Source organism: Ahaetulla prasina, chromosome 1, assembly GCF_028640845.1.
Source record: "Ahaetulla prasina isolate Xishuangbanna chromosome 1, ASM2864084v1, whole genome shotgun sequence".
NCBI classification, from domain to species: domain Eukaryota; kingdom Metazoa; phylum Chordata; class Lepidosauria; order Squamata; family Colubridae; genus Ahaetulla; species Ahaetulla prasina.
This window is the reverse complement of record NC_080539.1, coordinates 174,848,802-174,992,980: the sequence shown is the minus strand read 5'-3', so window position 1 is coordinate 174,992,980 and position 144,179 is coordinate 174,848,802. Positions and strand designations below refer to the sequence as shown.

The following is a 144,179-nucleotide window of genomic DNA, read 5'->3' as shown; positions in this document are numbered from 1 at the left end:
CCTGTCAACACTGTCTGCGACCGGTCGGAGAGATAGGAGGAGAACCACCGATAAACGGTGCCTCCTACTCCCAATCCCTCCAACCGGCGCAGCAGGATACCATGGTATCAAAAGCCGCTGAGAGATCTAATAGGACCAAGGTAGAGGAACAACCTCTATCCCTGGCCCTCCAGAGGTCATCCACCAACGCGACCAAAGCCGTCTCTGTGCTATAACCGGGTCGGAAGCCGGACTGGAACGGGTCTAGATAGACAGCTTCATCCAGGTACCGGGGGAGCTGCCATGCAACCACACTCTCTACAACCTTCGCTAAAAAGCGAAGGTTGGAGACTGGACGATAATTCCCCAAAATAGCTGGGTCCAGGGAAGGCTTCTTAAGGAGGGGCCTCACCACCGCCTCTTTCAAGGCGGCGGGGAAAACTCCTTCCAACAAAGAAGCATTTATAATCCCCTGGAGCCAGCCTCGTGTCACTTCCTGAGTAGCCAGCACTAACCAGGAAGGACACGGGTCCAGTAAACATGTAGTTGCATGCAATCTCCCTAGCAACCTGTCCACGTCCTCGAGAGCCACAGAATCAAACTCATCCCAAATAACCTCAACAAGACATGTCTCCGTCATCTCCATTGGATCATCGCAATTTTGGTCCAGACTATCCCGAAGCTGAACGATTTTATCGTATAGATAACCGTTAAACTCCTCAGCTCGTCCTTGTAAGGGGTCATCCCGTCCCTCCTATTGAAGGAGGGAACGGGTCACCCGAAACAGGTGGCCGGGCGGTTATCTGCCGATGCAATGAGGGTGGAAACGTAAGAACGTTTCACCTCCCTCATTGCCACTATGTAGGTCTTAGTAAAAGACCTCACTAGTGTCCGATCAGCCTCGGAACGGCTAGACCTCCAAGTGCTCTCTAGGCGTCTTCTCCGGCGTTTCATCTCCCTCAGCTCCTCGGAAAACCAGGGATCCAATTGAGATCTACACAGGGTCAGAGGCCGCAAAGGCACGACACGGTCCAAAGCCCCAGCCGTGGCCCGTTCCCAGGCCGCAACTAGTTCTTCAGTCGTGCCGTGGGCAAGATCCTCAGGGAACGGCCCAAGCTCCATCCGGAACCTCTCCGGGTCCATCAGGCACCTGGGACGGAACCAACGCATTGGCTCCATCTCCCTGCGGTGGTGGGCAGCAGTCCGAAAGTCTAGGCGAAGAAGAAAATGATCTGACCATGACACCGGTTTCATCACTATATCTCCTAATTCCAGATCATTAACCCACTGTCCAGAGATAAAAATCAAGTCTAGTGCGCCTCCCCCAATGTGTGTAGGGCCATCAGTTACTTGAATCAGGTCCAAGGCCATCATGGAGGCCTGGAACTCCTGAACCACTGTCGACGACAAGCCAGCCGATGGCAGGTTGAAATCCCCCAAGACCAAAAGTCTGGGGATCTCAACCGCCACCCCAGCAAGCACCTCTAGTAGCTCAGGTAGGGCTGTAGTCACGCAGCAAGGAGCCAGGTACGTGATCAACAGACCCATCTGATTATGATGGCCCCACTTCACAAGGAGGGATTCACAACCAGCTATCTGAGGTACAGTGGACTCCCTTGGCTCCAGACTCTCTTTAATCACAACCGCTACCCCCCCACCCCTACCTTGGGCCCTCGGCTGATGGAATGCACGGAAACCCGGAGGGCACAGTTCAACCAGGGGTACACCCCCCTCTGTGCCCAGCCAGGTCTCCGTAATGCCCATAAAGTCCGCGGCCTCCCTCTGAATCAGATCACAAATCAGGGGAGCCTTATTAACCACGGACCGGGCATTGCAAAGCATCAGCCGAAGACCCAAGCTCTGAGGATCCTGACCATCTGGGGAACAAGTAAGGACTAAGGGGCCGGAGCACGTGATCATTTTTAAACATCGAACACGTGCTCCCAGGGAACGATACGGCCCCCTGCCTCCGCCATATCTGCCCCTCCCACTTACCATACAGATGGAATAACACTCTTTGCTCTGCTCACTCCCCTCCCCCCTGTCTTCGGACCAACTAAAGTAATGCCGTGAACGCGTGCTGGGACTGGACATACCCTCCCTGACGGGTTTCCCCCAACACCCGCCCTTTCCCTCCCTCCCCTTAAAAATACCCTATTTAAAAAACCCCAAAGGCTCTTTCTTGACGCATGCCACCTCTGTGGGTCCCAAGACCCGTCATTGAGGCCGGCCCTAGATAGTGTGGCGGGCCATTCCTGCGAGGCGGGGGCACCTCGCAGGCACAAGAGTTCATGTGCAGAGTATCGCATGATGAAAAGGAGAGACAGCGAAAGATAGTCATATCCTCAGATAGGCAAGGCAAGTTAACTGATGTTCTGTCCAGTGGGAAGCCCATTTTGTCCGATGGTAAATCAAAAGGGAACCAACAATCCCATTGGAAATAGGGTGAGTAGCGTTATCGTCCCCACCATCGTTGTCACCGTTGATTCCCGGAAAAGGTCCCCCCGGTCGATCTACGGAACCGGGTAATAGCCCCTCACCCCATCCTCTACAAAAGGTATGGGGGAGGGCCAAAATGCCATTGGAGACAACGATGACTCAGCGATGGAAGATGATAAATGGGACAATAAAGACGCTGATCTCAAGGCTCACCACGCCGCGGCCTCCTTCCCCACCGCGGTCTCGCCACAATCCAAATGCCAATGGTAAAGGGCAGATGCCGATGTTAAAGACGCAGACCAGACGTCTGATGGACAAATGCGGGCTTGGGCCGTGGCCTTCCACGTATCTCCCAGCCGCCCGCACAATGTCCGCCATTCGCCACCTCCCTTCCAGCCTGTTCTTCGTGCCCACAAACCTCCACAGTGGACACATACCTCAGCAACCCCAAAGCCACCAAAATCCACTCCTGGGGTGCAGGGATGATGGTAAGCAGTCTGATATCCGAGACGCTAAAGAACGGCGAAGGCCGAGAGCAAACAGCAGGCCGAACGCCAATGGAAATGGCCGTCGCAGGCCGCATCGCCGCCTTCCCCCTGCCCGTTCTCGGCAGCCGCTGACCCGAGAAGGTCCAAAGACCTCTCCTGCGGCTGCTGCAATGATAGTCCACCAAGTCAGGGGGTGTAGGCAGCATGGCGGGTCGTCAAAATGCTGCCATCCTTCGGAAATGATCCCTCGCTGGCTCCCATTTCAGCCGCGAGCCTCCATTCCTCGCGCATGCGCAGAACCTGATCTGCGTTATAAAACTCCTAAAGACCCAGCCAATGAAAGGGTTGGCAAAAAAAAAAAAGCGGGGCAGGGGTTTGCATCAGGAAAGGTTTAGGTCCACTTTAATGATGCTATTTTGGGCTTAAAATACAGAACTATCAGCAAACTGAAAGCTATCAACAAAACTGAATAATAGCCCAGAGAGGACATCACTGAGGCATCAAATAAATGCTTAGCCATTTCAGAAGTAAGTTATACATGAATTCACTAGAGATTCAGGAGGTAAAAATCATGAGTTCTTGCCATTTTATTGATGAACCACTCAAAGCATACACAATAGAAGATGCCCTGAAAAGTAATACAAAACAGTTCAAAAAGAAGGATGAATAGCTCTTCCAAATTTCATGCAGTGGAAATTTATCTGCCTAGAAATGACAATAAGGCAGAGGGAAGACTATACCACATCATCCAAAACTGAGGCAGAAGAATGAAATTCAACGTCATCAATATAAATATGATAGATTCTTTGATTTTCTTTTTAAATTACTCAACAGCACATAATCAATCAACAACCCATAACCAGAAATGTGACAGGAAATATAAGGCTAAATCCAAGGAAAACTTTTTAATTAGTGCCTAATAAACTCAGAGGAGAGGTCTGTGTGCCAATCAGACCTCTAGTGGGGGATATCAAAGAAAAATAGTTGAGCCTCTGCCTCTTTCATTTAAGATATGTGGGAAACCCTTAATAATTCCTTTTGGGTTGAGTAGATAGAAAGAGGATACAGTAGTTTATTTTATTTATTTATTTATTTATTTTATTTATTTTGTCAAACACAACAGTATATATAAGTATAAACATGAAATAACATACGAATTGGATACAATCAAAGGGAACATTAGGACAGGAATGGTCGGCACGCTGGTGCTCTTATGCACGCCCCTTACAGATCTCTTAGGAATGGGGTGAGGTCAATAGTAGATAGTTTTTGGTTAAAGCTTTGGGGATTTTGGGAAGAGTCAGGTAGTGCATTCCAGGTATTAACAACTCTGTTACTGAAGTCGTATTTTCTGCAATCAAGATTGGAGCGGTTCACATTAAGTTTAAATCTATTGTGTGCTCGTGTATTGTTGCGATTGAAGCTGAAGTAGTCTTCGACAGGAAGGACATTGTAGCAGATGATTTTATGAGTTATCCTCAGGTCATGCTGAAGGCGGCAGAGGTCTAAATTTTCTAAACCCAGGACTTCAAGTCTGGTGGCATAAGGTATTTTGTTGTGATCAGAGGAGTGGAGAACTCTTCTTGTAAAATATTTCTGGACACGCTCAATTGTATTAATGTCCGAAATGAAATGTGGGTTCCAGACAGGCGAGCTGTATTCAAGAATTGGTCTAGCAAATGTTTTGTATGCTCTGGTTAGTAGTGTAATTTTTCTGGAGAAGAAGCTACACAAGATTAAGTTTACAACTCTTAAAGCCTTTTTTGTGATGTAGTTGCAGTGGGCTTTAGCACTTAGATCGTTTGATATGAAAACTCCAAGGTCTTTGACGGGCTGAGGGTCATCTACAAGGTAATGTCCATCAAGCTTGTATTTAGTGTGGTGTTGCCTTTGCACTTTTATTCCAAATTTTGAGATTTTAAGGATCAAAAAGTGGTACTTTACAATTCTTGGAAGTTGTTTTAAAATGCTGACATTCAGGCTTAATTTAAACAAAAATTAAAAGATTGATGTGCAGTTGAGGGAATGTCATCTGGAGAAGCAGTAGGAGAATTTAACCCTTTCCCTCTTAAGTCATTTCCCCCCCATCAGTATGGACTGTGAAGATATATTTTTCCCAAGTCACTGAAAATGAGTCAAATCTGATCAGGAGAGTCTATGTATGTTATTGGCGAAAAATCCTTCATTGGCTACATTTCAGCAAAAGAAAAAAAAAGTTGGCTGATCTGATTACAGATTGTCACTACAGTATGTAATTTTTTAATAAGTATTTTCAAAATCAGGCGCCACCTAATACATACTCATAACAAAAGGGTCTGTGAAACACTAAGCCTGTAATTATTTGTTTCCTGACTACCATGTTCGGTAGCTTCCATCCACTCCTCAATCTTCCTTGGACTTAGAGTTCGTGGCAGCAATTACTTCTTTGTTGTTGCTTTTTTTTTTTTTACACAATTCCTTTACAATTGCTGCTCCTCCCTGTTCTTTTAGTTCAGATTGCATAATACAAAATCTGATATAAGAATATTGACAGACAGCTTTTAGGGAGTGTAAGACTATAATCCATGTAGCCAGATTGCTTGAGATAATATATTCCTCATTCATTCTAGATATTGATCAGTGAAATTGTTTCTGCTGCATATTTATGTAACTAAAGTTATCCTCAGTAGCCCCAATTAAAAATAAAAGGTTCAAAATACATCTTCACATAAATATATTTTATATGACAACCTATATAATTTTACATTTTAGTGCATTATTGGTAGGCCCAATCCCATACATTATTTTTTTAATCACTATATATTCTGGTTGGCAGCCACAGCTCCTGAAATGTGAATAAAATAGTACAGTGTAATTAGAATCTCTCTCTCTCTCTCTCTCTCTCTCTCTCTCTCTCTCTCTCTCTCACACACACACACACACACACACACACACACACACACACACACACACCTCATCTGTCTGCCATCCAGCCATCTAGCCAGCATTAATGATAGGCAAGCCCTTTTCAGAGAAGCAGTAGAACATGTTGAAGTGAGTACATTGAAATGAGTACCTTTCAAATATCACTATTAAGAAGTTCTGAAAAAAATAGAAAATACCCAGAAAAAAACGGAATAAACTCTTTTTCTTTCCTAAGCCTTTTCTTTTTTCAAATCTATTTTTTATTCGTTTATCCCTTAGCTTTGTATTTTTTTGATGTTTGAAGGACCAAATACTCAGCCATTATAATTCTACATTCCTTATTTACAGAAATCATATCAAAGTTTAGGATGAAATCCACTGGGAGACCTCTTATATAATGCAGGCTCTGAGTTCCTCTAACCAAAAAGTGTTTATCGATAGAAGAGAATATTTGTAGTTCAGGTTGAACTGTGGGTTCCCTGGTGCTCTCTGAACTTGATGGTTTTCTTGCAGATATTACATTACCATACTAGGTAACATCATCAGTAGTAGAAGGGAGTGGAGTTTGCTCTTATTTTCAATTACTAGTGGCTTATGTCCATTCCCAACTCACCCCACAGTAATGATCATGCAAAATCCCCATTCCCAACTCACCCTAGAGCAGGGATTTTGGGCCTGGATGGCTTCCTGTACCACCCTGGAAGCCAAAACAGGGCATGGGATGTTTCTGACACCCTGTGCCCTGTTTTGGGCTTGGACGGCCTCCTGCACCAACCTGAGAGCCAAAACAGGGCACAGGAGGAGAGTGTGACACACACACACCCGGTGCCCCAATTTGGACCTTGACGGCCTCCTGCACCAATTTGGAAGCCAAAACAGGGCACGGGGGGGGGGACACACAATGCCCCCCATGCCCCATTTTGGCCTGGTTGGCCTCCTGCACCACCCTGGAAGCCAAAATGGTGTGCACAGAGGGACTCCTGGAAGGGCCATGGTGGGATAGACGGGGCTAGCCAGAGGTGGGATTAGCCAGTTCTCAGAACTGGGCAAAAAATTAACAACTGGTTTGCCCGAACTAGTGCGAACCGGCTGAATCCTACCTCTGGTTATTGCATTTTTTTGATTGTCTGAGGTACACAACTACTGCAAAAGTGGTAACTGGTTACCATTTGGCTTCTGGGTGGAATATAAACTGTTGGCTGTCACCTGTAAAGCCCTGACAGTCTCATGATCTGGATTCCTGATGAGTTCATATTTTCCCAGCAATTTGTGCCCATGTAATAATATCTGGTAATTTTAAATCCCATGCTTGAGGAATATTATCATGAGACCACAAGAGAATTGTTTCCTCTTGCTACCTTGTCCCTTTGGAATAGGCATTTGTCCAATATTACACGAATACTAACTCTGTTGACATTCAGAAAGCTGCTTAGATATTCCTATGATCTGTTAGGAGAAGCCTTTGGAGTTTGATAATATGGAGGGTCCCTTTCCTGCAGAAAGTGACAAGTGCTGTAACTGCTCTTCCTTAGTATATCAACAGATAGGAAGGGTTATTGCTGCTCTTGGTGCTGGGCTGGTGGTACAGTATGCTTGCTTTGCTATTCATTTGTTTATTGTTTGAAAGCTTTTTAGAGCCTTTTAGAATGAAGTGGTATGCAAATTTCATATGGAAAGCAAGAGACTGGGGGGGGGGAAATTAACTAGTGAGAGTTAAATTATCTATAAGTCAAAGGAAACCTTGTATATATTCTTGCCTAAATTTCAGAGTAAAACATGAAGGTGAAAAGTCAGGAGATGCTTTCCTTCTAGGCATATAATAAACAATTGGGAATTTAAGTCATTATCATAAAAAACACCGTTCTCCAGATTTGTGCAGATTGAAAATAAAAGAAGAGAGTAAGCCACCGATGGCAATGGACATCCAAGCTGTATCCCAGGTAAGGGCTGGCTGGAGGAAATCACAGTGTGCAACGTGTGTGTGTGTGTGTGTGTGTGTGTGTGTGTGTGTGTGTGTGTGTGAGAGAGAGAGAGAGAGAGAGAGAGAGAGAGAGAACTGCAAAGAATTCCAATTCAGATAGCCATGTGATAACCTGCCATGGATCAGGTGACCTGGAAGAACCAATTAACTTTTACAGAGAACAATATTCTTGCAAGGGGGGGAAGCCATCTGGACCTTACTCTGTTCACCAAGTTCCCAGCTGTCAGCCATCTCATCTTCAGCTTGCCTGCCTTCACCCTACAAGAAGCATATGAGCATAAGGCTAATGGCTTTATGTCTCAGAGCTTTCCATGAAGAAAACTTTTCAGTGTATCTAGTAGAGAAAAAAAAAATCTCATGGATATGGCTAATAAAGTGGAGTGGTTTTTCAGTGAAAATACCTCACCAGAAATAAGCAGCACCCCAAGAGCTACTATAGTCTTAGCTAATGCCTTTTTCCTGCTTTATCTCACAGGAGGCAAGGCTAAAGCAGAACTAAAGGCAGCTCTGTTGTACTTGCTGAATAAAACAAAGGAAATCATTTGTAGATGAGTTGCCAAGTCAAGTCTAAACATTTGTTCTAACTGGCAATGTGTCATGGGTCAGGCCTCATGCAGGTATAATCCAACCCCACTGCAAACTGAGATTAGATGCCCATATATGGAAAAGAGGGATTTTTTAAAAAAGGTTACGAGTGTTGCCAAATGTGCTTGCAAAATTGAGGACAGACTCATTTTAAATGCCAGGAGGAGCTGCTATCAGCCTTATGCTCATACGTGTCCTGCAAGATGGAATTTATTACGTTCATTCAGAAGATAATATCGGAGGGAGAGAAAGCGATGGGGGGGGGAATTTCTTTTACATGAGAAAGAGGGCTTAGAAGTCAAACTCTGTTTTGAAATGGAAGAACGTTTAAACAAAAAAATGGAAACTAATTTGTAATAACCTTTTAAAATGGCATTTCCAGCCATACCATTATATAGAAGTCAATTTTTAAAAGCTAAAATATACTTCTACTACCTAGCACTTTATATTTTACTACTATTTTTAGGAATCCTTCCTTCCTTCCAATTTATTAACTCCACTGGTGCTGTCAGGTGCAAAAAATCAGATCTATGCATGAAGGTTCAAATTAACCGATTTATTGCTAAAAGCTTATGCACTAGGATCTTCTCAAATAACAGTCCTGGTTACAATATGGTCAACAATGTTCAAGGGAAGGGTTGGACTTAGTTCATTTGTGACTATGTAATAACTCTAAACAGATGCCCCTTTTAACTCCTCCTTCTGACTGCCAGCCTTTCTCCTACTGTACAGGAGCATATCTTTTAGAAATCTACAGACTGGAGTGTATTGCAATATAATTCCAGACAAACGACAGATGTGAGGTTAAAAAGGGTGAGCCACAGTTTGTGGGATTTCCTATGGAATTATAGCATAGCTATGGAGGCATCCTGCACACATCTTTATCTGCTATATATCAAAAGTTGTGCCTGTGTTTTCTTGTGCCTACTTGAACAGTGCTGTCTGGTTCATCTGTTTCTGTGCAATATTTTGTTGTAGGTGATATTTCGTTGTTCTCTCCAAGTGGAACACCATCTCCTTTCTCCTCAGTGTTGCTGCCCTACATGGCGATTGTTTTCTGCAAATTCACCAAATGTACAAGTTTTATAAGTTCAGGTATTCAGGAAGTGTATTTGTAGAAAAACTATGGGCACAGAAATGGACATTGATGGAGTGGAAGAGTTAAATGATGATCCTGTTAATTTATTTGAAGGTCAAATTGATTATTGATGGCCACTTTCCCTTTATAGTTCACGCCACAAGATTAAAAAATGGTGGGGATAAAGAATCAGGGGAATCCATCATTTGTGTCTACCTCATGTTTCTCTCAACAATCAAACTCATGGAAGAGAACCATCTCAATAATTTCCTTCCCCTTTTTTCATTATTACATGTGATTTGACTGACTTAGAGATGTTGAAATATGCAATTTGGATAAAGTATGATGGAGAACAGCATGAATTCAAAGACTCTTGGCTTTTATGTTGACAGGATTCAAGCTGGCAGGTCCTTCAAACTGAACATTATAATATAGATATAGCCCTCTAGGTGTTATTGGATTCCAACTGCTAAAAATGCCATAAAATGGGGGTTGGAACCTAGAAACATAGGCAACTACAAATTCTCAAAGCTTTCCTCTACATTGAGAAATATATGGGATGTGAAAATAGAAACAGAAGTTCTAAAAAACACCTAGCATATCGATGGTGGGTTGCTACCAGTTTGCACTGGATCGGGTGAACTGGTAGTGGCAGTGGCGGGATGCTCCGCCCACCTACCCGGATGCTTCTGAGCATGCGCAAACTGGTAACACATCCTCCTTATTTTGTGTTAAAAACAAATAAGAGGGGTGCCATTGGAGATTTTTAGCATTATTATTAGTTATGGAACCTTTTGCTTTGAGGTTCACTCCTCCTCCTCTAATATATTAATCGTGTTATTCTAAGACTGAATGGCACTTAGTGATACGTCCGTAATCTATAAACCTTTTACCACTACTCTTATTGTGTCATTCCTGGAAAGAACTGAGGTTTGTATCCCTGGTTCTCCTCATCTTTGGCCATGCTTGTCTTCATAAAAACCCTGCAGAATAGTTTAGACTGAGAGATAATTATTGGCCTGAAGTCAGTTTCATGAGTAAGCTCAGCTATGAGCCCAGGTCTTTTCCCAGTCCTAGTGCAATTGCTAAGTTTTTTGTTATGGGTTTTTAAAAAGATCCTAATGCTCTGATAGTCTTTTAAATAGAATCATGGATCTAGTCAACAGCACAGCAGCTTTAAAATCTAAACAACTTTGCTCACACAGAACAGCTGTTTTACGTAAAGAGTTCTGCAGCTGGGATGACTAGCTCTAAATGCTGGGAAGATGTAGAATTCTTAACCCAAACTTAAATGGGGAAGAGGGAGGGGAAGGGGAACGGGAACGTAGCCCATAATGGTGAGAGATAACAGGTGGAAGCCTTCTTTTGCCATTGTGCCTTAAGGGTAAAATCTGGCAGGCAGAAGTCGCTTCAGAACAAAAGCCATGGCATCTGCTGTTCACTGCACTTCTCCAGTCCATCTCTATTTTTTCAGCATCACTGACAACATTTTGACAGCAGGATGTTACAGCGTTTTCATTTTTCATTCTCTCAGAACTTTCAGATATCGAAATGAGGCTTTGGAGCTGAAGCCCCCTTTCTGTTTCATCACAACAATAATTGATGTTGAAAAGTGCAGTTTCCACTGCACTGAAGTGTGGCAAGTACATGCCTGATCCATGAGAACAAAACCAGAAGGATAATACTTTCATTAGGACCAACCACAAGGACATTAAAAAAAAAAAAACATTTGGGCTTTCCAGTTTTCCAGAGGTTATTCCCCTCTCATGTGGTAGAGTTATCTGATTCATCAGATGCAAACTTTGTCAGTGGTTTCCAGCGGTGGGTTTCACATTATGTTACTACCAGTTCACCCCCCACGTGCCCAGTTCGTGCACATGCCTGCCTTCCGCACACGTTCCTGGCATTCCATACATGCACTTTGCTTCTTCTGCACATGCGCCCGGCCTCAAAATTGTGCTTCAAAAATGTGCCTAGATAGGATGGCATAGAACCAGGATGGGTGGGCATATGCCCACCCACGATTTCTGCTACAGGTTTGGGTGAACTTGTTTGAACCGGCTGAACACCATCTCTGGTAATTTCCCTGCTGGAACAAGAAGGCTCTCCTGAGACAGGAGAACATATGCTTGGACCAATGGTGAGCAAACCTTTTAGAGGTGATAAGAGGTCAGGTTGTGACAAGAATATTCTCTACCTTGGGCTTCCCAAACACCAAATAAGTCAACAGTTGTGCTTGAGGAATACGTAATTTGCATTAACAATTCTACTACTGCTTTCCCACAGCGGCTCTTGTGGACCTTTGGAATAGGATGTGATAATTGATGCAAGAAAAATAACAACACAAGAGAATGGGGAGCAACCACAATGATTATATTTTTGCAGAATCCTGAAGGAGAATACAGTCTATGGGTACATTAGAAATTTTGATAGTACACATAGACCTTGAGCATTATTACTCAGTTCTGCTATTGTGGGCTTAACCTTGGTAAGAGTACTTCTGATCAACCTCTCTAAGCTTTACTTTCAACGAGCTACTAACTGTATTTTCTGTTAATGCTTCTGAGGCACATAGGGAACACAGGGAGTCGTGAAAATAAAATAAAAAAATGCTAGAAATGCTGTTTTTGCTTGCAGCATGACAGCTTTCACTGAATTTTGTTGAAAAAGTAGGACTGCTATATCTGGATGGCAAACATCTAGGAAAGCAACAGAGGGCAGCAAATTGAGACAGGGAAATCTAATGCTTTGCTGCCCTCTACGATCACGTAGACTTTTGCAACCCAGAAATGGTAACGCCACAAAAATTAGGGCAGTCAGATAGAATGGGGCACTTGGAAAATTCCAGGTGTGAAAATTATGGGCAGACTGGTGCCTACAGGCAAAGTTCCAGCTGTAGTCTGTGTGCTCATTGGGCACAAGTGAAATCACATGCTTAAATACACTCAACATCCATTCCAGCACTGTATGACACATGAACAGTTAATACCTGCCTTTTCTCATTGTCTTTGTTTTTGAAAAATAACAACCACAGTATTACTTATTAGAAAACAAACAAACATAAAACCTCTGTGGGTACAGAGTTCCATTCTGCCCTGGGTACCAGCTTTAGGCTTTGCAACTTGCCTAAGATTAACAAGGCTGGTTGAAATTTAGCTACAGTTTAAAAGGGTTTTAGCCTGAACTGAAACAGCTCCCTGTGTCAGCAGACATAGAATGGCCTATTGTGGACATTTACTCCGTCCTCTTTTGACTCCACCCAGACTTTCTTGTGCTGTCTGGAATGTGTGACCTTAAGGCTGAGAATCCCTCTCCACCAGGAACAAGCAAAATCACTTTAGCCTATTTTATTTGAAATCGGGGAAGGAGGGGAGCATGGTGTTACCCAGAGACTTGCATTATACATACAGCTGCTTATATGAGCTATAAAGGATAATTTTCTTGTATTAACGTCATAAATTTTGTTGAGCCAGTGAGGCTTCCCACTGCATAATAGCTTAATTTTTCATTCTAATAATAACTGGCTGCCAGCTGAAATGAATGGGTGAAAAAACAAACATTTCTGTTCCATGACATGATCTATGACAGATGTACAGATTTTGGAGGCCCTCTGGCAGGGTATCCTAACCTGCCTGCTCTTGACCCAATCCCCACCCCACCCCAAAAAAGGGAATTGACATCAAGATAAGAAAGTAAACTCTAAAAAAACTTCAAGAATAAGTAAAAATCCTCTAGTTAAATTGTAATTGGCAATCAGCCTGATTTAAAACCACACTAAATATCCGGACATTTTTAAAGTGCCTTCAGCTTATGTGTGTAAATAAAAGAATGAAAACATTCCCTTGGGTTTTTTTTTTTAAAGAAATACATAGTGTGGGTGCCAGAAATAATAGCCTGGGACATTTCCAAAAATATCAGAGATGTTTAAACATATGAATGTGCATCAGGTACTTTTCGGGTAGGTCTTGGGTGAGAAGAAAATGATGCCCTTTTTGTGTTTACAATTTTAAACATTTCTAGCTCACAATTTTTTATGGAATTGGACAAATGACTTCAACATTACAGAAGTCAATCGTCATGATTCTCTCTGAAAAGACTACCCTATGTATGTATGTATGGCCTAAAAGTAAAGCATCAAAGCCTACAGTTTCCAAACCATGACCAAGACATGGAAACCATCAGCCCAAAGGAAGAGAAATGCAAACAAAACTGCACATTTGATGGAAACAAATGGATTTTAAAATGACTTCCAAGTTATTGCAAACATCTGCATCAGGATTTGTTAACTTCTTAAGCGGATACACAGATTCTATGAACTATAGAAAATATACCATGAACCTAATATCACAGTTTCTTCCTATAGACACCTGCCAAATGAGATTTTGACCCCCAAAATAACCAGTTACACAGGAATACCATGCCATGAAACTCACCCATATATAGTTGTGTCCCAATAATCAGAGGTTAGCAAGTCAGCTTTTTTGTGTTGTGACATACATATATCCCTACCTTCTTCTATTTTCCCTAGCAGATATCTGTGGTCATATGTTGAGCTCTAGTGTTCAGTTCCTTGAAAAAGATTCATTGCCATAAAAATTCACACCACACAGAAAAGTAGATGACTGGGAAAAGGATTCTAAACTACTTTACCTAAACGTGTTAGGAAACATTTTTGAATGGGATAGCAATAGCAATGAACTCTCACCACTGTTTTGAAATGATTGTCCAAATGTTCAGCCTGCAATTCCTTGGAACAGATATTTGCACAAATTCTTCATTTATGTTGACTTGGAATTCATAAAAAAAAAAAAGAATAGAATAGAATAGAATAGAATTTTTTATTGGCCAAGTGTGATTGGACACACAAGGAATTTGTCTTGGTGCATATGCTCTCAGTGTACATAAAAGAAAAGATACGTTCATCAAGGTACAACATTTACAACACAATTGATGGTCAATATATCAATATAAATCATAAGGATTGCCAGCAACAAGTTATAGTCATACAGTCATAAGTGGAAAGAGATTGGTGATGGGAACTATGAAACGATTAATAGTAGTGCAGATTCAGTAAAAAGTCTGACAGTGTTGATGGAATTATTTGTTTAGCAGAGTGATGGCCTTCGGGAAAAAACTGTTCTTGTGTCTAGTTGTTCTGGTGTGCAGTGCTCTATAGCGTCGTTTTGAGGGTAGGAGTTGAAACAGTTTATGTCCAGGATGCGAGGGATCTGCAAATATTTTCACGGCCCTCTTCTTGATTCGTGCAGTATACAGGTCCTCAATGGAAGGCAGGTTGATAGCAATTATTTTTTCTGCAGTTCTAATTATCCTCTGAAGTCTGTGTTTTTCTTGTTGGGTTGCAGAACCAAACCAGACAGTTATAGAGGTGCAAATGACAGACTCAATAATTCTTTTGTAGATTGCCAATCACTTTGCCAATCATGTAGATTGCCAATCACTTTGCCAATCACTTTGATTGCATCAACTCATTGCCAGAGGGGTGCAACGATAAAACATTTGATTATAGTCAAAGAGACCAAGGTTCAAATCTACTTTCAACCATATCACTGGTCACTTTGAGCTATTCATTAGTCAAATGTATTTCACAAAGATGCTTTTTGGCGGAAAAATGGAGGAAGCAATATTACGCATGCTGTTATATGAAAGGCAGCATATGACTTGATACAATTAAATATGAAAAATCCCTTCTAGTATTCCACTTCCAAAATATATTTCATTTTCCATGAAATGAAATAGGTAATATTCATGAGTTTCAGGTTAACGTTCATTAGGATGGGAAAGATTATTTTTCATTACACCATTGTGCAAGATTCCATGATTTCCAGTTATAATAAATAATGCACTTTCCCCCCTACTTGGGATGTAACTAATAAACTAGCCATTAAGCCATGGTTTCAGATATGAATTCTGAAATTCTGAGAGAGAATGAGATGCTTTTTGCCTTTGAATTAAGCTTGCCTCTTGGTGATTTAATGAAAAAAGAAATGCCATCTTGCCCTGTATCTAATGACACTAAGTAGTGTGGCTCCCTAGGTGGCTCAGTGGCTAAGATGCTGAGCTTGTCGATCAGAAAGGTCAGTGGTTCAAATCCCTAGTATAGGTCTCCTGTGTGAGCAGGGGGTTGGATTAGATGACCTCCAAGGTCCCTTCCAACTCTGTTACTGTTAGTTTTTCTAAAGTCAATCCCATAATCTCTTTGACATCATCAACTACTGGAACCATTGTTTACTTTTCTCTCTCTTGATGAATATAATCAGTTTTTGCTATCATCTACTTGTACCATACACTGCAAATGTACCGATATGAATTTATGCTTGCAGGTCATTGCCTTAAGATAGCAGTCATTCTATTGGTTGGTTAGTTTTTCTTGTAGTCCATGATACCGGTATTCACCTCTAGATCCATAATTTGAAACCTTCTTTCTTTTAATCTTTATTGATGAAAGCTGTGTGTTACGGTTGAAAATACTTTTATCTTATTTGTCATAGAAATATTGTAATCTTACATGATTTAGTTTAAATTTGCATTGCCCTCCTCCCTAGAATTAATCTCATCTTTACATTAACGGCACATTGTCCATCTTTATTCATGAGTCTAACAAATCAAAATTATCTATCACCTTCTCTTCTTCATCATCAACAGTGAATTAATAAAGCCTGCTGGTTGACATTACTCATTTCTTCTTGATACTTAACATTAACCAAGATTTTTCAATTTCCAGTTTTGCTTTGATATTGAGCCTTTCTAAGTCTTCTTTGCTTCCAGCTAACAAAATGCTGACATCTGCATCAGTTGTCAGTGTTTTGTCTTTCCATTTTGATTCTCACTATCATTTCTGCCAGTTTATAATGTATCTGCCCTATATGTTAAAACAAACAAACATGGAGATATCATTCATCCTTGTTTTACTCTTTCATATTCTACACCTCTCCATTTTTCTAGTGTCAACTTTCATCTCAGTTTATTGTTCACTGTAAAACTTCCTAAGGAGAATATTCAGATGTGGTGATACACTCATTGTACTTAATCTAGTCTATGTTCTGGTATGAGATTTGAAATCAAAGGCCATGTGTATTTAATAATAGTAAAAATAAACTTCATTCTTATATCCTTCTGATCTCTCCATTATTCATCTTATGTTAACTTGTGTCTGTTTGATTTTTTTTTTCTGAAAACTCTTGGTTTGATAATTCTTTCACTATGTATGGCTTCATTCTTTACAGCAAGGTCTTGAGCAAACTTTGCTTATATGAAGTTAAATTGGTTAAGGGGAAATTCCCTTCTATCTCCCTTCTTCAGGGAGTCTTTTTTAACCTCTAGGTCACAAAGTATTGTTCCATATTTCTTGTCATAGAGCTGTTTGCTTTTTAGCTGCCTCTTCCCTTGCAGTTTGATATAGTTCAACTATGTCTGCTATTGTCCTATTTTACACCTAATCTATTGCTTCTCTCTTTCTAGTTGGTCCTCTCTTTACAGTCTAATTTGCCTTTATTTTATCTCTTTCATAATTACACTTGAGTAGTCCTATCTTACTGTACATTTTCCTCTGGTTTTTCTGATCCTCCATAAAAGAAACCACTGGTCTTCCTTTTCTTGTTGTTTTTCTCTCTGGACAATCTTGGTTGTGATCTTTCTTGCATGTTGTTGGGCATCTAAAATCATTTCATATACCTTCTTGTTACTCAGAGTTTCATCCTCAATCTTTCTCTCACAACCACATTAGCTTATTTTAAGAGGCACTTTCAGAATCTTTACTTCTTTGAAATTTCAGGTTTTTATCACTGTTGTTGTTATTAGAGCTTTACAACATCTAATGTATTTTCCCATGTTGCTGAAGAGTTTCTTTTGCACAAACAGAGTATACTGATCATGACTGTATGTTTTAAGGTCAAATATTGCTGGCAGTCTTACTCTCTTTAATTTTAAGTTGATAACAATAATTCATGGCCTCTTCCACAGTCTGCACCTGGATGTTTCTTGGATACTGGGCTGCATTTCTTCATTTCTGTTTCATATTATGTAGCTGATTTGATTCTGATGTGCATCTGGTGATGTCCATGTGTAGCATTTGTTTTATTGTACTTGAAACAGGTTTCAGCATGAGCAAATAATTCTCTTTGTAAACCCTATGAATTTATCTCTTACATTATTGCATATATTCAATCCAAGTTTTCCTGTAATTCCAGATGCTTCAGTTTCTTCAACTTTTCCATTCCAGTCACTCTTTAGTTGTCCTGTACCATCTCTTGATATTGCCTTTAGAATGTTTAGCAATTTGCCATAACATTGTTTAATGTATTCCACTATTGCATCTGTTGTAGGTATACTACAGCTCAGTAACTCTAATAGCTACGTTCCTGTGGTTTACAGTTTTATAGCTGAGCGTAGAGTATACTTAGTACAGTATATATTTAGCAATAGGTCTTCCTTTTTTAAAAATTTAAATTATCAATGACATTTAATTCACTCAGCCTGATTTGGTTTATGTAAATTAACTTATTTATAAAACAAAGCACCAGTTTATATCTGGATATATCTGTTAGGTTGTACTTTTAACCATCTTATTGAATGTGACTTTATCCTCAAGAGATGGTACAATAGCATTATTCCAATTTTTTTTTTAAATCACTATCTTCAAACTATTGGAACAAAAATAATGCTACATTCCTATTACCCAAGCTGGTGTCTTCACCGGCAAAGAATGTTTTTTATTTTTCAAAAGAACAAGGTGGAAATGTTGAAATGGTATTCTATAATTAAGAACTGAGCCCATTTAGATTGTTTAGTGTATATATAAACAAACTTTTCAAAAGGCAGACTGCATGCTTATTTATTGACCTGGAGGTGGCCTTTAGTTCTGTTAATTGAGATCTGCTGTGGATAAAATTAGATAAAAAGCAACCTAGACAAAAAAAAAACCCTCTATATCTGATTCAAGCATTATATTTAAACATATAACTAAATATTAAAGTGACCCTAGTTGTGATTTTAACTAAATGTACATCCAAATGAGGGGTATATTCTTGCCCCTTGTTTGTTTACCTTTTAGGTTTGTTTACCTTTCAGGCATCAACCTTCTGAGCTCTTCAAGTATATCAGGAATGAGATGAGATGAGAGGTATTAATGTCTTATCTCCACAGAAAATAATTGCTCATGGACTTCAGAGTAAGTGTTAGCTTAGATACTTTGGGTTTTTATTCTAAGCAATTTTGACTTGGCAAGGAACAAGAAGAAAGCCAGAGTTTGCTATGGAGAAAAGGGGGGGAAAAACCCTTTCTATTTATAAATAGTTGGGATATTTAAATTATACTGTGTTTAAATTTTGCTTACACATGTGCAGAACCATGCACACTGGGTAGAATCTATTTAGCACACTGATACAACTGTTTATTGTGCTGTGGGAAGAAAGCAAATTAAGCAAGAAATGTGTAACGTAACAACTGCAAATTCATAGCTAACTTGGGGGAAGAGAGAAACAAGGTACAATTAATGCTACTGCTTCTTTCCACTGTCTTGGATTAGCTCCTGCTTGAACTGAGATCTCCAAGAACTCTTGAGAGAACCCATCTGCCTTTCCCCTTTCTAATGACTAAAGGGGTTTGCTTGGCCAGCAATGATACGTAAGAATGTTCCATCAGCTGGCTATTATGTCTTCATTATATTTGCTCTTTGGTTACCTTTGGTTTTGGAATTAAAAAAATCATTCCAATTAGTTTGAATATGTTCAGAGCCTTCTTGAGTACTTATGCTTGTCTAACAGACTCGCTTTGCAAATGGAACGATGCACAGAGGCTTGTTGTTGGGGGTGTGTGTGTGTGCGTGTGTGCGCGCGTGTGTGTTTAATGGAATCACCTCAATGGTTTTAAATCACTCCACAATGTGCAAAGTAATTTAAAATTACTGGAGTGCTTCCAATTTTTATTAGTCCTTGAATTTGGAAGTGACTCAGGGTCTTTGGGGCATGTGCAGTGCACTGTGACTTACAATTACTAAACCCTTGTTGGGTTCCCCCCCCCCTTTGGAAAGCTGCTGTGTTTTTCAATCACCAGAAGCAACTGAGCTTATCACAAAAGAAAAGCAAGGGAGAGCAGAGGAGAAATTTGGTTTTAAACACGTTGTATACAACATCCTAACAGTAGTGCTAAGATATCAGTGGGCTCCTAATCAAATGAAACCTTGCTGTTTTTATTTGACTTGTCCTAAATATAGCTTTGTCTGGACCCAATCGTAACTAAACACATCCATTTAGGAAGGAGAAGACCCAATTTTCTTGGATGTGTCTATAGTCACTTACAGTTTTGACAATTATTTTATTAAATAATGTAACAATTGAGGTGTGGATTAATGGGTCTTCTTCAGTGGCTACATTAGAAAGAACCTCACAAACTTAAAACAATGAAACATGGAACGACAATCCTATCAATTTTGGATGAATTTTATATTTTATCTCCATAACAACAGGCTATATAATATAGTATGTTTTAGAAATAGGGTAAATTTGCATGTGTATAATACCTGTTTCTTTTCTTACTTTTTAGTAGATGTTTTGTGTTTTCTATAGCTTTCTTTTTCTGTGCATCAACAATTCACCTTATTTAGATACTTGATCCTTAATTGTAGATCAATTTTTAAAAAACAAACCTAAAAATGCTTTTGTTCCATGTTCTGAGCTAAGTACCTTTTTAAAAAAATTTCTACCAGTTTTGTTTCTTTCATATAGCAGAGAATCTATTTTATTCTATCAATAAAGGAGAATATTTGTAGCTCAGGGTTGACGTGAGGGGTCCTTGGTGCTCTCTGAGTTTGTTTCCTTGCAGTTGTTTCATTACCCTAACTAGGTAACATCATCAATGCTAGTACTGATGATGTTACCTAGATAGGGTAATGAAATGACTGCACGAAAACAAGTAAGCTCAGAGAGCACCAAGGACTTCTTATTTTATTTTATTTTGTGTAAATAAATGTATGATGTTGTATCCAAGGATGTAAGAAGCAGGGTTGGCATTGTGACCTCAAAGCACTCCTTGTGTCATTTTGACCAAATCTTGGCTTGTTGCAGACAATCCTAGTGACAGTTCTGTGAAATACTATTTGGAGGAAATATTCCCTTTTTACACAGACACACTTACACTAATTGGAAAGAAGAAAAAGTCACTCATTTAGCACTAGTGTATTTCAGGGAGGAGATAAGGATTATATTAATATTTTAGAAGGTAAATGAAAGTCCTCATAACAGAAAAGTTTTCTTTCTTCCTCTTTGTGTTGATCTCAGCATTTCCATAGGCAAGAATTGGATTGCATAAAAGTTAATTTTTCATTAATGACATTATTACATCACTATGTCTCCAAAATGTCTGTAAAGGACAATTACAGATGACCCCCACCCTGTTAAAGACCTTGGAGTTTTCATATCAAATGATCTAAGTGCCAAAGCCCACTGCAACTACATAGCAAAAAAGGCTCTAAAAGTTGTAAACCTAATCTTGCGTAGCTTCTTTTCCAAAAACACTACACTACTAACCAGAGCATATAAAACATTCGCTAGACCAATTCTAGAATACAGCTCACCTGCCTGGAACCCTCACCACATTTCTGACATCAATACAATTGAACGTGTCCAGAAGCATTTTACAAGAAGAGTTCTTCACTCCTCTGAAAACAATAAAATACCTTATCCCACCAGACTTGAAATCCTAGGCTTAGAAAACTTAGAACTCCGTCGCCTTCGAGAAGACCTAAGTTTAACTCATAGAATCATCTATTGTAATGTCCTTCCTGTTAAAGACTACTTCAGCTTTAATTGCAATAATACAAGAGCAACCAATAGGTTTAAACTTAATGTTAACCGCTTTAATCTAGATTGCAGAAAATATGACTTCTGTAACAGAATCATCAGTGCTTGGAACACATTACCTGATTCTGTGGTCTCTTCCCATAATCCCAAAAGCTTTAACCAAAAACTTTCTACTATTGATCTCACCCCATTCCTAAGAGGACCATAAGGGGTGTGCATAAGAGAACAAACGTGCCTACCGTTCCTGTCCTATTGTTTTTCTTTTTCTTCTTATATATATATGCGTATACTTCCTTATATCTCCTCATATATATGTTTATATACTGTATAATTCTTTTGTGTGATACTTATGTATATTGTTGTGACAAATAAATAAATAAATAAATAAATATTTCACCCACTTAACCCTGATGTAGGAATATATGGAACGATTTTTGAGTCAACAATTGTTATTGTAGAAGGAAAAGGAATTTAGTGCTTTTCTGATGCCTTGAATTATAACTTCCACAGACTATAACTAGTTACCAGGTTATAGTTACCAGGTTATATAGAAAGGAAGATACCCTTTCTCTGGCTTTCTCAGAATAAACGATACTCCAGAAGTCTTTCACTTTATAACATATGAAATAAGGGTAAATTCACTCATGTCTTTCAATTCACTTGCTTAATAAGGCTGTTCTGTTCTGTTCCAGACCTATTTATTGAAATTCATAGTGACCTTCAGTTGAATTTTGCTCCAAGTTCTGTGGAATATCATAGATAAACTATTAAGGAAATTATAATTCATTTGGGGGTTTATTTATCTTCACTGAAAGTAGAAAAATAACTTCTTGTATAATTGGGGATAATACTCATCATATATCTAAACAAGCAGCAATTAGCTGAGGGCCAAATTATACATTTATGATAAAACCTGTCTTTTAATTTCTCTCCCTGAACAAATATTAGATTTCCCCTTTTCTATCTCATTTGCTGGATACTTTCAAAATTCTTTAATGATGATCTAAGTTCATTTTTCCACTATGAGGGTGATTTTTTTTTATTTATTTTTTGCCATTACTAGGCAGACTCCCTGGTTGTCCATGATTCTGGAATCTGCTGGAAAGCTGATTGTGCAAGCTTTGTACATTCTAATGTACAAAGATATTTTGAGTCTTTGCTGGAAGCGTGAACAACTTGAAGGGATGTTTTGCCATATTTGGTGAATATGTAAAACTAAAAAATTTTTGGGATACAAATACATGCATTAATTCAGAAGATTTTAAAGGTTAAAGTACAATGGAAACAGATACTTTACTTTAACAAATGCAGCAAGATTATTATGCTCAAAAATGGAAAGGCTTGAGGCTATCTACAACAGAAGACTAGTAGTCATAATGATGGAACTTGATGACTAAATTAAATATCTACATTTATGGTCAACTGAAAATCCCTTATTTCTGGTTTAATGATTTAGAAAAAAATGGATAATAGAAAAAAAATTGAAGGGTATTTTGTAATCATAGGGAGATCATAGAAACTTTCTATTTTTTCTTTTTGATTCTTTTTTTCTGGACATTTGCTTTTCTTCCCCATTCTCTCTTTCTTTATTATTTCTGTTCTTTATTAGTTTCTGTTTGTTTGTAAGTCTTTTGTAAAACTTTAATAAAAGAATTATACAAAAAAAAAAAGAAAGAAAGCTAATGGCGCAACCCCAGACAGGACACGTGCACATTCTTTGCCCACCTCCTAACTAAAATAAGCACACGAATGTATAGAATGTCTTTCTTGTTTACAAGAATTAATTGAAAAAATGATATATAATGAGCATTTCTCTAACATTCTGTTCCCTTTGAAAGAAATCACAAAAGAATGTTACCTTCCATTAGATTGAAAGCAACTGGTTGGGAAAGCGGCCGAAGGAATGACTGGAAAAGCACTCATAGACAAACCTTTTGAGAAACTATGCAGAAACGATCACAGGACAGTTTATATATGTTCTTCAAAGACTCACAACAGCTAGGGCTGCAGGGTTCCAGGAGAAATTGCCCTCTGGTTTTGCGATGTACGAGCTTTTAACTATGGAAAACATTTCTAGGGCTTATGGCTGCCTTTTGATCATAATCAAAGTGCATAGTTCATTACTATAGGATTTTTTAAAAAAAATTAATCTGAAGTTTGAGTTTCATTTCTGAAGATATACAAGATGGGCTTCCAATTTTTCCAAGAATGCCAATGATTACACATTTAAATTAATGTTATTTCATTAGGTTTCATTTACTATTTTGTAAATTAGTAAGCTGTATTCATTCATCTTGATTAGTAGATCTTCCAGTATTAGTCCAGATTTATCATTTCAACACTACCGGCCACCAAAATCATTTGTAGGTTCACCTCCCAAATTACTTAAACTGAATGAACCATCCACAGGGCTAAGTAATTTCCTGGGTATGTGGATTGTAGATGGTATTATTAGAACATCTCCAGTGTAATGTCATTCGACCTGGTACTTTCCAGTTGTGTTGGGCTACAATTCTCAGAATTTCCATGCTTTCTTTAGATTCCAAGAGATAGCAATAGTACTTATACTTATATACTTATACTTATACTTATAGACTTATACTTATACTTATAGACTTATACTTATACTTATATACTTATACTTATAGACTTATATAAAACACTTCATAGTGTTTTACAGCCCTCTATAAGCTGTTTACAGAGTCAGCATATTGCCCCCAACAATCTGGATCCTCATTTTACCCACCTTGGAAGGATGGAAGGCTGAGCCAAATTAACTTACTGGAATGAGCAGTAAGTTAGCCTGATGTAGTTCCTACACATTTAGAAGGTATCAGGTTGAGAGAGTTTGCTCTTGGCTCTATCCATTGTTTCCAATGCTGCATCAAAGCCTTGCTACCACAGGAATTACCCAAGAAAGTGAAAAGGCAATTTCTTAGCGTCATGTATCAGCAATCTGCAAAGGAAATGGAAAAAAAAATATTGTATAGTGCTTGTTAAATATTTGATACTCACTGTCCTGATAATGGAACTGGATTCAAAGATCATTTTCCATCTGTAGCAACAAGAAGCCTGTTCTTAAAAGCAATGGAGCTTTGGTTTAACAAATAACCTAATCAATGAACAAGCTGAATTTGTTTGGGGGGGGGGAGGGCGGGAAATCACCCATGCTTTAATTTTAAAAAATACATTTTGCCCATTCTGGTTTCCTGCCCTCAACTGGGCCAATACAACTTTCAATATAGTTAATGCTGTTTAGCTAAACAGATCCAACAAATGCACCATTTAGATTGAAAGAAAAGTTTCCATTAGTGACTGGAAAGCAGCTGTATGCCTGCTCAGCTAGTAATTTTCTGCAAAGCCAGCACCTTATACTAGAAGCAGAAGGAGATGCTGGAATATACTGCTTGGCTCAAATATGATAATCCCTAGTATGCCTTTTCCCGTTAAGAGTCATAGTTTCTAGTAATTGCTGCAGGTATTCAGGAGGCAAGTAGACATATAGGAAATGGGTCATATAGAATTTGGCCAGAGACATGCCATGTATTTATTTTTATTACCTGCTGGTTAGTTGTTGTTTTTTTAATGTTACTCAGCCATCTTCCATGAAAAGAATCCATGGCAGTGGAGAACAGTGTGAATAAAGCCATTCATACAAACATTGCAGGAGAGTTTAAATTAAAAGGAAAACAAAAACCCACCCTGACAACGTTCTGATAAAATAAAAGAGCAGGAAATGAAGGGAGTTAGAGAAACATCAAGAGAAGCACAGCATTTTTTTTTTAAAAAAACCCTACTTGCTTGGATAAATATGATGGTCTTCGCCAGGCGCCAAAATATTATATCATCCCTCAGGAGAAGCTTTTCACGTTAGGGAAGATGGAAGGGAAGGGAAGGGAAGACAACAACCAGCAGCAAGATGGATCATCATGTGGTGATGAATACATCATTGAAAGAACTGAGGGACCAGGTTAGGGACCAATCATTATGAGGAAAATCTGTCTATGTGGTTGCAATCTATGTGATTGACTTGATGGCGCATAATCAATTAATTAAAACAGAGGTTTTTTTAATTTCATTTTGTCACAATAGTATACACAAACATCGACATAAAACAACAACACATCATAAAAGAAATATATATATATATATAAGCAAAAGTATGCAATAACTATGTTAATTTGATATAATGAAAGGGAACAATAGGACAGGAACGGTAGGCACATTTGTGCTCTTATGCACGCCCCTTATAGTCCTCTTAGGAATGGGGTGAGGTCAATAGTAGACAGTTTTTGGTTGAAGATTTTGGGATTTTGAGTAGAGACTATAGAGTCAGGTAATGAGTTCCAAGCGTTAACAACTCTGTTACAGAAGTCATATTTTCTGCAATCAAGTTTGAAGCGGTTTACATTAAGTTTGAATCTATTGTTTGCTCTTGTATTATTGCATTTGTAGTTGTTGTAGTGCTTGAAGTCTTCCTGTTTAATGTAGTAAGCGATAGGCAGCAGGATTGAGGGTGGTTGAAAAATAATATTTTAAAAAATGCTTCAGTGCACCTCCAGACCAATGTTTGCTGGCACTTTGTTGAAGAAGCCTATTTTTTTCCAAGTTGCGCGAAACTGAAAATAAAGTTCTGCCCCCTTTGAATCACATTAATTTTACAAATGGATTTTTTTTAAAGCAGCTGTATTTCTTTTTCAGAATTGCTTGAAACTATGAGAAATGGCCTCCTTTAAAGAATCTAAATACTTTCATAGGAGATCTCTTCCTGCCTGCCCCTCCTTCCCGACCATGGCCAGGAGGTTTGGCAATGATCTTCCTACCCCTAAGTGGAGATTCCAAGAGACAGAACTTTAGATCTTTATCCAGAGAGGGAGGACTGCTGCTTTTCAGAGAAAAGATTTACATCATGTCCTCTTTATTCATCGCATAGTTTTATAGGTGTGTCACTTTCAGGGGCTGTATAAGGTTGCACTCAGTTTCTAAGTGGGGAAGGAGGGAGGGAAGAAAAAAAAGAAGAAAGAAAGAAAGAAAGAAAGAAAGAAAGAGAGAGAGAGAGAGAGAGAGATAGTATCTATCTTAGCTTAGTAATACTTAGCTTATAGACAGGTTTAAGCCAATGAAATGGGAGAGGGAGGGAGAGAGGGAGGGAGGGAAGGAAGGAAGGAAGGAAGGAAGGAAGGAAGGAAGGAAGGAAGGAAGGAAGAAGAGAGAGAGATAATATCTATCTTTTTTTTATTCAAAAAGTTTTACAAAAAATTTTTTTACCCCCCTTTCCCCCCAACCCCTCTCCCTTCACAAACCCCCTCCCCCCTCCCCCCCTGGCTTCCCGGAACAAACACAAGGTATAGTTAAAAATAAAACAAACATATGCTAAAAAAAATTTTTCCCAAAACTATTATACCAATTCTCCCTCTCTAGCTCTGACTTCCTCCTTACATAACCAAATCCTTCAAAAAATTAACAATAAACAGTAATAAAATATATAAATCAGTAGAACAAATTAATCCTAAAATATTTAAAACCAGCTAAAGCATAAAAATCCAATCCAGTTCAGAGAATATCTCCCTTATAGCTTCTATAACCATATAACCGTATAATTTCCCCCAAGTCTTTCTTACATAAGATCTTTCAAGAATATTCTATTTAAAATTCAATACAACAGATTATAAAATTTATAAAATTTCAATAGAAAATTACAATCTTATTTAATTAATTACAATATCTATTCAACTTTAGTCCTTCCTCATCAAAATCCAGTATATCCAAATATCTAGTCTCTTATAATCACAAATTGTCTTTCGGGACACTAATATTTTGTCTATTAATATTTTAAAAACCTTGTTTCAAAAATAATACTTTTGTCTCTTGCCATTTTTTGGTGCATTAATCTCTGTCTTTCCTTCGTTGCTCCTTTTAAAAGTCAATCACAATATTTCCTAGTAATTCCTTATGTCCAGAAATCCAAAAATTACTGCCGTATATTCCATCAGTCCAAAAGAAGAACTCTTGGGAAACATTAAGCTTGTGAGTCTTTTCCATTTGAGGGACAATCTCCTGTAGCACAAATTCAGGCAGCTCATCCAAACTATTTAAAGAAAACTTCTTTAGATCACCTTGTTTCTTCACGATCAAATCTTCATATTTATCCACTTTTATTTGTATGTCCTCCATTCCATTTTCCGAATAATTGCACTGGTTAATTTGCTCCAAACTCTCATCCAAAACGTCCCCATTTTTTATCAATTCGTATTTTTGAATAATTAAATACATACTTTCTGTGTAGTCCTGTATAAAGTCACGAATCCATTCTTCTGAAAGAACCTCCATAACAAAATTCCTGCTGAGATAATATCTATCTTAATAGAATAGAATAGAATAGAATAGAATAGAATAGAATAGAATAGAATAGAATAGAATAGAATAGAATAGAATAGAATTTTATTGGCCAAGTGTGATTGGACACACAAGGAATTTGTCTTGGTGCATATGCTCTCAGTGTACATAAAAGAAAAGATATGTTCATCAAGGTACAACATTTACAACACAATTGATGGTCAATATATCAATATAAATCATAAGGATTGCCAGCAACAAGTTATAGTCATACAGTCATAAGTGGAAAGAGATTGGTGATGGGAACTATGAGACGATTAATAGTAGTGCAGATTCAGTAAATAGTCTGACAGTGTTGAGGGAATTATTTGTTTAGCAGAGTGATGGCCTTCGGGGAAAAACTGTTCTTGTGTCTAGTTGTTCTGGTGTGCAGTGCTCTATAGCGTTGTTTTGAGGGTAGGAGTTGAAACAGTTTATGTCCAGGATGCGAGGGATCTGCAAATATTTTCACGGCCCTCTTCTTGATTCGTGCAGTATACAGGTCCTCAATGGAAGGCAGGTTGGTAGCAATTATTTTTTCTGCAGTTCTAATTATCCTCTGAAGTCTGTGTTTTTCTTGTTGGGTTGCAGACCCGACACCGAATCAGACAGTTATAGAGGTGCAAATGACAGACTCAATAATTCCTCTGTAGAACTGAATCAGCAGCTCTTTGGGCAGTTTGAGCTTACTGAGTTGGCGCAGAAAGAACATTCTTTGTTGTCCTTTTTAATGATGTTTTTGATGTTAGCTGTCCATTTTAGATCTTGCGATATGATAGAACCTAGAAATTTGAAGGTTTCTACTGTTGATACTGTGTTGTCTAGTATTGTGAGAGGTGGAAGTATGGAAGGGTTTCTCCTAAAGTCTACCACCATTTCTACGGTTTTGAGTGTGTTCAGTTCCAGATTGTTTTGGTTGCACCACAAGGCTAGTCATTCGACCTCTCGTCTATATGCGGATTCGTCATTGTCTCGAATGAGACCAATCACTGTTGTGTCATCTGCGAACTTCAGTAGCTTAACAGATGGATCATTGGAGATGCAGTCATTGGTATACAGAGAGAAGAGAAGTGGGGAGAGCACACAGCCTTGGGGGGGCCCTGTGTTAATTGTACAGGTATTTCATGTGATCTTGCTTAGCTTCACCTGCTGCTTCCTGTTTGTTAGGTTAGCTTAGTAATACTTAGTAATACTTGTTTGTTTGTTAGCTTAGTAATACTTAGTTTATAAACAGGTCTAAGCCAATGAAATGAGAGAGGGAGGGAGAGAAGAAAAGAAAGAAAGAGAGAGAGAGAGAGAGGAGGGAGGGAGGGAGGGAGGGAGGGAGGAAGGAAGGAAGGAAGGGAGGAAGGAAGGAAGGAAGGAAGGAAGGAAGGAAGGAAGGAAGGAAGGAAGGAACAAAGAAAGAGAGAGAGAGAGAGAGAACCAGGTTTAATCTCATTTAAGAAATATCTGAATGTGGAATACTTAGCTTATAGGCAGGTTTAAGACAGTGAAATGGGAGAGGGAGGGAGAGAAGAAAAGAAAGAAAGAGAGAAGGAAGGAAGGAAGGAAGGAAGGAAGGAAAGAAAGAAAGAAAGAAAGAAAGAAAGAAAGAAAGAAAGAAAAGAAAAGAAAAGAAAAGAAAAGAAAAGAAAAGAAAAGAAAAGAAATATAGGCAGGCTGAGATTAATGTGACAATAGGTTAATTTCTACTTCCCATACAGCAGTTTTAAAAATAAAGAATAAGATCACCAGTAGATTTGTACCACACTGAGAACAGACTTGCAAGTAAAAGGAATTTTTCAGGTGAAACCAAAAGGGAAAAAAAAAATGAACCTTACTTTGATCTAAGTCCTCCAGAAATAAACCGAATGGAGCTGTGCAATCCTAGGAAGGGTTAATATTGTGCTGAAGAAAGAGCTCTGTTCTAATAGGCAGTGTGTATTCTGATGCCTGCTGGGTCAGCACTGTAATTAAGAAAATTGCCTTTAGGGTGCTTGTTTGGTATTGCTATTATCATCTTTTTTCATCTTTTTAACAAGAGTAAACTACTTGAAGATGTCCCCATTTACTCTTTTTGCCTCTAGTAACCTCTGAACCCATCAAGCTGGCAACTCCTCCAGCATCTAATAGCCTAAATGAGTTTCGTTATCGTCTGGTTCACGTACCTTTTTTTTTTTTTTACCTCTAACCCTATTCCCATCCCAACCCCTGACTATTATTTTGACAGCTATCATTAATGTTGCATTCTGGACAATCAAACTCCAGTTTAAGAATATCATCACAGAGCTGAACATAAGAGGAACATTTTCAGCTTTCTCACACTTAAAACCAAAAGCCACATAAAACAGTGGAACTGAGCAACATCTGAACAGAACAGAAAGAAATTGGACACATTGTGTTGTTTGCATAAACCAGAATGTGTGATCAAACAGAAGCAACACCTTTATAAAATTAAGAAGGAAGAAACAAACATTTTAAAATTAGAGTCTCCAACCTTCTGAATGCTGAGTCTTTACAAGCATCAGACAAATTTATGACAAACTTTTAGTCATTTGGTGATGCTCAGAAAACATATGGCCTACATTTACATGGGACCATTGAAATCAGTGCAAATATCATCTATATATAAAATGCAATTGGATTTTGAAAGAAAATGGGATGAACCAAGAAATAGTACCGGTCTGTTTTTCTACATGCCTCCAGGGTTGCCATTCTCTTCCTTTGACTATAATAGAGTAAATTCATTCAGAATTCTTTTTCTTTCTTTCTCTTTCTTTCTTTCTTTCATTCATTCATTCATTTGAATTTATTATTTTTATACAGTACATTTAATTAATGTAAATTAATTAAACAGAGAGATAGAATCAAGATCACATGAAGTGTTAATACCACTTTATAATGCCACACTTGGAATACTGCATCCAGTTTTGGTTGCCACGATGTAAAAAAGATGTGGAGACTCTAGAAAGAGTGCAGAGAAAAGCAACAAAGATGATTAGGGGACTGGAGGCTAAAACATATGAAGAACAGTTGCAGGAACTGGGTATGTCTAGTATGTCTAGTTCTTTCTGCGCCAACTCAGTAAGCTCAAACTGCCCAAGGAGCTGCTGATCCAATTCTACAGAGGAATTATTGAGTCTGTCATTTGCACCTCTATAACTGTCTGGTTCGGTTCTGCAACCCAACAAGAAAAACACAAACTTCAGAGGATAATTAGAACTGCAGAAAAAATAATTGCTACCAACCTGCCTTCCATTGAGGACCTGTATACTGCACGAATCAAGAAGAGGGCCGTGAAAATATTTGCAGATCCCTCGCATCCTGGACATAAACTGTTTCAACTCCTACCCTCAAAATGACGCTATAGAGCACTGCACACCAGAACAATTAGACACAAGAACAGTTTTTCCCCGAAGGCCATCACTCTGCTAAACAAATAATTCCCTCAACACTGTCAGACTATTTATTGAATCTGCACTACTATTAATTGTTTCATAGTTCCCATTACCAATCTCTTTCCACTTATGACTGTATGACTATAACTTGTTGCTGGCAATCCTTATGATTTATATTGATATATTGATCATCAATTGTGTTGTAAATGTTGTACCTTGATGAATGTATCTTTTCTTTTATGTACACTGAGAGCATATGCACCAAGACAAATTCCTTGTGTGTCCAATCACACTTGGCCAATAAAAATTCTATTCTATTCTATTCTAATGAAAAGAAGGACTAGGGGAGACATGACAGTAGTGTTCCAATATCTCAGTGTTCTTTGCCACAAAGAAGAGGGAGTCGGGCTGTTCTCCAAAGCACCTGAGGGCAGGACAAGAAGCAATGGGTGGAAACTAATCAAGGAGAGAAGCAATTTAGAACTAAGGAGAAATTTCCTGATAGTTAGAACAATTAATCAGTGGAACAACTTGCCTCCAGAAGTTGTGAATGCTCCAACACTGGAGGTTTTTAAGAAGAGGTTGACTAACTGTTTGTTTGAAGTGGTATAGGGTTTCCTGCCTAAGCAAGGGGTTGGACTAGAAGACCTCCAAGGTCCCTTCCAACTCTGTTATTCTATTCTAATTTGCACAAATAGGTAAGATATAGTTTGCCTTTGATTTCAATAGAGCCTAAGCATATTCAAGAAAGTTGGGTTGTTTTGTTGTGTCCAAGGCTTCAAGGAAGCAAAATACTTGAATCAACTGTGGCAGCTGTGGGACAGTTGTGTGGTTCCCCGAAAGCAATAGCTGCCCCCCTTTTTAGAAAGCATATAGAATGGGCACCAGGAAAGCACTCTTTTCTACTTGCCAGGGATGGAAGACAATAAACAGACAGATGGGTGAATGGGAAAAGAAAGAAGTGAAAAGAGAGGAGTGAACAATCCTCTTAAAAGCTTCAGAAAGTGACAGGATGAACAGTTGAGTTAGTATTTGGTCCTCAAATCTTTCATTTCTGTTGCTCATTCTATGGCTGATCAGAATTCTACTTTAAATGTCCTTCTTTTCTTATCCTGCACTGCTGCTTTGTGCTTTCTTTACATATTCTGCATGTAACTATATCTTTAGGTGTTTCAGTACTGATGCTCGTGTATTTTCCCAAGCACTTCTAAGCATCATTAATTGACTTTTAACCATTGTGAAAGGCATCTAGAAAAGCAGGCTAGGCCGTTCTTCAATCCTCCACGTACATGAAACTGGATACAAATCAATCAGATGCCAACACATGATAAGCCTGTATTAAATTCCACAAAAAGCATTTCACAGAATAGAGGTAATCCTTGAATGCATGTCTACTTAAAAAGACATCCCATTGACTGGAACAAGGGTTAATCCCAGGTATTTAAGTATATGGCTATAATGGTAGCACGGAAGGAACGTGCAGTAGCCAATTGTGCTCTAAAAGTTAGATGAAATACCAAATTGCTAGATACTGACTAAACATGAAAATCAACTGCTTAAGAAAAGCAGTAAAGACTATTGGAAAAACAATATGCTCACCCATACCTCCACAAACAAACATATATATGTGTGTGTGTGTGTGTGTGTGTGTGTGTGTGTGTGTGTGTGTTCTGAGGTTTTCGCGGGTGTTTGTATGTAGGTCTTTGGTTATTCGGGTTTTCTCCCGTGTAAAATTGGAAGTGTCTTGGCGACGTTTCGACGAAGTCTCATTTGTCATCTTCAGGCTTCAGCTTCGTGCTTCTGGGAGCAATGTGTGATTGCAGCTGTTTTTTCCTTTTAACTGCTAGTGGGGGTTTGAACTGATTGGGTGGGAGCTTGGCTATGCTCTGATTGGATGGGGGTTTTTTTGTGCTCTGACTGGCTGGGGGTGTGTCCTGTTTGGGTGGGGGCTTGGTTGTGCTCAGTTTAGTCTGTGTTGCAGGGGGATTTGAGCTGGTGAGCTGCATTGCTGTTGTTTGGCTTCGTGGTCGTGCTACATCTTCATATTGGGTGTCAGTCTGCTGCATGTATGGATTGGAGGGGTTTGAAATGGCTAATGTTGCAGCTGCGGTCTGGCTTCTGGTCCTTGGTCGTGCTTCATGATCAGTGTGGATTTGGGTCTGCTTTCTGGGTGGATGTGCGGTGGTGACATCCTGTGTGGACCTAGTGAGTGTGGGTCTGGTGTCATTCCTCGTGTTAGGGACTCGTTTGTCAATAAGGGCGGGTTTCCAAATGGCTGGTAGGTGGGAGGTATCATCTCATTTGTTCATGCTGTGTGGGCATTTTTCTATCTCAATGGCTTCTCTGATTATTCTGTTGTTAAAGTGTTCAGTTTTGGCGATAGTTCTGGTCTTTTTAAAGTCAGTATCATGTCCAGTGACTTTAAGGTGTTGGACCAGGGAAGAAGTTGGTTCCTCTTTTTTGACTGAGTTCTTGTGTTCTTCAATGCGTGCACTTATTCTTCTGTTGTTTGGCCGATGTATGTGGTGGGGCAGGCGGTGCATGGGATTTCATATACTCCTTGATTTTCTAACTCAATTTTGTCTTTGGGGTTTCTTAGGATGGTGGATATTTTTCAGTTTGTGCAGAATGCTGTCTTGATGTTGTATTTGTGGAGGATCTTGCTGATTCTGTCTGTGGTGCCTTTTATATATGGGAGGAGGGCTGTGCCGTTTTCTTGTTCTCCGTCTTGGATTTTAGTGGGGGGTTCTTTTTGGATTAACTTAACAACAGAATAATCGGAACACTTTAACAACAGAATAATCAGAGAAGCCATTGAGATAGAAAAACGCCCACACAGCATGAACAAACGAGATGATACCTCCCACCTACCAACCATTTGGAAACCCGCCCTTATTGACAAACGAGTCCCTAACATGAGGAATGACACCAGACCCACACTCACAAGGTCCACACAGGATGTCACCACCGCACATCCACCCAGAAAGCAGACCCAAATCCACACTGATCATGAAGCACGACCAAGGACCAGAAGCCAGACTGCAGCTGCAACATTAGCCATTTCAAACCCCTCCAATCCATACATGCAGCAGACTGACACCCAATATGAAGATGTAGCACGACCACGAAGCCAAACAACAGCAATGCAGCTCACCAGCTCAAATCTCCCTGCAACACAGACTAAACTGAGCACAACCAAGCCCCCACCCAAACAGGACACAGCCCCAGCCAATCAGAGCACAAAAAAAACCCCACTCAATCAGAGCACAGCCAAGCTCCCATCCAATTAGTTCAAACCCCCACTAGCAGTTAAAAGGAAGAAACAGCTGCGATCGCACATTGCTCCCAGAAGCACGAAGCTGAAGCCTGAAGATGACGAATGAGACTTCGTCGAAACGTCGCCAAGACACTTCCAATTTTACATGGGAGAAAACCCGAACAACCAAAGACCTACATACAAACACCCGCGAAAACCTCAGAACATATATATATATATGTGTGTGTGTGTGTGTGTGTGTGTGTGTGTGTGTGTGTGTGTGTGTGTGTATGTATATGTATATGTATATGTATATGTATATGTATATGTATATGTATATGTATGTATGTATGTATATATCCATCTCCCTCTCCCTCCTTCCCTCTCACACACATATGTGTGTGTGTGTACATATTTGAAAAGTGATTTTAAAGAATGACTAAGATTGATTAAAAACAATGCAGTTCACAAAGTGACGATTATGCTGGTGAACAGAGCAGTATGATGCAAATTTATACAAAGTATAGATTAATACAAAGAAAGAAGACCTGAGTATTTCATTTCTTGGCAGGATTTTTCAAAACTGTGATCTATTCTTGTTTCCTTTGGTTCTCTTTTGGAGTGGAAACTGAGTAAAATTCATTTCTGCATGCCTAGGGCCCTGGGGCACATGTGAAGAATTACTAACTTCAGTATTAGGACAAAGGTTTAATTCCTTCTGTGCCTACAAGGTTAGCAGCTTTCATAATTTGTGGGAAACCGCCATTTTGATAGAAGAAAATGGTAATCCAGAATAGAAAGCAAACACCATTCTTTATTTGATAGTCATCTAGTTCCCGGGTTTATCCTGAGAAATACTCAGCCATGTTATAGCCATGGTGCTCTAGAGGATAAAAACCCTGCCTATAACTTTCCCTGTGATGATCTCAAAAGAGCAGCAAGCACAACATCTCTGCATCTGAGATAAGTCATCCAGATCTGAGATAACATTATGCTCTTTACAGAGCATGAAATCAAACTTCCTTTCTACTTTCTTTGATGTGAAAAAAATTTATGAGCCTTTAAAATGTTTTAGATCTATTGCATTTCCAAGTCATTGCTGAAAGTTCTAGCGGAGCCAAAATGAATTATTAGATAACAATTACAATATCATGCTTGCTAGCTCTCTAAACTGTAAAGAATAGAATGAATAGAAAGGAAAAGTTTCCGATCTGAATCTTTAGAGCAGCTGTGAATGGACGGCCACTTCTACGGTGGCAGCAAAATGAGAATTGGGAAAGAAGAGTTTTCATGTGCCAGTCCCACTAAGCATCATGTGCTAGTCCTGCTAAGGTTCACCTCAGGGGTGAAATCCAGCAGATTCTGAAGAATCGGTAGCGGAAATTTTGAGTAGTTCAGAGAACTGGCAAACACCACCTCTGGCTGGCCCCCGAGTGGGATGGAAATGGAGATTTTGCAATATCCTTCTCCTGGAGTGGGGTGGGAATGGAGATTTTGCAGTATCCTTCCCCTGCCACCCCCACCAAGCCACCCCCACCAAGCCACCCTCACAGAACCAGGTAGTAGAAAAAAATTTGGATTTCACCACTGGTTCACCTCCTGGAGCAGCTCAACCAAAATAGTCCTGGTTCAGGGGGTTGCCTCTTGCTTATGGAGCTCACTACGTAGCTTAATCTGCCTCAAACAGTTGTTGTGGGCATAACAATGGGAGATGACCTTTCCTCGTAGTCTCCTTTGATGTCCCAGATGGGATATAAATGCAAAAGGTATTGGAAGGATTTGTCCATTGGGGAAAAAAACCGAGTTGACTGAAATCTATTTGGAAGTTAATACTTCAGTTCAAATAAGGCTGATTCAACAAGAATATCAAAAAGCCAACACTTTATATCTGCTATTAACTAGCAAGGGAACCCCACCAATAGCTGTAAACCATGGGATAGAATTTGGAAACATAATTAAAGTCTTCTAGGGGATGAGATTGCTAAATTCCAGGGGGAAGGGAAGGAGGAGACTCAGGGATAAGATCCATTACATTATGGTTTTAATTTTTTTTTAATCTTAAAAAAGATGCATGTCTATAATCCTTTTCTTTTCTTTTCTTTTCTTTTCTGGCTGAGTCGAGATCAAGGGGCGTGCATAAGAGCACAAACGTGCCTACCGTTCCTGTCCTATTGTTTTAATAATAATAATAATAATAATAATAATAATAATAATAATAATAATAATAATAATAATAATAATAATAATAATAATAATAATAATAATAATAATAATATTTTAATTTGTATACCACCCTTCTCCCAAAGGACTCAGGGCGGTGAACAACCAAATAAAATACAAACTCAAACACATAGAATATTAAAAACAACCCTTAAAAAACTTATTCAATTGGCCAAAAAATTTAAAATACAAATTACACCCTATAAAATTACAGAAATTTAAAACCCATTAAATTAAATTAAAATTTTAACAATCAAGCCAGTCCAGCCATAAATAGGTTTTAAGTTCGCGGCGAAAGGTCCTAAGGTCAGGTTATTGTCGAAGTCCAGGGGGAAGCTCGTTCCACAGGGTAGGAGCCCCCACAGAGAAAGCCCTCCCCCTGGGGGTCACCAGCCGACATTGTTTGGCTGACGGCACCCTAAGGAGTCCCTCTCTGTGGGAACGCACCGGTCGCTGGGAAATAGAGGACGGCAGTAGATGGTCCCGTAAGTTTTCTTTCATTATATACAATCAATATAGTTATTGCATACTTATGCTTATATATATATGCTTATATATTATATAGTTACTTTCATGCTTATGCTTATATATACTGTTGTGACAAAATAAATAAATAAATAAAAATAAATAAGTTGCCAGCGTTCAAACTATTGAAATTAAAACTTGTGGTAGTGAAAAATCACTTAAGCCTTACTCTTTGGTAAAAAACCTGCCAAATACTAGAAAAATGGGCAAGTGTATCGGTGTGTGTGTGTGTGTGTGTGTGGGTGGGTGGGTGGTGACAAATGATAGGCTTCAAAGCAGATGAAAAAGCATCCTTCAGAAGTCTAAATAAAGACCATAACATCACCATCCTCCCAGCATATCACAGTTATCAGGGACAGAACAAAATACATACAAAACCCCCAAATAATTACTGGAAGACAAAGAAAACTACATCCCAGTAAACCCAATACATCCCAGTAAATCCAGTACAGAAACTAGGCAACCTGATCAAAAGAACCTTCAATGACTTCAACCAATAAATGTCCAATCACAAAAGAAGAACAGTAATGAATGAGAAGCAGTGGATCCATTCTCCTATGCTTCTATGCACACCCCAAAATATATAAGCCTGACATATCTCTTCATCCAATTAAAAGGAAGCTTGGATATCTCACAGATGGGAGTAAATATTTCTTCTATTCCCCTTTACAATACCTCTAAAAATATCTGAATACCTATATGAAAGAAGGAAATGATAATGAATACCCACTCAACTTTATCAAGAAGTGTTTGGCCACTTTTGTCAACCCATCCTAGCGCAACCCACACAAGCTGTGAAAAGGCCCACACTATTATACAACAAAAACATCTGAGAAATAATTAGCAGACTATCACAACCAGACAGAATCACTGTAGAACACAAACTAAGTACCGGTAGTCCTTGAGTTACAAATGTAACGGAGCCTGCCAATTACATTCATAACCCAAGGATTTGTTGGAGTGAATCATGTAAAACGAACGTGAAAACTCCCTGCTTTCACCCATACATTTGCTAATTGAATGCACAGGTCGTTATTATTATTATTATTATTATTTAAATTTGTATACCGCCCTTCTCCCGAAGGACTCAGGGCGGTTCACAGCCAGATAAAATAGACAATAATATTACAATATAAATACTATTAAAATACAATTAAAAAACTTATTCAATTGGCCGAAATTAAAATTTAGAATAAATGATTAAAAAACCCATTAAAAAACCCACAAATTTAAAAACTAATCCAGTCCTGCGCAGATAAATAAGTGTGTTTTAAGCTCACGACGGAAGGTTCGGAGGTCCGGGAGTTGACAAAGTCCTGGGGGGAGTTCGTTCCAGAGGGCGGGAGCTCCCACAGAGAAGGCCCTTCCTCTGGGTGTCGCCAGACGACACTGTCTCGCTGACGGCACCCTGAGGAGTCCCTCTCTGTGAGAGCGCACGGGTCGGTGAGAGGTATTCGGTAGCAGTAGGCGGTCCTGTAAATAGCCCGGCCCTATGCCATGGAGCGCTTTGAAGACGTTCACCAGAACCTTGAAGCGCACCCGGAAAGCCACAGGTAGCCAGTGCAGTCTGCGCAGGATAGGTGTCATACGGGAGCCACGAGGGGCTCCCTCTATCACCCACGCAGCCGCATTCTGGACTAACTGAAGCCTCCGGATGCCCCTCAAGGGGAGCCCCATGTAGAGAGCATTGCAGTAATCCAGACGAGACGTCACGAGGGCGTGAGTGACTGTGCACAAGGCATCCCGGTCTAGAAAGGGGTGCAACTGGCGCACCAGGCGAACCTGGTGGAAAGCTCTCCTGGAGACGGCCGTCAGGTGGTCTTCAAAAGACAGCCGTTCATTCAGGAGAACGCCCAGATTGCGCACCCTCTCCATCGGGGCCAGTGACTCGCCCCCAACAGTCAGCCGAGGACTCAGCTGACTGTACCGGGATGCCGGCATCCACAGCCACTCTGTCTTGGAAGGATTGAGCTTGAGCCTGTTTCTCCCCATCCAGACCCGTACGGCTTCCAAACACCGGGACAGCACTTCGATGGCTTCATTGGGGTGGCCCGGTGTGGAAAAGTACAGCTGGGTGTCATCAGCGTACAGCTGGTACCTCACACCGAAGCCACCGATGATCTCACCCAGCGGCTTCATATAGATGTTGAACAGAAGGGGCGAGAGAATCGACCCCTGCGGCACCCCACAAGTGAGGCGTCTCGGGGCCGACCTCTGCCCCCCCGTCAACACCGTCTGCGACCGGTCGGAGAGATAGGAGGAGAACCACCGATAAACGGTGCCTCTCACTCCCAATCCCTCCAACCGGCACAGCAGGATACCATGGTCGATGGTATCAAAAGCCGCTGAGAGGTCTAATAGGACCAGGGCAGAGGAACAACCCCTGTCCCTGGCCCTCCAGAGATCATCCACCAACGCGACCAAAGCCGTCTCAGTGCTGTAACCGGGCCGGAAACCGGACTGGAACGGGTCTAGATAGACAGTTTCATCCAGGTGCAGGGGAAACTGATATGCCACCATACTCTCTACAACCTTCGCCGCGAAGCGAAGGTTGGAGACCGGACGATAATTACCTAAAACAGCCGGGTCCAGGGAAGGCTTCTTGAGGAGGGGCCTCACCACCGCCTCGTGCACACACGAGGTATCTCAGGGTGGAGAAGGCCATGGAGGGGGGGGGCTGGTGCTTCCAACCACCCAAGGCCTCCTCTGACCCATTGAGATACCTACTGCTCCCCCCAATTGCTTCCCCCCATTCTGCTTAACTTGCAAAGATGTATCGAGGTATCTCCTCTCTGCTACAGTTTCTTTGCCTGCTCTTGGCGCTCCAAAAGCGGAGCAGTGAGAACAGAAGGAGAGTGAGATGGGTGTGCTCTGCTTGTCTTTGCTGATTCATTGAGGCTGCTTGCCACTTCTGAAGTGGCAGGCAGCCTCAGTGAGTCTCCCCCAAAGGCTTCCAGTCTCGATGTGCAAAGCATTTGGCATTTACACGATTTTACTGCCTCGAAGCCTAACGTCAGCTTGCAAAGTCTTTTGACGCAGACCTCATCCAGGCCTCAGTTCTATGTGAACAGAGGCCTGGATGAGATTTGTGGCAAAAGTGTTTGTAAATAGAGGAAGCAAAGGCTTCGGCCTTCCCTCTGTTTGCAAAGTCATTTGCTGTGGATGTCATCCAGGCCTCTGTTTGCAGAGAACTGAGACCTAGAGTACAGCAAGATCACACGAGATCTGCTACTGATCTTCCATGATCTCACGGTATTTTAGACCTCAGTTCTCTGCGAATGCACCAAAACAGGCAAAGAAACTGAAGGGTTGCTAGATCTTCACAAGGTAAGTGAGTCTTCACAGGCCCAATGCCTATGGAGAATGGCAGGGATGGGGGAAATGGGCAGGGCAAATGTTGCAGTGCTTCTGCAGCACTGCATTCATAAGGATGAATGACTTCCGTGGGGCTGCAACATTTATAATCTCAGGACTGTGTCATAAGTACTTGGGGGGTTATGTCACAATTTTTAACAGTTGCTAAGTGAACTGTCATAACCTGAGTATTATCTGTAAAACCCAACAAAACATCTTAAAAAAAACCAAAAGACACAGTAGCCCAAGAAAGAAGGTGCTTTGGAGAATAGGTTGACTTTATCTTCTTTATGGCAGTCCCTGAGATATTGGAACACTGCTATCATGTCTCCTTTAGTCCTTCTTTTCATTAAACTAGACATACCCAGTTCCTGCAACCGTTCTTCATATGTTCTAGCCTCCAGTCCCCTAATCATCTTTGTTGCTCTTCTCTGCACTTTTTCTAGAATCTCAACATCTTTTTTACATCGTGGCGACCAAAACTGGGTGCATACACCAAGTGTGGTCTTACCAAGGCATTATAAAGTGGTAATAACACTTATTTCTCTTTTTCTTTATTTATTTGTCAAGCATGTATTAGATAACAGATATAAGTATAAACATGGATATGAACCCAGGAAATGGGTACGAATAAATGGGGATAGTAGGACATGGATGGTAGGCATGCTGGTATGCTTATGAACACCCCTTACCGACCTCTTAGGAATCAGGTGAGCTCCACAGTAGACAGTCTAAGGTTAAAGTTATGGGGGTTAGGGGATGAAACCACAGAGTCAGTTAGTGCATTCCAGGCATTGACCACTCTGTTGCTGAAGTCATATTTTCTGCAATCGAGTTTGGAGTGGTTCACTTTCAGTTTGTATCTATTGTGTGCTTGTGTATTGTTGTGGTTAAAGCTGAAGTAGTCATTGATAGGTAGGACATTGTAGCATATAATTTTATGAGCCACACTTAGGTCATACCGAAAGTGGCGTAGTTCTAAGTTTTCTAAGCCTAGAATTTCAAGTCTGGTGGCATAAGGTATTTTGTTGCAAGCAGAGGAGTGGAGGACTCTTCTTGTGAAATATTTCTGGACACGCTCAATTGTATTAATGTCTGATATGCAGTGCGGGTTCCAGACAGATGAGCTATGTTTGAAAATTGTATGTTCTGGTTAGTAGTGTAATATTACCAGAGATGAAGCTATGCAAGAGTAGGTTTACAACTCTGAATGCCTTTTTGGCGATGTTGTTACAGTGGGCTTTGGCACTTAGATCATTAGATATGAGTACTCCAAGGTCCTTGACAGAGTGAGGGTCATCTACAAGGTCATGTCCACTCAGCTTGTATTTTGTGTTCTGATTCTTTTTACCAATGTGTAAGACAGAGTATTTGCGGTTGAGATTTGGAGTTGCCAATTGTTTGACCATTCCAACACAAAGTCAAGGTCTTTTTGAAGGGTAGCAGCATTGTCAGTGGCGTTAAATAATTTTACATCATTGGCAAAGAGAACTTCACGCGATCTCAAGTCTATCCCTCTGTTCATTCAGGACCGTGTTAAAAGGGACAGTAAGAAAACTTGAACTCGATTACGAGCGTTTGTTATTCTAGGTTACTATAATGAAAAGTATTCCTGGAATCAGATAAAAATTTGGTGGATTTTACAAAATGTTTTGAAAAAGAAGATAAAGTTCCTACCACAATTTTTTCTGTTGGGAATTATTACGGGCTGTACAGTAATTCAGACTAAATTGATTTTAAATCTAATAACAGCAGCAAGATTACTAATAGGACAGTACTGGAAGAAAAAAGAAGTACCTACAATAGAAGAATGGATATTGAAAGTTGCCAAGTTGGCTGAGATGGTGAAAATATCGGCCTTTTTGAAAGACAATACGCAAGAAAGATACTTAAAGGAATGGAAAAAATGGATTGACTATATTCAAAGTAGACATCAGACTAAGAGTTATCAGACTGCCTTTGAATGATTATGATGTATTATTTTTGATTGTTTTTAGGGGAAGTTAGGAATTGATGAGAATTGTAGGAGTATAATTAAGTTGGGACGAAATTTTTTTAGCATATGTTTGTTTTATTTTTAACTATACCTTGTGCTCGTTCCTGGAAGTCGGGGGGGGAGGGGTGTTGTGAAGGGAGGGGAGGGGGGGGAAGGGGGAAAACTTTTTTCTGTACAACTTTTTGAATAAAAAAAGAATATTCCTGGAATCCTTGCTGGCCCTGTTTCTTTAACCTGGTTTACTTTGAAGGACTGACAGGAAAATAGAAAATACCTAATCATTTAGGTGAGATGTTATCAATAAAGTAATTGAAAACCATTGATATGTTAGATAAAGAATACATTAAAATAGATAATGACTTATGAAGTGAGGTTACTATACAATGATCAAACATACTTCTGAATGTGAACATATCTGAAGCTAATTCAAACTCCCATTCTTAGAATTTCTGTAGCTCAAGCAAGGATGCTATTGATGCCATCAACTATTTTAGAACACTGTTTAAAAAAATACCGTATGAGTCCCGAGCAATGCCTCCTTATTTGTTTTATTGGCTATTATTTCTTTTAGTGGCTATTACCTGTTTTATTGTTCTATATTTTCTGACATTTGAACTAGGTTTTTTAACTTAGCTCTTAAGGGGAAACCTAAGTGCAAACAATATGCAAACAATTGATTTTCTTTCCCGGTCCAACAACAAAAGAATCCTATTGGCAGTGGCTGGATTTGCCTTGTCAGCTTTTAAAGTTTGGACTCATTTTTTTATCCTTTCAGCAGTTCAACAAATAAACAAGATTTATAGGTGTTATGAATACTTTCTCTCCTGTAACCATTCTGCCTTTTTTGTAACCTGTGATAACTGATGGCTATTTTTTTCCCCCCAGTTATAACCTAGGGCTGTAACAATAAAGTCTGTCTGACTGGTTTCTGATTAGACAGGATGCCTGGCATTCAGAAGGATGCTGATTGACTATTTTGACTCTGTTCAAAATCCACCTGTCAATTTTAGCCCTTGGCAAGACAACAAAATAACTTTAGAAGTTTTATCTCCCATTGCCCAATGTGGTGACCTTCCTAACCTGGGGTTAGGTGGGTGGACAATAGATTGTTAAAAGAAGGAAGACGTCTCTCCTTAAGGAATGTGCCCTAATGGAGATGTAACCTGGGAGCCAAAGACTGAACGACTCTGGGAATTTATTTCAGTCATAGCAGGGATATGGATTGTTGGTTTGTTACATGACCATCTATTTGGAGACTTTGCCTGATGGTTGACCTGTTGATCTCTAGCGTCAGACTAGGAAACTCCAGCTATTTCCCTCCATGTTGGCTCTAGTGTTAACAAGGATTAGTTTCCAAACTCTTATAATATTACTTCAAAGGTGGGTTTCAGCAGGTTCTGATCAGTTCTGGAGAACCGGTAGTGGAAATTTTGAGTAGTTTGGAGAACCGGTAGTAAAAATTCTGACTGGCCCCGCCCCCATCTATTCTCTGCCTCCCAAGTCCCAGCTGATTGGGAGGAAATGGGGATTTTGCAGTATCCTTCCTTTGGATTGGGGAGGGAATGGAGATTTTACAGTATCCTTCCCCTGCCACACCCACCAAACCACACCCACCAAGACACACCCACAGAACCACTAGTAAAAAAATTTGAACCCAACCACTGTTTTACTTTGCATTTGGCTTGCAACATTTCTGCCAGCAGGGTCTATAAGAGTAGAGCAGGAACTTACACTATCAATAATTAGGTTCTTTTAACAAAATTTAAATAGTGTCATTTGTGGTGTCTGAATGATTAAAATTCATACCATAATAGATCTGGCCTTGAAGGGAAATAATATTAAATCTAACTTCAGCTTTCAAGGTGAGAATGGGGTGTGGTAGGGGCAGGGCTTTTGAGCTTTTCCTTGTTATTAGTGAGTTGTATAATTTCTTTGTTTTGAGGGCAGACACAAATAAAACTAGGTGATGTTATTTATGTGACCCAAGGACAATTGTCTTAAACTCTGTTAGTTTCATTTGCTTTTGAAGACGTTATTAAGCATCCAGATATGCTTAGCAATCTAATGGATGTGGAGTTCAATAGAAATAGTTGCAAGATGGGCTGTATCATAACAGGTAAAGTAGAAGCGTGAAAACCATTTTGGTATAGTCATAAAACACCAGATTAGAAACTGGGAGACTATGAGTTCTAGTCCCACTTTAGGTAAAAAGCCACCTTGGGACAGACCAAAGGAAGGAAACAATGACAATTGAAATAGGCAAAACACTTCTGAAAATTTTGCCAGAAAACGGCAAAGATATGTTCAGGCAATTACAAGAGTTAAACACTGACTCAAAGGCACATACACACAAAGCAGAAACATGCCCCAATAAGCTAGGTCTGAGGATTTTTTATTTATTTTGTCGAGTACATATTAGATAATATATATAAGTATAAGCATGAATTGAATACATAAAGTGAATACAATTAAAGGAACATTAGAATAGAATAGAATAGAATAGAATTTTATTGGCCAAGTGTGATTGGACACACAAGGAATTTGTCTTGGTGCATATGCTCTCAGTGTACATAAAAGAAAAGATACGTTCATCAAGGTACAACATTTACAACACAATTGATGGTCAATATATCAATATAAATCATAAGGATTTATATTGATCATAAGGATAGGACTGGGACGGTAGGCACACTGGTGTTCTTATGCACGCCTCTTACAGACCTCTTAGGAATGGGGTGAGGTCAACAGTAGACAGTATTAGGTTAAAGTTTTTGGGGTTTTGGGATAAGACCACAGAGTCTGGTAGTGCATTCCAGGCATTAACTGAATGCCTGGAATGCTGTTACTGAAGTCATATTTTCTGCAATCGAGTTTGGAACGGTTCACTTTTATTCAATAGAATCTGAGCTCAGGTTTTGGGATAGAAGATGGTCATGTTCTTAATGTAAAAGTTGAGTGGCATCCTCAGCAAACCAGAATAATCCCAAAAATATATCATAGACACGACACCCTTACAAATTTTGTCCTGCTCTCTGACAGAAATATGTAACTTGTGGTATTTGTGTTATAAATTACTCACAGATAAGTTGTCAATTGCTTCTCACTTAGACACTCTTCTGTTCATATATTGTCCCTCCCAACAAGTTTAACCAAAATAAATGCACCTATCAGCTAAAATAGGACCTAAGAGACAAATAATAAAAAGTAAGGAGTTAAACCTACCCTTATGTCTCCTATGAATTATAAAGTTTGTTTGAAAATTCATGACAAAGCCTTGTTTCTTTATTTGTTTGTTTGTTTTTTGCAATTTAGTTGTCCAAATTCTAAGATGTAAAGATTGCTAATTAAGTATTCATAAATTTCTATCAACATACCAAAAATGATATAAATGATCAAGAATATCAAACAACTGTAATCTTAAATAATAATAATTTTAAAATATGCATCTTGTTATTCAGTATTTAATAGTTCTTTTAAATTCACTCTTTACAATTTAAAATCTGTTCAGGGGTAGTACAGGGCCCATGTGTCAAGCAGGTGTGTGAAAGATCATTTTACAAAAGAGGTTAGTAATCCCAAAATCTAGGAGAACTACATTGTTGTTTTTAGTTCCTCATGACAGAAAGGAGAAATATATGGCATGTCTTCTTTTGCTGAAAGACATATGTTATCCTTTTCTCATTTTCTCATTTTGATGTTCTTCTTCAATCTTAACTTTCTTCTCTTCTTTTTAAAAAAAAGTCTACTACCATATTAAGGTTTGAAATGTGATACGTTCATGCTATCAAGCCATATGGCATCAACAATTCATTCCTATAGTAAAGTACTTCCCAACCTGTTGAATTGTCACTGAATTATAGAACCTCCTCCTCCTCCTCCAGCACAACTTACATAAGTTGAACTCTTTCATTTCTTTTTTTTTTTTTGTCATGCATCATACCAAGCCATTAGTAGGTGCTAGGTGCTAAATAAATGGATAAAGCAAATATAATGCTGTGATTGAGTTGCTGGACTTGAGCTATGGCTCAAAATGCTTATTTGAACAGGAAGCTCAGTGTGTTTTCAATAGCACACAGCCTCTTGACACAATCTACCTTGCAGGATTGTTGCTGTGATGATAAAATCTGGAAAGACTGCACATATTTTGCTGAAAAGGTTGGATATAAATGTACAATAATAAATACTTCAAAATCATATCTTTCAGATCATCTTCCAGCATCAAGCATAAATAGTTAAGCTTTCTGAACAGGATAGACAGCGCTAATTAGATGCATAGTTTTAAAGTTAAATTGATTCCTACAACATGTCTACCTACCGAGTCCTTACCAAGGACCTAGGATAGGCAGATATGGATGTTTGATGGAATTAAAGATATCATTGCAGGATGGAAGCTGTTCCAAATAAAGCCGCCTTTTCCAATTGACTGATGGTGAATTTGTCAATGCCCATGATATTCAAGTGGTGCTCTAGTTGTTTTGGGATTGCGCCCAAGGTTGCTGTTGTTGTTATTATTTTATGTTTTTGTCAGATGAGCTTGAAAGGGGAAAATAAAATCCCAGAAGTGGCAAACAGTTTCATGTTCATGGATGTGGCCATGAAATCACTACTCAGTTCAGACCAGCTTGAGAAAATCTTGATCTCTTCTATGGCTCCCTCAGTTTCACATTTCTAACAATCCATTTTATCCATGGCTTTGGTTGGCAATTTTTCCTACCTTACGCGATTCTTGGTAGAAATGAGTGATGAGAAGAGAGTATGGAAGACGACCAATGGAAGCCAAGCATGGAAATGCCACTGTTCGTAATGATGTGGGAAGGAAACATGCAGATGCATGCAGTCGATTAGTTGTGATGGGGAGCAACATGTAAAATGGGCAGGAAGGAAAAGATAAGGACTCATTTGCAGGTAAAATAAATAGCAGAGGGAGCAATGCATGTGGTACATGGAAAAGACAGGAGCACATGTGGAAGGTCAGGCAAATCTTTCACACAGTTTTGTGTTTTTTTTTCAGATACTTACTTATATATTTATTTTACTGCAGAGGGAAAACATTCAGCAGACCTCATTTAGTATTGCCACCCATGTCACACAGGGTACTGTCCCTTTTGATAAAAATGTGCAAATCTGTAACTGGGATTCAGAATTTACTACTCAACACTGCCAGATGTAATGAGATGGCAAAGGTAGCCAGGGGACTAATTCTGGGCACAGGGCCAAGTCAGGCTTGTCATTATCAGCTAACCTTAGGAAGTTTCCTATAGCTTTCACTGTTGCAGACCTTTAGTAAGTTTAATAAAGTGGTGCCCCTGAATTGCACATGCAGATATATGTCATCCCTTCATGTTTGAGTCACAGCAGACCTAGAGATATCTACTTTGCATTAGAAAGTTAACTACAGTTGCTGATAGCAGCCTGAATCTCTGGCTATAGACTATTGGCACAGGAGCGTATTAGTTTATTAGCAGGTATGAATGAATAGATAGATAGATAGATAGATAGATAGATAGATAGATAGATAGATAGATAGATAGATAGATAGATAGATAGATAGATAGATAGATAGATGAGAGAGAGAGAGAGGGATGAGAGATGAGAGAGAGAGAGAGATGATAGATAGATAGATAGATAGATAGATAGATAGATAGATAGATAGATAGATAGATAGATAGACAGACATAGAAATAATAGAATAGAATAGAATAGAATAGAATAGAATAGAATAGAATAGAATAGAATAGAATAGAATTTTATTGGCCAAGTGTGATTGGACACACAAGGAATTTGTCTTGGTGCATATGCTCTCAGTGTACATAAAAGAAAAGATACGTTCATCAAGGTACAACATTTACAACACAATTGATGGTCAGTATATCAATATAAATCATAAGGATTGCTAGCAACAAGTTACAGTCATACAGTCATAAGTGGAAAGAGATTGGTGATGGGAACTATGAGAAGATTAATAGTAGTGCAGATTCAGTAAATAGTTTGACAGTGTTGATGGAATTATTTGTTTAGCAGAGTGATGGCCTTCGGGAAAAAACTGTTCTTGTGTCTAGTTGTTCTGGTGTGCAGTGCTCTATAGCGTTGTTTTGAGGGTAGGAGTTGAAACAGTTTATGTCCTGGATGTGAGGGGTCTGTAAATATTTTCATGGCCCTCTTCTTGATTCGTGCAGTATACAGGTCCTCAATGGAAGGCAGGTTGGTAGCAATTATTTTTTATTTTTTTTTATTTATTATTTATTATTATTATTATTATTTATTTATTTATTTATTATTTAATTATTTATTAGAGATGATAGATGGATAGAGATAGATAGAGATAGAGATAGATAGATAGATGATAGATAGATAGATAGATAGATAGATAGATAGATAGATAGATAGATAGATAGATAGAAAGAAAGGTAGGTAGGTAGGTAGGTAGGTAGATAGATAGATAGATAGATAGATAGATAGATAGATAGATAGATAGATAGATAGATAGATAGATAGATAGATAGATAGATAGATAGATAGATAGATAGATAGATAGATAGATAGATAGATTCCACAGGAATCTAAAGTGCTTAATTTAAAATAAAAACCTTGCATGTATTTATAGTACATGGCTCAGAGGGTTAGAAAATGATGCCCAAAGATGTACATCTTTCCAATGTAGACTCTGTTTAATGAGAACTGACTAGAAGCAGCCATTTTAAAAGGCAACCTCCCTTTATTTATTAAACTAATTTTTCTTGCTTTATTTATTAAACTAATTGCACTGTTTTTCCATTGGGAATTGCATTATCGCTATTATTCCCTAATCTGAATCCTGAGCATCATCTTCAATGTTTTAGTTCAGTAATTGGAGATTCTTCTGGTGCATTATTGCTGCACAATGCATTATTAGCATCATAAACAAAATATTGTGGCTCCTAGATCATAAAAACAGTAGGTAGGTGATGAGAGCACAGAATCTAAAGTGGCATTGCAACATCATTGTTCCAAATATTCTTCTCTCGAAGCCCTCTTTCCATATGTATTTATTAGCAGATTGTTGTTATTAATTTAATGAAAAAAATTAAAAACATCTATTCCAATATGAGTTTGAAGCATGGTGATAGTTTATAAAGATTATTAAGTGCAAATAGAAATACATATTATTTCAACAGGAAGGAAGATAAAGTAGAAATGGTTAGACTGATTGTTCTGTTCAAAGAGGAGAATATATTTAAGATTTTTATTTGGATATCACTTCTGAAATTTGTGCTTGTGATAAAAAAAATGAAACTTTGACTTTGATTATGCTGATTAGATAGATTTGTCATTATAGAAATGGTAAGTTTATACTAATGTGTAAAAGTAAAAAGTTGAGGCTTAGCACTTTGTACTGTGCTAAGAGTCAAAGCCTTTTTCCTTCTTCCCATGTACCTCATTTTTTCTTTCCCCCTTTCTTTTTTCTTCCTTTAATTTCCTATTTTTCTTTTTCTTTGTATTTTATACATTGATAAAACAATAAAAGTCAATGAAGTTCATAAAGTTTCAAGTATACTTTATTAATTCTGTAGGATAGTAGCCAACTAATTGGCTCATAGGCAAATTCCAATAGAATAAATGTAAATTAGTTACAACATATTATCTACCTATGCACAACATGCCATAGTCTAACATGAGATAAATTAGATACCAGGTTTATTGTGACCTCCTCTTACTCTTCCTCCTTTGCTTTTTACTGTACCTAATGCTCTGTGATCTGGACATAGAGATTGGGTGCAAACTGCAACTTATCCCCAAGTACTTTTTTAACTTCGGTATTTTTTATTTTCTCTTTGTTTTTGGTTTCAATTAGCAAACTAAAAAGAAATTAAAAAGAAAAAAATCTCTGAGTTATAATAAAAATAAGAATGGTACTCTCCTCAAGGAAAATGGTACAGCATGAAATGAAGTTTTAAGAATATAATCATTTACCAATATCCACAGCTTTTTTTAACCTACTTATTCCAGCTGCTTGTTTAGTGAATCTATCCTCCTTTGTAAAAATTGATGATACTTGGATGGGGGAACTTATCACAAATGTTGAAAGCCTGCATGCATGCACATTTAAACTGCTGACACTATTTCTTTAGTGTGTTCAAGTTGGCATTTTTGAAGTTTGGAACAGGTTTCTGATTATACCTGGCTCTTTTATATTACTGGTGAAAGCCTTGAAGAGATGGCCTTATGTTTTAATGTTCATTTCCAAGTGCATTGATTTTTACTTAAATACAAAGGAGGGAGGGAGGGAGGGAGGGAGGGAAGGAAGGAAGGAAGGAAGGAAGGAGGGAGGGAGGGAGGGAGGGAAGGAAGGAAGGAAGGAAGGAAGGAAGGAAGGAAGGAAGGAAGGAAGGAAGGAAGGAAGGAAGGAAGGAAGGGTGGATTACTGCTGGGAATTAAGAGGGTTTTTTTTGAAATTATCACTATTCTTAGCTTCTCCAGCCCCTCACTTCCAATTGCTTCACAGCAGTGATTGTCAAGGAATATATCTATATTTAGGACACAATTGAATCTCTCCTTATAACAGGGCTGGAACAAAATAGGGCAGGTGTATGATTGCTTGTGTATTCTTCAAGAGACAGAACACACATTCTGCCAGAGAGAAGTTCCCTGAAGATGGGTTCCAGTATGAGATTGAAATCTCAGAAGACAAAAACTCTGGTCTGGCTGATCAACCCAGATTGGAGCCTACAGACAGAATACCCATACAGTAGTAGTATATAACTCATCATTTTCTTATATTTTGACAATATCATTATTTATATTTGGTAACTATTTGCTTAAAGCACATCTTTGAAAAACCTGCATACTTACAGTCAGTTGAGGTCCTATCATCATATTCAGGTCAAACATAATAGGCGGTTTTGCTAAAGGATGAATTTGTTTAAATTATATGCTCAAATGACTTTGTTGTCTTTCTTTAGAAGTTATGTTTTATCAGGAAAATGTTCAGGACAATTACTGAAGCCCTAAATATGGGGTTTGTGTCTTGTTCTTTTCTAGCCTGTAGAAATACTACATAGCTGGTGCTGGTTTTGGAAGGCATTGCATTATAAAACACAGTGATAACAGGATGGATAGTCATGAAGTTCTGGAAGGCAATTAATCTTAATCAGCTAGCAAGTCATATGAAGATCTTGCTAAACACTAATTCGTGCTGTGGTCATCATCTCCTTCCTCAACTATAGAAACTTAGTTTTTTTTTCCCCCTTCTGCAATTTCTTATTAAATCTCAATCCTCCTCCTTTTTCAAAATAGTCTGCCAATGCTATCAAAACCACAAATTCATGGTTTCTTCTTACTGTTCAAACGTGGAGGAAAATCCAGTGCTATCATAGCAGCTTTCCACTTGCTCCATGGACTCCCCCCCCCTCCCGCTTTCATCTACCCTCAGAATCTGGTCTGAAGCTTTGAAGACACACCCCAATCCCATCCAAAACAAATTTAGAAGACAATACAAAGGAATTGAAGCCATCTTCTGTCTTGGCTCAAGCCCAAATATGTACATGTTAATAAATCATTAGGTTCCCCTGTGAATTTCATGCTTTCTGAAGTAGCCCCTTCTTGTGTGTTTTTGCTACTATGCAAAGGACTGTGTATTCCAAGAATTCATTAAAAAGTATGTGTTGAATGTGACTTCATAATTTATTTTTTAAAATAAAGTACATGATATTATTTCTTACACACACACACACACACAAACACGTACCATCCTGCTCCCAGGCATGGGAAAACAGGAGAAAGAAGAGGAAAACAAATTGGTGGACTGGGTGGAGAAGAAACAGATTGACAGCAAAGCTATCCTTCCATAACAGGAAGCAGGGCTGCATATAGTAAATGAAACAACAATTAATTGTGAATTAGTTTTATGACATCCAGCCACTGTATGATCCAGACAGCAGACCAGTTTTGGAAGGCAATATTTATGAACCAAAGACAATTTATTTGACCCATATGTTGAAGCGGTATTTGGTTTTTCTAAACCCACTGTCTGTATGACAGATTGTGGAAATGCTACTGAGATAACCATGTCTGCACTGATTTAAGGCAATGTAAAAGTTCAAAATTGTTCATTCACATGTGAAACATTATAAAACAATGCTGGAGAATACAAAGGATAAACATAGAAGGGTGATCCATTCCTTCAGAATAAGAGAAGGACTTCACTGGTAAATCAAAGATGAACAAAGCATCTTTTATAATACCAAATGTCTATGGAGATTCTCAGTCATCCAGATCATGGTTGTCTCAAAGATGCTTTTTCAAGAGGGAACTGGACTTTCTGGTTTTCTTTGAAGACGTTTCGCTTCTCATCCAAGAAGCGAAACATCTTCAAAGAAAAACCAGAAAGTCCAATTCCCTCTTGAAAAAGCACCTTTGGGAGTTTTCAATATCACTTTAAATTTTGAATTACAGATTATAATCCTATAGCAGCAACACAATATACAGTCCTCAAATTATGGTGCAGGAAGATGTGTGTGGCCCAAAGACATGTGCTAGGAATCTAATAATTCAAAATTAATGCCAAAGGATTAATTGGCTGGTTAATTAATGGAAAAAACAAAACCCAGCAACAAATAACTCGGAGACAGAAGGAGTTCACACAGATGGATGAGCAAGCAGCAAAATGCCAGATGAAACCCAAAACTGATAACCACAAGGTTATAAAACAGAATGTTAACCAAGCAAACACATTGTTGATCTCTAAATTATCCATTCCACCTTGTGGAGGAGTTGGAGGCATTATGTTGTCATTGTCGTTGTTTTTGTTTTATTTAGAATGCACATTCAGAAGATTTAACCAATTCGAAAGAAAAAGAATACAGAGAAAATATAAGCAGCATGATAAGCAACAGAATGTTTTAAAATATGCAGGAATTCTGCATTTAATATCCAGAATTACCAAATGTGCTTTTCTTGATGGATATTTTATAGCCCACAATTCAGAGAGACAGTCAGAGATCAAGTGTTGGCACCTCAGCTGGATTCCACTATATTGTGTGGAATATCTTTCTTGGCCCTCTTTTGCAGGGCCAGGCCAATACTAAGGGAGGCGGGAGAGGGCAGAGGAAAGAATTTCTTTGGCAAGCCACAATTGCAAATCTAATGAAAGTCTGCTCTCACTGTATCCTATGAGAGCCAAAACAGTGAGCAAGCAATTGTAATTGTAAGCATGGCATCCATCTACTGTATCATTTCTCACCATTAAAATAAGAGATTGAGATGGATAAAATTGGTTTGATGGCAACAGCACTGAATACTTGGAGCATGTTGCCAAAATCCATGGACTGGTTTCAGAGTTTGTATTTACTGATTCGGATAACTGGTTCTAATGAAGAAAAAATGCTGTGAGTGCAAAAAAGCATTGTGCAAAATACTCCAACTCAATATAATAAGGAGTAGAGCTGTGGAAGTGGGTGATTGGATTTAGGGAAACCTTTGGTTAACTCCATCAAGAAAGGGACCAGCTCTGACACAACCAACTTAATGGGTTAGCACCAACATGAATGAGAGGCTTCAGTATGAAGTTTGATACCTTTTCTGATGTTTGGGGGGGGGCTCTCAGAGTCAACTATAACTTCAATTCCATAGGTGGAGAGCTCTAAAGGGAAAATTGAGTTGTGTGGTGATGTATCTGAAATTAACACGAGTAGTCAGACAATGAAATCAATCAGCTCATGTTTCCTGCCTATCTGAGCTCTTTTGGGATAATAGGGCTAGCATTAGTTTGGACTTTACTCACATTCTCAGTTCTTAGCTTCTATAGAATGGAGTGGAGTGGAGTGGAATGGAATAGAATAGAACAGGACAGGACAGGACAGGACAGGACAGGACAGGACAGGACAGAACAGAATAGAATAGAATTCTTTATTGTCAAGTATGATCAGACACACAAGAAATTCATCTCTGGTGCATATGCTTACAGTATATGGTGCATATGCTTACATATAAACAGCACGTAATAGGTCATAGGCAGAGGTGGATTTCAGCAGGTTCTGACCAGTTCTGGAGAACTGGTAGTGGAAATTTTCAGAGAACTGGTAAATACCACCTCTGACTGGCCCCGCTCCATCAAGTCTCTGCCTCCTGAGTCCCAGCTGATTGGGAGGAAATGGGGATTTTGCAATATCCTTCCCCTGGAGTGGGGAGGGAATGGAGATTTTATAGTATCCTTCCCCTGCCACCCCCACCAAGCCACCCCCACCAAGGCATATCACACCTACCAAGCCATGCCCACAGAACCGGTAGTAAAAAAACTTGAATCCCACCACTGATCATAGGTCATAATCATAATTATAATCAATCATAAGTTACAAACAATAGTTGGCAAAACATAAGAAACCAATAGGAGAAGATTGTAGGAAGATTGGAAGATGAGAAGTCAGACAGTGCTGTGGGAATTAAATGTTCAGCAGGGTGATTGCATGGGGTGCGGGTAAATACTGTCTTTATGTCTGATTGTTTTGGAACTCAATGCTCTGTAGTGGCACCCAGAGGGGAGAAGTTGAAATAGAATAGAATAGAATAGAATAGAATAGAATAGAATAGAATAGAATAGAATAGAATAGAATAGAATTTATTGGCCAAGTATGATTGGACACACAAGGAATTTGTCTTGGTGCATATGCTCTCAGTGTACATAAAAGAAAAAATACCTTCATCAAGGTACAACATTTACAACACAAATGATGGTCATACGGTACAATTTAATCCTTAATGATAGCAACAAAAAGTTAGTCATACAGTCATAAGTGGAAAGAGATTGGTGATGGAAACGATGAGAACATTAATAGTAGTGTAGATTTAGTAAATATTTTGACAGTGTTGAGGGAATTATTTGTTTAGCAGAGTGATGGCGTTCAGGAAAAAACTGTTCTTGTGTCTAGTTGTTCTGGTGTGTAGTGCTCTATAGTGTCGTTTTGATGGTAGGAGTTGAAACAGTTTATGTCCAGGATGTGAGGGATCTGTAAATATTTTCACGGCCCTCTTCTTGATTCGTGCAGTATACAGGTCCTCAATGGAAGGCAGGTTGGTAGCAATTATTTTTTCTGCAGTTCTAATTATCCTCTGAAGTCTGTGTCTTTCTTGTTGGGTTGCAGAACCAAACCAGACAGTTATAGAGATGCAAATGACAGACTCAATAATTCCTCTGTAGAACTGGATCAGTAGCTCCTTGGGCAGTTTGAGCTTTCTGAGTTGGCACAGAAAGAACAGTCTTTGTTGTCCTTTTTTGATGATGTTTTTGATGTTAACTGTCCATTTTAGATCTTGTGGTATGATAGAACCTAGAAATTTGAAGGTTTCTACTGTTGATACTGTGTTGTCAAGTATTGTGAGAGGTGGAAGTATGGAAGGGTTTCTCCTAAAGTCTACCACCATTTCTATGGTTTTGAGTGTGTTCAGTTCCAGATTGTTTTGGTCGCACCACAAGGCTAGTCGTTCGAACTCATGTCTATATGCGGATTCGTCATTGTCTCGAATGAGACCAATCACTGTTGTGTCATCTGCAAACTGCAGTAATTTAACATATGGATTGTTGGAGATGCAGTCATTCGTATACAGAGAGAAGAGAAGTGGGGAGAGCATACAGCTTTGGGGGCCCCTGTGCTAATTTTACAGGTATCTGATGTGATCCTGCTTAGCTTCACCTGCTGCTTCCTGCTTGTTAGGAAGCTTGTGATCCACTTACAAGTCTGTTCAGGTACTTGTAGCTGGTTTAGCTTAGTTAGAAGAGTGTCTGGAATGATGGTATTGAATGCTGAACTAAAGTCTACAAAGTGGACCCTTACATAGGTCTTTGGAGATTCAAGATGTTTTAAGATGTAGTGCAGAGCCATATTAACAGCATCATCTGTTGATCTATTTGCTCGGTATGCAAATTGCAAGGGGTCTAACAGCGGATCCGTGATGGTTTTCAGGTAGGAAAGCACTAGCTTTTCAAAGGTTTTCATGACTACAGATGTTAAAGCAACTGGTCTGTAGTCATTCAGTTCCTTGATGGTGGGCTTCTTCGGCACTGGGATGATGGTAGAGCATTTGAAGCAAGAAGGAACATAGCACATCTCTAGTGATTTATTGAAGATATGGGTTAAGCAAGAAGGAGTTATCTTGTCTGGGCCTGGAGCTTTTCCTGGCTATTGTCTGTGAAATAGGTCCTGCACTTCCTTTTCTGTGATCACTAGGGGTTGTGAACCCAATGGGATGGGGTCAGTTGTAGGAGGCTTGGCTTTTGTTGGTGTGTCTGAGATGGGGGTTATGGAAATAGGTTATGTTTAAGATGTGAGGGTTTTATAGACATTTTCTCAGCCCTCTTTCTGGTTTGTACAGTCTATACTCTTTAATATGGTCATCCATAAGTCTTAACTATCCTCTCTTGGGCTAATGGAAACTTGCCTTTGTGTCCTGATTCTGTCGACACAACTGAGAACTCCATTTGCCTCTCAGAAATCTAAATATGGACTCAAATATTTGAATTCTGCATGATTAGGAGAGGCTTATGCTTTAAAAATAATAATAAGTAGGTGACTGTCTGGCATCCAGTCACTGTACCCAACTAGTATTGCTCTAAGAAAAAGAAGAATGGGATGGAAAGGCGACAAACTAGTATTTCTCTATACTAGTTTCTCTGCAGTCTGTTTCTGTTGCCTATTGTGTCCTTCTGCTGCCTCCCCTAATTAATTGGCACAGAGTATTGTCCTCAATTCATAATCATGACCCAACCATTTTCTGTCATTGATAAGGAGGTTCTTAGCAGTGGTAAATTTGTCCACCCTAGGAAACTAATGACAGAAGAGCTATGTATACCATTCAGAAAGATAAATTAGATTTCATTCTTCTGAGCTCTCATTAAAAGAAAGAAATATTTGCTATGAGTCCTCCGGGAGAAGGGCGGTATAAAAATCGAAATAAATAAATAAATAAATAAATAAATAAAATCAATCTGACACCCCAAAACCCATCTAGAGCAAGTCAGAAGGACTAGGACAGAGGTGGGTTTCAGCAGGTTCTGACCAGTTCTGGAGAACTGGTAGCGGAAATTCTGAGCAGTTCGGAGAACCGATAGTAAAAATTCTGACTGGCCCTGCCCCATCTATTCTCTGCCTCCCGAGTCCCAGCTGATGAGGAGGAAATGGGGATTTTTGCAGTAAATTTCCCTGGAGTGGGGTGAGAATGGAGATTTTACAGTATCCTTTCCCTGCCATGCTCACCAAGCCACACCCAAGCCATGCCACACCCACCAAGTCACAACCACAGAACCGGTAGTAAAAAACTTTGAAACCCACCACTGGACCAGGATTACTGAGCAGTTGCACCAACTTTCTTGGCGTCATGAGATCAGAGACAGTATTGTCTGGACAAAGTAGAAATGTAAAGAAAAATGGTGTCCCCGCTATTTTCATTTTGTTCTACCAGAAAAATCAGGCAGCTTCAGGTATGCTGAAGTTTTCCCCTTGTATTCTATGGACTGATCTTTTTGTTTTTCAAGCTGAATTTTGAAGAAAGGTTGGCATAAAAGTCTTGCCTCCTAGCTTATCTAAGAAGATGGACTCAAGATGGACAAAAAAAGATTCTCCTCTTGGGTATTCTGATGTTTTATTTCTTGCTGAGGAGGAAATATTCAAAGTGCTGGTTATTATCTTTCAGGCTTTTTATGGCACGCATGAGGAAACTAAGATGATGCCTTGCTAAAATTGAATCTGCCTGTGTGGCCTGGTCAGTAACAGAGATCCTGCTATTGGTCCCCTCCTTGTGAAGTTCATGGTCTGTGGGCCAGGCAAGAGACCTTCCCATGGATGGTCTCCATTTGAGATGGTCACCTACCCCAGGAGGAATGGACCGAACTGCAGTATTCCTGTCCTTTGGCATCCTGAAAATCAGTCAGAGCAACCTTGGCCTCTTTGCTTAAATGAATGCCATCTATAACGTGCTAATTTTTATGGATGACTTTTAAAAATGATTTACATCTGAATTTTAATGTCTTGACTTTGTGGGACCCCAGTCAGAATCTGCTGGGATTATGATGGGGGCTATACATGAATTAATAAATAGAGTAGTTACCCTCACAAGGAAGAGAACAATGAATAGCAGGGACAATCATTTCGACAATAGCCTCAACATGTTGCTCTCACGCCAGGCTCAGTGGTTTCTTTTTATATATATGATCTCCCTCCTGCTTAAATGCAAGCTCTAATCAAAGGTTCTTCCTACAGGCATTCAGAGATGCCTATCCAGTTGCAAGGTCAGACATTCTGTTCTCAGCCTGCAGATGTTGTAATATAATTCTTTTAGTAGACCAAAACCACATCACACAGTAAAACTCTTGTGACCTTGACTATCTGCATTTACTTTTAAAAATGTAATTCAAGCATTTCGGCCTACATTAGAAACATAATGGAGGTTCATAGGAATGCATCTGTTGCATTGCATCCAGTATCGCATGAGTTAAATATTTGTATTTGAGTTTTTAAATTGTAATGAAAGCCAAGTGTAAACCTCATGCCTTCTTCCCACTCCTTTATTTGCTTTATTTGCCACAAAAGAGTGAAGATTTGAGGACAAAGGGGCTTTTCTAGTCGATTCTTCCAGATGAAGGAGGACTCACTTCTGTCTTGTAGGTCAGTGTTTCTCAACCTCTGTGAGAAAGGGCCTCTGTGGCTCAGACTGGTAAGACAGTCTGTTATTAACAGCAGCTGCCTGCAATTACTGCAGGTTCAAGCCCCACTAGGCCCAAGGTTGACTCAGCCTTCCATCCTTTATAAGGTAGGTAAAATGAGGACCTAGATTGTTGGGGGCAATAAAAGTTGACTTTGTATATAATATATAAATGGATGAAGACTATTGCTAACATAGTGTAAGCCGCCCTGAGTCTTCGGAGAAGGGCGGGATATAAATGCACAAAAAAAAACCCTCAGCTATTTCAAGTGGTGAGGGCTCCAACTCCCAGAATTCCTCAGCCAGCATGGGAATTCTGGGAATTGGAGTCCATTCCTCTTAAAGTTGCTGAAGTTGAGAAACGCTGCTGAAAACTATCAAGGATTGTATGCAAAACTTGTTTTTGTCCTTCTGATGCTTCCAATGTTTGACGGTTTCCCCAACTTGACACTTTTCAAATCCGTAGATGTCAGTTCCCAGGTAGCTGGATGAAAAACTGGAGCTGAAGCTCAGACTTCTAGGTAGCCCAACCCAATTTAGGCTGAAATGTGAAAAAGGAGAAGCTGATTTCATAAACATCAAATGCATTTCACAAAGAAGACAAACACTAAAGCAGAAGTGTGAAAATTTTTGCCAGTCTGATTTTCATTGCAAAATAGCAATGACCAAAATATGCTCTCTTTTTTTCCTTCTTTACCAAGGCAAACAGGATAAAACAGATGATTCCCCAAATTATCTCGGTTACTTACACTGAAAAAGAGAATGGTGTTCTGTCTGGTAGCATCCTCTCCCCAAAGGGCTGCCATATTCAAGTCCACTGTATGATAATATTCATTCATACAAGGGCCGTGATAGCTCAGGCTGTAAGAAGCCTGTTATTAGAACACAGCAGCCTGCAATTACTGCAGGTTCAAGCCTGGCCCAAGGTTGACTCAGCCTTCCATCCTTTATAAGGTAGGTAAAATGAGGACCCAGATTGTTGGGGGGGCAATAATTTGACTTTGTAAATATACAAATAGAATGAGACTATTGCCTTATACACTGTAAGCCGCCCTGAGTCTTCGGAGAAGGGCGGGGTATAAATGTAAATTAAAAAAAAAAGTGGACTTGAATAACCTGTCTGGAACCCATAACCTGTCTGGAACCCATACCACCATCTCTGACATTAATACAATTGAACGAGTCCAGAAATATTTTACAAGAAGAGTTCTCCGCTCCTCTGAAAACAACAAAATACCTTATACCACCAGACTTGAAATCCTGGGATTAGAAAACTTAGAACTCCGCCGACTCTGACATGACCTGTGTTTAACACACAGAATCATCCATTGCAATGTCCTTCCTGTTAAAGACTACTTCAGCTTCAATTGCAATAACACAAGAGCAAACAATAGATTCAAACTTAATGTTAACCGCTTCAATCTTGATTGCAGAAAATATGACTTCAGTAACAGAGTTGTTAACGCTTGGAGCACACTACCTGACTCTGTGGTCTCTTCTCAAAATCCCAAAAGCTTTAACCTAAAACTCTCTACTATTGACCTCACCCCATTCCTAAGAGGACTATAAGAGGCGTGCATAAGAGCACAAAAGTGCCTACCGTTCCTGTCCTATTGTTTTCTTTCGTTATATGTGCTTGTATATAATGTTGTGACAAAAAGAATTAATAATAATATGTGTGGGAAGAAAGCAATGCAAATCTGGAACATGCCTATCCTGTTTGGCTCCTGCACTTTTTCAGACAAGATTTCACTTTTTTCATAAGTGACCTCTGGCTAACAACAACAACAACAACAACAACAACAACAACGCCTGTTGTATCCAGTCTTTTTTCTTGCATAACTGACTCTCTTAATTTTTCAGAACCAATAAATCTTTAGGCCTCCTTTCTCTGTATGAGTAAAGTGATACCTGAACAAATCACTGTTTTTCACTAGCATTGCTAGGAAGTGAGAGTCCTCGAGAGACCAAGCAAAGGTGTTTACGCTCTTAATTTACCTGAAACATTTAAAGCATGTGCAGACCAAACCATGGAGATTCTAGTAAGGTCCTATTACAAAGTCACTCTTTGTAGCTTAGCAAGTCCAATGTTAGGGGCACTGTAATTAGTGTGCACTTTAATGGATCAGGTCCAAAGAGCCCATCCTTCACCTCAGAGTTATTGTTGTTCTAAAGGCTGATGGAAAAAGCAGGTAGAAGCTATGGTTTTTCTCCTTTTTGTGCTTTTTTTCCCCCCTTTTCTTTTTAGAGGGGGGACTGATTTAAAAATGATGGATAGTTTTCATGTGGTATGAAACGTAATGTTTTCTTTAGCACAGCAGGATATTCTGTTTGCAGAGTTTAACAGTGAAATATTATGCATATCTACAACTGGCCTGCTGCCAAAAATTAAATGGGGGGAAAAAAGCCAGAAGATATTGCGACTCTGAACCTTAAAATGAATGCAGCCCATACAACTAATGAGCCATCTTTAACAGAAAACTATTTATAGTAATATATGATCGCTGTCATACATGTCAACATTTAACAAAACAGTAAATAATTGCTCATTTGAATGTTACCACGGACTTTCATTTGGTGTATTACATATAATATACTGCATGTTCAACGCACAGTGTTTTTAAAGCACATTCATTTTATCTTCCCTTCCATAGGCCAAATGTTTTATTAAACTCAAGTTACTCGCTATGTAAGGAATATTTATGAAAAAAATATGCATGCTAAACTCTTGTTTGGCATCCAGAGAGCAACATTTGGCAGGCCCTATTTATCTAAATTCAGAACCACTGCTAAAACCACCATCCCACCCCTCCACACTTTCAGCTGTAGTCCATCATTTAGGATGGAGAGGAGGGCAGATGGTGGGGGAGAAGCTTACTCATTTCCACTGCAGAGGGGACAATATGTGCAGAAAATGGTGCACAGTTGTGGTCTTTGGCATAGAAGGCCCAGCTTTTCTGTTCTTATTATTTTTTTGTTTATTTATTGAATTTTTATGTCACCCATCAAGCCTAAAAGACGACTCCGGGTGTTGTTCTATTGCAGTTCAGGTGAGACGCTTAGAACTATAGCTCTTGCACATAGTACATATGTGAATATGAATAGTAAACAGTACGTGTCAGAGAAGTGCAAAGACCTCTGGATTAGAGCTACGAGCAAGAATGTCCAAGAATGTCCAAGAACTCTGAATGCAACTTCTCTCACATATCCTCCATATTTTCCTGAGTCTCTTTTCACATAGTCCAACATTAACTGTTGGAGGTAAACTATTCCCAATGTCCCTTAATATTTTCATTGGGGATGGATGGATGGATGGATGGATGGATGGATGGATGGTTAGATGGATGGCTATCTGTCTATCTTGAAAAAGAAGTCAACTTCTTGGCTACTTCTAAGTGTTCACTTTGAGATTTCTCTCTTAATACAATAGAAGAGTTTGGATATACACACCAGGAAAAAACCAGAAGACACGCACTGATTCCTCAAACTGAGAGAGCTCAACATTGGGATGAAGAATGAGTGCACCAGAATGCCCATACTGCTCAGTCATAAGTGCAAGGAAAGGAGCTGAAAAATAAATTAATGATTACATAAAACACAAAAACACATAGATTCTTACTCTGTGATCCATGGATTTATTGATGGTCTAGGAGGGTACCACAAGTATCTGCATGTGTACATGTGAATGGGAAGAGATCATCATCAATGATCACCATCTTCATCTTGTATATTTCTTATGTTCATCTAGATCAGGGGTCTCCAACCTTAGTAACTTTAAGGTTTGTGGACTTCAACTCCCAGAGTTCCTCAGCCAGCAAAGCTCAGCAAAGCTGGCTGAGGAACTCTGGGAGTTGAAGTCCACAAGCCTTAAAGTTACTAAGGTTGGAGACCCCTGAGCTAGATGACAACACTTAGCTGACTGTGAACAGCTAAGCAGAACTGGAAGTAGTTAGTACATGACTGGAGGATCACAAGGAAACAACAGGACTATAAGGTAAGCTAAATAATAAAGAGAAAAGATCCCATAAAAAAGGAAATTTCTTTACAATTGCCAGAAAAATAACCGAGACAGGTCAGACTTAGCTGAAAAGAGACTTCGCCTTAATACATAACATAACATAATAAGATACCTTGGATATCTTATTATTTGCAGCTCAATTTTTGTCACAAATATTGGTTTATAAATTTAATATCTCTGAATTCAAATGCTGCTTTTACCTGGCACTGGTATTAATCAATGCTGTTCACACATCCGGCAATCAAAATGAGACCATACCAAAATTAATAGTCTGGAATCGCTTTTGGTGACAATCTACAAGTCTGCATCATGAAAAAGGGTTGGGAACCATTCTATAAGGTAAAACATTTATAAACTGTAATTAATGCAGTGATAATTACAGTACAATTTCCAAAGTAAAATAGCAACCAATATGCTTTTCCTTGCTGGGGAAAGGAAGGTAAACTATCCTTAATGTGCGGTGATTTTTACTTTTGGAGCATTGCCACAGGGGGAAAAACCTCTCATATGCTAGCTGGATTTCAGAAGACAGGGGTATATGTAAGAAAGATACAACAGCTGGATGAACTGATTTACATAGGAAAAAATAGAACATGAATTGGAGCCAACAGTGGTCTCAACCTTTTATCTTAAGGGGCTGTTTCCTGTGAGTTTTTTTTTTTTAACAATTGCTTATATTATGTCTGTCAGCAAAAATGTTGAGTACAGATTTGATTCTTACTTGCAAAAGTATTTAACATCAATTATGCATATGCAGGCCATAGTCTTCTGGATGGTTACAATTTTCTGCATAATATTTCCCATGGATCTCATAATTGCACTAAATAAAGCCATTAGGTACAAGCCATGGGTTTGCCTTATTCACCCTGAACTAGAAATGGAAATTTTAGAAGTTCTAGGCTGGGTCCACACAAGACACCTAACCAATTTAGACCTATAAAAGTTTTCACAAATATGTTAAGCTTGGTTAGCTCTATCTGGATTCAGTTTTTTTTTAAGTTTTTTTTTTTTTGGTCTAAAACATTATGTAGACCCACCCCTTTACGGCCCAATGCATTGCCGGAATCAAGAGAATATGTAAAGTAATCAAATTAAATAAGAAGAATATACATTGTTTTGAGGAGAATTAAGGAGGAAGAGTGGCTAAATCTGAAGCTACGTTCTCCTTGTGTGCGTAATTCCAAGCCACAGATTAGAATTAAGCTTTAAAAGAGTCATTATTCCATTTATAGATTTTTGGAAAGCAACAATAAACATTGTCCTAATTTTTACACAGTTCAAATTATAAATTTCATTCACAAATTACTTCGTGAATGAAAAGGCCAACCTAAAACCATATCTCAAGAATTTATGTTATGACCAGGCTACACAGAATTAAAGGAAGTCACACTAAGCAAACTGACTTCCAATCATACTATTCATTTTTGTCACCTAGCCATGATTTTTTAATTCAGTGAGCAAACACTGTCATATTTGCACTTCCCTAACCCTCATTAAATTGGGCGGCAGCTTAAATCTGTGGTAGCTTAAATCTGCAAAGACTTTTATAGGAAAATTTTCCTCACAAAATATTTGCCCAACTTTTGGAAATTTCTTTTACAGAATTTTCTGTTTCTGTATTATAACTTTCCCATACAGTACAGTGAAAAAAATGAAAATAAAAATAAATCAAAGGAAAGAAAAAGTCAAATTATATCTCTTCTGGGAAAAGCCATCCAGCAGTTCCTAAATCTGCTAAATTAAGCTGTGTTCAGAAAATGAGAGTTATTAATTTAGAAGAGGAAAATGTTTTTAGTAATGTTGCAGTTTGGTTGCATTTGAAGGGAAGAGAGTTTGTAACTAGAGTTTTATATAATTTGTGAGGCAAAATAAGCTCTGATGGTAGCATAGCAGATGATAAAGCTGCAGCAGAAACCTTTAACTCAATGGGATGACTGAAAGAAGAAACGTATAGCACAGAACCAGATGGGAAGCCATCTGGTGTGACAAAATTAGAGTGCTGGGGCACCTTAATAACCTTACTGAGACTTAAGCTTTAGAAGTCAGTGTCCACTGTAAGATGAGCCCACAATCCAAATTCGAATCCTGGTCCAATCTACTATGGTTTTCATGGGTGGCATGCACTTTTATGTTTTTATGGGTGAAGGAAAAAGCCAAAATCTGCCACTTAGAAAAAGCTTCCTATAATCTGCAAATTGGGAACTATGGTTAACAGCTTGCATTTCTGAGTTCAAGTTGGCTCCAGAAGTTGCTTTACTGGCAAGCATTTAGCCATGGTTGTAAGTTTGCTTGGCATGTAAAACTGCACTTAACCATCCTGCTTGTTTTATTTATATTGAGGAACAATTGAGCAGCATACATTATTCATCCATTAATTTAGATAAACCAGGATGTGTGATTTAGCTTTATATGTGAATGTGGCCTTTTAAGAATGCACGGAGTAGTCATATAAATATATTTCAGGCAGGCCGGGTATGTTCTATCTTTGAACAGTTCTTCATTTGATAAATTACATCACATGTGGTAGTTTGCTTATTTTCCCTGGCAACTAGAATCTTTTTAAAAGGTCAATCCTTAGGAGATCAAAAGTTCTATTTAGATCAATTTGGGGTTATTAGAATTTGTATATGCCTAACCTATTGCATATAGGGATGCAGTGGTGCAGTGGCTAAGATGCTGAACTTGTCGATCGAAAGGTCGGCAGGTCAGTGGTTCGAATCCCTAGTGCCGCATAACAGGGTGAGCTCCTGTTACTTGTCCCAGCTTCTGTCAACCTAGCAGTTCGAAAGCACGTAAAAAATGCAAGTAGAAAAATAAGGACCACCTTTGGTGGGAAGGTAACAGCATTTCATGCGCCTTTGGCATTTAGTCATGCCGGCCACATGACCACGGAGACATCTTTGGACAGCGCTGGCTCTTCGACTTTGAAATGGAGATGAGCACCACCCCCTAGAGACAGGAACGACTAGCACATATGTGCGAGGGGAACCTTTAGCTTTAACCTATTGCAAGGAAGCACCCTAACTGGTTATATGCAGAAGGTCCTGTATATGATTGCAGCTGTCAACCTAAGGAATCTGAGGGCTTCAAAGGAGTAAACAAATATACCCAACTTTTAAGCTACATTAAACAATGCCAAATACTCCAACCATAACAGTAGTTGGAGCACAATTTTCTCCAACTTGGTTAGCACTTGACATTGATTATTTTTAATTTTCTGGAATTTCATTTTTCTACTTCTTCCAGAAGATGCCAAGAATTGAATTTGCAATGTTGCAATGCAATGCATCGTTCTTCATTAAACCACAGTCCTGTGAATTTTTTTATTAATGGGAATCTCTCCATGCCTTTGTCTGGGACATAAGATGCTTTGCCTGAGAGCAGAGCAGGAGAAAGATGAAACAATTTTAAGTGTCTTTAAACAGCAGGACTTTTGTAAGAATTATGTGAATCTTATGGTTTGGGCACAAAGTGTCTTTCTGCCCTTGGAAAATGCTTCTGGTTGTAGAGAAGAATTACAATATAGCTCATAGCAAAGCAATGTGACAGAGTAATAAAACTACACCAAATATGTACTTCTGCTTGTACAGGGCTGTACAAGAATTGTGACAAAACTTACATTTGGGTTCTCATTTTTCTCAGGTGTACACCCATTTCTATCTGCCTACCTTTACGTAGTGTAGCTTCTGTTTATGATCCATATTAATTATCCTCAGTTATGATGAATTTGAGTGTTATTATATCATAGACCCACATAGTTGTGGGTTCTTTCATCTCATAGATCCACATCATTACATTCAGAACACTTTGAAAATCTAAACAAAGCTGATTTTGGGTACACCAAGTTTGAATGAACAAAGGTTGGTCAGTTTGAAATAAAAATGGGATGAATAGAAATGGAATTAATTTCCATCACCATCTTTGGCCATACTTTTCATGAGCCCGTTCCAGCCATAATTCCTCAGCCTTACATTTAACAGGATTGCTCTCACCACCACTACCCCGGTACAATTCTATTGGCCAAATTCAAAGAGAACTTAGAAGATAGCAACTCAAACAGATTATTTCAGTCTGATTAAAATCTCCAGATCGTTGGGCATAGCCCAGGAAGCAGGCAGCATTCTCAAGCTGGGTAGCATAGGCGAAAAGCCTGGCTGGTGCAGGCAATAGAAAAACACTGGAAACCTGAGGGAAACTTCCTCCTTCACACTGTGTTCTGTCCTCCTTCGCCTCCATCCGAGTGATGGCTTAAGTAGCCGGCACTATCAGCTCTGGCAGCAAAATAGCGAGCGTATGCCAAGTGTCTCTGTTATCTCCCTTGACGCCGATGAGTCACCCAGGAACAAACTTCAGCTCTTAGTTAATCAGTTGATTTGCCTGCTATGAAGAGGCACAGCAGCTCTTGCTGCCTTTATATCCTGTGGGGTGTGGCTCCATGACTCACCACTTCCTAGGCCTGCCCCACCCCTGCTTCTGTTGTTCCCTTCTCTCCTGCCTACGAAACCTAGGGTCCAACCAAGCCTGATTGCCATCAGCTGGATCTGAAGGCATGGCCTGCGGGGGGGGGGAAGAGTCAGGGGACGGAGGCCTCATTATCTCTTCCACCTGGCCTGTCTCTGGCTGCTGGAGCTGAGCCAGGGAAGCCAGTGCTCCCAAGGTAAGTCCTGACAGCCCTTCCCCCTCACTTTCCAAGTCACTTTCTGGCAGGAGGCCCGGCTCGGGGGGCGCAGACACAACACACTGCATCTATATCTCCCACTCCAAAAAATCCTTGCCTCAAAGGTAACCACCAATCAAGGGTGTTTCTGTAGCATCTACCACAGGCGTGTCAAACTGGTGTCATCGCGTCTTCATCATGTGATGTATCACGATTTTTTTCCCCCTTCGCTAAACCGGGCATGGGCGTTCCTAGTGCATGATGCATCTGGCCTGTAGGCTGTGAGTTTGACACCCCTGATCTACCAGATCCATATCAGATGCCTTCAGAACCTTTATTAAAACATCATAAAACACCTAAGAGTTACTTAGTCCTTAGATCTCATACCAGAACACTGACCCACACTGAAGGTTTTGACCAGTGGTGAAATTCACATTTTTTTACTACCGGTTCTGTGGGTATGACTTAGTGGGCATGGTGTGGCTTGGTCGGTATGGCTTAGTGGGTGTGGCAGGGGACGGATACTGCAAAATCCCCAATCCCACCCCACTCTGGGGCCAGTCAGAGGTGGTATTTGCTTGTTCTCCGAACTACTCAAAATTTCTGCTACCGGTTCTCCAGAATCAGTCAGAATCTGCTGGATTTCACCCCTGGTTTTGACATTCTTATATTTCATCAGAGTCTGTACCTCATGTGAACTCAGTCAAATCTTGTATAACGTTGTGAATCTTTTGTGAAATCTACTTGGAACTTTTAGGAGTGAAAGCTGCATCAATCAACAAGAGTGCTGGGATTAGAAAAGATAAGTGAAAGAAGAATTAGAAAAGTCAGGTAGCTGTATACCCTTTCCAAGCTGTCTACAGCTCTGTAGCTCAGCAAAGTTTTCATTCACTTGGGCTAGTGCAGGGGTCTGCAATCTTGGCTCTTTTAAGACTTGTGGACTTTAACTCCCAGAGTTCCTCAGCCAGCAGCTGGTTGAGGAACTCTTGGAGTTGAAGTCCACAAGTCTTAAAAGAGCCAAGATTGCAGACCCCTGGGCTAGTGCAACACAGCATTCAGCATCTTTTAAAAATCCTAGCAAAACATAGTCATAACATAGTATGTCCAGGTAACAACCCCTTTTCTTGAGCATTTAGAGATGTGTAAGCTTTGTGCAAGTTAATCATTGCACTGTCCAAATATTTACTTTTGCGAACAGTGCTACTACTTATTTTTCATTATTCTTAAGGTTCTTGAGTTCCAGCCCAATGACTGTATAGTTTACTTTGGTCTGCTCTGAACATGAGTAAATATGGTGACACTTTCAAGACTTCCAGTACAGCTCTGTTGCCCATTTTTCTCTCTTTACAACCCCCTCCCCACTCAATTTCTACTTGCAGTGTTTGAGAAAATAATAGCAACAAATTTTGAATAATAATTGATGACAATTATGTCACCATCATCATTATTACTATCACCCAGAGCCAATGGAAATGCTAAGCCTTTTTCCAGTGTATTGCAAACTGTATAACAATATATATTATACAGATAAAATATGTATAGGAATACATACTTTATGGAAAAATGAATCAAAAATATCTATTTATTTGAAGGTAGCTAAATTCTGCTATACTATCTGTAAAATTAGGCAGACTCTGTCCCATCAATTATTATATCTCTAACAGTAATATGCTATTATGTCTTGTTCTGTTTTGTTTAAATATTTAAATATTTGTTTAAATTTAAATATTTTATTTTTTAATTCTGGTCTGTAACTGTAATATAAGACTGATTGATATCTATTTAATGTTGGGAGATACCAATTTATTTTCAATTTCAGGTTCTTTCACAGGACATAAATAAATATTTTTTAAATGGTACAGAACAGGAAAAAAAATGGCTCAACCATGCTTTTTAAGAACCGATACTTTCTGTGAATATTTACTTGACCCCAGAAAAACTGGAATATATATCCATAAAACTATGATATCTATGACATAATAGTTGTCTGTCAATATTGTAACTGAAATGGTAAAATGGTAAAATTAGACATGTCCAAGTCATTTGTTTGAAATGAAGAATTGTATAATTACTATATATGGCTATGATAATTTGCTTTAATCCAAAAGCTATAATATTGAGAAACTTGTTATTGCTTAAAAATTAGTTTGATGCACTTCCAAAGCCTGTCAAAATTCCTTTGGATTCAGTTTTGCTCCAAAGAAAAGAAAAGAAAAGAAAAGAAAAGAAAAGAAAAGGGAAGGGAAGGGAAGGGAAGGGAAGGGAAGGGAAGGGAAGGGAAGAGAAGAGAAGAGAAGAGAAGAGAAGAGAAGAGAAGAGAAGAGAAGAGAAGAGAACTATATCTGGATTTACAATCTCCCTGTGCATAGATGCTGACAAACTGCTATCATAAAAGCACAGTATCAATTCAAGAACATGTTGCTCAGTAAACATATTTTCCTTCTGTGTTCAGATCCATGAACAGAATTCCTTAAATGCCTGTTACCTTTATAAAATCTTAATTATGGCAGAGAAATCATAGCATAATTTTATATAGTGGAAGGAGGAGAGAATACGGTTACTAACATAGGATACCAGAAAGTTAAGCCTCCCTATGACTATCCTTTAACAACCATGGAAAAAGAAGTCACACATTTGACAATTTCCAAGTCGCCAGTGCTTGGCTACCCCCTGCTGGGCTGTTAAAGTCCCAGGCCTTTAAATACCAGAAGGAATATATAATGTAAGCCGGCACTAGAGAAGATACAGAGCCAACCAACATTATCTGTATTCCTAAAGGAGAGTAGATTTTATTTTCTTAGCTATGTTAAGCAATGAATAGCTGTGGCAGTAGAGCAGTTGGAGATTAAACAAACAGATATCAAATTATTTGTGATGGTTTCCTCAGAATATTCATCGGTTGGCTGGAGAATTCTCTAAAGCTCAGAAACAAAGGTGTGCATAAAAATAAAATAAAAGGATATTGCTTGTATATACTTGGTACTTACCATATTAAATAAAAGAAAGAAAAAAGACCTACAAAACTATTGAGGAGAAGGGACTTAAGTTGAGACTCTGCAGGGAAATATTTATTACATTCTTCCCATCCCAGGGGATGTTTCACAGTCATTTGAGAATATTTTTAACCCACAGGGAAGAAACTCTTTTCACATAAGCTTGTGCTGTGGAATTTGACACAGAAAATTTGCTTCCAGATGTGGCCAACTTTCAAGTTACTAAATTTTAAAAACAAATGGGAGGAAAAGGAACAACTTGCTATAAAATGTAACCCAGCTGTATGTGTCAAAATCCAGGAATATGTAAACACAAGTGCGAAGGGGCCATAGAGATTTGCCAATGGTATAGCAGGCACTTGACTATTATCATAAAATTTCAATACTAAACGTTTTCCCCCTTCTGTATGTTTTCCATCATAAACAAAAAATAAATCAACACTTCAACTGCATAAACAGGGCCTTAATATTTAGTCATAAAGTCCCCTGTTATGTCACCATCAATTTGTATCCAGCATATAAGAAGGGATAAGAAAGATGTGTATTAACAATGTATCCCTCAGAGGAATATTTAAAATATATTTACTAACAGATGAACGCGCACACCCCCCCCACACACACACGTGTGCATATTCACCACTCTTAACCTCTTTAAAAACCTAATTTATTTAAATGCAGCACAACCTTTGTATGAGAAAAGCGTTTGTGTGTTTGACAGAAAAAGAGAAGGAGAAAAGAAATATAGTAAGCATCTATGGAGATTTTCAATCATCCAGGTCATGATTGTCCCAAAGGTGCTTTTTCAAAAGACAACTGGATTTTCTTTGTTTTCCTTTGGAGGCATTTTACTTCTCATCCAAGAATGGAAGAAGCTTCTTGGATGAGAAGCAAAACACCTTCAAGGAAAAACAAAGAATGTCCAGTTGTCTTTTGAAAAAGCACCTTTGGGACAAATACAATAAGTATTTTCAAAATGGAGCCACATAAATATCTTCTAACCAGACGGAATTCACATCTTTGTGAGTAGGAAGGCACTCAGGAAAAGAAAATCAAAACAGGGAAACTTCAGGAGCAAATTTTATTGCTTTTGTATAGTTTGGCAAGTGTGACTCTCAAAAGAATCCTGAAAATTACAGCTAAATGAAAATGCCAATGTTTTTCAAGGAGTGTTTTCTATGGAGAAGTATGGTCAAGATGACTGTTAAACCATTTTAAATTTGTGATGCAAATGTGCCTTTTAAACATTTTGTTCCCCAGTTAGCAAATAATAATATTACTTCATAAACATCATTATTGTTTATATTTAATATGATATAGAAATTTTGAAGAGTTGCATTGAATACTAAAACAAATTCAGTCTCACAATTAAGGAGGTAGGCTATATCGCTGATCCCCAAAATGGTTTTCAAGATATTCCAAAGAGTCAAATTTGAACAACATATATCAGGATACAAGGCCAATAATTTTAGTCAATTATCTTCCTTTGATAAATGAATCATCAACATCATCATTATCATCTTCATTTCTCTTTCTCTCTTGTGTTGCAATCATTCTTTTATAAGATATTTCTCCTCATCCACAGCCCTTTCAGTTCATCATTCTACCAAACTTCTTTTTTCATACTTCCCACTAACTTAACTTCACATATTTCAGTGGCGGTCTATTTCATTCTATTTTAAGTAGTTTTGGCATCCTTTTTTTGTATTCATAATTTTTGGAAATTAATTTATTTCCTAATATTTCTGCATGTAGGATTGTAATTTCTTTTTTCTGAATTTGTCCTGTTCTCATTCTTTCACACACTTCCTTTTTCTCCATGCTCATTTTTCCAAAATTCCACTTTTGACACTTATCAAAAATGGTCTGTCTCACATTCAGAAGCTTTCATCTCTCTTGTGCCCATCAATAATGTCTCATCATAAACAATCAGATCAGTCGTGTCTTTTCATTTTCGTGTCTTTTCCATGTGTATATATGAATAGATTTATGCTTAAATCATTCACTTGAAACAGACATTTTCCTAACCAGATGTTCACCAGTCATCATTCTCCTTCCTTCTTGGGACTTTAAATGACCCTGGCACTTTTTTTTTTTACCTCTTACTCTCACCCATCAATTTATGGCCCTTTTATAATCACATTTACTCAGAATGTTGTACTATTTTTCTGCAAACCCATTCATGGTATTTTCCCTTACTTCCCTTTACCAGAATAAAGCATGCAGTTATGACTAACTTATGGATTTTTAGTTTCATACGAACTCATAAAAATATAAATGAGACCAATTAATGTTTTCCAATATACAGATAAGCCTTTTTATTCCCATACTTTCACTTCTCTGTAAGTATGTATCAACTTCATTCCAGCAGTTCAGGCTACTTTCATTCAAATGAATTACATTCTTCCCTTTCCCATAGTCTTCCAGATTAATGCATATCAAATCCATGCTCTTGAACATTGATATCCCAAGTCATTGAGTTTCATATGCCATGGTCATTATCATGTTGGCTTGTATGTCACAAGCTCCGCCAAAGGCCAATTTTACATCAAATTTCCCCAATGTTATTTGCTGGAATAATGCTGAAGCTGAGCTGGGCTACAAATAAATGAGGGCATATTTCATTAATGTAGTGCAATGGAATTACAGTTTAAAATATATCATCATCATCATCATCATCATCATCATCATCACCTCTCAGTCCTTTTGACCGGAATAAAGTGTACAGTAATTTCAAAGCTTCCATTTATTAATGCATTGGTTTCCAAATAGTGCTGATGTTTCACCAGCCATATTACTAGCTTCTTTAAAGTAGAGATGAAACAGAATTGAAACAGCAGATCTGTGCAATGTCCTATTATTGATATTGATTTTAACTGAACACTTTCATCTTTTATGCATAATGGGCATTTGTGAATATTTGGGGTCTTTTTGACAGCTAAATGAAGATGCTACCCACAGTCTTCAAGGCTACAGAAAGTGTGTCATCTTCAGTTATGCTGTTCCCATTCCTGATCCATGTTCTGTTATAGGTATCAAGTCAGAAAATGGTGTGGCCCAACTTAAGAGAAAGAATTCATAGATTTTCCTAGCTTCACTTCTCCTTTCACCAAGCACACTCTGCTCTAGGGAAAAATAGTTACCAAGCACTCCCCTTAATGTCATGTTAGTGGGAAGTTTACACAGTGATGAAACTGATTTTTCACATGTAAAGTCATTCAACTAAAGATGGCTTGTGCTAAAAGGAATAAAAGAATTCTCCCAGTGCCCATTGCCTGTTGTGTTGTCTATGGTTGAATTTGAGTCTACTGCTCAGATAAAAGACATAGAGGGGAAACTTGCAGCTATTAAGATTGTTGGACAAGCAGGTACAAAAACATCCAGGGAAGTGATTGAAGCCCAGGAAATGCTTCTCTCATCAGTCAACAGGAGTGCTAATTTACCACCATCTTATCATGTACTTAGGAGGCAAGGCAGGGGTGAAATCTACTTACCTTCCCTACTGGTTCAGAAGTGCGCACACCATCCTCATGTCTGATTTTGGACCCTCAGCACATGTGTAAAGCCTTCTGCACATGCGCAGAGGGTCAAAAATAGGTTACTTTCTGGTTAAAAACAGGAAGTAAAGATGTCCAGATGGGTGGGCAGACCCTCACACTGCCGCTGCTACCGGTTCACTGAACCATGTGCTGCTGCTGCTGCTACGGTTTGGCCCGAACCCAAGCGAACTGGTAGCATTTCACCCCTGAGGCAAGGGCTTGGCAACACAAGAACAAAATAGCCAACAATATAATAGCTATCAACACCTCAATCAACAACTAAAAAGCCATACACAGCCAGAAACCATATAAATATCACATGGAGAATAGCCCAAAGCAAACTAGAAAGATGTTTCCTGAGGATAGGCTCCAGCTCGAGTCCAAAAACTCAGAAGACTAAACCTCTGTTCCTGGTGACTGACCCAGATTGCATCCTGGGCATTTGGAGTCTCAAGAATGGGTGAGATTTCCCAAAGGACATTTTGTGATGCCCCTGAAAATAGTGATGTATTATATCTAATATAAGTTCTACTAATGAACTTTTCATTATTCAGAATTTCTTTTCACAAATCTATCAGAATTAACCTGAATACTTGGTGTACTTAAAAAAAACCCAAAAAGCTATGAAGACCAAGATGGCTTATGCAGGAGCAATATAAAAGGAATTGATCATTCATTTAGCCTTCCTGAAATGATCACATAAAATGAATTCAAGGAACTATTTAGCATTTATAAGCAAGGAGATGAAGAGAAAACTAAAACTTAGTGGTTGACTAACAAACAAGAAAGTCCTGTGTTCAATCTCCTAGATCCTGTCCTTGATTCAAAGAACAACAGATGTACAAACTGAAGCAATCACTCTCCCTATGAATAGAAAAAATTCTGTTTCTTTCTCATTGCATGACTGCTGTACAGTGATACCTTGGTACTCATTATTAATTGGTTCTGAGAGGTGTGATGAGTACCAAAAACAATGAGTACTGAACATTGTCTCCCCATAAGGAATAATATAGTAAGGCAGCCGACACCAACAAGTTCCAGCTTGTTCATTGAATACCAAACAAACAATGAGTACCAGGACAAAATTTTCCTGTCAAAATGCATTGTATATCAAATGTGATGAGTTCCAAAGCTGTTGAGTACCTAGGTACCAGAGGTGGGTTTCAGCAGGTTCTGACCAGTTCTGGAGAACTGGTAGTGGAAATTTTGAGTAGTTCTAAGAACCGGTAAATACCACCTCTGACTGGCCCCGCCCCCATCTATTTTCTGCCTCCCGAGTCCCAGCTGATTGGGAGGAAATGGGGATTTTGCAGTATCCTTCCCCTGGAGTGGGGAGGGAATGGAGATTTTGCAGTATCCTTCCCAGGCCACACCCACCAAGCCAAGCCATGCCATGTCCACCAAGCTACACCCACAGAACTGGTAGTAAAAAATTTAGAATCCCAGCACTGCTAGGTACCACTGTATTTACAGATTGTGTGTACATACAGACTTATTCCAAAGCTTCTGGTGCCTAAAAGAGAAAAGTAGCAGTGGCAACACCCCACATTCACCTTTACAATGCAATTCTATCTATGTCTATTTAGCATGAACCCTCCCCCCACCCCCAGAAATAAGCCTTGAAGATGAATCCAAGATTCTTATAGATATTCCAGCATCAATTACTGTATACAGGAGAAGCCAATATTGCATCTTTGCCAGAAAACACCGTATCACTGATGCGCTGGGTGAGTCCAGTAAAAGATAAGCCTGATTCTCCATGGGAAGGCTATGGAGCCAGAGCTGTCTCTATCTTTCTCCATCAAACCAAGCTTTTGATTGGTTTATACAAATGTTAACATTAGTTCATGTTCAGCTGGTGTCAAACTATGACAGTCATGCATAGCTCCCATTGAAATAATTGGGTTTAAGCTTGTCAAGCATCACTTAATCTGCATTCAATTCTCTGGCCAAGATTGATGGCTATCTAATTTTTAAACAAAACACAGATACTTCTCCTCCTCATATCCCGTACATGTGGAAGTTTCATGGCAAATTCTTTTCCTCGTCTTCTGCATAAGACAGTTAAGATTCTAAGATGCAGAATAGATTAACATTATTTTCACACACTTCTTTATTAGATCCATGGAGCAGAAACCCTCCTTCTCCAATTTGCAATTCTAACAGGGTAACTGTTTTTTTTTTTTATTGACCTAGGAACAGAAGAGTAAATTCTAATCTAAAAAGAATTTCTACAAAGCAGATGTTTCTTCCTGCGAGTATGGGTACATTTCTACCCTCTGAATGATCTCTGCTTTTGTATGCCTAATTAAATTTTAGAGGTCCCTTGCTCAAATAAAGATTTATTAGCTGTTAAAACCCTAGCATAATTCTTCTACCACCTACATGCTCTCCTTTAACATATTTACAAGTATAAAGGCTTATTCACTATAAAAACATGAATGATTTAATGTCACCACATTATTGGTGTCAATTACTAAAATCCAAGCCTAGCCTATAGTTTTTTTGAACACTCCATATTTAATTCTAAATTTGTCTTCTTTTTTTTCTTTTTTTTTCTCTTAATTTTGAAGATCAAGATGTTCAAGCCAACTAAGGACCTTCTGAAGATTGCCTTTCTGAGAGCAGAGTTTCTGGGAAATTAAGACCTGCAGAATAATTACAAAATAATCCAGGGGTGAAATCCAGCAGGTCCTGACAGGTTCTGGAGAACTGGTAGCGAAAATTTTGAGCAGTTCGGAGAACCAGCAAATAACACCTCTGGCTGGTTCCAGAGTGGGGAGGGAATGGGGATTTTGCAGTAACCTTCCCCTGGAGTGTGGTGGGAATGGGGATTTTGCAATATCCTTCCCCTTCCCCCAGGAGTGGGGAGGGAATGGAGATTTTGCAGTATCCTTCTCCTGCCATGCCCACCAAGCCACGCCCACCAAGCCACACCATGCCCACAGAACCGGTAGTAAAAAAAAATTGGATTTCACCACTGAGATAATCCCTTATATTTTACAAATCAAACTTCCATGTGAATCATTTACACCATGCTTATTTAAGGTACGAGTATAATAGAAATTTGTCATGGATGCTTTTAGGAAGGGCAGTTGCTAACTTCTATTTATCTGGTGAAATGATGAGGGGATTCCATAGTTATTAATTCTACTCTTCGCCCATCTTTTTTTCTCTTTTAGCCTTTTCATAGTTTTAAAATTATCCTAACGTACCATAACATCTTTTATTTGGTCATCTTCCAAAATCGTCTCAACTTGATGGTTCCAATAGTTTTTACTACATTCAAATCTAAACCTCTGGCAAAATTTCCCATGAATAATTTTGGCAACTCAGTTGCAATGACACTAATTGTAATCAGCTTGTGAAATTTTACTGAAACTACCAATCAAATGGTCAATTGCTTCATTCTTTTTACTACAAAGGCCACATTTGCTGTTATTTGTTTCATGTTGAATGATCAACTTAACACAATTAATTGGCAAAGCCTGTTCTTGTACTGCAAAAATTTAGTCTTCAGAGTCTTTCTCTAACACTCCTGATCTGAACCACGCAGGGGTTTTATCAGCTTTTGCATCTGTAATGTTAAAATATTGACCATTGATCGGCTTGTTTTTCCAATTAACAGATCAATTTTCAGTTGTTTCTTTTCTATTTTCAGACTTTACCTTGTTGTTTTCAAGACTTTTCTTGACTGATTTCCCTCCGCAAAGGTTCTTGGTTTTTCTTAACATAGCCATTCAAGCCATGTTTTCTTCTCCCACAGTTTGTTTCAGTTGTAGTAATCTTCTACCCCCTGATCAATATCAACTTTTGGGTGTATAGAATTATGCATCATTACTAGTTTTCTTCTGATCCAAGTTAAGTTCCATCTGGATCCAGTCAACTATTTCTGCTGTATATTGAGTAATAGGGAATGCACAAGTATTAACTGCTTTGATAATGTTTCCAGTATTTAGCTTTGATTTCAAAATTTATTTTGAAATCAAAGCTATAATTATTATTAAATTATTATTAAGCTATTATTAAATTATTATTAAGCTATTATTATTATTTTAATTATTATTAAAATAATAATCAAAGCTAATATTATTATTAAAGATAATATCTTTAATATCAAAGCTAATATTATTATTAAAGATAATAATATTAATACTAACTACTATTACTCAAATTCTGCAAATGACCTATAATTCTAATACATGGAAAATTTACAAAATGTTTACAAATGTGCAAATCAGATCTTACCAGAACTGGAGTTTGGTTGTGCTGAATATTTCCCCAAAAGTCTGATGGGAAGAAGAATCAGGCAATAAATAGTTAGTCCCATATGCTTGGTGATTTGAAATCCATCTGCTAAATCCACTACTGTTTCTAGATCCCTTCAGAACTGAAAAATAGAAGAAAAGTAAGTTAAACATTCTTTACACGAGTATACCTTAATAAACTGCATTACAGTAGTTCTTGACTTATGACCACAATTGAGCCCAAAATTTCCATTGCTAAGCAAGATTAAGGATTGCCAACATGATTGCCAACCTCCGATGATGGATATGGCAGAAGGAGGAGGAGGAGGAGGAGGAGGAGGAGGAGGAGGAGGAGGAGGAGGAGGAGGAGGAGGAGGAGGGAAAGAAGAAGAAGAAGAAGAAGAAGAAGAAGAAGAAGAAGAAGAAGAAGAAGAAGAAGAAGAAGAAGAAGAAGAAGAAGAAGAAGAAGAAGAAGAAGAAGAAAGATAGTTCTTAAGTGAGTTTTGTTCCGGTTTATGGCTTTTCTTCCATCATTGTTAAGCAAATTACTACAGCTGTTAAGTGAGTAACACGGTTGTTAAGTGAATCTGACTTCCCCATTGACTTTGCTTGTCAGAAGGTTGCAAAATGGGATTAAATGACCCTAGTAGAACACTGCAACCTGTTGTGTCTTGCCCGCCCTCAGAGCAGCCGGGGCCTTCTTACCTGCTCCCGAAAACTGAGGAATGTATGCCTCCCGGTCCCAGTCCTGGCTCCATGCCCAGACAAACTGCAGAAGAAGGAGAGTCTCCCGGCCCCAGCCCTGACTCCATGCCCAGGCAAACGGAGCAGCTAGACCCCTCCCCCTCCTCCACAGCATGTAAGCCTGAGGAGGGTTTATTCCCAACAGCTGCTGATTGGAGTGACCCTCGCATCAGAAGGCTGGATAGGCGGAGGCAACAGAAGGAAGGGAGGGGCAGGCCTTAATGAGTGCTGAGTCATGGAGCCACACCCCATGGCCTATATAAAGGATCTACTTTCTGGCAGTCTCTGAGTCAGGCAAAAGTCGAACTTATCTTGCTGAAGTCACTTACTGGTCTCCTGCCTGCTCTGAGGACTTTGCTAGGACTTTGGGCAGAGCTGCAGAGGCAAGCCTGATTCGGATTTCCCTGACCCGGCCGTCAGCGGAGGAGTGGGACACGACACAACCATCACAAATACATGCCAGTTTGCCACGCACCTGTATTTTGACCATCGGGATGCTACAACGGTTGTAAGTATAAAAAATGATCATAAGTTACTTTTTTCAGTACTGTTATAACTTCAAAACTAAGAACTGTAGTAATAGACTAACAGAGAATAAAATCTTACTATAAAAATCCTTCTTATTCTGTGTGTTCAGTCATTGTTCAAAGATACTTTATTACAAGAATCCAGAGACAATTTTGTCTAGAGGCATACTATTTAGGGTGACTGGTTTTATGTAACATAAGTGCTACAATTAACCCTATAGAGCAGACAGATAGATTTGAAGTAAATGAGAGCAAATTTCTCTTAGCAATATACAACTTAAATGTGTTTATTTCTTCTTCTCCAAAATAAAGCAAACAAGTCAATTTATATGTGTAGACATCTATATAATTTCTTTCCCACAATTTAAGATCTACGAACCACAAAACTAAAACTAAAATTATACAGCCATCTGTTATTTGAACAGCAAGCATTGTATTTTTCTCCCTAATTATATAGGATATTGCAAGATACTGGAAAAAAAAGATTATTCTTGCAAAACTCAAATAGTGAATGGTTAAAATACTTCTTGTTTAATAATTGCTGCTCTTCATTAGTGTGAACCAAAGGCATAGTCTATCTGAGACAATAACATCTGTACCCCATATTTCATTATCACCAAACTTCACATTTCACACAAAAAGAATAGCTAGCAAAGCCTTACAGCTTTAATTAGTTTCTACCATAGCTGTGAAGGTCAGCCAATTATTGTGTGTGAAATTTCAATATGAAGCGGCTGAATTGAAGACAGCATTGCAACATTGTGAAATGTGTAGTGCTGTAAATCTAGCATGAGTGTGTGTGTGTGTGTGTGTGTGTGTGTGTGTGTGTGTGTGTATTCAGGTATTCAGGTATTCACAATTTTAAGGTTCATTGACTAATTTTACATGTTTCACTAAAGGGGGAGAAAAGATATGATTATGGATGCTGTCTTATGCTCTTTCACTAGCTGTGACATAATGCTTAGAAGATGGATCCCTCCTCTTTTAAGGGATGAAAAACCCATACATATGAAGCTAATTTTATGATGATATGAATCACTTCCTACACTTCCCAATGCTTATTGTAACTTAAAAGGGCATTGTAATTTTTCTAAATAAATTCTTCTTTGTGGTGGCTTTGAGAAGACATTGAATACATTTCAGTTTAAAGTGAGATAGAGTTAATGAATCTCAGTGATGCCGGAGTAGTGTGTAACTCTTCAGAAGTACTACAGTTATGTTACACAGATCAGTGAATAAATGCGAAGTTCAAACAAGAACTTAAAATTTCGTTTATTTGTTCTTCTGCTGTTGTAGTGGTACTGATATCTTCCAAAGAGAAAGTAGAATGAAAACTTCCCAAGATAAAAAAATTAAAAAAACAAAATAACTGTTGATTATGCACCATCAAATTGGGGTCAACTCATAGCAATTCTTCTTGTTTATCATTTGGTGCATACAGCGCTAACCAAGAGTATTTGTTTAAAATTCATCCTTACTTCCATCATCAGGATCCTCCCTTCTTCATCCACAAACATTGATTTAGGTTTTAATTTTTCTTTAATATATAAAATACTACTCTTTTGCTTTGTTGTATCAGTGAGGTAAATAAGACACCTAATTTTGGGTATTCTAATAATTTTGTGTGTTGTTTTCTAGTATGTACTTCTTGTAAACATACAATGTCCATCTTTAATCTATTTAATTTGTTTAAAGTTCTGTTTCTTTTTGTCACCGAGTTCAGTCCATTTACATTTATTGATATTGCTTTTATTTCTTCTTCCATGCTTATTCAATGCTTATTCCCACTTCCAATAAATGCTCAATACTGAACACATTTATTAGCTCACAGTCTTCAAGTCTTAGAACCTCCTTATTGGTACAATAGAAAGAAAAGTCCCAGTCACCTACTAATATGAGGCAGATAATGTAAGGAGTGATCATAAAGCTTGCTTCAGCAGATAAGAAGCTGTTTCTAGAAATTTACAAGCCACCAAGGATCAAAAAGCTTGCATTCTGGATAGGTGTAAAGGTGAAGACTCTAAAAAGTTGATCAATTTGTCATCTGAAAAGCTCACACTTCTGTGATTATAAATAATCTAGCCTTTCTCTACAGTCAAAAAGGTGAAAGATCTAAATCATAAGGTTATCTAACTATGTTTCTTTTGGTTACCATAAAAAAGAAAAGAAAAAAGAAAAGAAAAAAGAAAAGAAAAGAAAAGAAAAGAAGAGAAAAGAAAAGAAAAGAAAAGAAAAGAAAAGAAAAGAAGAAGGAAAAGGGCAGAAAGGTTATTTATTCCAGGGGTCACCAACCTTGACAGCTTTAAGACTTGTGGACTTCAACTCCCAGAATTCCTCAGCCAGCTTTGCAATTCTGGGAGTTGAAGACCACAAGCTTTTCTGGCTGAGGAATTCTGGGAGTTGGAATCCAGAAGTCTTAAAGTTGCCAAGGTTGGAGGCCCCATGATTTATTCAATGGTAAAATCAGAATTCAGATGCTTTCAGGGGTGGGATGCTGGGGGTTCACAGAGGTTCGGGAGAACCTCTAGCTAAGATTCTGTGCAGCTCAGATCCCAAATCCCACTCCTGGTTGGCCCCACCCTCCCTACCCCTCCCTTCCCAGGAGTTCCCATGAATCCCATTTTGGATGCAGGTAAGTGTAGGGTGCGCACGGAGACTCGGGAAGGGCAAAAAGTGGACCTACTGGAAGTTCGGGGAAGACGTTTTCACCCTCCCGGAGGCTCAATGAAAGCCTCCAGAGCCCAGGGAGGGTAAAAACACCCCCCATGGTGCAGGAGGCCAACTAGGCCACGCCCACCCTGCAACTGGGCAGAGAACCCCTTGCTAAAAGTTTTGAAGTCCACCCGTGGATGCTTTTCCTCTGAGCTCAAGATGGCAGTCATCTAAATTTCTGCATTATGTAAAAATGTGAATACACATTCAGCAAATATACACATTACAGGTAGACAGTTTGCATGGATTTTGTCCTAACAGGAGAAGAATACATTTAATAGGCAAGTAAAGTTGCCCCAATCCTGAGACAGAGTTATCTCTGCACAATGTAAGCCTGGTGCATCTCACTGATTCCATCTACTATCCTCAAGGGCCCATCTTTTGTCAAAATATAAAAAGAAATGGACCTAGTTGAAAATCAGCTGTTGTGTAGCTCTTGTTGTTGCTGTTCATGTCTAACTTTTTGCGATCCCCTGGACCAGCGGTTCTCAACCTGTGGGTCGGGACCCCGTTGGGGGTCGAATGACGATTTGCCAGAGGTCGCCTAAAACCATCGGAAATATGGGAAGTATACTTGCAAGTCAAAGAATCGCGCTCCAATGGTTGACTCCACAACCAGCTGCGGGCTCTTCAAATCGCTAGCCGAATTCGGCTTCAGGTGCGATAAATTAAAAAAGAGAGAAATCTTTGCTCTGATGTCTCCCTCTCAAGCCAGCTGCAATCACTCCCAATCGCTAGCCTAATCTGGCTTCAGGTGCGATAAACTTAATAGGGGAGGAGTCTCCGCTTTAATGCCTCCGTCCTCAAGGCAATCGCAAGCAGTTCAGATCGCAAGCGGTTCAGATCACTAGCCAATACGGCTTCAGGCACGATAAATTCAAAACGAAAATAATTTTATGGTTGGGGTCGCCACATCGTGGGGGATTGTATTAAAGGGGTCACCACATTGTGGGGAATTGTATCCCCACCCCCTATCCTACACACTGAGTCTGCTCAAATTGATGTCCACTCTGTTGTTGACACTATCTAACCATCTCATCCACTGCCGTTCCCTTCTCTTTTTGCCTTCCATCTTTCCCAGCACCAGATTCTTTTCCAATGAGTCCTCTCTTCTCATTTGGTGGCCAGAGTATTTGAGCTTTAGTTTCAGTATCTGTTGTTCCAAAAGACAGTCAGGGTTGATTTCCTTTAGGATTGTCTGATTTTATCTCCTTGTATTCCAAGGGACTCTCAAGAGTCTTCTCTAGCACCACAATTTATTTATTTATTTATTTTTATTTATTTATTTTATTTATTTATTTATTTATTTTGTCACACAGTATATATAAGCGTAAGCATGAAATAACTATACAATATATAAGCATATTCAATATTATTAATTCTTTGGCCCCCAGCCTTCCTACTATATACTTTGACTATATGGGACCTTTGTTGGCAAAGGTCCATATGGATGTCTCTGTTTTTTTGATATACTGTTTAGATTTGTCATAGCTTTCCTCCCAAGGAGCAAGCATCTTTTAATTTCATGGTTTTAATCACCTTCTGCCATGATCTGGGAGTCAAAGAAAATAAAATCCATTACTGTTTCCATCTGCCTCCCCCCCCCCATTCTATTTGCCAGGAAGTGATGGGACTGGACACCATGATCTTAGTTTTTTTAATGTTGAGTTTCTGTTCTTTCACCCTCATCAAGAGGCTCTTTAGCTCCTCATTTTCCACCATTAGAGTGGTGTCATCTGCATATCTGAGGTTGTTCATATTGATGTGTAGCTATTAGTAACAATCAAGGAGAATACTATCTGGCCAAATTAAATCACAGAGTGAAAAAAGGCTAATGCAATTTTTCTTTCTTTTTAAGCAAATGAGTATATATAATCTATGATATAGATTTGTCTTCTTTTTAAGAATCTTTTCACAGTGGTATTCCTTTATTCTGTGATGTATTTTAGCATTTATTGTTCTGAAAATCAGTGTTTCCCATTCTGAAACTAAGAGCTGAACTAAACAATATAAATTATTCATATTGTGCAACTCATTTCTGGGTATTATTGACAGAATTATAAACATTCTTCCTTGTCTTTTTTTAAAAAATGTACATTTGCCATTTGTTTATTTATTTATATCATACCTTTATTATTTTTAGAAATAATTTGAGGTAAGGAATTTACCTAAAGCTCTTTTTTCCTTCTATTTATCCCAAATCCTGTGAGGGAGGTTGGGCTGAGTGAGACTCACTCTCCCAAAGTCACCCAGCTGGCTTTCTTGCCTAAAGCAGAACAAACACTCATAGTCTCCACATTTCTAGCCTTAACCACTATACCAAACTGACTCTAATGTATATGTACCACCAGAGAGGCAATGGTCAGTCTGCACTGAAACTTTCAAGCACAGAGATAGGAAAACTTCAACTTTTCTCAGCTTATTTGTTTGGAATTTCCCCCTTCCAGACAGTAATGTAGGGTTACTAGATTTGGGCTGCGAATTTGTAGATGGCCACTAGAGGGTGCCAAAGAGTACAAAATTCTCATTTCTACCATCTGCTGGTCTTGCAGTTATTTTCTGCCCTTATAACCATACTAGATGGAATAGCATAATATGAATTGTAATGTATCATTACATTTATCATAACAAACTGAAACCAGAGGAACAATATTTATATTTTAATGGTGGCACTGAATGAAGGTCACAAATCTGATTCTTGTTCCTTCTCCTTCTTCATTTTTATACATTACAGCCATCATATATACAAGAAGTCGTGATAGCTGTCATTCTGTGAGTTTTGCATTTTTGGGATTTTATGACAACTTCAGGATTTATACTATGGCAATTTTAATTTCTATTACTTATTTTTGGTAAAAGGGAAGGGGTGTATGTTTGGGTGTAGAACTGAGGAGTGACATCATGTACTCAGTATTCTTTGGCAATTACTTGGCTGACACTTCTATTGGCCAGAAAAAGCAGAATGCTGGTTTAACTATTTTTTCCCCTTTTTTTTCCCTGTGAGCTATAGATTGCAGATGTGTAAACTTGCCCATTCCCATAATGCCCTATTAGGCATGGAATTAGTCAGAACATTCTGTCACTTCTATATATGTTTGAATTGTGAAATCAGAAGAGGCAATTGACAAAACATGGTTGTCTGAAAATACCCTAAGGAAAGATGGTTAAGGAAATTAAAGCAAAGCTATTAGTGGCCTCTGATATACGACTAACTATACTGTAAGGGATGGGAAACCAGTCCTTTGGAACAATGACAATAATTCAGTGGAACAAAGTCCAAACATTTCAGGATGTCCAACCAAAACATTTCAGCTGTCTAATCAATACTATAAAGTGTTGTAAACCAATACTATGAACTGTTGTAAGAAGAGCAGATAATTTTCCTTCTCTCATCTAACAGACCTAGGAGATGTGCCATCTCTGTTGCTCCAGCTGCTCTTTGGAACTAAAGGCCTTAGCCCTGTCATCCTTCCATAGATGTGAAAATTTGGTTTTTCTTTCAAACATTGGAGCAACATCTTTTACAAGCATCATTCTGTTGTGGGAGCATTTGCCATATCCATGCAGCTATATCTTGATTATGTCTTGTAATATTGGTTCCATATTATATGTATCTTATGTTTTGTCCTTTTTAGTCTAGCCTATTCAAAATCACAAACTGTGCATGGGACAGTTTTATAAATTTCATATTTTTTTAAAAAAAGTTTCTTGTTTCCCTCTTTTGCTCAAGAATTGTTCCTCATATATTTCTTTTTTCCCCCTCATGTACTTTTAAAAACCTGAATAAAACATGCATTTATATACAATACCATTTGCAAATGGTTTGTACCCTGAAGACTCCTACAATATTTATTCTTCATTATAAATGGAATATTACATATATTGGCCGCAAAGAAATTTATCTCAGTGGTAGGTACAAGATTCTCTGTCATAGATCCTGAATGCAAACTTTTTTTAAAAAAATAAAAAGAACTTCCCTGAATCCAGGCGAAAAGTCTCAATAATAAGATTGTAAATACCACTTGAAAAGGATACTTTTCCCCATGGTATTCAAACCATTTCATTGCTTTCAAGACCTTAAAAAAGATGGAGGTACATTCTAAGTACATGAAAGCATAACATGTTCATTTGGTATTTACCTGCTACACATGTACCTCCTTCCTTCCTTCCTTCCTTCCTTCCTTCTCTTCCTCCCTCCCCCCATATATCCTGAGATGCTTATGGCTCAAACAGGAAGTTCTAAAATTCAGATACAAAAGTGAAGGAATATCAGAATATGCAACGGATTCACTTTTGAATAATACCACGTGTATTTTCTGTTCCCTGCTCTGGATTGTGTCAGTGTGGATAACAAAGGCTAGTCACAAAGGGATGTGGGTGAATGTTCATATAGTATCAGAGAACAGCTCTGCAGTGGGGGAGGCAGATACTCTGTGTTTACTTGAGAAAGGTAAAACTAGGGAAAGAGTTTCTCTCCAAATGTCTTGTTTCGCCCCACCCCACCCATACTTTGATTGCCAAGTCAATCCAGACTGGAGCTGATGAGAATAATGAGTCTAGACTCTCAGTTCACCCTCTTGGGAGGCATTGTGATCAAAGGGCAACCATTTGGCACAATTTTCTGCATGATTTCAATGGTACTTTCAAAACAAACACAGAATCACATTCCACCCATATATATACATCTATCTATGGCTAGATAATGATGTATACTGCTGCTCTAAATGCCAGAAATTTGATTATGCTTACTTACACTTACATGTATATGTTGACAATCCCAAGCTATGTCTGAGGTCCTGGAAATTAGATTTCTACACCTTATCTAGTAAAAGGCAGGCAAATTTTCTCAGGCCACATCCTTATGCAGTCAAAATTGGCACCACCTATGCATAAGAGGAAAGCACCACAGAGTAGATAAAAGTTTGCAAAGTTGAAATTTCCTTTAATTTTTTTTTTTAAATATTACAAAATCACTATTATGGCTTATTTTGTCTTGCTTTTGGTTTTCTTCTAAATAATGTAATCTAAAATATTTTTGCTTTGTTATAAATAATTTAAATATTAAATTTTATAGTGCTTTTAACTATCGCTGTCTGTCCTGAACTCTACGTGTGTATTCGGTAGAAGAGTAGAAAGTATCATTTTTGAGCTTTTTTAAGGTAGAAATTTCATTCAGAAAAAACAACAATGGAGTCGAGTTTGGAGAAATGGCTAAACTGATGTCAAAGTTGACTCCCAAGGTGCTTCTTTCTGCTTGCAACTTGACAAAGAAACTAAAGAAGAGGGATGGGTACGATTGGAACATATGGGGAGCTGGGAGGGAGAAAAGGAATTTATGTGAGCCGTTTGTAGCCTGAGAAAATCTCGCAACCCCAAGGTCAGATGCAGAAGGTTTTGAAAGGTACAGACTGTTTTCCCAGTTACAGTTCTGAGAAACAACAATCACTGAAGATGATCCTAGTTTGGAAGTCTGGGAATTGTAGTCCTAGTACATCTGGAAGATGCTGGGTTAGAAAAAAGGTTTGTTATCCAAATCATCTGGCTATCCAATCATCTTTAATGTTATGCCTGGGATAGGAAAAATTAAACTAATAGTTATCCATGATATGTCCACCTAGGACCTAGCAATTTAACTGTACAGTCAATTAGCTTTTGAGGGATTTGTGATAGATGTAAACAGTGTAAACAATTTCTCTCCCCATATCAGATCTGTCCCTTTTTTATGTCCACTGTTGGCAGCAATTAATTTACCTCCTAAATTAAGCAGTATATGCTTTAATAGATTTTGGCAGTTTAGTAAGCATGCTTCTTAGAGAGGCTTCTCATTTTCAACCTACGCTTTGGTGCAATATGATCATATTTTGTAGTTTGACCCGTGCAAATCTTAAATTCGCCATGTTCTCCTCAAGCAAGAGTTCTGTGGTCACCAAAACAAACTTATCAGATGGATTCGGGATTGAGTTCCATGGAAGTCCACACTGTAATCCTTACAAATCATCAGCTTCCATGAAGAGCATAAATTGTTCTTACCATAGTACTATATTCAAATTTCAGGCCAACTGTTTGTCATCAGATTAGAATGTGATGACATTAAAAAAGACGAGAGGCAAAAGCTGTTCAGTAGTTTTAAATTCGTAATGACAGCCTGCAGGAAATTGAGACACCACACCAAACACTGTTCATTAAAACAGACGCACATCCTCACGCAGATATGCACAGACTGTACATCCAATTTATCAAAACCAAGACCATAATTGTAAAGCTACCAGATCTGCCCTGCAAAATTCCAGATGGCCATGAGATGGCAGAAAGAGTCAAACTTTTCTGAGCTGTTTGCTGCCATTAAGTGGCCCTCTAAATTTTTGCAGCCCCGAATAAGAAAGTCCTATAATGTCACAACCAAAAATGCCATAAATTCCAAGGCCTTTGGAAAAAACTCTTGTCTATTTTAACTTCCTGGCTCAGCTACGCAGAATTACAAGTTTAAGGAGACTCAGTTCACTGCTTCTGTTTTGACTGGTATTTTGTAACGAGTTTATCCCAACATTTTCTATTAGTCATGCTTCCAACAATTTAGGGACCACAAACTCAAACAGTGGCTTGATTCATGCACCATGCTAAAATATATTTGGGTTCTGATTTTGTCTTGATGTTGTACAAAATCAACCACTGTGGTATGTAAGTCATGGTTATTCATTTTGTGTATGCACTAGTTAATTATGGATCATTTCTCTATTTATTTAAAATATTTACACTATCTCTTGCTATAAAACAACATCTTGAAATGTGCAAACCATGCCACTGAGTCCTTGGCAGAGAAAATGCTATTTCTACTCTTTTGAGAAGGAGAGGGTTTATTTTCAGAGTAGGAGCATACTATCAAATCCAAAAGATTCTTCTGTGCTGCTTTTTCTTTTCTGAGATGTTCCACAAAACACAAACCACTGCACAGAATGGCATGCAATGAACTTACATCTGAAGAAACTTGTGGACACTTTTGTTAATTTGTCATCAGCTTTTGATCTCACTAAACAGAAATGGCAGAGCTTTTTCCATAATCTGGCACCCTCCAGATGTATTAGGATTACAGGTTCCACAATTGTTAATTAGCAAGTTTGTCATGCTGGCTAGGAATTCAAAAAGTTTATTTATGGAAATCATTTGTAACCTCACCCTTCAGTTTGGAAGTATTCAAAAATGGCTTGTATAATCATCATGATCATCATCCCATGGCTGGGCCTGGATGGCTATCGGGTGCGGTCACTATGGTTATGGAAATGCTGATCTTTGGATCAGTAGTGGCTTAGCCACCGTGAGCCAACCCAGGCATCTATCATCACCAATGAGAAGAAATCAACAAAATTCCATACCAGATTGGTCGCCACCTGGGTCAACAAGGACCATGCCAGATACTATGGCTCCTGGACATCTGCTGAAAAATGGGCTACAGGGCTCAGTTGCTATTGCTGGGGAACCAGGGTGTGCAATTGCAAAGCAACTGGGACAAAAGCGCAAAATTTGAAACATCGTACATCTTAAGAAAGTACTTGATTGATACCTAGGATGCTGGTAGCAACCCGTATCAACCATTAGCACCAGTCAATGGTATTTGTGATGCATTTTTGAATGTTCAGTTGACTGAGTTTCATGTTCAATGAATAAAGTATAATAATAATAATAAATGAGAAGGTGAAGATCTTGTGGGACTTTCGAATACAGATGGATCGTCACTTGGAACACAATACGCCAGATATCACAGTTGTCGGAAACCGAAATGTACAATTTATTGACATCGCGGTACCAGGAGATGCCAGAGTAGAAGAAAAAGAACTGGAAAAAATCATGAAATATTGCGACCTGGCCATCGAAACTACACGGCTATGGATAAAACATGTAACAGTGATACCCATTGTCATCGGGGCACTTGGTACCATGTCCAAGAATTTTATAAGGTTCATCAACAAATTGCAGCTTCCTGCAATAACACCAGTGGAACTGCAAAAAACTGCACTACTTGGAACATTGTACATCTTAAGAAGGTACTTGGTTGATACCTAGGACTCTGGCAGCAACCTGTTAATGGTACTTGTGATGCATTTTTGAATGTTCAGTTGATTGAGTTCTATATTTAATGAATAAAGTAAATAACAACAACAACAACAACAACAATAATAATATGACTCAGCATGCAAGATGTCCAGTCATCCAACCTAAACTAGGGAAGAAAAGGCTATAGTGAAGTTTGTCTCAAACTGATACCTCCAGAGACCCTGAGACCTTGTTCTTTGGGGCAACAAATATTTATGATTATAATTATTATGATTATTATTGTTGTTGTTATTGTTATTTATGTTTCAGTTGACTGAGTTTCATGTTTAAAGGTTGGATGACTTGGCATCTTGCATGCTGAGTCATTTGGAGTTATAGTAGAAGAAGACTATGGAGAATTTGATTGTTTTATTCGTCAGTAGTGTTCTCATCTTGGAAGCAGACTTGGGCCAGTAACCTTTGACTTGTTTATCACAATTAAAAGTGCTTACTCCTTATTTATTGTACTGATTCTCACATTCTTAGTGAAAATTCAGAGCAAACTTTGTGACTAAAGCTGATTCTCATTAACTTTCCTTTTTTGCTTGATCGGGAAAAAAAGTATCAGTAAAATCCTGACTAAATGAAACTCTAGAATTGCCTTCCCTAATTTGATATCCTTCCAAAATTTCAGCCAGAGGATTAAAAGACACGCTGGTTGGGAAACACTTGATTCTTTCATTGACTCTTCCAGGAGGAAGAATGTCTGTCTGTCTGTCTGTCTGTCTGTCTGTCTGTCTGTCTGTCTGTCTGTCTGTCTCTCTCTCTCTCTCTCTCTCTCTCTCTCAGAGAGAAAATTTGAAAGAAAACAAAGAAAAAGAAAAAAAGAAGTAATAACAATGTGATGCTAAAGATAAGAGTAGGTCTCCTAGAGTAATTATTTTATAACTTCAATATTTTCTTGAGGACCATTAGGGAGGAGGCTAGCAATATCTCCATCAGAACATTCCAAAACATTGTTGCTGCCACAGAAAAGCAGAGAAATGCCTTCTAGACTTGACCTTCATCACTTCTCCAAAAGGTGAATATTAGACTTGTTGAAAGCACAATGCTGGGTTTTGTAACAAGCAGTGTGTTCTGATGCATCTTTCCCATCAACCTTCCTATCAAATTGCTATTTAATTCAGAGATATTTCTATAATGTTGACTGCCTTTGTAAGCATGGAAGAGTTTATATACATGCAATAGAATATTTAATCCCACTTACTGTAGGAAAAATAGCTACCTAAAATAAACCACAAAATCATTAAAAATCCCAAGTTTCAATAAACGCTTGCTGATTGTCAGAACAGGCCCTGGAACTGAGAGTTAGCTCTACAGAATGCCACAAGCCTTCCAACTTTATGAACTATGAACAATATTAAGACTTTCAAATTTCAGTAGATGTTTGGGTTTCTAATCTATGCTGGTTTCAAGTAGACTTGGAACATGCATGTTAGCTAAGTACCTGTTGGTGAAGTATCATCAAATGCATTTCAGCAAAACAATCCTTTTAGTTGTGAGGATAAAGCAGTATTCACCAGAGGTGGGTTTCAGCAGGTTCTGACCAGTTCTGGAGAACTAGTAGCAGAAATTTTGAGTAGTTCAGAGAGCTGGTAGTAAAAATTCTGACTGGCCCCACCCCCATCTATTCTCTGCATCCCAAGTCCCAGCTGATTGGGAGGAAATGGGAATTTTGCAGTAACCTTCCCCTGAATTGGGGAGGTAATGGAGATTTTACAATAACCTTCCCCTGGAGTGGGGCGGGAATGAAGATTTTACAGTATCCTTCCCCTACCATGCCCACCAAGCCACGCCCACCAAGCCACGCCAACCAAGCCACGCCCACAGAACTGGTTGTAAAAAAAATTGAAACCCATCACTGGTATTCACTCTGTCAATAGTAATTCCAAGGATTCATAACTCAAGAGTAACTTTAACAGCCCAATGTATCTCCTTAGACCATTAGCTTCTGACCTCATAAAGTTTGGAACTCTTCTACTTACTTACTTTGTATACCTACAAAAGGTTATCCAACTTGTGGCTATCTTGCTTGGCAGTTTTAGATAAGAGGAGTAAAAAAGCAACATGAATCTCCTCCGGGAAGCAGACTTTCACATTGGCCATGAGAGCTGCTTGAGCGCGAATTTGTGCAATGTTGACATGTAGTATTAAGGAATGCATCTTTAATCTCACCGCAATAACCAGAATGAAGCCAGTGCTGCTGGCACATTTTAATGGGTGATTCCCTCCAAAAGCAGTCCCTGCTTGAAATTCTGCCTGGAGTCTAAATTAAAGTCAAAGCCCCAGTCAGTTAACTGAGCTATAACATATGAAGAATTGATTTTCTTATTTTCAGCTGTCAGGCTTGCTACAAAGAATGAGTTTTAATTCTGGGGATGTTATTAAACTCCTTGCTTAACCGGCAGAAAAATGGAACTGCTGGAGGAGCAAGTGTGGAACTGCCGTCGGATTGAATGACACCTGTCAGAGTATGATGAATGACCCTCCCTGCCCCACAATCCCATTCTCTGTCAGTCAGGGAAGGACCATTAATCTTCATCGAGGACCTGTCACGTTAGGCAACCAGGATGCCAAAAACTCCTCCTCCCTTTCGCCTCCAAGACACATGTAGCAATATGATGCTCTCATCACTAGCACGATGGCGTATTTGCATAATCTTGCATGACTTTCTTCCCCCCAGAACTTCCTCCTCCAATCCTACCCTCTTCCTCTGCCAAAGCCAGTGTGGGAGAGATGTGATTAGACAGATGGAGTATGGGCCAGGCTGCCAGCAACCAAACCCCCTACAGTGCTTGACGAGGAGCAGACCATCTATACAAACCAATCAAAAAGCTGGCAGTTCAATTACAGAGTAATAAAGGGACATTCATCATTCAATTAGGCACCTGTCATGGCTCCACAAAAGGGAAAACTTCTAACCTGAGACTCGAGGGAAAAGAAGCTACAACCAGTAAGCAGAGGAACAAATGAAGGAAAAAATATTAAAGGAGGAGCAAGAACGGGAGGGGCAAGAGAAAGGACAAAGTTGATTATTAACCAGAAAAACCCCATTTCCTCCTCCCCCCAAAAATAGAGTAAAAGTAAAGGAACCTTTCAGCAAAAATCAAAAGAAGACCTTCTATAGATGAAGAGACTAGTCCTTAATGCTAAGTCTTGGCAGGATATGTGTTTATCAATGTATTCATTACCACCTAACCCAGCATCGAATGTATTCCTTGAAACTGGTATAAAAGGAGGAAAAATGGCATGCTAGCAATGATAACAATAACAAAAGGCAAGCATGTCAGATGTTGACAATTTCCTTATTGGGCAGAGGGACGAAAAGCACAATCAAATTATGATGTATTTCAGAAATGGTCACTTGTCGAGGCACAGATATCACTGCAACATATGTCTGTCAACTGGCACAAACACTGACCACAGGAAAAATTAGACAGCAAAAAAAATGGTGATGCCTTGTCAAAGACCTGCTTATTAGTAGAGACCTATCACATAATCAGAAAGCCTTCAGATACCAGTAGCAATAGCAATAGCACTTAGACTTATATACCTCTTTACAGTGCTTTACAGCCCACTCTAAGCAGTTTACAGAGTCAGCATATTGCCCCCAACAATCTGGGCCCACATTTTACCCACTTTGGAAGGATGGAAGGCTGAGTCAACCTCGTGCCTGGTGAGATTTGAACTGCCAAATTGCAGGCAGCCGGCAGGCAGCAGAAGTAGCCTGCAGTACTGCATTCTAACCACTGCGCCACCGTAGTTCATCAGTAAGAATAAGTTCACAGTAAGTGTGAACTTGCCACCAACAAATATGCATCTTCTTTTTTTCTTTTTCCCTAGTTTCAAGTTCTCTCATTATTACAGAACGTATAGATATACATATGATAGTCAAGTGACTTGAACATAGGAGGAATGTAATGTAGGACATCTTCTTGAGCTGGTGCTGGAATTTGCTTTAATTTGCTGTAGTTGCAAATTACAATGATGATCAAACCGCTGATTTGCTTTAGAAAAAATATATATATTGGTAACCTAATAGCAACGTTAACAGGGGGAAAATCTGTTTGTTCTTCCAGATGCTATAAGAATAATTCAGTCAGTTCATAGTCAATTTGATTATTCTACGCAAGGGTAGACTAAACTAGATTAAATTCTGCAGGAATTAAACTGAGCGCCTGATACACAGTGAAATGTTTCTTACCAAACATGATGTTAGAAATGTTTATTTTTTTAAAAAAAAAAAATCTACAAAGTCAAATAGACCTGTTTCTCAGATGCTACATTTTCAGATAACTTTTTTGGATCATAATTCATAACCCATTCATAAACACACATGTGCACGTACATACAAACATAAACAGATTAAATAAATTTAAAAGAAAACTATTTGCAGGGCAATGTATAGAGGCATTTATAGCTTAGATAATGTGCTTCTTTAATTAAATTTCCATGGATTCTTAAACTATTAAATTTCTGTATGTTTTAACTAACTAGGTGCCAGAGCATTTAACCAAATAACATTTAATGCAAAATGTTTCTGATGATTGTTCATGTTTCCCTTTTTGTTTGTAATAACATTCTGATACAATATGATTAGGAAGTGAACAACCTTTATTTATATTCTGCCTAGACATAGATTTGTGTATTGCTCCTGCAGCACAGTTTTGAAAAGAAAAAAAAGTAATCCTAGTTTATTAAACAAGTAAGGAAATTTTATTGGCAAGGCCACTGCAGATTCAGATCCCATAAAAAAAAAAAAGCATAATATGCCTGCTGAAGTGGAGAATCACAATTCACAGAATGTCTTTGGACTTGTTCAAAACTGGCAGCTGCTTACATTTCCAGCTGAATACTGTCATATTTAACTGAGATTACAGAAATCAACCAAGTGAATTTTGAAGAGCACTGCATTCAATCTACAATGTGTCCTTCTCAGTTTGTAGCATTTTTAGACCTCTCCTCCATTCATTCATTCATTTATGCATAAAAATTATGGATACTCTAGAGAGATTAATGGAATGTGATCTGTTATACTTTATCCCACTTTGTAACAGCATTTCCATAGCCTGTGCTATGCCTACAACAGAGTCATTGTGTGATCTCATTCAAGATCCCTATTAAAGTGTGCGCGAGAGAGAAAGGGGGGGGAGGGAGAGAGAGAGAGAGAGAGAGAGAGAAGTCATCTATAGTTTTATTTATCTTCTTGTGACACCCACCAGGACCACCTTTTTGTGAGAATGCTTATGACATACTCTCGAAGTTTCTTATGTGCCTATTGACCACGAAAAAAGATGGGGACACCTTGGAATTCTGACTTTAGGTTAAATCACTTGGTTTATCTCCAGTACTTTCCAGTATCAGGTTCGTAAGTTGTGTACCAGTGGTAGGTTGCCTCTGGTTCAGACCGATTCTATAGAACCGGTAGTAAAACCGGTGGGAGGCTCCACACACTGACTGGATGTCATCATAGGCGATTTGTGAATGCGTAATTCCATTGTGAACCAGTAGTAAAGGTAAGGTACCCTGCTGTGTACCTTGAAGATATTTACTACCCCGAGAGTCTGCCCAAAAAACAAGAAGAGAGGGCATATGATAACGTCAACACACAAAGCTTGTGGCTTACAAATCTATTGCATGTACCAGGATATGAGTAGATCTTTGGTCTGACCTAAGCATGGTATACAAAATTATCTGCTACAACGTCTACCTGTCAATGATTACTTCAGCTTCAACCGCAATAATACATGAGCAAATAATAGATACAAACTCAAGGTAAACCGCTCCAAACTCAATTGCAGAAAATACGACTTCAGCAACAGAGTGGTCAATGCCTGGAATGCACTACCTGACTCTGTGGTTTCATCCAAAAGCCCCCATAACTTTAACCTTAGACTGTCTACTGTGGACCTCACCTGATTCCTAAGAGGTCGGTAAGGGGTGTGCATAAGCATACCAGCATGCCTACCATCCTTGTCCTACTATCCCCATTTATTTGTACCCATTTCCTGTGTTCATATCCATGTTTATACTTATATCTGTTATCTCATACATGTTTGACAAACTAAAATAAATAAATAAATAATGGAGGCATTTGCGTAATAAGGATCCTGGGAGCAGGTCTCATTTTGGTATTATTGCAGTTTGCTGCACAATCTGCTGTTTTGGTTAATTGGGTGTTTGCCCTCATGGGAATTCTCAAATGAAATTAAGTCAGAGATATCATAAGGAAGATTAAGAATGCCAATGGCAGAATCAAAAGATGAGTTTCTTGATCAACTCCTGGGAAAGATTCAGTTGCCATTTCTGCCCATATCTATATGAGTGTTATCTAACAGATGTGGATTAGTTACATAACCAAATTTCCTGAAGCTTTTTGAGGGCCCCTGATTCTTGATTCACTTGCTTGTAAGTCCCAGTTAGGAGGAATGGAATGGTTGTCTTTCAGAAACACCCAGACTCAATTTCTCTCTGTGGGTAATTCATCTTTTAAGAGTCGTGTGAATTACTTGTTACCAATCTGAAATTATGGTAGTAAGTTTACAGTCTTATGTAATCACATTCAGGTATCAGTCCCTATATGGAAAGCATAGAATTACTCTAATTGAAATGAAAGTAACGAGAGGGGGTTGATAGTGGGTATGACAAAATTTGGGGAAAATCTATTTCTAAATTGGGCATTTCCTCCTCTTCTCTTATTCAGACCAGAACTGTTTGTATAGCTGAGATAGATCCCAGAATATGATTATACAGTTTTCTCTTCTTTTAAGGCAAGGATGGGGAAAACAGAGTTGGGGGAGGGAATGGGAAACATTTGGATTTTGGGGCCATGTGATGCAGCTCCTGAAAAAAGCACAAAGTTTAGAGGGCACCAAAAGAAATTCCTAGAACAGTGTTTCTCAAACTTGGCCAGTTGAAGTTGTGTGGACTTCAACTCTCAGAATTCCCCAGCCAGTTGATCTAGAACCATGCTGGTATCTGTAGGCACTATGTACTACTTGATTCCTTCTTTAAGATTTGCAGATCCAACTCCCGGAAGAAGAGGAAAGTGCTTGCTTCACTAATACGTCTCTCTTCTAATTTCAAAAATAGCTCATACCCATTGGAAGAAGTGGATTTTCATCATATTGGTATAATTTATTTCTGCAGAGCAACTCAAGGTTTACATACACCAGAAGACTTTAATATAAATATTTAAATAATAGACACTCTTCTGACTAAGCTAAACCAGCTACAGGTACCGGAACAGACTCGTAAGTGGATCACAAGCTTCCTAACAAACAGGAAGCAGCAGGTGAAGCTAAGCAAGATCACATCAAATACCTGTACAATTAGCACAGGGGCCCCCCAAGGCTGTGTGCTCTCCCCACTTCTCTTCTCTCTGTATACCAATGACTGCATCTCCAACGATCCATCTGTCAAGCTACTGAAGTTCGCAGATGACACAACAGTGATTGGTCTCATTCGAGACAATGACGAATCCGCATATAGACGAGAGGTCGAACGACTAGCCTTGTGGTGCAACCAAAACAATCTGGAACTGAACACACTCAAAACCGTAGAAATGGTGGTAGACTTTAGGAGAAACCCTTCCATACTTCCACCTCTCACAATACTAGACAACACAGTATCAACAGTAGAAATCTTCAAATTTCTAGGTTCTATCACATCGCAAGATCTAAAATGGAAAGCTAACCTCAAAAACATCATCAAAAAAGGACAACAAAGAATGTTCTTTCTGCGCCAACTCAATAAGCTCAAACTGCCCAAGGAGCTATTGATCCAATTCTACAGAGGAATTATTGAGTCTGCCATTTGCACCTCTATAATTGTCTGGTTTGGTTCTGCAACCCAACAAGAAAAACACAGACTTCAGAGGATAATTAGAACTGCAGAAAAAATAATTGCTACCAACCTGCCTTCCACTGAGGACCTGTATACTGCATGAATCAAGAAGAGGGCCGTGAAAATATTTGCAGATCCCTCGCATCCTGGACATAAACTGTTTCAACTCCTACCATCGAAACGACGCTATAGAGCACTGCACACCAGAACAACTAGACACAAGAACAGTTTTTTCTTGAACGCTATCACTCTGCTAAACAAATAATTCCATCAACACTGTCAGACTATTTACTGAATCTGCACTACTATTAATCGTCTCATAGTTCCCATCACCAATCTCTTTCCACTTATGACTGTATGACTGTAACTTTGTTGCTGGCAATCCTTATGATTTATATTGATATATTGACCATCATTTGTGTTGTAAATGTTGTACCTTGATGAACGTATCTTTTCTTTTATGTACACTGAGAGCATATGCACCAAGACAAATTCCTTGTGTGTCCAATCACATTTGGCCAATAAAAAAATTCTATTCTATTCTATTCTATTCTATTCTATTCTATTCTATTCTATTCTATTCTATTCTATTCTAGATTTTGAGATTGGAAGATAATTCAAATTTCAGAAAATGGGCTTAACCTTACCTAGAAATAATGTCAGTCTTTTGATTGAAGGATATAGACAGACATCAATGATTCTTTGATTTTAATTCTTGATTCTTTCCACATTTGGATAAAAGCCAAGATTCTTTAGAACAGATACATTTCCAAAAGGAATGTTGCTGAAACTGTGTAAATATGTGGAATGTATTGGATATTTTTTAAAAAAAATACAAATAATCTATGCTTGAGAAAAATAAAAACACAATAAGTGATGAGTAATGTCAGTAGGTAAATAATTGATGAAGCAGTGGCCTACATTAATACCATCCCACCATCAGAACTTCAAACCCTAGGTTATGACAATTTAAGATTTAAACTATAATTCCTTCTATCTAGGATCCTTTGGGGTCTTTCTTTCTTTCTTTCTTTCTTTCTTTCTTTTCTTTTCTTTTCTTTTCTTTTTCTTTCAATTCTCCTCCTACTAATCACAAGTCCCTAACCGTGACAGCAAGCCTTAGTAAATAATATATCAAGATAAATGATAATTGTTCTGCTTTAAATGTCTCCTAATGAGCACCATAAATTAAAAATTAATATTGCAAAGACTGTATGAATAGCATCAGTGCTATAAACTGAGCAGCAGGGATCAAGAATGCAAATGAAAGTGAACCGCCTCCCTCATCTTCTCTCTCACGGTGACTGAAAAATCTTAGCACCAGCAAATTGTTCAGCATTAGAGCTAATAAACAAATTTAATGTAGTTGTATAACAAGCAATTCTTCCTTATATTTTATTCCAGGTTTGGCAGATTTTAGTTGTTTTATAGCCCCTCTACCATTATTGTTTCTCCCATTAGGAACAATGGACTAATTTTAAATTAAAACATTGTCTTGAGTCCAAAATTAGCAAAGAAACCAATTAATGTTGCTTTTTTGAGATAATCAGAAAGACATGTTAGAACTTTCCTTGCATTTGCTGACCTACTCATCCCTTTTAGCAGAGCAAGTAGCTCAAAGCAGATTTTTTCCCCCTCTGCATGTAGATTCATTGCACCAATATCAGTGTGGTTCAAGGAAAAATTGTGTGTTGTTAGGCCACAACTTACAATTCCAAAGATTTGATATAAAATAGGGCAATGATTCATTCTTGGTCAAATACTTCAAAACCTTTTGACTGGATACCTCCACAGGTGGCAGGGCTGTATGCTTTGACCTGCTGTCAGCAGGTACATATTTTTCCCTGCCAGTAATATAGACCAGCCAGACATCTCCCATATGAACAAGAACTAAACTTTCTTTCACTTGGTTCATTTTAGTCCTGTGGACTGCATAATGCATCACCTTTTCCAGCTACAATTCAGTCTTAACGTGCTAAGCATCAAACAAAATGGGTGATGGATACAAACTGGATATACATAGCTAGATATACCTTAACAGGCCCTAAGAAAAGGAAGAGATACACTTGTATACATTAAGAGGAAGAAAAGGTGGGAAGATTCAGAGTTTGATAAGGAGAAGACCTAGATTAGGTCTTAGAATGACCTTAGAATGAAAATTGTTCATTTTCTCTTGTTGGGGTTAATAAGGATTAAGACAGTGGGGGTTACCACTTTTCCACTAATATTAGCAGATACATACCATATGTCCCAACAAGATACCTCCATTCATAGATATCATCAATTGTTCTTAGAAAAGGATGAATGTATCAAATGGCTCTGAAGAAGATATTCAAGAAGATATTCTGTTTAACGGTTGTTCTATTTCTGGATTAACAAATTTAACATGATTTAGAAAATCACTTACTGTGGAAAGTTAGATGACCAGGATCACATATTTCAAAACTCAACAGGAGTGTTCAATTTAAATATAACTAGTTTCTAATAGATACTTTTGAGACTTTAGGAATTCAGATATATTTTCAGGACAGATATATTTTGGGAGAGGATTGAATAAAGGTTGAGTGCCTTTTCTTGGTTTTTTGTCTTGGGAAAGTTTTGCAAAGGCATATGTCATCCTACTTTGGAAGAATAGGATGAATCTATTATTAAGCTAAATTAGAAAAACGAAGCTGTCTTCATAAAGTCAGGTGAGTAAACTGGATGTTCCAAGAATCAGAAAAAGTATTAATGGCATAAAATGATTAAGGGATGTGATGCAATCCTTAGTCTAGTTAATATCATGGCACATTTTTGGAAAAATAGATTGAGATTTACACTTCAGCTATTACTTTATTTCCTCTCTGGTCTTTTCTTTTCTTTTTTTCTTCTGTTTTTCTTTAGTCATCAGAGTTTTCTTTTAAATTATTGTTTGCTTTCTTTTCGATTCGACATTGGATTGTAGCTGGAATAAATTAAATGTAACAAAACACTACTCATAAAATAACTAACAACAAAGAAACCTCAGGCTAATAAAACAGGATGTCTTCTATTACAGCTTGACTGTTGGTGACTTTTGAATGTATACAGATATGTGCCGTTTTCAAAAATGTACAACAATTTACTCTTACTCCAGGAGGGAATTCTTATAAGACTGTTACAAAGTCAGGTATTACAAAACATGCCCAGCAGTTTTAAACTGGGCTGCATCTAAAGAGAAAAATTCTAATAATTATGCCTCATATAAGTGTAGTACACCATCTAGAGACAGTGGCAAATAAAATCAGAGTAGTTCTTACTTATTTCAGCTTTTGTTTCTTGTCTGAATGTATAAATATTCTAGATTCCCAATGCCTATTAACTGGCTTTGTAATAGAGAGTAATAACTTTCTAGGACAATATGACAAAATTAGTAGACCAGAGGAATGCTGTCGATATAATTTACTTGGACTTCAGTAAAGCATTTGATAAAGTAGACCATAATCTACTACTAGATAAAGTAGAAAAATGTGGGTCAGACAGCACCACCACCAGATGGATTCATAACCGGCTGACCAACCGCACTCAACGTGTAGTCCTCAACGGAACTACATCCACACGGAAGGAAGTATGCAGTGGAGTATCCCAAGGCTCTGTTTTAGGCCCAGTACTCTTCAACATCTTCATCAATGACTTGGACGAGGGGATAGATGGGGAACTCATCAAATTTGCAGATGACACCAAGCTGGCAGGAATAGCCAACACTCCAGAAGATAGGCTCAAGTTACAGAAAGATCTTGACAGACTTGAACATTGGGCGCTATCTAACAAAATGAAATTCAACAGTGAAAAAAGTAAGGTTCTACATTTAGGCAAAAAAAACCAAAATGCACAGGTACCGTATATGTGGTACCTTGCTCAATAGTAGTACCTGTGAGAGGGATCTTGGAGTCCTAGTGGATAACCATTTAGATATGAGCCAGCAGTGTGCAGCAGCTGCTAAAAAAGCCAACACAGTTCTGGGCTGCATAAACAGAGGGATAGAATCAAGATCACGTGAAGTGTTAGTGCCACTTTATAATGCCTTGGTAAGGCCACACTTGGAATATTGCATCCAGTTTTGGTCGCCACGATGTAAAAAAGATGTTGAGACTCTAGAAAGAGTGCAGAGAAGAGCAACAAAGATGATTAGGGGACTGGAGGCTAAAACATATGAAGAACGGTTGCAGGAACTGGGTATGTCTAGTTTAATAAAAAGAAGGACTAGGGGAGACATGATAGCAGTGTTCCAATATCTCAGGGGTTGCCACAAAGAAGAGGGAGTCGGGCTGTTCTCCAAAGCACCTGAGGGTAGAACAAGAAGCAATGGGTGGAAACTGATCAAGGAAAGAAGCAACTTAGAACTAAGGAGAAATTTCCTGACAGTTAGAACAATTAATAAGTGGAACGACTTGCCTGCAGAAGTTGTGAATGCCCCAACACTGGAAATTTTTAAGCAAATGTTGGATAACCATCTGACTGAGATGGTGTAGGGTTTCCTGCCTGGGCAGGGGGTTGGACTAGAAGGCCTCCAAGGTCCCTTCCAACTCTGTTGTTACATATTATAATATTCTCAATTTGAAAATATAGCCTTACATTTTCCATGTTTCATACTGTCATTAATTGAGCAATCCACCATCACACAAACTACAAGCTGTGTTTTGCCCTCTGTAACTAGCAGACCTCCTTCTTTAGCCACCAAAGACTTTGCATTATCACCCCCTCAAATCGGTTCAGCTCTATAATAGAGACACCTGCTAACTAGGAAATGAACAGAGACAACTACCTTGTTTCTCATAGGCCTTGGAACATCTGTCACATGATAACAACTTTCAGGCACAGCTGACCTGTAACAAACCCTAACCTGTGACCTAGAGGTGAAAGGGTCTGTATCCAATTACCAGTCCCTGGAGTGGCCAGGCAATTCCCAAATGACTGGATTTCTAATGCAAAATACCAAAACCAGCCCTTACCTTTTAAACCTCTTATAACTGCTAGGTATGTCCCTACACACACACACATACACACACACACACAGACTAACCATTTTATCAAAACCACATTTTAATGTATTTCTTTACCCACTCATTTTTCTATGGCTATGCCATTAAAGGAGGATATAAATGGAATATTCTTAGCTTTTTTTATTCAACCTCAAAAAAGATACAGTGATATATTACTTCACAGTTAATAGGAAAAGAAAGGAGAGAGAGAGAGAGAAGCTGCATGATTATCAACATCACCTGGTTTAAAAAATTCCTATAGATTATTAGTATTATTGTTCATAAAGATTGCTTTAAGAAGAAAGGAAGTTCTAGGCCAAAGGCAATTTATTTGACTTTAACTGAGGTTAGTATCTGGGATGGAAAAATCAAGATCATCAGAAGTGGGAGCAAAGAGTTAGAGCTTTCTGTGTTTATTGGCTTATTCTGACCTTGTTCCACTTTTTGCAATCTAGATACAATATCTCCAGCCAATGCAATTTGCAGAATAGTATGGTATTACCCAGCCTACAGTGACTGAATAAATAAACCCTGATTAAACAAGCCATGACTTGGTGAAATATGTGCACTAAGTATGTGTCAGATATCTTACTGCATAACTTTATTGAGAGAATTAATACATATAATGAAGAAAGAAAACCATATATGTCCTTGAACTCCTAAAGCACAGTAAATAATACGTGGTTAATAATATTACCACAGCTGCTATATGTGCTTTTTAGCCTGTTTCTGAAATCTTTCTGCCAAAGTTACAGGGTAACTGCACTATTCCAGATAGAAGACAAAACACTATTAGTATAAAGCAACACTCTTATTTTTATTGAAGGATTAGCACCATGCTTAGTTTGCATATTTCTTCCTGCCCACCCTAGTTTCTTTGAATTGAATATTTTTGTACCAGAGTCCAAGTTATTAAGAGCAAATTACCGTCTTTCTCTGTGATAAAGGAGTAGGGTTTAATTGTGTAGGATTGAGTAGGATTCACCTCTGAGTAAACATGCATAAAATGGTTCTGTTAGTACCCTTGTAAGTACATGTACAAGGGGCTCAGCTACAGTGAATTAAATGAAACAGTCCATAATATGCAACATTTTCCTATGATTGTTCATAGGTAACAATTATGCCCATTTTTTGTTGTTGTTAGTTGCGAATTCATGTCTGACTCATCGTGACCCCATGGACAATGTTCCTCCAGGCCTTCTTATCCTCTACTGTCCTCTGGAGTCCATTTAAGCTCACGCCTATTGCTAGTACCTAGTGACTATGCCCATTTTACAGAAGCAGAATGAAGACTAAGCGTATGAATGTAGTCCATATATATAAAATGGGGATTCCTAAGTGGAGATCATTAAGCTGATGCCTAGAACAAATTAAACTAAAATGTGTCTGCAATTCTATATTATATTAACATTGTATATTGATCTTAATACTTAAAACAGAAATGTTTTGGTTTGCTAGGATATCATTTTTAGTGTTCGGGAAACTTTTAACAGTGTTTCAAGGAACCCAAGAAACCTACACTATTCTGTATTTTATTTAAAAATCTTCATTATTATATAACATTCATACTGTAATTAGGAACCACCTTAAATTTTTACTCTGGATTAATAGGAAACTATATTCAGTTAAGAAATGCTGGGTGTAGAGGTGTTCATATTTCTAGGAGGTTTGTTTCTGTTGATCATCCTTTGCAAATGATACTTGGTGGAGATGTGCAAGGAGTAGCAAACAGTTTGAACCAGAGAAGAAAGAGAAAGAAGGAAGCTGCTAAAAATAAGTCATGAGCAGTTGACTGAATTCTTAAGGCTCTGAACAGGATCGTGGAAAACCCGTTGGGCTAGGCTGAATGCTCCAGGCTTTGTAGCAGCTTGCTGTCCATCTGTCCATATTGCCTATATCTTCCTCTGTCTGGCGTAACAGAATAATGCATTTGTACAGGAATGGTCTTTAGAAAACAAAAGATGTTCACTGTCAACAGAGACTTCCAATGCAAACCTGGGCATGTCTACTCAAATGTAACGCCCACTATACCCTGTAGGATTTACTCCCGAGAAAGAACCATGAGATTTTAATTTTAACATAACTGCAAACCTTGTGATTTTTTTGTAAAAAAACCCCACTTTTAGAGTGTTTAGTAAACATTTCCATGTTAAACTCTGTGTGAAATTCATTTTAAAAAGATTCAGCTGAAAGTATAATTAACAATGACTAGAAAGTAGCATTTGAATCTCTTTCAGGAATAAAAGCAAGGAAGCTATGTGTATGTCAGAGTTTGTGTGTATGTGTCATTCCGTCCAATGCAGCTTTAAAAACTGAAACTGTGGTAATTTATCACATCAATCTACCTAAACATGCCAGAATAGAAGAGGGCAACAGGTTTTGTTTTGGTTTTGGTTTTTTTCAAAAATTTTGATAGGCAGTCTAGTAAATAGGAGAAAATGATGTGATAGACTTGGTGTCTAGAATTTTATGATGCTTGGGATTCTAGCCAGAAGGTCCAGCCAATATTAGATTTCTCTCTCCAAGAACCCAAAAAAGAAATCTTGTAGGTGAGGGAACAGCCTATCTGCGAGTAGCTTTCTCCCCATAACAACTCTGTAGGCTTCAGCTTCTCTCACACTGGAACACTGAGGAAGGAGGGGGACCTTGTGTACTAGGCACATCAAAGCAGTGGCGGGATTCAAAATTTTTTACTACACGTTCTGTAGGCATGGCTTGGTGGGCATGGCAGGGGAAGGATACTGTAAAATCTCAATTCCCTCCCCACTCCAGGGGAAGGTTATGGCAAAATCCCCATTTCTTCCCAATCAGCTGGGACTCAGGCGGCAGAGAGTAGATGGGGGAAGAGCCAGTCAGAGGTGCTATTTACCGGTTCTCTGAACTACTCAAAATTTCCGCTACCGGTTCTCCAGAACTGGTCAGAACCTGCTGAATACCACCTCTGCATCAAAGGTATAATGAAAGAAACAGCACTCTACAGCTACTCTACAGCTGCTCTAGTCTAGGGAAGGTCAAATAACAGCACAGAGATAGATTAAATTCCTTTAGTTGAGAGGTGGAGTGGGGACAAATAGGAGAGGAAAGTAAGCAAAAAACCAGTCCATAAATCTGTTAGGACTTTGTATTATATAGCTCCTTGCTAGTATAACTAGGAAGACGCTGTAAATAAATAGATAATAAAATGAGACAAAGATTGCTATTTTTCAAAAGAAAAACAAAGCAGACATTGGTACCATGTCAAATAATGATTTCAGAATTTAAGATTAAACATGGCACACAAGTCATGAATTGCATCATTATTATATTTATTAGTATCATGGGACAAATGCATTGAAATTTACAGGTTACCCTTGTCAGGAAACTGGAAAGAAATGTACCCCCTCCTCTTAAACAAGGCCTCCCTCTCTCCCTCCCTCCCTCTCTCTCTCTCTCTCCCCCTCCCCCTACCTGCCTGCCTGCCTGCCTGCCTGCCTGCCTGTCTATCTATCTATCTATCTATCTATCTATCTATCTATCTATCTATCTATCTATCTATCTATCTAATCATTTCTTTAAGATAGGATCCTATGATTTTAATGAGATATTGCTAGGTTTAGTGTCATCTGGTGACTAAATGATAGAATTACACTATCCACAACCTTTCTTCCCACAGCCTTCATTTTGAGTTGCATCAAAGTATTGCTCAGAATGAAATTTGGAATCATCTTGTAATTGTTCACCATATATACAAAACCTCTTGTTCTTGAGTGGGCTTCCATCCAAAATGTTCAGAGATACACAGGTTCTATCTTGCATTGAACCCCAAGGGTGCTTAAAAGCGGGTTCCATTTCTATTGATTTATAACCCTCCATGGGGGTGGGGACCTTACCTGAGTGAAGATTTCAGAGTAACAGAGTAGAAAAGTCTGGGAACTGAGGGACACCACTGCATATGGGGTGGCATTTTATGGTTGTTAACATGGTGGATTTTTAATATTATAAGCTGCCTGGAGTCACCTGCTTGTGAGTTAAATTATCAATAAACAAACAAACAAACAAACAAACAAAAACAAACAAACAAACAAATACATACATACATACATACATACATACATACATACATACATACATAAATACATATATACATACATACATACACACATACATACATAGTGTTATTATGCCAGGGGTCCCCATGCTTTTTGTCACATAGTGACAGAATTCTTGCAGATCACAGGGTGCATTGGTTGCCATTCCCTCCCTCCCATTCCCCACAGCTCAGCTGATATATAGTATGGTTAATACAAGACAGATATAGTTATCTGTCTTCGCCCCTTACACCCACATGCTTGTGAGATCAACAAGCGATAGGTACATTCTCTGATTTGATTAAGGGGAATCCATTAGGCCCTTGATCAGACATCTCCTGCTCTTTCAGCCTAACCAACATACTGCAGTGCAGCCCCTGACTGAAGAGAGCAAAGCCCATTATAATACAACACTGAGCAAAGCTTTAAACATCACATTTTCTTGTTCATAATCAATGCTCCGCAAGCAGATGTACAATTGCACCTTGGGACACATTCATTACAGCTCAAGGAACACAGTCATGCCATTCAGACCATATTCCATCCATATGCTTGTGTGCTTTATACCCTGAGTTTATTGGCATTGGGCACTGTTGTAGAGTAGGAGACTCCCAGGATCATAATTTGCACTTATTGTTACAGTTCAAGATATTCCCAATGAAGTACAAATTTTCATTATACATTTTCATTCTTTTCTTTTTTGTTTTCTGGTACAGGAAGCGCTCCTGGCATAGGAAATATAAATTCTTGGTATGAAATGTTAACAACACTTGAGTAAAAGAGGAAAAATGGAAGAGTAAAGAGTAAAACTAATAAAATTGATACATATGTTAAATTCAAATGAAAATTGAGGTTTTTCTGGCCTGCTGTTAGAATTTTGTAGTGGTATAAAAATATAAAAGCTATAATATTCTCTAAATTGTAAGCTGTTCTTGAAATTCAATGAATGTCACAACTTATCTTTTATTCATATATATACTTTCCAATTACCATAGAAAGAACTTTGTCAAAGGTTAACTATCTAAAATTGCTCAGGCAAATGTATTCTGATTTAAACATTTTTAAGTAATCAAAGATGTACATATGCCACCTTTTGAAAAAAAAAAAGTTCAAGAGAAATTTCCACAAACAGTTTTGTAGTAAAAACAAACTTTGATCAAACTTGGCCTGAGCACTGAGCACTGAGCACTGAGTGAAAACATACTCAGATTTTTATGCTCTTTTGCAAAGTTTTTAGGCTATGGATTAACATTCAGTAGCCATGGCGTTAATTAGATGACCAACATTAGATCAAAGGTTGAACATTCAACTCAATGAAATCAAATATTTAAGGAACAATGGTTATCAGTACTTGCCTTTAGGGAATTAGAAAAGAAACATTTCCCACCAAGTTCTTCCAATTGTTTTGCTCAAATGAGACAGAACTAGCAAAGATCAAAGCACAATAGAGCACGGAATATATTTTCAAACAGCACGAGGAGTTGAAAATTCTTGCGAACCATATCCCAAAGTTAAAAAAAAAATAGAACTGTAAGCCATTCAGTTCATTTTCATTCCTCATCCCTCATTTTTTTCTTATTTTGGAAAATTAAAAACCTAGTGTGTCTGTGTATTTTGGGGTGGGAACAGAGGGAAATTGTCATAATTTCCCTTTCTGCCCATAAATATATAAGGTAGGTAAAATAAGGACCCAGATTGTTGGGGGCAATAAAAGTTGACTTTGTATATAATATACAAATGGATGAAGACTATTGCTTAACACAGTGTAAGCCGCCCTGAGTCTTCGGAGAAGGGCGGGATATAAATTCAAATTTAAAATAAATAAATAAATAAATAAATATCGAAATTAATTTCTTCTTATACGTTTGGGACCAGAGCTACCCAATGTGTCTTGGGATTCAACCATGTCTGAGGGCATGTCTGTAGTGGCATTTTTTAAAAAAATACAATACCTACAATGTCATTGTTACGTATTTAATCTATGTTTACAGCAAGATAACCAAGTGCAATTGCTTCTAAATAATAAAACAAGAAAGCTGAGATGCAAAGGGATGGCAAGTAAACATAATTCGTGACCCCTCTTTTTATTTTGGAGAAGAAATGCATTTATCACTCTGAGGGATAAGAAAAGGTACAGGAACTGACATTTTCATCTCCACCATTATTGAAGCATAGGCAGCCTTGATCTCAGCCTAACTATAGGAGAAAAGTATTCAGAGGAGAACATTTCTGTGGCCAGCTCCTGGAGAGAATGTGCACACACGTACAGACATACACACATGCACACATACACACTCACAGTGACATGGGGATTGTTCTTGCTTATAACCAGTGGCTTTAACATGGCTTTCTCTCAAGGTTATATGGATTATTACTGGGCAAAACCCTATGTTGAATGCAGCTCATTATGCCTCAATTCCGATATCAAGGAAGCATATTGTTTGTACAACAGAGCTCTATTGTTGTTAACTTACAGCCCCCAATTTTCCATTTTCCAGCAGCTTTTGGACAACATAGGGGAAGGGGGAAAAACGGAGAAGAGGAAGAAACTCAAGGGAAGCAGCTGATTAGATTCTGGCAAAGAGGACCAAACATCTGCTTTAAACAAAAGACATCTGCATATTTCACATTTATTTTTCATAATTTACAGAAGCAACCTGCCAAAATTTAGCAAGGGAGAATAAGCTAGCACATAATTAGCTAAAGTTTGCTTGCTTTAGAAGTTATTAGCATGAAGCCCAGTAGCTCACCTGGGAGGACATCAAGGCATGGAGATAACTACAGTTTGATTTCGCAAATTCAATTTTCAATCTGGCATGCTGGGGCCAGAAAGATTCATTGTTGCCATGTAAGTAGAGGCTGTGGGGATGGATACGTCAATTAATGCCATCCAACGAACAATCTATTGTCCCTATGTCAAGCATTGTATGCAGCTGTCTCACCAGTGTTGGCAATATTGCTTATTAAGGAAGATTTGATTAGGCAGAAGCTTCCTCTAAGTCATGAAAAGAAATAGGGTACAGGTTAGGCTGATCACAAACGTTATTGTATCAAGTAGCTATGTAAATGGCATGCGGGCAGATGGTGTGACAAGAGGCACAACATTTCCATCTTCTCTTCGCATACCAGACCCAACTTACATTTTTTACCTACAGTAACGCAATCCTTAACCCATGACTCATTGGTGAATGGGTGCTTGAAATAGAGGTATTCTTTAATGTAGAGGATTGTTTCCCAAACAGACTGGAACAGTGGAAGGAAAGAAGGGATTATTTAGAACAAATGGGATTATTTCACAGCCAGAACAGAATGAACACAGATTGTTAGGAACCTGTTCTGAGAAGAAAATCCATCTGACATGTCTATGAAGGGTCTTCAATCATCCAGGTCATGGTTGCCCCAAAGGTGCTTTTTTCAAAAGGCACCTGGACTTTCTTGGTTTTTTTCCCTTTGAAAATGTTTCGCTTTTCATCCAAGAAGCTTCTGAGTGAAAAGCAAAACATTTTCAAAAAAAAAAAAAAAAAGCCAAGAAAGTCCAGTTGCTTTTTAGATGCACCTTTGGGATATCCATCTGACCAATAAAATGGTCCAAAAAGTTTGAATCCCACTTGTTTGTAGTAGTGTAGAAATTTAATAAACAAATAAATGAATGAATTGGACTGGGCATTTCATGAAGTGAATCACTAGAATTCTCTGCCATCCGGGATAGTAATTGTGTTATTAGTAGCAATAACATCAGCTCATTCAACAAATACCAGATATTTTAGATTAGGCTTTTTAGGTATTTTCTGAAAATGCAGGTTCTAAGAGCCTGGGTGTTATGTTTGAAATATGTAAGAGGTTTACAAGGAGATTTTTTTAAAATGCTGAGACAGTAGTGTCAAGACCAGTATAAATTTAAAACTTCCATATAATTGGTGAATCCCTTTTATATGGCTCCAGAAGCTCCAATTTCTTTTGGCATTATTTATTTATTTATTTATTTATTTATTCATTTGCCAAGTACATATTAGATAATATATATAAGTATAAGCATGAATTGAATACATAAAGTGAATATAATTAAAGGGAACATTAGGACAGGGGCGGTAGGCACGCTGGTGCTCTTATGCACGCCCCTTACAGACCTCTTAGGAATAGGGTGAGGTCAACAGTAGCCAGTCTAAGGTTAAAATTTGGGGGGGGGGGTTATTTGCTATTATTAGAATTAGTATTATTAAGACTTATAAGGCTGCCAAAACAAAAAGACTCACGGCAATGGACAGAGTTTAAAACATCACATTTTAAACCATGTATCTTGTCTAGTTGGCAGTTTCAATGAGGAATCTATCAAAGAACTCTTCTAATCACCAAGGGCAATCGGTCCCTGGGCCTGACACGAAAAGGCAACAAGAAGTGTTAGCCTCAGTGGAACAGCACAGTGAGCAGTTGGGGAGCATTTAACATAATTATTTCTTATTTAATCTCAGGTGTTTCCCTTCCTCTGCAGATTCCTTGTATCATGAAATCATGCCCTCCATGGTTCCCCCTCAGGGTTCTGGCTGGTTCCTTTCAATATAATGTGTTTCACTGCTGTGAGAGGCCAAAGAGAGAATTAGGAAAGATAAACAAATGAAGATAATTAGGTGATGCAAACAAGCTTTAATTCAGAGTGTTTATCCAGAACAAAAGTAGTTCCTTCCTCAGGGGAAGGTTATCCCATCGATAACGAAAAGAAGGCAGCCTTGTGTTGCTAATTTCAGCTTCAAAAGAAGTATTTGATGCCTGCATTGCAATGTTACCTCTTTTAGATTGTACTGGAAGAAGATTAAAACAGGCAAATGCCCTTAAGTAATCAGTTTGCCTAATTTCTCATGCCTGCCTTTCTCCATCAGGTAATAACATCTGAGGAAGTAGGGTGTAGTGGGGAAAAAAAAAGAACATAGCTTCTCCCCTACACAGTTCAATTTTCTCTCCTTTCCCTCATTGCAAAAACTTTTTTCTAGCTGTCTTTTTACAGCTGTCACGTAATCACTGTGTGGTGAAAAATTTGGGACCTCTGAATTGCTAAAAACCAACTTTGTCAAACAAATGTGAAATTTTTTGACACACCTGAAAAATGAATTCAGTCCAGCCTCATTTATATCCCCCCTATCCATTTTTTTTATTACAGTCATATATGGATTTGTGCATACCTTTTCCTAACTACCGTTATCTTTATAGTAAGTTACCAGCTGTACGCTGATGATACCCAGCTGTACTTTTCCACCCCGGGCCACCCCAACGAAGCCATCGAAGTGCTGTCCCGGTGCCTGGGAGCTGTACGGGTCTGGATGGGGAGAAACAGACTCAGGCTCAATCCACCCAAGATGGAGTGGCTGTGGATGCCGGCACCCCCGTACAGTCAGCTGCAACCGCGGCTGACTGTTGGGGGCGAGTCATTGGCCCCAACAGAAAGGGTGCACAACTTGGGTGTTCTCCTGGATGGACGGCTGTCGTTTGAAGATCAGTTGGCAGCCGTCTCCAGGAGAGCCTTTTACCAGGTTCGCCTGGTTCGCCAGTTGCGCCCCTTTCTTGACCGGGATGCCTTATGCACAGTCACTCACGCTCTTGTCACTTCTAGTCTGGATTATTGCAATGCTCTCTACATGGGGCTACCCCTGAAGTGCACTCGGAGGCTTCAGTTAGTCCAGAATGCAGCTGCACGGGTGATTGAGGGAGTCACACGTTGCTCCTGGGTAACACCGCTCCTGCACAGTCTGCACTGGCTACCTGTGGTCTTTCGGGTGTGCTTCAAGGTATTGGTTACCACCTTTAAAGCGCTCCATGGCTTAGGGCCCGGGTACTTACGGGACCGCCTGCTGTTACCTTATGCCTCCCACTGACCCATACACTCACACAGAGAGGGTCTTCTCAGGGTGCCGTCCACCAAGCAAAGTCGGCTGGCGGCCCCCAGGGGAAGGGCCTTCTCTGTAGGAGAACCTACCCTCTGGAACAAACTTCCCCCTGGTTTACGTCAATTACCTGACCTTCGGACCTTTCGCCGTGAATTGAAAACGTACTTGTTTATTCAAGCGGGACTGGCTTAACTTCTTAAATTTTAAATTTTTTGAATTTTAATAATTTTAACTGGGGTATTTTATCTTTGGGGTCAAATTTGACGGTTTTAATTTTTGGCCAATTATATAATATGTTATTTTAACTGTTATTTTAATTTGTATATTGCACTGTTTTAATCTGGCTGTACACCGCCCTGAGTCCTTCGGGAGAAGGGCGGTATAAAAATCTAAATAATAAATAAATAAATAAATAAAGTTATTTCCAGAGCAACTGAGGCAGAAGAGATAATGCAGTTGAGTATAGTGGTGCTTTCTTTCACTAAGAATATGGAATCAGACAAATATTAAGAGTTGGATACATCAACACTGATCACCCCACCAGAACCCCTCATAAATATATATCCTAACTCTTACTTATCTTGAATTTCTCAATCATTTTTCTATGATCAGCATTGAATCAGCTGACTGTAGCTATTACTTTAATTTCCCACATGGATTTATCACAGCATCTTATTTATTTTTATTTATATTTGTCACAACATTATATACAAGCACATATAATGAAAGAAAAACAGTAGGACAGGAATGGTAGGCACTTTGGTGCACTTATGCACGCCCCTTATAGTCCTCTTAGGAATGGGGGTGAGGTCAATGGTAGACAGTTTTTGGTTAAAACTTTTGGGAGTTTGAGAAGAGACCACAGAGTCAGGTAGTGTGTTCCAAGCGTTGACAACTCTGTTAAAAAAGTCATATTTTCTGCAATCAAGATTGAAGCAGTTAACATTAAGTTTGAATCTATTGTTTGCTCTTGTGTTATTGCGATTGAAGCTGAAATAGTCTTTAACAGGAAGGACTTTGCAATAGATGATTTTGTGTGTTAAACACAGGTCATGTCGGAGTCGGTGGAGCTCTAAATTTTCTAATCCCAGGATTTCAAGTCTGGTGGCATAAGGTATTTTGTTGTTTACAGAGGAGCGGAGAACTCTTCTTGTAAAATATTTCTGGACTTGTTAAATTGTATTAATGTCAGAGATGTGGTATGGGTTCCAGACAGGTGAGCTGTATTCAAGAATGGGTCTTGCGAATGTTTTGTATGCTCTGGTTAGTAGTGTAGTGTTTTTGGAAAAGAAGCTACACAAAATTAGGTTTACAACTCTTAGAGCTTTTTTGCTATGTAGTTGCAATGGGCTTTGGCACTTAGAGCATTTGATATGAAAACTCCAAGGTCTTTTACAGGGTGGGGGTCATCAATAAGGTAATGTCCATCAAGCTTGTACTTAGTGTTTGGGTTCTTTTTTCCAATATGTAAGACTGAGCATTTGCTGGTTGAGATTTGGAGTTGCCAAGTTTTAGACCAATCGGATACAAAGTCAAGGTCTTTTTGAAGGGTAGAAGTATTGTTGGTGGTGTTAAATAGTTTGACATCGTCGCAAAGAGAACACAATAACTTGAGATATGGTCACAGAGATCATTTATGTATAGTATGAAGAGTGTTGGTCCAAGAATGTTGCCTTGAGAAATGCCACTCTTGACAGGAACAGGATTTGATAGAGCATTGCCAATTTTGACCACTTGTTGTCTGTTTGATAGGAAAGCAGTTATCCAATTGTGAAGAGATCCTGAAATGCCGTAGGATTTTAGTTTTAGGAGAAGTTTATCATGTACTACTGAGTCAAAAGCTTTGCAGAAGTCTATGTAGATTGCATCTATTGCTTTGCCTTGATCAAGATTAGTAGTCCATATGGTTTTGCAGTGGAGAAGTTGTAAGTCACATGATAATTTTTTTCTGAAACCAAATTGTTTATTAGAGAGTAGGTGGTTTGTTTCAAGGTGGAGGGTAATGGATTGGTTGATGATAGATTCCATTACTTTGCAGGTGATGCAGCATAGAGAGATTGGTCTGTAGTTTTCAACTAGGCTGGGATCTTCTTTTTTGAAGATAGGGATGACTGTGGCTAGAGACAAAAGTTTGGGAAGGGAACCAGTCGTGAAAGCTTTATCAAAGATTATGCTTAGGAGTTCTGCTATATTAGTGGAGAGTTTTTTTAAGAAGTATGCACATAGTCCATCAGACCCAATAGATAAAGATGGTTTCAGTTTGCAAAGAGCTTTTTCAACATTATCTTCTGTGAAGTCTATATGTGTTAAGTCGTTGTAATCATTGTTTGTACAATTGGGGAATGTTGGATATGTGCCATCACTGTTAACGAATGTGAGCCAAAGAATGTGTTAAAGAGGTTTGCTTTAACTGTTTCATCATTACATTCTTTGCCGTTTTTTTAGTGGTGGGATGGATCTTGTTTCTTTAAGTTTATTGTTCACAAAATTATAAAAAGCACGATTGGAATTTGTGCGCAGAAGGTCTTCTTCTTGCTTTGTGTGGTAAATGGTGCATTCAGTTTTTATTTGGTTGCAAATATTTCTGTAGCGGTTTTTGAAGTTTGCTACATGGCCCTTTTTGTTTTTTCTCCAGAGGGATTTTTTTTTTTGGATTGAAGTTTTTTTATTGATATGGGTAATTTTTTATTATTATTATTATTTTGGTGGTGATTTGTGGTACGTATAGTTTGATGACTCTATTGATTTCAAGTAGGAAAACTCTGTAGTGGTCTTCAGCAGTGATACAGGTTGAGAATAGATTTTGCCAGTCAAGAGATGAGAGGTCGTTGTTTATAAGGTTATTTTATGGTTATAGGAATCTAAAATGAAAGCAGTTAAGCCCCACACTGTCATGCAAGTAGCATCCTCAGGATTTTATCAGAATGAAAAAGGCAGCACTGGAGTGGGACACACTAGCAATATTGTGACACACATAGAAATGGACCAGGGCTTCTGCCATGATGCTATTGGCATCACTCCAACCCCTCTCGTCTCCTTCTGGATGCTGTGCCTCCTAGTTAAATTTGGAAAAGAAAGAAAGAAAGGAGGGAGGGAAGGAGGGAGGGAGGGAGGGAGGGAGGGAGGAAGGAAGGAAGGAAGGAAGGAAGGAAGGAAGGAAGGAAGGAAGGAAGAAAGGAAGGACGAGCTAAGTTGGAGCAAATTCCAGACCTTTAGGCTAGACCAGAATATTAAAAACAAATGAACGAATAAATGAATGAATGAATGAAAATACTGAAAGGCAACAGTGGCAACCACCTCTATCTGCCACCGAGAAAACTACATGGCTGTGTTCATACAATCACTCGGAAGTGAATTCAGATCAAGAGAGTTTTCAACTTTTAAAAACTCTGGCGTTCAGTTCTGATCTGAAAACTGCCCAATTGGGCTCACTTTCCCCAGATTCCTGAACTCCATCCCTCTGGTGCTGGGAAACTTCTCTTTCAACTACTTACAATTGTTGTGGGCCTCTGCTCCCACCCTTCTCCAGCTTTTCTCTCTGGTTCTCAAAATGCAGAGGCTGTTTCTGGTTACCACTGGAAGGTGAAAGAGGAGGATCTTTTGACAATCTGAGGTTATGTTTCAGAAATCAAGCCACGGCAGTCAAAGCAAGGTCTAGCAGGCAGCCCTAGTGAGCTCCGGCTTCAAATTCAATATTTTTCTTGGGTTAAGTATAACAACATAAAAGTAAGAGTCGGAATACGATAACTGTTCGTTTTTATTTTTCTCCGAATGGGACTTTCAGAGGATGATGCTGTTTATTATTTTATATAAACAGCTTGAGAGAGCTGACCTGACCAAAAAAAAAAAAAATGGCATAGAAGTTGTTTAAATAAATAAAGTAGGCACAGTTCTTAATTTTTCCTGATGTCATTGTTAAGACCGTAACAGGCCACAGACAGAGCTAAACATAACTCCATCCCCAGAAAGGTCTATTTTCCCCTTTTTAATTACAAGCAGATTGACGAACAAGTTTTGAGCAATTCAGAGGCTCACATAACATACAGGGGAGCTGCTGGCAACATTGGTCTGAGTCAGACTTGGTGATAAACTTCAGGGCGACAAAAACCCTGATTCTTAAAGCCCTCGCACAACTCCCTCAGAGATAAAATTGGAGCCAGGAAAGGTTTTCTAGCTGGTTTCACAGAGGTTTTTTTTTTCCCTCTTTTTTAATTGCTTGAATCTTCACAACCACTTGAGTATTGCTGGGGAGAAAAATTCTTGCAAATAAATTGCTCAAAAAACATCTTTGCATCCCTGTTAAAATCACATTATTGGTTACCAAATATAATTACATTTTGGCCTAAAAATTGCTTGGCAGGAAACTGAAAACCTGGTATTCTGTCTTAATATTTACTTAATGGCATTCAGATTATTAAATTAATGGTTAATGCATCTGAAGGCTGCTCTGGTGCCTGTAAAACATTTGTTATTAAAACAACTTTCAATTAAACACTTCTGCATTGATATAATTTAATGTTCTTGCCAAATGACTGAAACGCTCTTGTAAATTACCCAGACAAGAAAGATTGAATGTTAAAAATGTTTATAACAAATATAGCAAACACAGCCAGACTTTGAGTATTTTTCTTTTTTAAAAAGTTTGCCAGGCTGATCTGTCAAAGAACCATTAAAAATCTAGCTGCATTGACTGTTTTGAAACATTTATCACCCAGGCTGTTTTATTATTATTTGCTTTTTATGGAAAAATGTGTTAAAATGTGTAAGTGCTAAGAATAAATACAAGTATAAGCAAGACAACTCATATGGTTACACCCTTGTTTGAAAAGGGGCTTACAATCAGTTATGTATATCAACAGGCTTGTGGATCATAAAAATTTCAAAGAACCAATTGCCATTTATTAATTTCATGGATGAAAGAAAAATGTGTCATTAATCACTATTGTTTGATATAATTTTAATAAATGATAATGGATAGCAACTATTATTAAGGTTTTGGATTTATGGAGCCATTTTATAAACTGTTAACATGCATTTTAACAATAACATTGATGATATTTCAAAACTGATTTGCTAAAAATGCTTTTCTTCAAATCCGTCTGTATTGTTTTCTTTGCAATGATGCCATCTTGGTTTCCCATAGCATTCAGTACTTTAGTTCTTTGGAAATGTCTTCAGTAAGTTTGGATTGAATTGAAGATAGTTTATCTCAACTGGTCACCAATTTTGGAGTTTCATTCCTCTCATTGTCCAGTATGAAAAAACACAAATGATTCCAATTTGTGTATCTTGCAGTATGATGAGTTCATTTTTCGGGCAAGCTATGACTTTCTGAGGAGAAAGTATCTGCCCATTTTAGGAGAAATAGATGCACTGATTTTGATTATAGTTTGTTTTGATTTAATTAATTAATTAATTAGTTAACACATACATAAATACCTTCCTGTAACATTATAAGTATACTTATATACTTATAAAGTATATAAGTAACTATTAGTAGTCTTTTTTGTGGTTAATGATATCAAATGGCATAGAGATCGATAGTGATTTTTTTTAAACAGAGCAAAGGCACTTGCCATGACCAACTCATTATGGGACAACTCACCATGACAAACTCATTGCAGGACAACTTGCTGCAGGACAATTTAATGCTGTATTAGTTGTTCAATTCAGTTACTTTTATTACTGGTGACCACAGTTTCATCAAAATTATTGTAACTCTTGCATTTCTGGATTGATTTTATTATTATTGGCTGTGGTTCCATTGAAATTAATTACATTTCTGTATTTCTTGATTTGTCCCATGGCAAATTGTCCTGTGGCGAGTTGACCACAGTGAGTTGGCCTTGGCAAGTTGGCCACAGTGAGTTGGCTATGACAAGTTAGCTGTGGCAAGTTGTCCCATTCTGTCATAGGAGATCTTGATCAGTGTTGCTCTGTAATACACTGACGGGCTCCATTTCATGGTCAACCCTAAATGACCACTTCTTGCTACTAACATCAAATCAATGAAGTACATAAAGGTGAAAAAAGATGAAATCAAAATATAATATTTTCCAGCTCATACCTGAGCTTTGTTTGTACTTTTACAATGGTTGGTTGCACAGCCAGATGTTTGGATTGGATTTGGCATTTTTATTCACCCATCAAGTTCTTCCCAAGGATTTGCAATAGGCAGATGTTGTCTGATGGTGCTAAAAGTATTTTCTCAGGATGTAAGATGTTGCAAGCAAAGCTGCCTTTGACTAATGGTGATTTTATCAAAAGAATGCATAAGTGGTATCAATCGTAGTAAACATCTTCAGTGCAATTTCAAAACATCTGAAGCTTCTGCCTGCTAGGTTTTAATTGTACTGGTCATGTAATGCTTTGCTTTGCCATGTCTATTTCCTATTCTTTATTTGGTCTTCTTATAGGACAGTTTGGTCTCTTGGGTATTTAGTAAGCTTTCATGTGGGTACCAGCTTCAGTTCATTTTCTTCTCTGTCCTTCAGATAGTCTTTCTTTTTTCTTTTTCAACTATCTGCTGTATTTGCAACATTCCATATCTACATAGGCTCTTTGTAAGCAGAGTCTGTCAACATCATTGCATTGAGGAAGGGTATGATTCATTATTATTATTTTTCTGATCTCCCTCTCCAGCTCTTTTAAGTCTTGAGTTTAGTCCACTATTCCAGGTGTGTATCTAATGACTGGAACTGTTCAGGTATTAATTGCTTTGATGGAATTTCCTCCATTGATTTTGGACTTTAAATTTTTTTTTTCATTCTCTTGATGTATTCACTTCTAACCTTCTTCTTGACTTAGTTGTGCCTGATATTATCAGCTTGAAGGATGCCCAGGTATTTGTAGTAATTGTATTTATCCAGATTTTGATGGATGTTATTTCCATAGGGTTTCTTGAGTCATTCCATTTCACTATTTTTATCTTTGTTGATGGTAAGGATGGTACATTTGTCCAGTCCAAACTCCTTTGCAATATCTTGACCATATATACAGATAGTGTTGAGTAGTGATTCTTCGGTTTTAGATGATGTTTTTCTACACAGCTTCACATAAAAAGGTGAGATTGCCTGGCAGATGTTTTTGATCTATCTATCACCTTTATCCAAGCTGCATTCTTGTTGTATTTATTTGGGTTATCCCAAAGATGCATCCAGAGTTGCACTGTTTCTTTTTTATGAGGTATTGACTAGTTCACTGCAGTCTCTTCATTGATAGATTGGTAAAAATGTTTCTGATTTAACTGAAATTGGAGGTTTAACTATGGTGCATAATTTGAGCTTCATGTCGCCTGAACCAGTTGGCTATAAATCTTATTCTCTGCTGTATTATTTTCAGTGCTTCCTTAACCTTCCTTGTTTCTGGGTGATATTTCTTGATTAGATATTCTTTGGTCTTCTTGTTCTTCAGCTTCATTTCTTTCATCTGTTCTAACTTGCTTGCATATGATCTTAGCATGCTGATCTTATTCTCCAACCTGATCTTCCATTTTGGTTATCTCCTGTTTGGCTTTTTTCCCTTTATTTGTATCCCATGTATTCAGTTATAATTGCAGCTGTGCTATACATTTTTTTGGTTTATTTCTTGTAGTGACCTGATACTTATGTTTGATATTACAGTATTGGTATTTTTTAATATTTGTGCTAGCTGTTTCTTTGTACCTAAAACTCCCTGTCTCCCAATTTTTAGCCTAGTACAATAATCACCACACCAAGCTCGATTTCACAACTATTATATTAAATAAATTTTAGGAAATCTCTGTGCCTTTTAGAGAAATTGTATACATTTATTAAGGTAAAGGTTCCCCTCGCACATACGTGCTAGTCGTTACCGACTCTAGGGGGAGGTGCTCATCTCCGTTTCAAAGCCAAAGAGCCAGCGCTGTCTGAAGACGTCTCCATGGTCATGTGGCCAGCATGACTCAATGCCAAAGGCGCACGGAATGCTGTTACCTTCCCACCAAAGGTGGTCCCTATTTTTTCTACTTGCATTTTTATGTGCTTTCAAAACTGCTAGGTTGGCAGAAGCTGGGACAAGTAATGGGAGGTCACCCTGTTACACGGCAGCACTAGTGATTCGAACCGCCAAGCTGCCGACCTTTCGATCGACAAGCTCAATGGTGATTGTGTTGAGCTGAAAGATAAACAGACTATGCTTCTTTCCCAACAGCAAATACTCAAGACAGCAAGAGGAATCAGAATGACAAAAGCCATGTAAGGCTTTTCCCTTTTGTACATATGTCATATGTAAAAAAAAGTGGAGCTTGTTATGTGATATCATGATGCTGCTTCTACTATATAGGTCTTGAAGATATCCTACCTTATGCTATTATAGTATATAAGGCTTTACATGTTACCTAGTGCTACATTAAAGCACCTCTTAATCTGAAATGTTTCTGAGGTTTAAACAGGAATGGAATCAGCAAGAATCTTTGGCTCTTATTTTTAATCAAAAGAAACCCCCCCCCCAAAAAAAGAGAGAGATTAAATTACTTCTCCAAATGGCATACTGCTACAATGCACCTTGGAGACTGCTTTAGTGACTGAACCATTCAAATCTCACCCAATCTGCAGCTGCTTGTGTTTGTGTTGAACCACTTCCTCCATAAGGCAGCATTGTTATGTCAGCAACATCCCCCTACCTCTGATCTCATCCTCAGCAATTTATTTTGCAGAAAATGCAAAAGTCGCCCCAGCAGGATCCCAGAGGTGCAGAGTAACTTCAAGACAACTTTCTTGTTCGGTTCTTACTTGTTGATGTTATTGATGTCTTTTCCTTCAGCTGCTTTCTTTTCCAATGCCCCTCCCACTGAGATGGACAGAATGTGGGTCACTTAAATTCCTCTGTCTGTTTGGAGGACTGGACAGACATCATTATGTGTCACGAGAGATGAATGTCGCTGCCTGTGACAAGAGCAGCTGCTTCCCCAGCAGGAGAACTAACTGCTCCCTTGCTGACTGTGGCACTTCATTTCACCTGAAGTAAACTTAGCCTTTGTTCTCTACTTTATGAACTGTTACTAATTTACAGTATCCCAGTGGGGGCGCTATGCTTACATCCATGAACTTATAGTCAAAAGAGGGAGAAGCAATCGAGGAACAAAAGTTTGGTGAGAACTGCTTAATCCAGCATGACTCTACTTATAAAAGTCACCTTTATAGAAGGATAGATTCATTGGCGTTTTTCCATTCTTTCTCTCTCCTCCCTGCTTTTTCTTTAAAAAAGCAAATTAAATTTTGCATTTGAGACAAGTCAGAAGACCATTCTGAGATGATACAGGATCTCTGTTTTTACAAGAGTTCCGTCAAAACCTCATTTTCATTTCTTTATTATTATTTTTTTTAAAAATACATTTCTCATAGGAGCTTAAGCTTTTCTGTTTTGTTACATTTTCAAAACTAAATAACCAGAACCTGAGTTAATTCCGATTGAAAACATAGAGACTCCTAAACTGAGTTCTGGAGACACTATGTTTCTACTAAAGTGTCATGAACCCTAATCTTAATCAAGTTTCAGGTGGTGAGAGTAGAATTACTTTTTTAATTATTGAGGATACTGTGAGTGTGATAGCTTTGTTTCATGGAGCTTGTTTAAAAAACATTTGCTAAGGTAAATTGCGAACCAAATAACTTTGGACACTGAAGAATGTAGAAATGTAGGAAAAGCAGAAGGAAGGAAGGTGATACTTTGGAAAAGGGGAGAGAGAGAGAGAGAGAGAGAGAGAGAGAGAGAGTTATATATAGATATATATCTAAAATTGCTTGGTTCACATTTTATTTTAGCAAATGCTTTTTAAACTATCACATACACACACACACATACACGTGTGTGTGTGTGAAATTTATTAGATTTACTGGCTAATAACTATTTAATGGAATCAGAGGAAATATTCTTGAGCTGGATCAGGGACAGACCTAGATGAACCCATTCAAGGAAAATAAAACTTTTTGGAGAAAACTCTCAATGGTCTCAAGCTGATGCTTTGCCATCAAGGCTTGCTTCCTTCATCACCTTTTATTTACCAGCCATATTTTTTTCTTAAATTGGATTCCTCTGTCTATTGGCATCAGAACTCCCTTACCAGCCTTCCTTGGGCTTGCACTTTAATTCTCAACCATTATCACCCCAACAAAGTATCTGGTATCTAATGGGGATATTTGAGGGGGGGAAAATAAACACACATATCAGTATTATAAAGATTTTATACAACTATATGGTGTAGATTTGCTGTTACTACATTAACTACCTTTTTTCTTTTTCTTTTACTACTTTATATTTTCTTTCTTTACTGCTTTTTTATGTTTCTATAATTTTAAGGCTTTATAAAATCCTCTTATAATAAAAAGTGCTCTATAAAATATCTTTCCTTAAACCACAAAGGCCTTCCACTCCAGCTCTTTGGTGACTTATGGGAAGGAGATGTTTGAATTTCCAGTATGTTAGATTGTACACAGGCATGTGTTGCCTGAACAAAAGTCTTGAGATTGTACAGTATATATGTAAGATTTCCTCTTTGGACTGACTTTCTTATATTCTGCAGAAAATGTTAAAAACAAAGTGTTGAACATGGAGCCAGTAAGAGGCTGCTGCCTTTTAACCATTTTCCATCATATTCAGCTAAAGTGATGAAAAATAACATGTGACTAGTATTTTTGGTACTGAATGTTTGCTGGCTTATTTATTTGCAGTCTTGACACATGTCCTCATTCCTGGAGGAGAGGTTCTCAACAACTGAAAATATGCAAACACATGAGCATGCTGTATGAAGGACATTGGCAAATTTAGTTTGCCAATTATGGACTATTTAGAAATTAATATAAACAGCCTGTTTGGTGTAGTAGTTATGGTCCCAGGCTAAGAACTGGGAGACTATGAGTTCTAGTCCTATCTTAGGCACAAAGCAAGTTGGATTACTTTGGACCACTCACTCTCCCTCGGTTATAGAAAAGAAACAATAGCAAATCACTTCCAAAATCTTGCCAAGACAATTGGGACTCACCAGGAATCAAAAATTGACTTGAAGAAAGAAAGGAGAGAGAGAGGGGAAAAAAAGTTTTAAATACTATATATTCAGAATATTTTGAAGTATTGGATGAAACCCATTGTTGCTCTAATGATTGAAGGGTAAGACATTTGGTTTTAAAAAAGTTTAAATAAGGTTATTCTGATCTGGTTATTGCACCAGATATGGATATTTGGATACAACTAAAAATAGTACCATTAAAGTTTTACTATAATGTGTATTTGGAATATCAAAATCATAAGAAAAACAATCATAATGAACTCCACAGTGATATTTTTGTATGTCATTCTTTTCAAGGGCTTACATAAATTCAGCCTTTGGAATCACAGGCTGGGTCCCAGGGTGCCTAAACATGCTAGGAACTTCAATTCATAAGAAGAGAGTCAGATTAATGAAAAACAAAGGACTAGCAAGTATATAAATTCTAAGTTTTTTGGAAAACCAGCTTCCAGATATAAATACTTTGGGATGGTGGAGGGGGAGCAGGGAATGGTGACCTTTAGGGGGGAAAAACATGGACTCAATTTGATTAAAATACTCATATATCTTATCCATTAAAACCATCTGCTCCTGTGGATGCTATTGTAATTCAAGAACTTCTTTTAAAAGATTTTTAACTAAAGATTTACTTTGGAAAAACTAAAAAGGAATGCAACAAGAAAAGAGCAATTACCTCATTACTCTCGTGATCTCACTTGTTACTATCGGTCCATCTCCATTTTATAAAAGTCCAAAAGCTGTGTAGAAAACCGAGAGACCTCTCAGGGATAGATAAATTGGCAAAAGGCAGGAATTATCCAGAAACCGCACTACAAATGAGTCATCTGTAATTTGTTCCATCTCCTCCTTTAGAATTAATTTTGTGTTTGGGGCCTTAGAGCACAGATTAAGAATCTCATAAATATTACACAACTCAAAGCCAGTGCAGACAAAAACCCAGACCAGGACCAAAATAGGATAAAAATATTTCAGATAGATCTGTGAAATGATCTAGCTTGCTTTCAAGAAATAATTTACTTCATAAAAACTGTCTTTTTTAAGAAAAAGGACTCTTACTAGGGTAGAATTCTTTTCACACATAAAGTTCAGAGAAATTCTTTCATCAATCAAATGTAACATCAACATCAACTAAATTTTATTGCCTGGAATGTTAATTTTTAAGGATCATGCATAGATATATATACATATAGACAGGAATTCCAAATTAACTGAAGTAATTCAAGCATATTCCAGAAAAATCTGAGTTGATTTGAGCAACTCCAAAGCAGCCTAGGTTTGCCAGGTAAAAGATTTCAAAAGTATCAAGATACTTGGTATTTTTGCCCCAGAGCATCTCTCTCTCTCTCTCTCTCTCTCATTCTCTCTCTCTCTCTCTCTCTCTCTCCCCCCCCCCCTCCGTATATTGCTGTCCATTGAATAAAACAAACAAAACAAAATTCTTTGATACAAAACTCTTTAGGTTGGCATCTTTTGAGTAGTTTGAATTTGCCCATCCTCATAAAGCTCAGTGGGGTCAAAAATCTGACTTAATTTTTTTGTTTATACATCATACCAAATTCAGCCAGATTCATTAAAATGTTGGCTTAAAGGGAGAAAAATATTAAAAACAAAACATAGAAAAACACTTATTAAAACATGACATAATTAGGACTAAAAGTATGTACAACAAATAATGTAACCACTCAGCAATCCACAATCAACAGTATAACAGTAAACTTTAGTACCATGCATTATATTAATAAATAATTAACTATTTTAAAAAATATAGTTCACAGCATGCAATTTATTTGTTAATTTTTTTAAAAATTATTTATATAGATGGCCAACTCAAATTCCCAAATCTGGGCAGCAGATACTAAAAAAAAACCCCAGAAAAGACTGAAAAGCAACACACATAAAAACAGCCGTCTGGGTAAAAACAAAATCATTGATCACAAATCAGCATAACTAATATATAGACAGCCACACCTCGTGATTCCCAGGCCCAGTGACAAAAGAAAATCTTTATGGCCTTATGGAAGGCTGACAGGATCAATCTAATCTCTGGGGAATAGTGTTCCAAAGGCTGAATGTCACAATTACATACAAAGCAATACTCCAGCACGAAAGGCCATCTTCCAGAAAGCCATCACAGTGTATGGTTAAACTATATTATAAAAGGGAGACTGTTCCACCATCGTATTTTTGTGATGACAGAGAAAATTTGTTTCCTGGCCTCAGTCCAATTTTATGCCATAAAATTCAGGTTAACCAGGATCTTCTTCCATGATAAATGCACTGAACAGGTTGATTCTGATTGGAGAAGGTGGTGCTAAAGATATTTTAGTGCCGAGCCATATAGAAAGTTATAGTTTAAAACCAGCATGTTGAATTGAAAAGTAGCATGGTATGACTATGCTTGAGGTGCATAGATCCACCATGATCCATGATCAACATTGACTAGATCCAAAGAGGGACTCTTGAGGAGGGAATATGCTGAAGCATCCTTCAAGATCTTAGACATTCCCCTATTACAATGGGGTATTCACCATCTCTCAGATCCAGTCAGATAAATTCCTTACCTGTCCTGGAAGGAGGCAGGTTGAACTCAATTCCAACCTAGGTTGCAAAGTATTACAACCTAGGTAGCAGAGGGTAAAAGGTTCTCCTTGAACATATGTGCTAGTCGTTCCTGACTCTAGGGGCGGTGCTCATCTCTGTTTCAAAGCCAAAGAGCCAGCGCTGTCCAAAGACATCTCCGTGGTCATGTGGCCGGCATGACTAAATGCCAAAGGTGCTCAGAACTCTGGTACCTTCCCACCAAAGGTGGTCCCTATTTTTCTACTTGCATTTTTTACATGCTTTTGAATTTCTAGGTTGGCAGAAGCTGGGACAAGTAACGGGAGAATATATATATATATATATATATATATATATATATATATATATATATATATATATATATATATATATATATATATATATATATATATATATATATAGGGTAGGTCATATCTATCCATTATTAGAGCCCATATACAAAAAGAGTACTAGCTAACATCAAAAGACATTGTCAAGGTTAAGACAAAACTGTCTTGTTGGGAAATGCTGTGCAAAACAGTCAGGTCATCCAACAAAATCTACTTATTTTTTCTTCTTCCGTAGTAAGTTCCCATCCCTAAAACCAAACTTTTGTTTGACACAATAAAATATGGAGGTTTATTTTTCTCTTCTTTTAATTCCTAGATGCTGTCAGTCAACCAAAGATTAGCCAAGTCTGGTGAACAGAACTCAGGGGCAATCATATCAAGAGCTGGGGCCTTCTTCTATTCTCAGGAGTTAATCAGGTAAGCAAAAAAAAAATAGTCACAATTTCCCTAGGAAATCCCCCAATTGCCACCAGATCCATAAGGCACCTGGGGCAAACCATCTATTCATCCCACATAGGTCCTAGATGAAAACCAGTCTCATTTAGGGAATGAGATTTTCTAATTAGGGCAAAGAACTAAGTATAATGGCCTCTGTATCTACATCATTCAAATAATCTAAGGCAAAGAAAGCCAGGCTATAATTGTTGAAATGTGTTACCTTGGACAATCTCATCACCATGAAACATGAAATCTTGAGTCTTCTCAGCCCCACTCCAGCCTGTAGATTGAAGTCATCTAACATAAAGTGAAGGGATTTCAATACCAATTCCAAGATAAGTTCCAGAAGTTCAAGTCGGAATCCCACTGGACAGCAAGATGTCCAATGCTCAGTTAGGCTTCCCTACATACTGTATTTGTGTAGTCTACATTAACAATTGCTGCATTAAGTTAATAAGGTATTTTTTTCTAGATGGTTGCCACCTTCTCCCCAGTTTTAGCATTTAGACACTTGTAGGAACTAATATAAGGCTCAGGGGCTCAGGGGCTCAGGGGCTCAGGGGCTCAGGGGCTAGGACGTTGAGCTTGTTGATTGAAAGGTTGACAGCTCAGCGGTTCCAATCCCTAGTGCTGCCATGTAATGGGGTGAGCTCCCGTTACTTGTCCCAGCTTCTGCCAACCTAGCAGTTTCGAAAGCACGTAAAAATGCAAGTAGAAAAAATAGGGATCACCTTTGGTGGGAAGGTAACAGTGTTCCATGCACTTTTGGCATTGAATCATGCCGGCCACATGACCCTGGAGACATCTTCAGACAGCGCTGGCTCTTCGGCTTTGAAACAGAGATGAGCACTGCCTGCTAGAGTCAGCAATGACTAGCACGTATGTGCGAGGGTAACCTTTACCTTTACCTTTAGGAACTAATACCTGGGAGGGGAGACTTCTGAGAGGGTGACACTGCTACCCTCCTGCAATCAGATTTAAGCTTATAGTAAGGTACACAAGGTCTTCTTGTTCACCTATCAAATCATGAGTGCACAAAAGCTTAGATTTGGCATTTGGCACCATTCAGAATCTGAGGACAAGATTCAAGATTCAAGATCATACGGAATTATCTTGAAGGACAGGAGGAAAAGCTGCTACTCAGGCAATGATCAGATAACCAGGGCCTGAGGCTGTTCCAAGAAATTAATATGAGAAAATGTTTCAAATGGGCTCATTCACATAAAAATAAAGTAAAAGAGGGAGAAGCACATCCAGGCACAAAATATTCTGTTATTATAGTTTTTACAATAAAAGTGATCCTGACCCATATGGCATTGGTTTCTAACTATGGCCTATCTTATAGAGTCATGGTGGTGCAGTGGTTAGAATGCAGTATTGCAGGCTAACTCACTGCTCACTGCCCACTGCCAGGAGTTCAGTCCTGACCGTCAAGGTTGATTGAGCTTTCCATCCTTCCGAGGTGGGTAAAATGAGGGCCCAGTTTGTTGGGGGAAATATGCTGACTCTGTAAACCACTTAGAGAGGGCTGTAAAGCATTATGAAGTGGCATATAAGTCTAAGTGCTATTGCTATTGCTTATAGGGTTGTCATCAGTAACTAATGATCCAAGGACCAAGTCTCAGGATTGAGGCCACAAAGCCTGAAGTAGGCATACGAACCAAACTTCCAGTTCCTTTTTCCTCCCCTTAGCACTTATTGAACATCACCCAGCTCCACCCAGCTTCTTGAATCTGGTCAACAAACTTAGCTCCTTCACTTTACAATGTCTCCATATAGTCTTATCCAGCTCTGTCATTTATGCACTTTTTTAAAATGCCCCATCTCTTAGAATGATATCCCTCTAAATGGCATATGCATATACCTGAAGAAACTGAACCTTTTCAGGGCAGTCAGAACTGTCCATGGTGGACATGGTGAAGCATTTGTGTGGAATAGAAATACAAAAGGGCAGAGCTTCATGGCATCATTTTGTCCTATCAGGGTCATCTATGCTTGGGCCAGCAGTCTCTTTTTCCATTGTAAGGGCTTTCATACCACTCTTCCTCCAGTCATCAATTATTGGATGCTCTTGCCTCATTCTGCTTCCTTGCCTCCCTGGCCTTTTTCTTGCCTTAATGTTTTTGCTTGTTTCAAGTCTTTTACTGTGAATAGTCAGTCTACTCAGTTCACACTACAGCTGAAGACTGGAGAATAGAAACGATGGTGTATGGAAGCACCTTAAGGATAGGTATCTAAACAAGTCATTACATTTTATTACATTTATTATTGAGGAAACGTTTGGGGTGAAGAGGTGTGGAAAAGAGAAGAGGTGATTAATTGTTTTGATGGGCAACTCTAGCAAGGAATCTAGCAAAAGAAACAATCACTGAATGATTGATCCAAGAGTCTCCAATCAAACTGCTTTATGTGAGAGGTAGAAATAATGTATCATACAGGACTAGGGTAGCATTTAGTGTTTTTTCCAGATTCATCCACCCAAGCCAAGGAATGTTAAAATAGATTATCAGAATAATAGAATAACAGAGTTGGAAGGGACCTTGGACATCTTCTAGTCCAATCCCCTGCCCAGGCAGGAAACTCTACACCATTTCAGACAAATTGCTGCCCAATCTCTTCTTAAAAACCTCCAGTGTTGGAGCACCCACAACTTTTGGAGGCAAGTTGCTCCACTCATTAATTGTCCTAACTGTTAGGAAATTTCTTCTTAGTTATAGGTTGCTTCTTTCCTTGATTAGTTTCCACCCATTGCGTCTTGTCTTGTCTTCAGCTGCTTTGGAGAATAGCTTGACTCCCTCTACTTTGTGGCAACCCCTGAGATATCTACTATCATGTCATCCCTACCCCTTTTCATTAAACTAGATTACGAGGAGTCTGTTGAGCTGGGATGAAATAACTCTAAGGAACTTTTGAAAAAAACTTTGGATGCTCAGATCTTTCCTTTTTGTTAACCATTCTGTCCATATTTTTTTTATTCTGTTAGTGGGCCAATGAACAAAGGGAAAAAAGCATGAGAGTGTTCTCATTCATCATAACTTTCTGATTACTACATACATAGATTTCTGATGTCTTCATCACTATTGTTTAAGAACACCTCTATGCTGAGTTCCACTGGAACATTTTTATCAATTTTATTTAATTTATCTATGTTGTTGGTAGGAGTTGAAAACAACTTGATGGCACATAATCAATCAATCAATCAATCATTTCATCAAACAAAATAGTAAACATGGTCTTTCTGAAACTCACCAAACTGAAAATGCTATTCTTGGGCAAAATGCCTGAAGGGTTAATCTTGTCTGCAAATATCATCCCTTTCTGCCAAGGTAAAAAGTTATTGATAATTAGGAACACTATTTTATATATTTATTGGATTTATAAAGCTGCCTAATTTTCAACTGACTCATAGTACAAAGTCCAGATATTCAGAAAATAAATTTATTTATTTTATAGCTGTGGTGGCATGGTGGTTAGAATGTGGTATTGCAGGCTAACTCTGCCCACAGCCACGAGTTCGATCCTGACCAGCTCAAGTTTGACTCAGCCTTCCATCCTTCTGAGGTTGGTAAAATGAGGACCCAGATTGTTTGTTGTGTCCCACTCCTCCGCTGATGGCCGGGTCGGGGATGTCCGTATCAAGCGTGCCTCTGCAGCTCTGCAGAACTCCTATCAGAGTTCTCAAGGCAGGCAGGAGACCAGGAAGTGACTTCAGCAATCCAAGTTAGACTTTGCCTGACTCAGAGAATGCCAGAAAGCAGATCCTTTATATAGGCCATGGGGTGTGGCTCCATGACTCAGCACTTATCCAGGCCTGCCCTCCTTCTTTTGCTGACGTCGCCTCTCAATTCTCCGGAAGCGAGGATCTCTCCAGCCTCCAGCTGTTGGTAATCTGAGCTCATGACTGGCTTCACATTCTTCAGGCTCACATGCTGTGGGGGAGGGGTTTAGTTGCTCCGTTTGCCTGGGCATGGTGCCAGGACTGGGGGCTGAAGGCACGTCAGGCCCTTCGTCTTGCTTGGCCTGTCCGGGCATGGTGCCAGGGCTGGGGCCTGGAGGCATGCCAGGACATTCTTCTGAACTATCAGTGTCCGGCAGGAAATAAGAGGGGCCCGGCTGCGGCAGGGGGAGCGGGCGAGACACAACATTGTTGGGGAAAATATGTTGACATTTGTAAACTGCTTAGAGAGGGCTGTAAAGCACTATGGAGTGATATATCGGTTTAAGTGTTATTGCTATTGCTATTATTTGTTTTAGTTGTTTAAAAAAATCTGTTTTCTTTAGAAAGTGTTACTTACCAAGGGAAAAAAGAGAAGCAGTTTGGGAAGGCTTTTTTTTTAATTCTTAAAAATAATTTTCCCCTTCCAACTCCCAATTGTTTTTCCTGTGACACACCAAATGTCTTTATATGGATCAATCTATTCTGAAATACAAGAATTCTGGAAGAATTCTAATAGAAAATTGTTACTGGGAGATAGTAAGCAGCCCTGCTCCCAAATTTTCTTGTAAGAGATTCATTATATACATGAGCATGTGCTTAAGTGTAATATGTAGTTCTGCCTACTGATAAATATAGGGCTACTTTGAAGATACGTGGTGAAGATTTCAGAAATCCTGAGTTTATCTTAAGAGAGTCTTGAGTGTTCTTGTTTACATTCATCAAACTTTGTCATGCTATGTTTTTTCTTCAATGGACTTGAATCTGTTTTTCATGGGTCACAACAAAATTGCAGGGGTATTTCCATCACAGATGTAAAAGTGCTATGCTTTTCTCAAAAAGGAAACAGAGCTTTATAAGACTGCCAAAAAGTTAACTGTCTATGGAAACTCTCAGCTATGCATTACCAATAAGTAATCAGCAATAAATCAGTTTGTTGTGGTATAGATGGTACCCTTATTTAGAAGAGATAATTTTTGTTTACAAATAGCTCTTGCCAGATCATTGGCGAGAAACTCTGAAAGAGAGAAGGAGAAAAATATTTTGCTTGTAGTCTCTCTGGGTCACTAGAATACATTTTCAGAATTTAAATCTAAGACTGCAATCTTATATATTCAGTATTTATACAGGAATAAATATCATTGAGAATAAGAGCATATAACATTCAGATACATAATATTGCACTATAATCTACCCTGGCTTTCCTTGCAGAGCCTTGAAAATATTGTATTTTCATTAATACAATAATGAAATGTATTACCATTATAGATTTATCATGGGCATCCATCCCTTATATTCAGTCCTTATATTCATCCCAATTATTCTATCATAAAAACATTCTTTTTGACTCATTTGAAAATATTAATATGTATTAAATATTAACAAGCAAAAGATTGGAGTAGAAAAATTATTCCCTCCCCAAATGTGTAGACACATCCAACTATCAGAAAGTTTGTCTATCTCTAGTTTAGGAAACTGCAGTAGCTATATTCACCTGCCATCCTTATCTATCATGAACATACTCTGGATTTACTCAATTATTTACTCAACTATTTACTGAATCTGCACTACTATTAATTTTCTCATAGTTCCCATCACCAATCTCTTTCCATTTATGACTGTATGACTATAACTTGTTGCTGGCAATCCTTATGATTTATATTGATATATTGACCATCAATTGTGTTGTAAATGTTGTACTTTGATGAACGTATCTTTTCTTTTATGTACACTGAGAGCATATGCACCAAGACAAATTCCTTGTGTGTTCAATCACACTTGGCCAATAAAAATTCTATTCTATTCTATTCTATTCTATTAAATTTGATAAGTCATCAAATAATACATACTGAGTTTATATCATATATTAAGCTAAAGTGGTTGGCTAGGTATCTTGTGTTGACAAGATACTTAGCCTACCAGTCTCTCTGCTCAGCTAAAGATGGTAGAAATTACTTGCTGTATTGGTGCTTTTATACCTAGCAGCAGTAACAGTGGTTATAGTGTTCCCTGCAGCTATAGGGGAAATCAGATACAATGTTGACTCCATGAAGTCAACAAATGGAATTCTAATACATTTCTCCTTTGGACAGGGTAAAAGACACTTCTTGTCTTTCAAACAGATGAATCATTTCAATATTGGGCTAGTCAGAAACCAACCAGCCTTCCTTCCTTCCTTCCTTCCTTCCTTCCTTCCTTCCTTCCTTCCTTCCTTCCTTCCTTCCTTCCTTCCTTCCTTCCTTCCTTCCTCCCTCCCTCCCTCCCTCCCTCCCTCCCTCCCTCCCTCCCTTCCCAAAGGTGCTTTTTCAAGAGGCAACTGGACTTCCTTAGGGTTTTTTTGAAGGTATTTTGCTTCTCATCCAAGAAGCTTCTTCAGCTCTCCAGTTACCTCTTGAAAAAGCACCTTTGGGACAACTATGACCTGGATGACTGAGAATCTCCATAGACTGACTTTCTTTCTTTCTTTCTTTCTTTCTTTCTTTCTTTCTTTCTTTCTTTCTTTCTTCCTTCCTTCCTTCCTTTCTCTCTCTCTCTCTCACTCTCACTCTCTCCCCCTCTGTGTCTTTCTTTCTTTCTTTCTTTCTTTCTTTCTTTCTTTCTTTCTTTCTTTCTTTCTCAAAAAGAAAGGAAGGGAAGAATCATCATCAGAATGCAACAACTTTTTGAGGTTTATAATCAGATGCAAATTCTCATGGGAAATAAACTCAATGGGTTTACTATAGAGTAAATGCTTTCCTTTCCAAATTCTGCTGTTCCTTCTCCAAGTAAACATTTGGTTTAGTTCTAAGCTTTGGTAAGTAAATTGTCCATTCTCCAAGTAATCTACTGATTTTTTCTCTCCTATTTCTTTGTTACAGACACTTGACAAGACGAACATAGAAGCTAGTGGATCCCACTGAGTTTGTTCTGTGTGCCATGGTGAATTACACTTTGTAACAGAGATATCCATGGTAAAGAAAGACAAAATACGAGTCATGATGCAGACATAGACCCTTACACACTCATGTGCAATTTTGTCATGTTGTGATTCAGAATGGACATTAATGCTTTAGAATCTCGAGGCGTTTCAATTTAAAGAAATCTTAGCCTGGATCAGGAGAAAAGCCACACATTATTTTGGTTGTTATTCATTCCAAGTCTCCTGGAAAGGAGGAAAAAAAAATCCTTGCCTGCAGATACAGTTGCTTCTAGCCGACCTTCCCCACTATGAAGGGGTCTGCATACGCTGCTCAGAGCCATTTATATAATGTAGTGCGTATGCAATATTCTGGCCATCATAAATCATGGATCTGAGCAGGTGAGGGAAATAACTTAAACTTTCCATTGTAATGTCCGTAAGGTTGAAACATGGAGAACAATTCTTCAGATGTGAATTGCATGTCATCTTTTTAGTTAGGAGTAAAAAAAACTAGGGAATAAAGTTCAGCGCGAAATGCTGGTGAATAATGGCACCTGTTTAAGTTATAAAGTGCAATCATGTTGTGGAGCAGATTGTTGTGCATTTATCAAAAAGTTGACGTCTGACACATATACTTTGCTTAGGGTTGTAAAGCTGAAGGGATGCATTACGTGACCTACTAAATGAAAGCTGAACCATGAAAAATGGCTAGTGGTATAGTTTCCCCATTATACCTGCTACGGTGCTGTTAGAGACTCTTTTTAAAAATTAATATTACCTCCTCGTAAGAATACTTCAAGCCACAGAAAGAGATATTACCAGTGTCAGATTGGCCAGTGCAGAATTATTTCGAAAGTACAGAATAAAGTATGAATGAATCTTATTGCATACTGTGGAGGAATATTTGTATTGTATTCTGTCTATTTAATCTGCCTATCATCTGCCTTCCTTCCAAGAAACTTGGAGCAATATTCTTATGGTAGTGCAGCCTCTGACACCATTGGAAATTTGATTCACAGGCAATTCACCTGCTCAAAGGAATACTGTTCGACTCCTGGAGAGAAGGAAAGATGATTGACTAGCTGGAACTAAGGGTGGGTGTTTGGTGGGTATGTAGAGAGATGGAAAATACAATAGCCTGACAGCCAGATTCTGTGATTGTGCATAGAATAGATGCTCTGAATATGTAAAAGCATGAGCACAAAATGTCTTTAAAACCAGAGTGTCTTTTTTCAGTCCTTAAAGAATTATACTACATACTGTATACAGCTGCTTGAATAAGTTAATAAATCTTTTTTGAGGTTGCAAAATGCTGCATTTTGAGCTCCAGTTCAGAAGTGCCCTGAACTGTTGTGGCTCCAGCCTCTGAACCTGGCCCCATGCCCGAAAGTGACTCTGAGAGTGAGGGGGAAGGGCTGGTAAGGCTTACCTCAGGAGCACCGATTCCTTTGGCCCGGCTCCAGGAGCCAGAACCAGGCCAGTCAGAGGATGTAATGAGGCCAACATCCCCTGATTCCTCCCTTCCACAGGCTATGCCTACAGATGCAGCTGATAACCATACCAATCAAGCCTGGACTGATCCACGCTTCAGAAGATTAGAGAGGCAACATCATGAAAGGGAAGGGTGGGGCAGGAGCCCCACCCCACAGGATATATAAAGAGTTTTGGGACTGCTTTCAGTTCTACGGGAAGCAAATTAGCTAAACCGTGTCAAAGTGAGCTGAAGTCTTAATCTGTTAGAACTTTTTGGCAGGCAGCTGCGTTTTCCTGGCCAGGACTGATAAGAGCCGTGTATCCACTGGCTGAAGGCCAGCTCGTTACTCCAGAGTGAGGACGGAGACAGAACACGAACTATGTTAGTTTGGGGAAACTCACTTGGTCTGACCTGGGCAAAGACTTGCATTATGGAATGATTTTCTATTGTGAACAAACACGACATAACATAACATAACATCAGAGTTGGAAGGGACCTTGGAGGCCTTCTAGTCCAACCCCCTGCCCAGGCAGGAAACCCTACACCATCTCAGTCAGATGGTTATCCAACATTTTCTTAAAAATTTCCAGTGTTGGAGCATTCACAACTTCTGCAGGCAAGTCGTTCCACTTATTAACTGTTCTCACTGTCAGGAAATTTCTCCTTAGTTCTAAGTTGCTTCTCTCCTTGATCAGTTTCCACCCATTGCTTCTTGTTCTACCCTCAGGTGCTTTGGTGAACAGTCTGACTCCCTCTTCTTTGTGGCAGCCCCTAAGATATTGGAACACAGCTATCATGTCTCCCCTAGTCCTTCTTTTTGTTAAACTAGACATACCCAGTTCCTGCAACCGTTCTTCATATGTTTTATCCTCCAGTCCCCTAATCATCTTTGTTGCTCTTCTCTGCACTCTTTCTAGAGTCTCAACATCTTTTTTACATCGTGGCGACCAAAACTGGATGCAATATTCCAAGTGTGGCCTTACCAAGGCATTATAAAGTGGCACTAACACTTCACGTGATCTTGATTCTATCCTCTGTTTATGCAGCCCAGAACTGTGTTGGCTTTTTAACAGCTGCTGCACACTGCTGGCTCATATCTAAATGGTTATCCACTAGGACTCCAAGATCCCTCTCACAGGTACTACTATTGAGCAAGGTACCACATATACGGTACTGGTGCATTTTGTTTTTGGCCTAAATGTAGAACCTTACTTTTTCACTGTTGAATTTCATTTTGTTAGATAGCGCCCAATGTTCAAGTCTGTCAAGATCTTTCTGTAACTTGAGCCTATCTTCTGGAGTGTTGGCTATTCCTGCCAGCTTGGTGTCATCTGCAAATTTGATGAGTTCCCCATCTATCCCTCGTCCAAGTCATTGATGAAGATGTTGAAGAGTACTGGGCCTAAAACAGAGCCTTGGGGTACTCCACTGCATACTTCCCTCCATGTGGATGTAGTTCCGTTGAGGACTACACGTTGAGTGCGGTTGGTCAGCCAGTTACGAATCCATCTGGTGGTGGTGCTGTCTAACCCACATTTTTCTACTTTATCTAGTAGTAGGTTATGGTCTACTTTATCAAATGCTTTACTGAAGTCCAAGTAAATTATATCGACAGCATTCCTCTGGTCTACTAATTTTGTCATTTTGTCAAAGAATGCGATAAGATTAGTCTGGCATGATCTGTTTCTGACAAACCAATGTTGGCTTTTGGTTATTACTTTGTTTGCTTCTAGGTGTTCGGTGATTCGTTGCTTGATTATCTTTTCCAGAATCTTCCCCGGTATTGATGTCAGACTGATAGGTCTGTAGTTTCCTGGATCTGTTTTTTTTGAAGATGGGAACTACATCAGCTCTTTTCCAGTCCTCTGGCAGCTCCCCTGTGCTCCAGGATCTTTGAAAGATATAGTTCAGTGGTTCTGAGATCACGTCTGCCAGTTCCTTCAGAACCTTGGGGTGTAATCCATCCGGTCCTGGTGATTTGAACTCGTCTAGGGTAGACAGGTGTTCACTTACCATTTTCTTCCCTATTTTAACTTGTGTTTCTAATCTGTTTTTGTAGTGCTGTTTTTGATAGGTTGGATTGTTTTTTCCTTTTGTGTAAAGACAGATGCAAAATATGAGTTAAGTAGATCTGCTTTCTCCCTGTTGCTTGTCATCTTCTTGCCACTTTCTCCCAGCAATGGGCCAATTGTTTCCTTGACTTTTTTCTTGTTTTTAACATGTTGGAAGAAGCTTTTTTTGTTATTTTTTACTTTTGTCGCTAGCCTTTGTTCATTGTGAGCCTTAGCTTTCCTCACTTCATCTTTACAGGCTCGGGCTATTTGCTGATATTCTGCCTTAGTTATTTGCCCCTCTTTCCACTTTTTATATTTGTCCTTTTTGTCTTTCAATTTGTCAGATAGTTCTTTATGCATCCATGCTGGTTTCTTTTGAGATCTACTATTTTTCTTCTTCATTGGTATTGTGTTAGACTGTGCTTTTATAATCTCACTTTTCAAAATTTCCCAAGCTTCTTGAGTTGTTTTCCCCCTGAGGATTCTCATCCATTGAATCCTTCTCAAGCTCTCTCTAAGTTTATTGAAATTAGCTCTCTTAAAGTCCAAGACTCTAGTTTGACTTTGTTCTACTACTTGTATTTGCTTAATGTCGAATTCCAATATTGCGTGGTCACTTGCCCCCAAGGTTCCTGTAGCTTTAACACCTTCTGTTGAAGCTGGACATGATCCAGTATCACCAAAGCAGACTAAAAACCTTTTGTAAAAATCTTCCAAGGAAATGTTGGAAGAAAAGTGGTGGTCTCTAAATCACTCTCCCTTTTTCTATTTCAGCAAAGCTGCAGTCAATGCTCCAGTTTACAGAGGATTGTATAAAACATACAATCACACAGACACATATGCCCCAAAATGTTTCTTATATGTATGTCAGCTTATATATACCACAAGAGGAAAATAAAGGGCACAGACTCCTAAATTAAGGAGGCTCTTCTAAAGAATATACAGACTATAAATAAAGAAAAGAAGCCAAGGGAAGCTCAGAAATAAGAATTAAACAAAAAGGAAGGATAGACGTTGAGCTAAGGTAAGACAAAAGTTTATCAGTTTTTTTTATTAACATACTTAAATGTATTTCCACCCAACTTCAGTGGAGTCTGGGTAGCCAGAGATATCTAGATACCTAGCTAGTCCATGTCACACCTTTTTTCACCAAGACCGGGTAAGCAAGCAGATTTGCTGCCTCAATTGTCTAGTTCTATTCTGCCACAATAATAAGGCTGATATGTTGTGCTATCCTTATTAGTTTTAATCCAAGCAGAAGAAAGTAATCAATAGATTTTGCCAGCTTTGGTCACCATCATTATCAAGCATGATCTGCCAGGGAATCAGCAATCTCCTATCATTCTTTCTAAGGTACAGTGGGGCAGAGTAGTGAAAGTGGACATGGATATTTGGAATGATGTTTTCAAATACATTTCAAGTTGCTGAACGAATGGACTAAGGCATGGAAGTGTTTCCAACCACAGTTGTACAATTGGGATACTTATGAAAAAAAGGAGAACCACTTTTTTGAAAGTGAAATAAAACTATGTTTAAAAGTAGTCCAGGTTGCAGATATGGAAGAGTAATGTTAAATAAAGCTGAAGAAGCAGCATAACTAAAGCACTGCAGTAATAAGTGAGTCTATCCTAGATAAATGCTAGAAGGGAATTGAACCAAGATGATAGATGAATACACTCTGTTATGAAAGATAATGTTTCCTCTATCCATTTGTCTGTCTGTCTGTCTGTCTGTCTGTCTGTCTGTCTGTCTGTCTGTCTGTCTGTCTTCCTTCCTTCCTTCCTTCCTTCCTTCCTTCCTTCCTTCCTTCCTTCCTTCCCTCCCTCCTTCCTTCCTTGTTTACTTTATTTACTTACTTACTTACTTACTTACTTACTTACTTACTTACTTACTTACTTACTTACTTACTGTGGCTCAGAGGGTCGGTTTGGTGAAATGGTTAAAGCACCTGGGCTAGAAACTGTGAGATTGTGAGGCCCACAAAGAGAGCTGAGTGACCTTTGGCCAGTCATTTCTCTCAGCTGCTAGGAAGAAGGCAGGAATGGCAACCACTTCTGAGAAATTTTGCTAAGAGAACTGCAGGTCCTCCCAGTCATTCACATTATAGTTTGAAAATGCTATAACAGTTATATGCTAAAATGTAATAGTTTTCATTATAGTGTTATGCCACATAACCAGACTGCACTTCATTAAATGGAGTGTAGCACTATCAGCCACTTCTCTCCAGAAAGTATTTGGAATAAAATAATTTATTTCATTCCTCTTGATGAAAGAGGAGTGCTTTTTGTTTTGCTACAGTTGTCTTTTTATGACCCCAACCTTGTGTGTGTGTTTAAAATATACCCCTAATTTTTCCTTTTTATAGCTCTGACATGGCAAATACCAGAGCTCTAATTATTCAATTGCCTTTAGAAAGATTTTTTGTACATTAAATAGTTTTTTTCTTTGCTTGAAATGATTAAATAAGCTCACTTTAGGAAAAGAAACTGAGTTAGACGATTGTATTTTATTCATTTTGGTTGGGTAAATTTGTGGTTTAGGCATTTGCTGGAAAATATCATATTAGTGAACATTCTCTTTTTAATGTAAGAACATGCCACATAGGTCAAGCTTCTTTCTAGGGACCATTTTGGTTTGTTTCTGGATCTGAAATAACATGAATATAATTCAAGAATTTGGTTGGCATGCTATGTTAAATAAATAAAAAAGATATTTTTCAATTATTCCACCACATATTTGTTATATTAGCAACACTTGGCCAAGGCATTATTGCTTGGGAAGAAGTTATTTTGCATCAGTTTTGACAGTATCATGATTGGTGTCATGCATATCCAAGGTAAGGAATCTCTGGTGCTCCAGATGTGGCTGAATTACAATCCCATCCAATCCAACTAGCATAGCAGTGGTGAAGGATCTGGAAATTGCAGCTGAGTAATATTTGAAAGATGATAGAACATAATAAGACATTCTCACCTTTGATTAATATTGTAAAGCCACAGTTAGAAAAAATTTTCTTAGATTTGGAAGGTGGGGGCAACGCCTGCTATTACTGAAGACAAAAGTAATATGTGACATATGTAACTAGGTCTTAGTCTAGCATTTCAGTGTCTTCTAATGGGTTTTGAACACTGTGAACAGCCATTGAAACCAAGCCAAGCATTTAAAATTGTTCCAGGTCATCCTGCCACTTCATTCAGAACAATCAGTGTCAGACTGCCCCAAACCAAAGCTCTCTAAGTGTGTTAAATTTCAATTCCCATTACAAAAGTTGAAGTCTAAAACATCTGGAAAGCAGGATTAAGGAAAGCAGGGTTTGATCTGGTTAATACTTGGATGTGAAAGCAACATATGCTAGATTGGTAAATGGAAAATATAACTCAGAAGAATGGCAATGGCAATTTTTTTCCCCCATTGCTACCTACCTAGAAAGCTATATGGACACATCCCTGCAATTACCAAGATTTTACTTTTAGGGACTCTTCATTCTTCAAAAATACAAATGAAAGCAGCAATGACTTAGTAGTTAAGAACCCAACCTTAGGAAAGAAACTATCCACAAACTGTAGAAGATCAATATTAGTGTTAAAAAAAGGAGATTGGCAGAACTCTTTCTGATTAACATATTTTATTAAAAAGCATAAGATGAATTATGAGTTGCACCTCAGCTCATTAGGTGCACAGTGGCTAGGTTGGGATAGGATTTAAAATAGGGGTGAGGTGGGGATGGAGCGAGGGGGAGACAGGTTGGTTATGCAGGTGTTGTTCTGACCTAGGCTTCCTGAGTCAGTAAAACACACGAATAGTCCCAAAAACCTGTTTTATTTTAACAGCGGTGAATTCTGTTCATTCACAGATGAGTCCCAAATAGTTGTAAAGATTCCTTCGGGATAAGGCTGATAATCACCCACCTTTATCTCTCTTGCCAAAGACCTAATTGGCAAAGCCACACGGAGTCCAGAATCAAACAGAGCTTCAGACTTTAAACTGCACAGAATTAACAATGTTGCTTCCTGCAAAGGCCTATGTGCCTTTGCTCCTCTTTTAAGTCTTATGGGAGGGGCCAATCATCTCCAAGCCCTACTTCCAAGTTGTCCCTTTTGTTTTAATTGTTCTTGCCTTCTGGCTGCTCTGCGCCTGCGCGCACTGGGAACAGGCTCCCCCTGTTCCTCTGCCTTGCTGAGGTCCAACTCTGGAGGCTCCGGAGGCAGCACTTCCTCTGCCTCCAATACAGAGCCCTCGTCTGAGCCTTCCCCAGGCTCCAGGACTGGCCCATGTTTGTGTATTGAGGAGCCATGTGTGTACAAAAATTTGACACCTTATTGCCAAAAGATAGAGATTTTGAATATTGGTACAAACCAGGGGTGAAATGCTCCCGGATCGGACGGGATCACGCGATCCGGTAGTGATGGCAGCTGCTGGTTCGGAGGACCGGTAGCAAAAATCCCTGGCCCCACCCTCCCTGCCTCTGCTGAGCCACACCATCTGCAGAGGGTTGTTTTTTTTTTAACTTTTAAAAGCCGGTTTTGCTTCAGCAAAAAGTAAAAGTAAAAGTAAAAACAAAGCCTTTGAAGATCCCGCCCCTCAGCTGAGATCGGAAGCCTTTAAACTTAAAAATTAAAATTAAAATTAAAGGCTACTCTGGGGATCTCACCTGAGTTCCTCATCAGCAGAACCTTAAAAAACATGTTTTCTGTAGAAAACATGTAGAAAAACTCCTTTTAAAAGAGTCTAAGCCACTTGCCTGATTACTGATCGACCTCATGGCTCTGCTCACAGCCCGAAAGCCCCAGTTTCGCTTTTAGCACAAGACAGAACTAATCTAAACTTAGCTAATCTATTTCACCACTGACTGATTAATGCTGTCTGGCTGAGGAACTCTGGGAATTGACGTCCACAATAAAATAAAATAAAATAATAAAATAAAATATTTGTGCAGCTTTCTGAGATTTGGTGTGTTTCTGTAGTGTTTCACTCTAACTACACAAACACACAAAATCTCAGAAAGTTGTGTGTGGTATTGTGTGTGTGTGTGTGTGTGTGTGTCAGGTGTGTGTGTGTAAAGTGTGAAAGTTGGTTTTTGAGCTTTTTGTGGCTGTGTGAAGTATGAAGTGCAGCTGCTTTTACATTGTGTGTGAGTTTGTTGTGTTGTGTTGTTTTGTGTGTGTGTAAAGTGTGAAAGTTGGTTTTTGAGCTTTTTGTGGCTGTGTGAAGTGGTTCGCCTAATCAGTAGTAAAAAATGCAAAAAAAAAAAGTTCTGACAATCAGCTGAGTGATGTGCGATTGTCGGAATTTTGTTTTTCACTTTTTAAGCATTTTTTTACTACTGGTTTAGGTGAATAGGTAGTAAAAAATACTTTAAAAAGGTAAAAAAAAGGCTCAGACAATTGCGCGGCACAGCTGTGATCATCCAAGCTTTTTTTACTTTTTAAAGCATTTTTACTACTGGTTTAGGTGAATAGGTAGTAAAAAATACTTTAAAAAGGTAAAAAAAAGGCTCAGACAATTGCGCGGCACAGCTGTGATCATCCAAGCTTTTTTTACTTTTTAAAGCATTTTTTACTACCTATTTGCCTACTGCTAGTAAAAAATGCTTTAAAAAGGTTTTTAAAAAGGTTCCCAAGATCACAGCTATATTGCGCGATCGTCGGAACCTTTTTTAAAAACTTTTTTAAACCATTTTTTACTATTGGTTTGGGCAAATAGGTAGTAAAAAATGCTTTAAAAAAGTAAAAAAAAAAAAGGTTCCAAAGATTGCACGGCACAGCTGTGATCATTGGAATCTTTTTTTTTTTTTACTTTTTTAAAGCACTTTTTACTACCTATTTGCCTGAACCGGTAGTAAAAAATGCTTTAAAAATGTTTTTAAAAAAGTTCCGAAGATCATGCACCACAGCTGATTCCCCCTCCCCACTCTTCTACTTACCTTCCCAAGCCTCCCTTTGGTGTGTGTATTGTGCATGCACGCACAGCATGCATTTAGTGCAAACTGTGCATGTGTGTGCACAGTGCACACTTGGCGCATAACAGACAGCAAACCGGTAGCAAACCAGTACAGATTTCACCACTGATATAGATCATTATTTAATTAATT

At 38.6% G+C, this 144,179-nt stretch overlaps 1 long non-coding RNA gene across 1 annotated transcript; it reads left to right on the top strand.

Moving 5' to 3' along the window:
- The first annotated feature begins 40,062 nt into the window (after positions 1 to 40,062).
- Positions 40,063 to 134,698, top strand: LOC131197757 (uncharacterized). The gene is made up of 3 exons (XR_009155024.1): positions 40,063 to 40,353; positions 127,606 to 127,706; positions 134,520 to 134,698. It is a non-coding gene; the product is annotated as an uncharacterized LOC131197757 (long non-coding RNA).
- The last annotated feature ends 9,481 nt before the right edge of the window (positions 134,699 to 144,179 follow it).